We start from the raw sequence: 144,179 nt of genomic DNA on the forward strand, positions 1-144,179 counted from the left end.
AAAGATGTTCAATGATTGCACAGGGTTGGCCTAAGTAAATCTAGGCACTATTGAAGTTTATTTATTAGCCACAAGTAGGCTTACATTGACACCGGAATGAAGTTGCTATGAAAATCCTCCTGATTTGTCACATTCTGCTACAGAGAGAATTTAGCATGGCCAATGCATCTAACAAGCATGTCTCACAACTGTGGGAGGAAACCACAGCACCTGGGGAGAACATGCAGATTTCACACAGGACAATGATGCAAACTGGGAATCAAACCCAGATCTCTAGCACTGTGAGGCAGCACTGCTAACCACTGTGCCACTATATCAGTTGTTGTCAAGATATATCATCTACCATTTCTTTCTTTTTTTTTCCTTCAGCACTTGGGTGCCAGGGAAACTCTCACAAAAGGATGGTCAGAAAATACTCAAGCAGCATATTAACCATGCCGTTAACTCATACAGCTGGCTGTAGAATCACAGGCGTATCATTTCTAGTTGCTATGTACAAAATCTGGCTCAGCACAAGATGAATGTCTTCATTAGGAACAAGTACTCATACCACCTCGGGTCGTTAACACACTCTTATGGCCCACAGAAAAACTGGAGCAGAAACACAGCACATGGAAAGCAACTGAGAGCAGCTTAAAACTTTCCAGAAGGCTGGAGAGATCATTGACTTAAGATGGGCTCCAGTAAACAACAAGGTTGCAGACCAACCTGGCAACAGAAAGTTAATAACCTCCTACTGCACGTATTCTCAGCTTCATATGCTTGGTCAGTGATGATTGCTTTTGAGCAAAAACATCAGTGTGTGGGGCTAAGTAAGCTCTTCACAAGGGTGTGTTGGAGGAGAAAGTCAGCACTTCAACCGCTGGAAGACATCCCGATCCACAAGTACGACTAGCTTGCCACAAATGCCATCTTACTGGTGCAAGCAACAGCTCAAGAGACACCCAGGAAGTAGCCAGTGAGACAGAAAAGGCACCAGTGGGTAAAGCAGAGCAAGAGTGAAAAATAGGATGTTAAGCTATTGCAGATTGGACCATCAAAAGTTTCAGGAAAATGTTACACAAATATGACTTGCTCAAATATCAAGAAACCATCAGAATTCTAGGTTAACTTTTGAGGGTTTAGGTGTTGCCAGTGCTCATGAACGGTCAATGTTTTTGACAGTCAAGAATATGAAGGGTGTGCAAAGGGAATAGGCACAAATGAATATATCTGACTAGTCAATCGTTAGTGAAAGCTTCAGGCTGTTGGTTGTGAATTGCTCTAGCTCTGCCGGTCCTGCCCCACATCCTGTCCGGTATCTTCAATGCTTGGCAGTATTAGACTCACCTCCAAGTTACAGGGTTGCCGGTTTAAAACTGGAGACTAAAGGAGGACGGAGTGATTGCTGTACTGATGCGAGGTCCTTCCAGTTGTTCTTTTGAGTTGAAATGTCGAACTTGAGGCCCCGACTGGCCTTAAAAAAGCTCATGGCACAAGGTGCAAATTAGATTGTGAGCTCCCCTGAAGTATTGGCTAATAGTTATCACTCATTCAACACACAAGCCAGGTAACCTACTCATTTATTTTGTTGCTGGTTGTGGGACTTAATTTTGTACAAATTTCCCACAACAGTAGCTACACTTCAAAAACAAAAGACATTTATTTAACATAGGGTCTTGATTCTCTTTTATCTGTGCATTCTCCTCCTTAAAGGTCCTTTAGCTTCTAGCAGCAGTTAACTGGTTCTTCATTATGGTGTTAACAGTTGAGTGTGGTGCTATGATGCCTGCAGACGAGACCATATGCAGAGTTCCACTTGATTTGTCCAATCAGCTAAAACAGGACTTGAGGATGCCTTTGGATTGCAGGACACAAGCCACGTAGCAACTGTTCCCCTACCATGGATGCAGCATGTTGAGCCATAAAGGTTGTTACACAAGTACACACCACACAAAAAGGAAAGACAAAATTCAAAGTTGTTTCAAATCTTTATACAAAAGGATACACAAAGGAGTTTGTAAAATGTTTTGTCAACCTACCATTTTCATATGTAGTATTTCAACATCAACTGCAAACATGTAACAGTAACATCTTTAACTTAACGAGTTAAGTTTTACATTTATTACAAAAAGTACATACAAAAACACTAGTTATCAATGCCCCAATTTATCTTAGTCTGTACACCAGTAACAATTTAGAAAATCATACTTGTCCCAAGAGTTCACAAGGCGAGTGCATTATAAATACAAGCTCTCATTGGGTGGAGGGAAACGGGGAAGAGGTATTTTTCTCAAAATGATTGCATAGAGGGGCTGAAAGTATCAGAAATACATTTAAAAAAACCAAACTCACGGCAATTCCACAAACATTGTTGATGTTTGTGGAATTGCCGCCCAACAGAAATTGGTTTTAACTTGCTAATATACTGAAACAAAAGGTCTGTAGTACCAGTCAATTCCTGATAAATATTACACCAGTGGCCAACAAGCAGCATGTTTCTTTTTTGCATGAAGCATAATTCAAAGCTCTGCGAGCATCCACCTCCCCACTTGAGATGCGCAAATGGACAACGTAGGAACGAGGTGGGAAGGAGCCAACAATTGTGCTGTTATGATTGAAATTAATTAAACCTACAGATCTGAAATTACTAAACTGAATTTGAATGGCTGTGATATAAAAATTGCTACACAGCAGAAAACACTCAATGATTAAATGTTATTTTGCTGTGCGCAATCTGTTAAATTATAAATCACAGTCCTGAATTAGCTCATTTCTACTGGAGATATGGTCGAGGGGTCCCCAACTGACCTCCATAACCTTGGCTTAAAGCTGGGAAAAAGGAAATCCAGGGTCACAATTTTGAATGGCCACCAGCAATTTCAACTGGGAACTACCACGTGTGGGCATCCCACAGCAACTGGACTCGGCTGTGATGCTCCCCATCACTAAACATCCCACCAGCTCTCGGAACTTGGCTGTCGCACGAAAAAACAGTTACTTGGTCAAGGACTGAAGGCTATTGTTGGCACAAGGAATGTGCCCCAAAGAGTCAGCATCTTCACAAGGGGAAACATCAGAAAATAATGCAAAACAATTAGAAAAGATTAATCCTTAGATCAGGAATTGCAATAGGATGAGATTTACTATTAGTCCTTTCTTGGATCATATCTTCTGCGACAAGCAAACACTGATCATCGGTTTAATAGGAATATTATTTGCTTCCCATTTCCTTTGGACATTCTCAGATGTTGAAGTCAGAGCACTCAAAATATTCTCTGCTTTTGGGATGGAGACCCATGATGTTTTCTTATTACTGTGCAGCAACCTCAAAAGCCCTTGCGTAGGCTGTCCAAATTGGTCTTTAACCACACAAAATATTTAAAAGGACCCTTTGTTCCAAACAAAAAATCAGAAGGAACATTGGGCCTGCAGCATCTTTTTCCCTGCAAAGTGAACAAAATAACAAAAAGACCTGATGAGTTACTTCCCCTGGATCGACATCTACGATTCAAGTTTACTTTTGCCAGTCATGGGCAGGTGTTCTGAGATCGCCATTGTAGACACTGAAACAATGCTGAGTTCTACAGGTCAGTCGTCAACCCTTAGCCACCCATTTTCATAATCCTGCAAGAGTTCAAGGTAGTACTGCCAATCAGGTTCAGTGTCGTATTTAACTTCATACACGGTTTTTAAAGGATTCTGGTGCTTCTCATGTACTCTGACCACTACACCTTTATACCAGGACTCCGACTTATCCTTTTCCTCATACAGATGCTTAATGCGTTTGCCCACAAGGTTTGGGTACTCTTTCCCTTGACGTTTCCTGCATGACAGGGGCTTGGTCATTTTCTGATCCAGTCGTTGGGAATTGTGCGTTAATAATGGCTTTCTTGCAGCAATAGATTTCAGCACCATGTTTCTGCATGGCACAGTTTGCCTGGGTTTCTGAAATTTTAACCGCACAATTGAGCTACGAAGATGCAGTACTTTAGACGTGCTCCTCGTTGGCCTCAATGCACCATTGTTCTTTTTTCTCATTGGTATTTGGGGTTCCTTGGTCTTTCTGGTGCAAGAAATGCCTGTCCCTTTACTGTCCTCGTTGATGGCCACTCGATTCAGTCGAACAACCAAAGTACTGCACTTCTTTACAAAATTACCTTTCACGAAAGCCTTATCAGCTAAATCCCCCTTTGCTTCTTTTCGCAATTTGCCAGGACCTGGCTGGGACTCCTTTTCCGACTGCGTGCTACCAGCATCCTGAACAGGCTCTGCACAAGACGTTTTCTCTGAAGGGACGACCAATTCCAGCTTCACTTTCTGCACAGATTGTGAACTCTCTTTTGAATCAGCAGATTTAAGGTTAGGCTTTACGGATGAGGTTGTAGCTTTTATTTTCCTTTGCCTTTTCCTAAGCTTTACATTGCGTTTACCTACGGCAGTTCCATTGTCAGGCCTCACTTTCGAACTAGCAGTGCTTGCTTCTGTTACGTTTTTGATTTCTGTGGAACTAGTCTGTGTTTGCTTTTCATGAGCAGCCCCGTCGGCCGGAGGCGAAGCGATAGTCGTCTCCTTCACGTTTTTGTCGTCTCCTTCATCACTTTGCTCACCTTGATTTAAAGAAGAAAACGTCTCATTAACATTTCAGACAAACGTTTAAGAAAGAAAACAAAAAAAAAGTGCTACAGGATTCAAAACTCTTGGTTAACAGATACCTGCACTGGAGCATCTAGACCAACATGTGAAGGTAGATCTGCAAAAAATAAATTTATTTACAGTGATCTTTAACTATTAATGTAAGACTTACAAGTCTAATATATTCCAACTTTGAAATCATTGTTCTTCAGATCTTGTTGGCTAGAAAATATTTAAAAGGTAATTAAAATGGCTGGCCACAACTAACACCATAGCATTATTTGGAAAAAATCCAAAACCTTTATTTGGTAATAATAATAATCTCTTTTGCCCTTCCTCTCCCACTTTGTTTACTTTGCAAGTCTCCCAAGGTGACTCATTTTACATTCAGGAAGACAGTGTGACCTTATCAGCCAGAAGACAACTTGAAATGCTCAATCAGGGGCATAACCTGGATACAAATGCAGAAAATGCTTGAAAATCTCTGCAGGTCTGACAGCATCTGCGGGGAGAATAGAGCCAACGTTTCAAGTCTGGATGACGTTTCATCTGGGCTCTATTCTCTCTCCGCAGATGCTGTCAGACCTAAGATTTTCCAGCATTTTCTATTTTTGTTTCAGATTCCAGCATCCACAGTATTGTGCTTTTATTTTAGCATAACCTGAATATCTGGCCTTCAATTTGAGACCTCTATAATGTACAAATTCAAAATTGAATTTAGATTCACGTTTGTGTAGGAAGATGCAAAAAAAAAAGACGCGAGGCAGAGAAGTCCTCAATCTTTAAAAAGGCTCCATGTGACCATGGTGGCACAGTGGTTAGCACTGCTGCCTCACACCACCAGGGACCCTGGTTAGATTCCCAGCTTGGAAGAGTGTGTGGAGTCTGCACGTTCTCCCCGTGTCTGTATGGGTTTCCTCCAGGTGCTGCGGTTTCCCTCAGTACGAAAGACATCGGCCATGCTAAATTACCCCTTAGTGTCAAGGGAACTAGCTAGGTAAGTAAATGAGTTTATGGGGAAAGGGCTTGCAGTCGGTGCAGACTTGATGGACTGAATGGCCTCCTTCTGCACAGTAGGGATTTTATGATTCTACATAGCTGAGAACTTTCCAAAAGACACTCATCACTAGAAGGGGGAAAAAGTAGATTTCAAGCTCAATTGGTTTTACATCCTGATTAGTCTTTTCTTTACAGCAAATTTAATTTTTTATATTTATAGGATGTGGGTGCTGTAGGCCAGCATTTATTGCCCATCCCTAATTTCATTTCAGCAGGCATTTCTGTGGGTCAGGAATCACGTGTAGGCCAGACCAGGTAAGATTTCCTTCCTTAAGGAAGTTAGTGAACCAGATGGGTTTTTATAACAATTGACAATGGTTTCAGTCATAATTAGACTTTTAATTCCAGATATTTATCGAATGCAAACTTCACCATCTGCCGTGATGGGATTTGAATCCGGGGTCTCTGGATTACTAATCCAGTGACAACACCACACTTCCCCACAGCGGGTAAGAGAATCTTCTTACCTATTTAATGCATTTTGCATGAAATGAATTGGGGCAGTTGGAGTTACAAAATTACACCGATATGCCATCAATAAGCAAACTGAGCCCAATAAAAAATACGTGGTGGCAAAAATAAATTGGTCTTGTAGATGTTGCTTTCTTGGGCTAAGATAGGCATTGTGCATTTTTCCCCCACAGGGAAAATAACTGAACCAAGTTGTTACTAGGGTGCTGAAAACCTCAGGCTGCCAGGGAATGTAAAAAACCAGGGAATGCATTTTTTTCAAATTAACAGCCCAAGACTGAAAGTTCTCTCTAGAGCAAGATTTGCAGCAGATAGGAAAGTTGGTGTATGAAGACTAGTCTTTAATCTTTGAATTGCACAAGACTAATAATCCTAGTATAGGAAGGCACTTTGAGAGTGAGAGAACTTTAAAGAGCTAGAGCTGAGATAAACATGTGCAGTGTTGCATGTTTGTTAACCTTCAGACCGAGCCCAAAGTACATGCAATAATGAGCTAGTTCCACCATTTGACCATTTAACAGATTTTTAATGTCACAAAGTCATTTCATTTTGATTCCAAATGGAAAGTTTACACTGCACCAATCACAAAAAAGTCAATTTAGTCTATTAAAGATTCCAATTATGGAATCTATGCCTCAATACAAACTTCCATGGACAGGACAGAAGAAAATAGGATTTGAAGCAGCCATAATGCTAACATTTATTTCAACCATTCCCACTTGGCAGGAAATGGGCATTGCAGTTTTAACATTTTCAATGACTAGGAAAAATTGGGAGAGATGTGAAACAGACCTGCTGCTGCTCACACTGGACCCTGCAGGAATAGAGAAACTTGACTTATTTTTTCCTAAAAAAACAAGACACTATTTAAGTCAGAGCCGCTAGCTGGTCATGAGGCAATGTCTTTCGCTAAATCTCCAGGACAAGACAGAAACCATCACTGAAATGATATTCCAAGATTTTAACTCTCAAAAATCAACTGACTCAAATAAAGAAACACTTTCTCTGGAACCTACTGCAGAAATTTGACTGCTGTGTGCTGTACAATGTATTCCTGCATAAATTCACTGTACAGGATGGAGGAAAATAGTTATAAGCACTTTACTCAGAAGGTTGGAATAAATGTTTATTGCTCCTTAACTCATGATAGAATGATATAGACCAGGATGATTCTCGTTTCAACTGCTAGTCTGAACTCAGTTTGCCAATCTCAGCTTGGAATCATCAGCCTCAAACTTCAGGCTCGACAGGTCACCTAGTTGTTACCCAATGTCTCTCTGCAAACTAGTGTGCGGACATTGGTACAGGTGAACTCAGTATAATCCTCCCTTCCTTAAAGCCCATTGTCTAGGGGCTGACACTCGAGCAAGATGAACTACAATAGACAACCACAGAAGTTGCCTCAGCAAAGAGAAGTAGGAAAAGTAGAAGGGAGGAAAAAAGACAGCATAAAGAAAAAGTCAACTATGAACTCAGGGATGGAGGTAATATTACAATTTCATACTTGCAATAAAATAATAGGACATAATTATGTTGTACAAGTTTAGAAATGGGAAATCACATCAAGTCAGAATGTGTGAAGAAAGAGGGTAAAGCAACTGAACAAAGTCAGTGGGTGGTGGGACATTGGTAATTCACTTTTAAGTTTAATGCTTAGTGTTACAAGTAGGATTACATTAACACTGCAATGAAGTTACTATGAAAATTCCATAGTCACCAGACTTTAGTGCCTGTTTGGGTACACTGGGGAAGAATTTATCATGACCAATGCACCTAACCAGCACATCTTTCGGACTGTGGGAGGAAACCCACCTAGACACCAGCAGACCATGCAAACTCTGCATAGATGGTGAGCCAAGCCAGGAATTAAATCAGGGTTCCTGGCACTGTGATGCAGTGATGCTAACCACTGTGCCATCATGCAATGCAATCAAGCCTAATAAGTAATTACTTGGAGTTGAATGCAGCCCACGTCTGATAAATTAAGAGTCTTTGTTAACTGACGAAATGTATGAAGTGTTTGGGGTAGTTTCAATTTATGGACCCAGAACACAACATTACCCTAATTTGACATCAAGAGCAAACTTAACCCAATGAGGGTAATTGGTGTCAAAAACAGAACACTATACTGGTCTAGTAGGGCAATGTTCTTAGGCAAGGATAGGCATTTATCAACACTAGGATAAAAATAACTCATTTAATTGCCCCTGTGTTTATGGGCCTGGATATCAAAAAATAAAACTTTGCATTGCTAGAAACTAATGAGAAAAGTATACCTCCTCTAGGTATTTAAAAATAGAAATCTTAGCTTCAAGATACCAATTTTTTTCCATTAAATAAAACTGATTAAGACAATTATTTGGGGGCAGCACAGTGGTTAGCACAACCCCAGGGACCAGAGTTTGAATGTCGATTGGATCACTCTCTGCACATTCTTCCTGTTGTCTGCGTGGGTTCCCTCTGGGTGCTCCGGTTTGCTCCCACGATCCAAAAGGCGGGCTGGCCATGTTATAATTGTCTCTCAGAGTACCCGAACAGGTGGTGGTTAGGGGGGTTTCACAGTAACTTCATTGCAGTGTTAATGTAAGCCTACTTGTGACACTAATAAGCGAACATAAGATATAGGAGGAGTAGGCCATCTAGCCCCTCGAGCCTGCCCCGCCATTCAGTAAGATCACGGCTGATCTGTCGTGGCTCAGTTCCACATTCCCGCCCTCTCCCCATAACCGTTGCCTATCAAAAACCTATCAACCTGCGTCTTAAAAATATTGAGCGAGGCAGCCTCCACCACTTCAACGGGCAGAGAATTCCAGAGATTCACCACCCTTTGAGTGAAGAAGTTCCTCCTCAACTCTGTTCTAAACCGCCCCCCGCCCTTTATCCTGAGGCTGTGCCCTCTAGTCCTACTGTCCTTTCTGAGCGGGAAGAGCCTCTCCACCTCTATCCTATCCATCCCATTCAACATCTTATATGTCTCAATGAGATCTCCCCTCATTCTTCTAAACTCTAACGAGTACAAGCCTAGTTTATTCAGCCTCTCCTCATAGCTCAACCCCCTCAACTCCGGAATCAGCCTAGTAAACCTCCTCTGCACTCCCTCCAAGGCCAAAATATCCTTGCGTAAGTGCGGCCACCAAAACTGCACACAGTACTCCAGCTGCGGCCTCACCAGTGCCCTATACAGCTGCAGCAAGACCTCCCTATTTTTATATTCAATCCCCCTCGCTATGAAGGCCAGCATCCCATTCGCCTTCCTGACCACCTGCTGCACCTGCAAGCTGGGTTTTTGCGACTCATGCACAAGGACCCCGAGGTCCCTCTGCACAGTCGCATGCTGCAGTTTTTCGCCACGTAAGTAATAGTCCTTCCTACCAAAGTGGACAACCTCACATTTGCCAACATTAAATTCCATTTGCCAGTTCCTGGCCCATTTGCCTAGCCTATCTAGATCCTTCTGCAGACTCTCCACACCCACCGCACAATTTGCCGTTCCACCAATCTTGGTGTCATCAGCAAATTTCGACACCATACACTTTGTTCCCTCCTCCAGATCATCTATATAAATGGTGAATAGCTGAGGCCCCAGCACCGACCTCTGGGGCACTCCACTAGTCACCAACCTCCAATCCGAATAGCACCCATTGACCCCCACTCTCTGCCTCCTATTTGACAGCCAATGCTCTATCCACGCTAACCCCAACTCCATGCCCCCTGACCTTCTGTAATAACCTCTTGTGAGGCACCTTGTCAAACGCCTTCTGAAAATCAAGAAACACCACATCCACCGGCTCTCCTCTATCCACCGCCCTAGACACATCCTCATAGAACTCCAATAAATTTGTCAGACACGACTTCCCCTAAACGAAACCGTGCTGCGTCTGCTCTACCAAACAATTCTCCTCAAGATGCCTCGCTATTTTCTCCTTGATCACGGATTCTAACATTTTTCCTACAACAGATGTTAAACTAACTGGCCTATAATTCCCCGCCTTTTGCCTGCCACCCTTCTTAAACAATGGCGTAACATTAGCCGTTTTCCAATCTTCCGGCACTTCCCCGGAATCCAGCGAGGTTTGGAAAATAATCACCGAGGCGTCCACTACCACCTCCGCCATTTCCTTCAGAACCCTTGGATGCATTCCATCCAGTCCTGGGGACTCGTCCACAATCAGTCCCTCCAGTCTGTCGAGCACTGCCTCTCTAGTAACAATAATGTCATTCAGGCCCTCCACTCCTACCATCCTTCCAACGCTAACACCCAGCAAATTATTCACGTCCTCCTCCGTGAAGACCGAAACAAAAAAGTTATTCAGGGCCTCAGCCATTTCCCCATCCCCTACCACTAAGTCCCCCCTCTCATCCTCTAAGGGTCCAACGTTCACCCTAGCCAGCCTCTTCCTTTTTGTGTATTTATAAAAACTCTTGCTATCCTTTTTATATTAAGCGCTAGCCCAGCTTCATAGTTTATCCTACTCTTCTTTATCAACTACTTTGTCATTCTAAGCTTATGAAGTACTAGTGGAAAGTAGTTTTAAGTATTATTACTCATAAGCAAATTTGTACTACATCTTGTATTTGATGCTTTCAAAATAAAAGTTAATAAATCTCCCAGCATTGCCCATGGCACTTGTAAGAGACAGTTGGGCACTAAAACAAGGAAGGCACAATGGTCATATTGGGGTTTTATTAAATACAAATTTAGAGATTGAAACAACTAGCTGGAAGAGAAAGCAAACTGATTCGCAGTTCAAGTGAGCAGAAACTGATAATCGAGTTCTGCACACATGAGGATGGCCTCAACCAGGATCCTGGGTTCATGTCACACTTTCTGTAACACCCACGACTTGCCTGCACTTACAAAATCTCATTAACTGTCCTGACTGGAGACAATTCACACCTCTCTAACCTGTGCTTAGCCCTCTCTCCACTCATATGATCTGGAACTGTAAAGACTTGATTACCTGTTAAGGCTCACATTCCATCCATTATCTTTTAATTGAGTTTATGCCTATATATTCCCTGTTTGTGAGCTCAACTCTCCATGCATCTGATGAAGGAGCAGGGCTCCAAAAGTTTGTGCTACCAAATAAACGTGTTGGATAGTAAAATTATAATGAGGGCTTGCATGGGCTGGGGCATTAAATTTAATAGCAGGCAGGAGGTGAAAACAAAGTAGGAGTGAGCAAGTTGGACATATTTGGAGAAGGTTCTGTTTAAAAAAAATTAGAGTAGGGCTGATAAAATTGACACTGCTAGAGCTCAGGGCAGATCTGAATTTTATATTCCAACATTTCAATAATACTATGCTTTCATTTCTGCATTCTAAAATGCTTTCAGTTAGTCAACTTAATTTTGCGAATTAGTTGCGTCAGAATTCCTAAATGACTCAAGTTAATATTTTATTTAAATTCTGATTTAGCCTCATATTTCTGCCCTTACCCTCCTCAAATAAATGCTGCTAATAGTGATCATAATATAGAGCTCAACGTAGTGTTTAAAGACAGAAACATGTAACAGAGACAAGATTAGGAGAGTCTGATAGTGCATTGAGACAGGAAATGTTCATAATAAACTGGACAGTGGGTAAAACAACTTGAACAGTGGGAAATGTTCTACATGATTTAAAATTGTTTTCAAACAAGTTCTCACCCCAAGGGATACTACCAGCCAATGAAAGAAAATCACAGCTGACCAAAGACGTACCACGGTGGCACAGTGGTTAGCACTGCTGCCACACAGCGTCAGTGATTCGTGTTCAATTCTGGCCTCGGGTCACCGTCTGTGCGGAAGCTGCACTTTCTCCCCAAGTCTGCGTGGGTTTCCTCCCACAGTCCAAAGGTGGGCAGGTTAGGTTGATTGGACATGCTAAAATGCCCCTCAGTGTCAGGGGACATATGTGGGGTGAGGGAATGGGGCCTGGGTGGGATTGTGGTCAGTGCAGACTTGATGGGCCAAATGGCCTCATTCTTCACTGTAGGGATTCTATGAACAGCATAAAACTAAAAAAAACACAAACACACAAGGCGGCAAATTCTGGTGAATGGGAATACAAAGATACTAAAGGGTGACAGAACAGTTCAGACCCAAAGGCATACCTTTGAGGAATGACCTGTCCGCTGACATTGTCAATACAAACAAGGAAATTGTGGATTCATTAAATAATTATTTTGTATTAATATCTATAAGGAGCAAGAGATCAGATGGCCAGACATCCCGGAAAACTAATACTACACTGGGGACAGGGATTCAAAATTAATTTAAACAAAATAGCAATGAAAAAAATGTTGGAACTATAAGGAGTAGCAAGTCCCCAGAATCAGTATCTTCCATCCTGGGGATTTTAAATGGAAATAGCAGAGAAGATTGCAAAGGCTCAAGCTATAATTTTCAGGGAATCAAAGGATATTGGGAATGGAAAGGAAAGTGAAGTTAAAGCCCAAGATCAGCAATGATCATATTGAATTTGAGTTGACTTGATGGGCTTCCCTGCTTTTCCGTTATTGCATTCTTATGTATTCAGGTAACTGCACTCATTTTCAGGACTTAGAACTCTGGTTTCCAACCTGCTTGGTTCTTGCCATTGATCAAGTAAGCTGGCAGATACCATGGTCTCTCCTAAAAGGAAAAAGGGGTCCCGCGAAAATGTCACTTCATCAACTCGAGAGCATCATTCTTCGCTAGCATCTTCCAGTATGTTCGACCCGCTTGACTGCCACTCAGCAAACAAAATTGTAATTGAATTCGCTGGAGGGAGATGGTCACTAATACTCAAACGAGTGAGTCCTGGAAGGGTTAAATAGGCCATTGCATTCCAACACGGACATTATTTCACTTTGAGCCTCACCTCATACCTAAAAGACAGTATTTTGTCTTGGGAAAGTAAACTGTCAATAAAAATAAAATATACACACAAGTTAAGCCATTATCCATTTTTTCCCCTCTTTTTCTTAAAACACCAAAACCAATTCCCAGTATTTTCAAACCGAGCATATGAACAGTAGGATCAAATGTAGAAATAGGAATAATTTTAATGCTGGCTGGGATTTTCCAGTCATGCTGCTGTGAATGGAGATTTGGCTGAGTGTCAAATTCTCTGGTCCTGCTGCTGTGGATGGAGATTTGACTGAGTGCCAAATTCTCCGGTCCTGCTGGCAGCAGTAGCGGGACATGCACAACCAAAGAATTCCAGCCATTGCGTCTCTTCAAAAATAGCCTGGCTGTAGTTACAAAGAAATCTATTAAAAAGAGCAATATGTGGGTTTGTGCGTGTGTGGAAAACTTCTATATAGGACGTTTTCCAGAAGGCTGGGCAGTTCCAGTTTCCACACAGATAACTGTTTGACGACTGTTACAGTATTTCTGCACCAAAAGAAAAGTAATAAGATTAGTATTATAATCAGTATTTTGGGGTTTAGTATTCTTACAAGATCCAACATTAGCATTTTAACAGAAATTGCAGGAGACATGCATTTTTTTTCAATGATATTATTAGCATACAGAAATAAGTTAATTGTTACAATGAAGATGGATAACTGAAGGATAAGAGAATGTGAAAAGTGGTAAGCAAATTTAAGTAGTGTAGGTTGGGTAGAGATATTAAGATGCAGAGCAATTTTTAATTGAGACAAGGTTATTGATGAAATTAAAAATAAAAGGGGTCAATTAAAAAAGCAAAAGAACCCCTGAAAGAAAAACCTCTTTCAGCTCGTGGAGTTAAAATTTCCATTTGAGAATATTTTGATGATACAACTTCCCTGAAGAACTGCTCCCACCTGACTCAAAGTGTGAAGTGGGCAAGTACTCACCAAGATGAATTTTCACACAAGAGTGCCAAAGGACATCCAGCAAGTCTTGATAGATTTCAGGTAACTGCTTTAAGGAAAGCAGCTTGATTAATCTGGAGGAACACCTTTGAAGCTGCAGCTCATTCTGCAGTTTCTTCTCCTCAGAAAGGGTAGTCGGTCGCAGTTCTATTTTGTGCTCCTGAAAGACTTGATCAATCGTCGCTCCCTTTAGACTAGAAAACAGTTTCTCCTTGACCAAATATATTGGTATAAAAATCGTGCCAGCCCGAATTACGTGGGGAAAGGGACATGTTCTAGAATAAATATAGCTCTCCAGGTGAGAAAGCAGTGTTTGCAGAGTCAGCGGAACTTGGCCATGGTTGCGCCAAATGCCTTTGGATTTTGACATCTTCAGCGCCGCAAAGATTCTCGTACCGTTCTTTGACTTTGAGGAAGACCTCAATTTGGGATTTTCTTGTCCTTCGATGTCCTGCAAGCACGCACGCAAAACTTCCTCAGAGGTTTCAGCCACGGACTGCGTAATCATATCACACAAGGACTGATGAAGATGCACAAAATAATTGTAGGCATCATTGTCCTGCTGCACTGATCCACCAATGCAGGGCAAATCAACTCTAGTTTCACAAGGCGTTTTTCTAGCTTCTGTAACAGAACTGACAATGGATTTAGCCACGTCAGGTAATATTCGCTTCAGAGGTTTCAGGGGTCGCAGAATTAACACCGAAGGGTCAACTGATCCAATTAAACTAATTTTTTTAGCTTCTGTTATGCCTTCAGGTGACCGAACGAGACTATTTTCGCCAACTTTTGGAGGTGCGGGTCTCAGTATTTTATATTTATTCATTTCTATCTTATGGCGCTCACTCATGCTGTTTGTTTCAATGCTTGTAATAACTGCCTTATCACCCTGCTCGATAGCTGGTGCTTTGCTTTCTCGTTTCTCTTCACTAATCATGGATTCTGTGGTATTTTTTTCCTTTTCATTCGCTATTTCTTTAGCACTGATCAATTCTTCTCCTATCTCAACAGAAGCCGGTGTTTGCTGAACGACCTCCAAAAGTGGATTTTTTGTCTTAACACTCAGGTCCAAGGCCATATCAGAATCCATTTTGCTCATCCCAAGCTTTCCATCGCCATGGTCAACTGTGCAACTTGTATCACAAGCACCATTTTGCTGCGGTGTGCCATTTCCAAGGCTACTGAGGTCAGGAGAAAGATTAATCCCTTGGCATCCAACGTCTAAAGAATTCTTCTCACTAACTGTTTTATTTAGCTCATTGTCCGCTGATGCAACTTTTTCATGAGCAGATTCTACGCACACAGAGCGGTCGCCTTTTTGCAATTCAGCATTTTTGGGTTGCAACTCACTGATGGTCTTTGTGACCCTTGGAGGGCTCTTCTTATTGGAGTCCAGATCTATGACATCGTCCCCTCTGTAGTTTTGGGATTTACTTTCCAAAGAACATGAACATGATTTATCACAGTCCTGCTGACATTTTGGACACTTTGAAAAGAACAGACCCGTGGCTTCCAGGTAAGCTTTGTAAGGTGCCAGACTGAACACATTATTTATCACTGGCATAGGAGGGGAAGGAGGGGGAGTTGCCCTCTTGCTTTCATTAGAAGGAGAGGAAGCAGGAGAGAAATTAATCACAGACGTTCTTCTGGGTGGACTAATAGTGTGTATTTTTGGTGGGCTTGCCATTGGTTTATTATTTAGGCTTTCAGCTTCTTTGCTGAATATAGGCCTGCCATGATCACCATTGGATGAAATATGAAGGTTTGGGCTATGCTCCTTCATACAAGTGTCCTTTAGTCTATGATCTGCAGGGGAGGCAGCAGGTCTCTCAAGTGGGCCCTTTAGGTGTTTTCCAGATAGCACTGGGTGAAAGGCACTGTGTTTACTTATCAACTGTTGCTGACCAGCATATTCCTTATTATAAAGTGAGTTTAATGAGTTGTAGCACCGTTCATTTGCTTGTGCATCTATGACGTGTGGCCGGAAGTGCAACATATCTGGTGAAGGACGCCTTGCATTTATTGGATCTTGATGAGACGGAGAGACTTTGTTTCCAGAGGGACTTTGTGGCTGAAACTCGGTTGGCCGCGCTACAGGCTGCGATGCAGGGTGAATCAAAGGGCTGGTCACAGAGACACTTTTCTGCTGTGAAGGAGAAGAACGCGCAGGATATCTGAGAGATTCTGGAGGCTGTGCGTAAGGATTCGCAGAATTACGTTGGCCTGTATAAGTGGAACCGGATACAGTAATCTGCCCACCTGTGCTTGGAACAGGATAATGGGCCAGCTGTGCTTTGTAGCTATGTGGATGTAACAAGGAATAAGTACCTGCACTTTGCTGGTTTGAAATGGCGTCCCGAGAATGCAAAACCATTGGCTGAATTGGCATTGGAAACTTTGGCGGTGATAGTTTATCACAATACAAAGGTGGCTGCATTTGTTGCCCTTCAGTCCTCACAAATGGATGCAAGGGATTTTTCTGAAAGTCTTGCATGTTATGTATAGATGCATTGCCATGACCTGGTATAGTTCCATTAGAGTTTTCATACGAGAGTGCAGAATATCTGGAATCTTGTAGAATGTTGCTGTTGTAAGTTCCATACCCTCGACACACAGGTGAACTCACTCCAGGCGGTTTTGCAGTTTCTTTGGCGATTCTACCCATAGAGTTAACTTGTATGTTGCCAGGTCCATGATGTAACGTGTTATTTTTTGCAAGAGGATTACTATATTGCAGACTGTGCATTAGTTGATTGTTATTCTCAAGCAAACAACTTGACGTAACAGGAGGTGGCATCCTCCATTCAGTTTCCTGTCCCCTTCTACGAAAATGATCTATCGAATTTTCCAAAGGGCAACCAGCTCCTGAACAACATACGCTATTTCTATACACCGGCTGTGGAAATGCTACACTTGCACAGTTTTTAGGTAAAGTAGGTGAAATTAAATTGTGTTTCTCGATCGCAGAAGAACAGAGCACACCTGAAAGATTCTGGTTTTTTCTCAAGGCTTTCTGTCGTTCCACGAAAGTGACCCATTTTGACCGAACGTTCATCAAATCTTTGACCAAGTCAAGTTTGTCATTCTCATTCACAGGCGGCTGAAATGGTCGGGGTCCAGTTTCGGTTTCTGTCTGATACAAGTGGCTGCTGAGACGCGAAGCATCACCTGTTTGCGACTGGGTTGTTGGACTACCCACGTGTGACATAAAAGGTCGTGGTTGATTCCAGGCTGCTTGCAGGTTAGTTCCATCACGATTCCGAAGGTGATATGCTAAATAAGACCCAGTATACTTAAGAGGGTTTTCTGAAGCATAACTTGGTAGGGGACTCGGTTTACAGAACCCTGCTGATAATCCAGTGTGTTCATGCTCCAGTCGAGGCATCTTGCTACAAATAAGCGAATCCATACGATCAAGGTTCCTTTTATTGGCCATCATGATGCTTCCAGACCTTTTGCTGCTCCAGATAAAGGTAAAGAGCCTTAACCAGAAGAAATAGAACAGAACGTTAAAATTAAATCAGATCTTTCTGATGTTTTGAACGGTGACACTGAAAATAACCGCAGAATGTGCACACAAAACATCTTTATACAAACTGCTATTTCCGCATTGTAAATATCCTTTAACAATTTAAATGCATTTTAAATGATAGCAAAAATGATGTGTCAAACAACATAGAAAAGCACAATAAAAAGGAACATGACAATAGTTCATATGCATTGTTCATTATTAACTACTGACTCAAAGCAGTCTTGGTCCAAATAAAGGCAGAGAAAAGTTCATGGCACCAATAGGAAGAAAATGCACTGCAAGAGACTCAATTGTACAGTTTTATTGAATGAACTGGAACATAGGCCGGAATTGTACCGCCAGGCCTGCACCGATTCAGGGCAGGTGCAGCTCACAGAACAGAATTCCCTGTTCACCTTAAGAGCGAGGTCATCAAATACTGGTCATGGTTTGCTGCAACTGACATTTCTCTCAAATTGTTAACAGCTTTACTCTCGAACACAATGCTTAAAAATGGGGCAGCACAGTGTTAGCACTGCTGCCGCACAGTGCCAGGGACCTGGGTTCGATTCCCAGCTTGGGTCATTGTCCGTGTGGAGTTTGCACATTCTGTGTCTACTTGATGTTTCCTCCCACAGTCCAAAGATATGCAGGTTAGGTGCACTGACCATGCCAAATTCTCCTTCAGTGTACCCGAACAGATGGTGGAATCAGGCGATTAGGGGATTTTCACAGCAATTTCATTGCAGTGTTAATGCAAGACTACTTGTGACTAATAAATAAACTTTAACTTTGATGAATCATAAGACTAGGTTTACCTACTAGGTCTTCTATTTAGCTGTTCTCAAATCTCCACCAAATAAAACACATATGTATTTTCTTTGTTGTGTATGCATTGTAATGCAATATCTGGATTATAATGGGCCATGAGCCTAACTGGAGAAGGGTGCCAATTCCTAACAAGGCTTGACATAAATTTAAAAAAATACAATTTAAAATGGTTCACAAACTGAAAATGAAAATTGCAATTATCTGCTACCAAGTTCCTCTAAGTGAATAAATTTGCTTCACTTCCCATTTGCCACATCTTCAACCGCTTAAATCATTTACGCAATGAATCTTTCACTATTACTCACTGACTAGTCAGTCATAAGCAGTTCAGCAATACACAACATAACCAATGGTATGGGTTAACTACTAATCCACTACATTGTTCATCACACTTGCCTACTAGATTTACATCAATTCTGAAGTAGAAATAGCAGAACTTGGAAGGAAATTAAAAAGAATCCATTAAAAATGTCAAACTGTGGTGAAATATTCAAACAAATCTGTATACATTCCACATAATTTCATTGGAGTCAATTCCAATGTTACAATCAGGAACTTTGAACACAAAATTACATTCATGCCAATAGGACATTTTGTTTTAAAGAATGCCACATTTCAAAATCATAGCTGATCCCCGATGTCATTTTTGTAGCTTGCACTAGCGCTTGTGGAAAAGAGACGCAGCTGTGGGACACTGCATCTCAAAACTGGACTTAACAGCAAACTCAAACTCGTAATAAAAGTAGAACACAAATTTCCATCATGTTATATTAATTTATTACAACTATGCAGTTCAGGGTTTTTTCCTGCCTAGTTGATGCCCTGTAACTACAATACAGAAAAAAATTTAAGTTTCATTCTCACTCATCCAACAACCTGCTCTGAAAACTCTGCTAGCATTTGACAGCTGTGATGCATTTTACAGCTGAGTCCAACAGTCTAATTAAATAAAGTCAATCTGCGCTCTCTCAAAATGTTAAGAGACCCTTAATTCCAGTATACACAACTTCACTAAAAGATGATCAGCTGTTCTTAAGGCCAGACCTAAGTACCAAGTTTCATCAACATCTGTTGATTAGGGCTTGAGATATATTGTAAACAGTGTGGAAACATTAACAGCTTTACCTCTGTGCATGGAAATAATTAGCATTGCACAGACATATCTAATGAACGGACATTCCAATTAAAAAAACAAAGGAATTGAGTCTGAAATTGAACAAACTGCTCCGGTGTATTTACAGAATATGCCAAAGGCTCGTCTGGAGGCAAGTTGAACCCTTCTCTCTGAACTTGGCTCTGAATTCATATTCACTTATTCCAATTAGATATTTAATACGGTTCATTGTTAAATAGTGTGAGCACTTCACATCTGCTCAGTCAAGGTTGGATTGAGAACATTGGGATTGTAACACAAAATACAATGGTGTTGTTACACAAAATATCAAAAGTTTCAAGTTGCATTATGACCAAGTCTTAAAAATTATAAAATTCAAAAACGTTTCATTATGATCACTAAAAGCCATCTAAGTTTGGTGATGATTCCTGCTTTCAAGATAACGAGGTTGCCTAAAAACCCGTGATCTTTGTTTTGCTAATATCTCAACTGAATGACTAAGAGACAACCTTGAGGAAACATTCAGCTATTCCACGTGAATGCATATTTTTAAAGCAAGTGTTTATATTTGTATATTTTGTAGTCAGTGTAGGTTTCTAAATGCACGTGAGACAGTAATGCAAAAGTATTGTAATGTTAATAAAAAGGCAAAGCAGGATAAATAAACTGAATTTATAGTTTTAAATTTCAAAACAACCTGTTGTTTTATTCCATGCCAGTTATACATTTTAAGCAATGCAGTTTTTCCAAACCTCCACTAAGTGGCAGACAAACGTCAAGATTTCTTTTTACTCAGCCTTGTTATAATGTCCTTTCCCAGTAGAAGATTGATCAGAAAAGCACCTTCACCAAACACACATTGCTGTTGGTTTGCTAGCTTTAAAACAATACTATTAAGAGAAAAAAATATAGAATTTTATAGAGCTTCCTCTAACATAAATGAATTTTTTTATTGAATTTTGGCCAATTTGAAGATGACTCATTAGAGTTAGCAATTTTTAGTGCAGACTCTTAAATATTAGTGTTTAATCACAACACAAGAATATGCACATTTAATATATTATCCCCCCTTTAATACTGTATCTTCCATTACAACTCAGCATTCTCAGCCAAGTTTCTAAATGAACTATATTCCTCATGTAGAAATATACTCCAGGAGCTCAAGACCACATTGAACACACAAGGTACTTTGATCTTAATATTGAAATTACAAGTTACTTCACAAGTCGCTTGTTTTTTCCTATTAAATGACAACGATTGCGAAACACATTGTGTCAGAAACTTTAGATGATTAACATCCTAAAGCATTTTATAAAACGGGTATTCACAGGAGCACAAATAATATAAAAACATACCATTATGGGTCTTTACTAATGCAATCCATTGTAATTCCACGAATAAAATAGACATGTACAAACAAAAACCGGGTCACCAGCAACTCAATCTTTCTCCTGTGCTCTAGCAGAAGCAATAACAAATGGAAAACCTTTAGGTGCTGCATGCTGCTATTTGGCAAAGGAAAGAGACTCGTGATAATCACTGTGGAATCAGCCAATAACTAGCTGCCAAGTACACTCTTTGAAGTGCAGCTAACCGGCAGAGATTGTAAATATTTATCACCCACCATTCACTATTACAACTGTAGTGATTCAATCCTGTATCAACAAGCAGGTTTAGAAATTAAGATAAGCAAATTTATACCTAGATTAAATCACAAAGGTTGCTTTGACTGTACAGTAATGGAGGAACCAGCGCAATTTTTTTTATGGTTTCGTGTATTTTGAGCTGAACTCATAGCTTCCTCTACCAGTCTAAAAGTGAAACTACACTTCACTTTCTAGAATGACCAGCTAGACAGCCATGAACTCTCACATTTTAAGGAAACTTCGGCAAATAGAATGCTTTTAAATTTACACACAGAAGCAAATAGATTGCTTTTTCATACACACAGTCAAATAGATTGTTTTTTAATTTATACACACACGGGCAAATAGAATGCTTTTTAGTTTACGCACAAAGGCAAATAGAATGCTTTTCACACACGGGCAAATAGAATGCCTTTTAATTTACACACACCAACTCTCTAATATTTAATTTTAAGGTTCTATAAAACAAAAACATTAATAATTCAAAGAAAATGAAATGTTAAATGTCAAAATGCAATTTTTTGTTGATACCACTCAAAACAAGCCGTTTTCATAGAGATAGAAAATAAGTCGGCACATACACTGTTGAGTTCATGCAATGTTTTTAATTTGGATTGAAACCCAAGAGTGAATGCCAAGGTACCCCAATCTGGCACACTAACATTTGTTCTAAATCCTTGATTTAGTTCCAAACTGATGCAAGCACTGATAGAGGGAGAAAATTTTTATAAGCATTAGCAGAGTAGAATTAGGCCATGTTAGCTTAGGCACGGGGCAGGGATTAAAGTTCAATTTAGTAAAGAAAAGATTGATTTAATAAAGAAAAGAGACGTAGTTAACAGAAGAGACTGAAGGGACACAGATAACATAATATGCTTAGTTTAAGGAACCGCAAGGTAACAAATTCATTGGACAATAAGTTACAGCACCACAGCAGATAATGGTCGTTCTTGGTCTATCATAAGGAGATGAATCAGCCAACAATGTTGCATGGAATCATTGTAACGCAAACTATATAAACGTGAACGGAAAAGTCTACCGGGTGAAGAATTTTGGAGACTGCCTCCTAGGTCTCTTCCACACTGCCGTGGTACAAACATGAAACAAAAACTGCCTTGAAGTTACGCACCCAGGCTGCAAGTTCATTTGTCTCTTCCAGAGAAATCCTCCAAAAGTTCCCAGCTACATGCGTTTCCTGAATTCTGAGACACCCCTTGGTGCCCAAACAGCATCCACAGCATAATACAACTGAGCTAAATCCAGCAAATTACCACACGTAGGTTACATGGCCACGTCTTCAGTTTCAGCGAAGGCGAAACCTGCTCCTTCTTTTCAGGAGACAGTTTCTGCAGCTGAGTGTGACTGTGATGCTAACGGTGACTGTGTCCCTTTCCCCATGATGTGGGTATGCCGGCGTTGGACTGGCGTAAACACAGTAAAAAGTCTGACAACACCAGGTTTTAGTCCAACCTATTTATTTGATAATAAAGCTTGCGAGTATATTATCAAATAAATAGGTTGGACTAAAACCTGGTGTTGTCAGACTTTTTACTCCCTTTCCCCAATCATTGCGCTATGGATACATCATTATTTCCCAAAGATGGTTAGGTTGATTGACAATGCTAAACTGTCAGGGGATTGTCGTTGGTGCAGACTCGATGGGCCAAATACTCTTCCTGAACCGTGGGGATTCTACAGTTCACTTTGATGTTACCCATCCTGTGGATTCAACTTTTAGCATGTGAGTTAATTTCCTTATCTCTTCATTTTGAATTGACTGTTTTATTCCATTGTTTTCCTCTAGTCTATGCTAATTAGCATCTTAAAATTTCTTCAGCTGGCTGCCCTTATCAATTCCATATTATTTTATCCCAATTTCATTTATTAATCTTTAATTTTCCCCAATTCTTAACAATTGAATCTTATATAAAAAGAATTTTTTAATAATTTGTTTTTGTCAGACAGAGGCTACATTCCTATGACATCTGTTCCATTTCTGAGATGATGTTTTTGCAAGATTGCAAAATGAAGAAGAATATCTGGTTCTACCTTGTACCAGTTTCAAGCAAATTCCTTTCTCAAACTTAAAACATCTGAGTCTCCAGGTCACTGCAACAAACTGCACATGCTTTATTTCACAAGATATTAATGTTATTACTATTTGTAATATGCTTATTGCTAAAAGCCATGTTATCAGGATTATTTAAAATAGACAAACCCACATATCATGCTCTTGTCTTAGTGTGTACCATCCATCTTATGTTCAAAGTGCTAAAAAACATTCCAATGCCATAGATCAATTCTTCACATCATTAGGTAATAGACATATGTTTTATGTCAGTACTCTGTAGAAATATCTGGACAGATTTTTCAGAAGTGACAATTTATTTGTATTAATTGACTCTTTATTCCCAAAATGTTATGTCCAATCACAATCTGAACTCCACTCAATTATCCATTTCTAACTGTAATGATATTCCTTCAGTTATAAACCCTAACACAAACTATTTCACTACATTACTTTAGACTTCTTAAAGCTTTTACTCTGAATACACAATAGAACATATATCCAAATCCTATAACGTGTCAGCAATGTAGCAATAAGTGCACATAAATAATGGCTTTTTCCAAACAAATGACAATCTTACAGGATTAAGAAAAAACCTTAAAAGCTGTTAGCCTCACCACTGCGCACATTTTTATTTTTGGACAAAGTCAGTATGCAATAAATAGCCTCTCACTGTATGTGTAAACATTGTGGCCTGGCAGTTTAGAACTTGATGCCTAGAATTAGATTGATTACCAGATGGGTAAGGTATCAGAAGACCACTAGCTTCCACAAACCTTTTTGTCAGCATAGAACAGCACCTTCTGGAAGGGACAAGATAAACAAGAGAAATTATGTCAGGCAGATTATAGCTAAGGCAACCATTATGCCTGAACGGATTTCCTCTTCAATTTTTAATCAACTGTCTCTTCAGTCTTAGACAATTAGGGTTGAGAATAACTTGCTTCCACTCTGGTTCTGAGTGGATGGATAAGTCCAATGCATGATCTGGAGACTCTACAACATGCATAAAAGTTGGTGCTTGATTGAAGGGGAGGTTTGTGCTCGCTCAAACATCTTGATGCAGAATTGATGAATTTGGTGCCTTCTCAGATGAACCTTATCAATTTTGGTCCATCACAAGCCAGAGGCCTCCACAGATCAGGAGGGATGTTAGACCTTTTCAAGGATGCTTTGAAGACAAAAATCATTTCCATCATCCTCATGGGGAGTCTCCTGCTGTTACTGATTTTCAGGTAGGAACATAGGAGCAGAATTCCACTATTCAAGACTACCATGGCTGGTCTGGTTGTGATCTCAGTTCCACCTTTCAGCCCCCCCACCCCCCAGAACCTTAAACTGTCTTGTCTAACAAAAATCATTCTTGAATAAAGGCATAATACAGCTTTCACTTTCTAGGGAATAGAATTTCATATTAATGATTCTTTCTGAGAAAGTTTCTTCTTCACTTTGGTCTTAAAATGGAGATCTCTTATTTTAATGCTGCCCACCTGCCCTCCTTAATGCTGGTTATTTTCCAGACGTCGCTGGATTCCGGGGAAGTGCCGGATGATTGGAAAACGGCTAATGTTACGCCATTGTTTAAGAAGGGTGCCAGGCAAAAGGCGGGGAATTATAGGCCGGTTAGTTTAACGTCTGTGGTAGGTAAAATGTTAGAATCTGTCATTAAGGAGGAAATTGCGAGGCATCTTGAAGGGAATTGCTTGATAGAGCAGACGCAGCACGGTTTCATTAAAGGGAAGTCCTGTCTGACAAATTTACTGGAGTTCTATGAGGATGTGTCTAGGGCGGTGGATAGAGGAGAGCCGGTGGATGTGGTCTTTCTAGATTTTCAGAAGGCGTTTGACAAAGTACCTCACAAGAGGTTATTGCAGAAGGTCGAGGGACATGGAGTTGGGGGTAGGGTGTTAGCGTGGATAGAGGATTGGTTGTCAAATAGGAGGCAGAGAGTGGGGGTCAACGGGTGCTATTCGGATTGGCGGATGGTGACTAGTGGAGTGCCCCAGGGGTCGGTGCTGGGGCCTCAGCTTTTTACCATTTATATAGATGATCTGGAGGAGGGAACCGAGTGTAGGGTGTCGAAATTTGCTGATGACACCAAGATTGGGGGAACGGCAAATTGTGCGGAGGGTGTGGAGAGTCTGCAGAAGGATCTAGATAGGCTGGGCGAATGGGCCAGGAAATGGCAAATGGAATTTAATGTTGGCAAGTGTGAGGTGGTCCACTTTGGTAGGAAGAACGGTAGGAAGGACTATTACTTACGGGGCGAAAAACTGCAGCAGGCGACGGTGCAGAGGGACCTCGGGGTCCTTGTGCATGAGTCGCAAAAACCCAGCTTGCAGGTGCAGCAGGTGGTCAGGAAGGCAAATGGGATGCTGGCCTTCATAGCGAGGGGGATTGAATATAAAAGTAGGGAGGTCTTGCTGCAGCTGTATAGGGCATTGGTGAGGCCGCAGCTGGAGTACTGTGTGCAGTTTTGGGCGCCGCACCTGCGCAAAGATATTTTGGCCTTGGAGGGAGTGCAGAAGAGGTTTACTCGGCTGATACCGGAGTTGAGGAGGTTGAGCTATGAGGAGAGGCTGAATAAACTGGGCTTGTACTCGTTAGAGTTTAGAAGAACGAGGGGAGATCTCATTGAGATGTATAAGATGATGAATGGGATGGATAGGATAGAGGTGGAGAGACTCTTCCCGCTCAAAAGAGACAGTAGGACTAGGGGGCACAGCCTCAAGATAAAAGGGGGGCGGTTTAGAACGGAGTTGAGGAGGAACTTCTTCACTCAAAGGGTGGTGAATCTCTGGAATTCTCTGCCTGTTGAAGTGGTGGAGGCTGCCTCGCTAAATATTTTTAAGACACGGGTTGATGGGTTTTTGATAACAGAGGGGATTAAGGGTTATGGGGAGAGGGCGGGAAAGTGGAACTGAGCAGCAACAGATCAGCCATGATCTTATTGAATGGCGGGGCAGGCTCGAAGGGCTAGATGGCCTACTCCTGCTCCTATTTCTTATGTTCTTATGTTCTCCCCCACCCGCTGATTTTAGTCTCCCTCACCAAGATGAAACATCCCCCAGACATCCACCGTATCAAGATCCATCAGTTTCAACAAGATCACTTCTTATTTTTCTAAACTCCAATGGATATAGGTGAACCTGTTCAACCTTTCTACACAAGACAATCCCTTCTTCCCAGGACTGAGTCCATGAGCCTTCTCTGTTCTGTTCCTAAAGCTATTATATCTTTTTATAAATAGGGAGACCAAAAGCATTCCGGTTGTGGTCTCTATTTTTATGTTCCAATCCTCCTGCAATAAAATGCCAATATTCTTAAACTTTCCCAATCACTCACTGTACCTGCATACTAACTTTATATGATTCATACGCCAAGGACACCTGGATCCCTCTATCACTGAGTTTTGCAATCTTTCTCCATTTCAATAGCAGGCTGCTTTTCCATTCTGCCTGCCAAAGTGAACAAGTTCACATTTTCTTACCTTATATTCCTTCTGCAAATGGTTTGCCTATTCACTTAATCTGTCTATATCCCTTTGTGATCTTTGGAAATCCAAGTACACAACATCTACCACTTCCCCTTTTATTTACCATGAACGTTTTTTTAAAAAACTCAGATTAGATAAACATAATTTCCCCTTCATAAAACTTCAGATGTTCTTGGAATCTTGTGCAAGGTGTACAATTACATGTCCTGCCCAAAGGAATTGGTTGGATGATTGATGCTTTGATGCTGAGAATGTTGGCTTGAAAGAAGACACTTCTGTTGAGACTCTCTTTTTTGGCCACGATAGACATTAGTGGGAATATTAATTGTTGGCCTGGGATTCAAGGCCACAATTCCAAATCCCATTACAGTTGTAATTTCTCATGAAAGGGCCATAAAGGGATTTGCATCAGGGATCTCAGAATGAGATCCGGCAAAGACATCATCAGCTTTTAGATTTTATTCCAGTCTGAAAGGATGGTGGATCAGGTACAATAATAACGTTCAAGTTTTGACCCAGTTCTATTTGAAAGAGAAAAATGTATGGATCTGTGAAGAATGATAGTGAGGGTAACAGAGAGCTCTTCCAATGTGCTAATACAGGTACTAGGATTTGAATGGTCACGTTCCATGCTGTCATTCTATTTTCCTCCGGCTGGCCTCATCCACCACCTCCATAAAAATGTAATCAAAACTCGACTATCTATATTGTAACTTGTACTGGGAACATCTGCTCTTCACCATTCTGAAAATGCTGCGTTTCTTCAACCCAACTTTTGCCCCACAATTAGGGGTCATGCCTTCAGCTGCTTAGGCCCCAAACTTCAAGGTTTTCATTCCTAAAACTCTCCATATTTTTCATCTCCCTTATGCAGTTTCGTGATAGCTGCATTTTGTACCAATTTGATAGTCAACTTCCCTAACATCTGCCAATCTTTGCCCAATTGATCTCCAATAAATAGAGCATTGTGGTCCTCAACTTCAATTTTCCACCACTGTTCTGCTGTTAGTCACAAAGGCCTTGAATGCTGGAATAGCTTCTTTTTCTTCCTCTCTCCCATCCTTTAAGACATCATCTTAAACTTACGTTTGGCCAAGCTTTTGGTTACCTGCCCTAGTATCACACTGCTGCCTCACAGTGCCAGGGCTCAATTCCAGCCTTGGGTGTTTGTCTGTGTGGAGTTTGCACATTCTCCTTGAGTCTGCCTAGGTTTCCTCTGGGTGTTCTGGCTTCCTCCCACAGTCTAAAGATGTGCAGGTTAGGTGGATTAGCCATGCTAAATTGCCCTAGTATCCCAAGGTGTGTAAGTCAGGGGGTTTAGTGGGGTAAATGCATGGGATATTGAGATAGGGCAAGGTATGGGTCTGAGTAAGGGACTCTAAGAAATCTTACACCAGATTCAAGTCCGACAGGTTTATTTGATAGCAAAAGCCACTAGCTTTCGGAGCACAGCTCCTTTGTCATGTGAGTGGGAGTTCTATTCACAAACAGGGGATATAAAGACACAAACTTGATTTACAAAATAAATGGTGGGAATGCAAGTCTTTACAGGTAATCAAGTCTTAAAGGTTACAGACAATGTGAGCGGAGAGAGGGTTAAGCACAGGTTAAAGAAATGCATATTGTCTCCAGCCAAGACAGTGAGATTTTGCAAACCGAGGCAAATTGTGGGGGTTACAGATACTGTGACATGAACCCAAGATCCCGGTTGAGGCCATCCTCATGTGTGCAGAACTTGGCTATCAGCCTCTGCTCAGCCTCTCTGCGTTGTCATGTGTCATGAAGGCCATCTTGGAGAACGTCTACCCAAAGATCAGAGGCCGAATGCCCGTGACCACTGAGGATGCAGACCAGCTGCAAAACTCTGCCAAGCAGACAAGACAAAGGAACTACACCATCTACACTTGCGCTAAGGATCTCTTGTCAGAGAGTTGGTGCAGAATTGATTCTAACATGGTGCAGTGTCAGATTTTAATTGATAAAGTTCCTGCAGCACCTTAGGAAAGAGAAATGTGACCACGTTAATGGCACAGTGTAAATGTGCCACATAAATACAAGTTGCTATTGAACTCCTTTGCCACTGTTGGTAAACAATTATCTTGAAATCCCAAACAGAAAAATACAGCTTTACACTTAACATTCAACTGCATTGGTTTTGGGTAGCAAATAATTAAAGTGATTTCCAAAGCTCCTGCTGCTACCGAGTCTTGAAGGTAGACAGAAGTCTTGTGAGAACATTGCATCTGTGCAGACCACAAAGAAAATGGTACAAGATGAATGGCACCCTCTGTGGTGTTTTGACACCTACAGTACTTGTTTGAACAGATAGCCAGATAAGCCTGCTGGGCCTCATGTCTCTTCATACTGCTGTTACTTATCATTGTTTTGTCCGAACCAGAGTTTTGTTGTACAAAGCTTCCAGCAAAATTGTCCTTTTTTTCCAGCAATCTCTTCTTTCACTTTCCTGCTGTTATCATTCTTTTTGCTCTGACTGGAATGTTGCAGACGGAACAGTGTCCATTAGAGGGTGCCACGTGCTCAAACCATCAGACAGATACAAATCAGACAAAACCAATGAAAGGAGATCCATCCTGCAGAAACTCCGAGGTCTGTGACAGAAAGTTAATTTACTCGGTCCACCCTCCGCAGGATTTTAAACACCTCTATCAAATCTCCACTTAGCCTCTTCTCTCAAGAAGAGTACCGATTGCTCCAGTCTATCCTCATAACTGAAGTTTCTCAACATTGGAACCATTCTTGTAAACTTCTGCACTCTCTCCAATGGATTCACATCCTCCCGATAGTGTGGTGACCAGAACTGTACACAGTCAACTGTGTGTCTTGTATAACTTCACTCCTTGCGCTCGATGCCCCTAGCCATAAAGCCCATATACGCTTTATTAACTGCTCTCTCCACAGATCTGTGCGTGCTCAGGGCCCTCTGCTCCTGCAATCCATTAAGAATTTTACTCATTTCGTACTCTCCATGTTCTTCCTACCAAAACGCATGCTCAGTTCTCCACATTGAACCTTATCTGCCACCTCCAACTTGTCTGTCGTTTTTAAGTTCCACATGTACCCCTCACAATGATTCCTGACCTGCTGAACATTTCCTGTTTTTATTCACCACGCTTCTCACTCCCTCTATATCGGCACCTACACTTTACCAATTGGACAGTGACATTATAAATAAGACCTGGGTAAATTTGAGTTGCTCTGGGAAACCCTTGGTGACTCAATAAAAGCTATTGCAGACACTCAATCTCTCCAGCAATTGGTAGAAAATACACAAAAACTGTACTCTTAGGGATACACACCACTTAGGTGTTTATTTTTTACCTGTATTAGACTTGCTAAGTAAAACATAACTGCAAAATATACCCTGAGCTGCACCAAACTTTTGATACCAAGAAAACACAAGAGGTTTGTTTGCACAAGAGCAACATGAGTCAAATTTCCTTCCTTTCCTGTGGTTTAAACACTTTGCTCTCGAAAAAAACAAAATAAAATTATTTCATTGGTAGAGAGACCTGCAACTCCACCATGCAACACATCAAGTCTTAAAGTAACTTTGTAAATTAGAAGATAAAAGCAACTCTGATGAAGAGTCATCCAGACTCAAAAAACATTGGCACTATACTGTCTCAGTAAGAAGTCTCACAACACCAGGTTAAAGTCCAACCAATTTATTTGATAGTAAACTCACAAGCTTTCGGGGTTTGCCCCGTCAGGTGAATCTGACAAAGGGGCGAACCCCGAAAGCTTGAGAGTTTACTATCAAATAAATTGGCTGGACTTTAACCTGGTGTTGAGAGACTTCTTACTGTGTTTACCCCAGTCCAACGACAGCATCTCCACATCTACGCTCTCTCCACAGATGCTGACAGACCTGCTGAGATTTTCCAGTATTTTCTGCTTTTGCCAATCAGAATTTCATTTTTAAAGTTTACTGAGTGTCACAAGTAGGCTTCCATTAACTCTGCATTGACATTACTATGAAAATCCCCTAGTCACCACACTTCAGCACCTGTTTGGGTACACTGAGGGAGAATTTAACATGGCCAATGCATCCAACCAGCACGTCTTTCAGACTGTGGGGGGAAACTGGAGGAGACCCACAGGCATGGGGAAAACCTACAGATTTTGCACAGTGACCCAAGCCAGGAATCGAACCCAAGTCCCTGTGAGGCAGCAGTGCTAACCACTGTGCCACCATTTATTTGCCTTATCGCTATAGAATTCTGCAAACTTCATTAGGCCAAAACAGACAATAAAATGGACCACGCTGCTATCTACAAATGGCATGTTAGCTAAAAATCACTGGAAGAACACGATCTTAAAATGAAGAGTAAAACAGCTATAGAGGAGAACTTACACAAAAAAAGGAATCAAATACAAAATGAAGCAAAACATTTTTAAATATTGAGGAAACGTTTATGCAGAATTGCACTAGGTCATTTGGCAACAAGTCTGACCTGTGTGAAATCTATTAAATATGAGATACACATCACCGGAATGGTACACGTGCCACCAACCAAGCACTGAACCTCAAACTCTTCCCACACAGTATAGCCATTCAACCACTGCCCAATCTCCCACTCCACCCTCAGATGTGGCAACATTCCTCAGCCGCCCCCCCCGCAACAGTATTGCCCTCCCCCTGTATTCCCCCCTCATATTTCCTCCCTCAACCCCCCCTCGTATTTCCTCCCTCAACCCCCCCTCGTATTTCCTCCCTCAACCCCCCCTCGTATTTCCTCCCTCAACCCCCCCTCGTATTTCCACCCTCAACCCCCCCTCGTATTTCCTCCCTCAACCCCCCCTCGTATTTCCTCCCTCAACCCCCCCTCGTATTTCCTCCCTCAACCCCCCCTCGTATTTCCTCCCTCAACCCCCCCTCGTATTTCCTCCCTCAACCCCCCCTCGTATTTCCTCCCTCAAACCCCCCCTCGTATTTCCTCCCTCAACCCCCCCTCGTATTTCCTCCCTCAACCCCCCCTCGTATTTCCTCCCTCAACCCCCCCTCGTATTTCCTCCCTCAACCCCCCCTCGTATTTCCTCCCTCAACCCCCCCTCGTATTTCCTCCCTCCCCCTCCTCTCCTACCTCATCCCCGTCCGTGCAATGTTTCTACCCCCATTCCCCCCCTCATATTTCCCCACTCATATTTCCGCCCCCTCATATTTCCTCATCCCTTACTCACCCTGTTCGAGCTGCTGTGGAAGCACGGATTCCATGCGGGTTAAAGGCTAGACATATTGTTTTCCTCCCCGAGCTGGCAGCGATTCACTCTGTTTTCTATTTCTCCCGCTCTCTCTCCCTCTGCTTCGCGACACCGCCTACGCGCGAGGCGGGGCGATCGGCATAGTCACGTGTACCTGTGACGTCATCAAGGGACGGCCGTTGCCCATTTGGAAAAGAGCGGGAAGGGGAAAGGGGGCGGGGCTGCGAGGCCATTCCTGTGCAGGGGGCGAGGGAGGGGGCGGGGGGGAAGGGAGAAAAGGGCGTTGCACGAGGAGAGGAGGGGGCGGGTTTACGGGAGAGGGGGCGGAGTCCTGTGGGTTGTGGGCGGGGCTTCAGGAGGACGTGGACCCAGGCTGACTCAGTATGTCGGGTGCGTGAGGGCGGGTTTGGGATGAGAGGGCATAGGCAAGTGAGCGGGGCTAGATGACGATGTGATGTGGGCGAGGGGGCGGCTCCTGGGCGGGGATAGAGGAGGGGCGGGGCTAAGGGGGATCTGACGGCCGTGCTGAGGCTAAGCGTCCGGGGGGGCGGGAAACAGGGGAAAGGGGGAGGAGCTCACTGTAAGGGCGGAGCACATGGAATGGGGTGTGGTTGGGGGGGAAAGGGCGGGGCGCAGGCTGCAGGGTGGGGCTCTGAGGAGGCGGAGCTGTCAGCTCGAGGGGCTGTCTATCACGTGAGAGGAGCTGGCTATAAAAGGCGCCAACGGTCATCTTGTCCTTTTAGTTGGTGGTCGGGAGAGGTTGTTTGAGGGAAGGCTTTTAAAGTCAGTAAAACTATGGTGTAGCTGAAGGGAAGCAAAAAGAACTATTTGCCAATATAAAATAGGAAGTAGTAGGAAAACTGTGTCCTTGACTGTAGCCCATTCAGCCCTGTGTTTAACAAACCCACCTCCTTTCGCATTCTCCCCTCTTGTTTCCTACACAGTGACCGCTGGCTATCGAGCACTTTCAGAATGTTCTGAGGATGTGTGTTTATAAAATTTAATAGCGCTGCAACAGTGCTGGAAATGCTCAGCAGGAGCTCATGTTTCAGTGTGGAGGTGACCTATTGTCAGAAAGAAGATTGAAATACAGAGAGTGTTTAAGACAAGGGGAAGAAGATTCTGCACTTGCTGGTTTCCTTCTCTATGAACGGTATGCTTTGTATAGCACGTAAGAAACAACACTTTTCACTCTCTGCTAATACATGTGACAATAATAAATCAAAATGGAAAATCTAGAGTGAGGATGGATAACTCAACACAAGATTTCATTATGCAAAAGTCACAGAATGGTAATGGGTAGGGAGGAAATTGGGGATCCCCTCAGAGATATTCGATAGGGTGGGATGCCTGAACACTGGAGGCTGGCAAATGTTGTGCCTTTGTTTAAAAAGTGCTGCAGGGAAAAGCCTGGGAACTGCAGGCCACTGAGCTTCACACCTGCGGAGAAGTTGTTGGAAAGTATTTTGAGAGACAGGATCTACAGGCATTTAGAGACGCAAGGATTGTAGTCACTATGGCTTTGTGAGTGGAAAATCATGTCTCACAGATTTGATTGACTTTTTTGAAGGGGTAACTAAGAAAGTGGGGTGAGGGCAGTGCATCTCACCCTAAGTCTACATGGACTTTAGCAAGGCCTTTGACAGACATAAGAACATAAGAAATAGGAGTAGGCCAACTAGCCCTTCGAGCCTGCCCCGCCATTCAATAAGATCATGGCTGATCTGTCGTGGCTTAGTTCCACATTCCCGCCCTCTCCCCATAACCCTTAATCCCCTCTCTCATCAAAAACCCATCAAGGTACCGCATAGTAGGTTGTTGCATAAGGTTAAATCTCACGGGTGAGATAGCTAAGTGGATACAAAATTGGCTTGATGACAGAAGACAGAGGGGCGGTTGTAAAGGATTATCTTTCAAACTGGAGGCCTGTGACCAGCAGTGTGTCTCAGGGATTGGCGCTGTTATTTGACATTTATATTATTGATTTCGATGAGCATATAGGAGGCATGGTTTGCAGATGACACCAAGATTGGTGGCATAGTGGACAGTGAAGAAGGTTTTCTTGGATTGCAACAGGATCTTGATCAATTAGGTCAGTTGGCGGCCGAATGGCAGATGGAGTTTAATTTAGATAAATGCAAGGTGATGCATTTTGGTAGATTGAACCAGGGCAGGACCTACTCATTGTAGGGCATTGGGGAGAGTTACAGAACAAAGAGATCTAGGGGTACGTGTTCATAGCTCCTGAAAAGTGGAGTCAAAGGAGGACAGAGTGGTGATGAATGCATTTTGCGTGCTTGGTTTCATCAGTCAGAACATTGAATACAGGAGTTGGGATGTTTTGTTGAAGTTGTGCAAGTCATTGGTAAGGCCACACTTGGAATCCTGTGTACAGTTCTGGTCACCCTATTATAGAAAGACTATTGTTAAACTAGAAAAAGTGCAGAAGAGATTTGCTAGGATGCTACCGGGACTTGATGGTTTGAGTTATAAGAAGAGGCTGGGTAGACTGGGACATTTTTCTCTGGCGCATAGGAGACTGACAGATGTTACAGAAGCCTATAAAATAATGAGGGGCATGGATTGACTAGATAGTCAATATATTTTCCCAAAAGTAGGGGAGTCTAAAACGAGGGGATAAGTTTAAGGTGAGAGGGGAGAGATGCAAAAGGGTTCAGAGGATGGTCAGTGTCCGGAACAAGCTGTCAGAGGTAGTTGTAGAGATGGGTACAATTTTCTTTTAAAAAGCCTTTAGACAGTTACATGGGTAAGATGGATATAGAGGGATATGGGCCAAATGCAGGCAACTGGGACTAGCTTATGGATTTAAAACAAAAGGGTGGCATGGACAAGTTGGGCCGAAGGGCCTGTTTCCATGCTGGAAACTTCTGTGATTCTGTGGGTAAGCAACCAAGATTGTGTCTAGATAAGTTGTGAATGACTATATAGAATCATAGAATCCCTACTTTGCAGGAGGGCCATTTGGCCCATAAAGTCTACACCAACAACATTCCCACCCAGGCCCAGAGCCTATAGTTACCCTGCTAATCCCCCTGACACTACGGGGTAATTTATCATGCTGGTTACTTCGTTGGGTAGATGGTTAGCATGTGTTTTAGAATAACAGTGCAGGTTTCATTCCCAATGTGGCTGGGGTAGACTTGGGATCTACCTCAGAGTGGAAGCAATGGCAAATCACCATTGACAAAAATTGCCAGGAAAAACTGGCCTGGGGAGGAATGCCAGCAGCCAATAACCCAAATAAATGAGTCAAGAGATGGAGGTTAGTCAATAGAAGTAAAAAAGGGCAAGAGAAAATAATCATGAGACTTGAGATAAATCCATCCCCTGGACCTGATGATTTCCACCCAAAATACTAAAGAAAATGTGAGGAAATTGAAGACAGAATTTCAAAATTTTCCAAAGTCCTTGAGCCAGGAGTTGTAAATGTTATTCCATTATTTCAAATGCGAGTTGGAAACGATGTAATTACAGATTAGCATCAATATGTATCATCAGAGACAAGGTGGCTGAGCTCAGACAAATGTTGCTGGTTATGTTATGCCTGACAAACTTAATTGAATTTTTCAGGAGATTACCAGCATGGTGGAAAGGGAAGTGTCCGGATGCTGTTTCCAATGCAAAAGATTAGAGGCAAAAATGAATGTGCATTTAATTGGAGGTTCTCCATTTGGTGGGATATCATAAACAGCATTCCTGAAGGACTGGTACCGCCATTAATGAATTGGCTGAAGGAAGATAGCTGTATATTCAAGTTTGCAGATGATGCAAAATTAAGAGGTACAACATGGGGAATAGGAAATTTCAAAGGAACATAGAGTGTGCAAAGTTATGGCATATGGAATTCATTTGAGTACTTTGAGTTCCAGAAAGTCAAGTCAACCTCACCTGTGCATCTTTGGACTGTGGGAGGAAACAGAGAACCCATAGGAAACCCACACAAACACTAAGAACATGCAAACTCCACACAGACAGTGACCAAAGGTTGGAATTGGACCCAGGTTCCTGGTACTGTGAGGCAGCAGTACTTGCCACTACAGTGACAACCCAACAAGTCAGTTGAGTCTAGACTGCAGGCTATAATAACAAATGTTAATGCTGTTTTATGACTGGGGGAGGGGGGGAGATCCAGCAGCACAAACTGTCATTAACGTTGAAATAGATGCTTCTATCTACATTCTGAATTGAACTGCTAATTGTCTTGTTTACTTTAATGTTGTCTATAAAAATCAATGAACCACAATGGCTATGACACCATAAGAACCATTTAGCATCGTGGTTAGCACTGCTGCCCCGCAGCACCAGGGACCCGGGTTTGATTCCCGGCTTGGGTCACTGTCAGTGCAGAGTCTGCATGTTCTCCGTGTCTGCATCGGTTCCCTCTGGTTGCCTCCTACAGGTTGAAAGATATGCTGGTTAGCTGCATTGGCCATTGTAATTTCCCCTTCAGTTTACCCAAGCAGGTGCCCGTGTGTAGCGACTAAGCATGTAACACAAATCTGACAATCAATGTTCTTTATCTCGAAAATAAATTGATCGCTTAATTAAAAATTTCAAAGTGCTGAATGTCAGTTGTGTCATGCAGAATGAATTGTAGTCATACACTGAGCATATAATGATGAGTCATCAAGTTTAGTTGGATAAGATCACATTCAAATGAATAACGTTGAAGAATAATCAAAACAAAGGACAAATTCAAATCTTAAATTAGGCAGCACTTAATATTCATGTGAACAACTTGACATGGAATGATAGATTGAAAAAACACATTAAAAGGCTCTCTGGCTATGGCAAGTGTGATGTGGAGATGCCCACGTTGGACTGGGGTAAACACAGTAAGAAGTCTCACAACACCAGGTTAAAGTCCAACAAGGTTATTTGATAGTAAACGCCACAAACTTTCAGAATGTTGTGCCTTCGTCAGATGAGTGAATTTTCTGATCAGAACTGTCCACTCACCCGACGAAGGAACAACGTTCCGAAAACTTGTGGCGTTTACTATCAAATAAACCTGTTAGACTTTAACCTGGTGTTGTGAGACTTCTTACTATGGCAAGTGTTTCAGAGTTTTCCAATTTAGCCCACTCCCCGGCAGCTCGTTCCCTACATGCATCATCCTCTCTGTGAAAAAATTGCCCGTCTAATCCCTTTAAAATCTCTCCCCCTCTCACTTTAAACCTATGCCCTCTGATTTTGGACTCCCCAACCATAGGGAAAGGACTCTGGCTATTCACCTGATTTGTGCCCTCATGATTTTATAAACCTCTATAAGATCACCCGTCATCCTCTGACGCTCCAGGAAAAAGAGTCCCAGCCTATCCAGGCTCTCTTTATAATTCAAACTTTCCAGTCCTGGTAATATTCTTGTAAATCTTTTTTGCACCCTTTCCAATTTAATAACATTCTTCCTATGGCAGGATATATAGGGTGACCAGAATTGTATGCACTACTCCAAATGAGTGTTTTTTTGAAATTGAGAGATGAGAAAATAAAATCCCACAGCCCTGCAAATTTTTCCCCAGCAATTATTTATCCAGTTTCCTTTTGTAAGTTTCTATTGAATCTGCAACCCATTAGGCAGTGCATTCCAGAGGATGCATCAATGGCTTTGTAAGTGCATTCACCAAGTAACCATGCCTCACTGGTTTAAGATACAGCCACAGGTAACTGGGTTCAATGCAGCCTCAGGTCACTGTGCAGAGTTTGCATGTTCCCCCCGTCTCTGCGTGGGTTTCCTCCCACAGTCCAAAGATGTGCAGGTTTTATTGATTGGCCATGTTAAATTCATCTAGCGTCAGTGTGGCTAGCAGGGTAAATATGTGGGGTTACGGGAATAGGGTCTGGGTGGAATTATGGTCAATGCAGTAGAACTCCAATATGAGTATTACAACCGAGATCATTACTGAGTCAGGGAGTGCAAAATTGGTTAAACTTTCAACTTTTGCTCATTGCCCAGTGACGTGCATGTAGACCAAATCACACCCGAACTTTAATTTACTATAACTCACTAGCTCCTTTGACTGAGTGTTTTAGAGTGTGCTGATCAACCAGTTATGGAAGTGAACTCCCACAGACAATGCCTTCAGGGATAACGAGATTTTGTATCTTTCCAGGAATGCATGACTATTACGAACTTACAGATAGCAGTCAATCCTTATCTTTTTGGTATTGTGAAAAAGAGGCATAAAAAGGTTAACAAACCATTCTTTTTAAGACCGCAAATGTTTTTGCAGGTGGCATGGTGGGACAGTGGTGAATGCTGCTCCCTCACAGCACCAGGGACTGTGGTTCGATTCACAGCAGTGTGGAGTTTGCACATTCTCCCTGTGTCTGCGTGGGTTTCCTCTGGGGGATTTTCACAATAACTTCATTGCCATGTTAATGTGAGCCTACTTGTGACTAATAAATAAACTTTAAAACTAGCACTTCCCACTTAGGACCTTGTGAAACAATTCAAAGAAGTTTGAAGTTTATTTATTAGTGTCACAAGTAGGCTTACATTAACACTGCAATGAAGTTACTGTGAAAATCTCCTAGTCGCCACACTCCGGTATCTGTTCGGGTACACTGAGGGAGAATTTAGCACGGCCAATCTGCCTAACCTACACGTCTTTTGGAGGGTAGGAGAAAACCGGAGCATCCAGAGGAAACCCACGCGGACACAGAGAGAATGTGCAAACTTCGCACAGACAGTGACCCAAGCCGGGAATCGAACCCAGGTCCATGACATTGCGAGACAGCGGTGCTAACCACTGTGCCAATGTGCTCAACTGTGCCGGTTACCTTTTTAGACTTTGGGCACAAGGTAAAGCATAGGTCTAAATATAACACAACCGCTGTGTGGGTGAAGCTAGAGACGGATTCTCCTAATTTAAAAAAACACTTACTTGGAGTACTACATAAGTTCTGGTCACCCTGCTATAGGAGGGATGTTATTAAGCTGGAAAGGGTGCAAAAAAAGATTTACAAGGACGTTACCAGGACTGGAAGGTTTGAAGTATAAGGAGAGGCTGGGATTTTTTTCCCTGGAGCGTAGGTGGATGAGGGGTGACCTTATAAAGGCTTATAAAATCATGAGGGGCATAGATAAGGTGAACAGCCAGGGTGTTTTCCTTAGGATAGAGGAGTCCAAAACTACAGGGCATAGAAACCCACAGTACAGAATGAAGCCATTTAGGCCCATAGAGAGTGCACCAACCACAATCCCACCCATGCGCTATCCCTATTTATTTACCCACTAATCCACACATCTCAGAACACTAAGGGGCAATTTTAGCATAGCCAATCAACCTAACCCACACATCTATGGACTGTAGGAGGAAACTGGAGCACCTGGTGAGAACCCCCACAGACACTAGTAGAATGTGCAGACTCCACACAGACAGTGACCCAAGCCAGGAATCAAACCCAGGTTCCTGGAGCTATAAAGCAGCAGTGCTAATACTGTGCTACCGTGCTGGTTTAAGTGAAAGCGGAAAGATTTAAGAGGGACCTGAGGTGCATTTATGGAATGAGCTGCCGAAGGAGGTGGCAGAGGCGGCTACAATTACAACATTTAAAAGACATTTGGACATGTACATATGGGCCAAATGCAGGCAAATGGGAATAGTTCAATTTAGGAAATCTGGTCGGCATGGAGTTGGGCTGAAGGGCCTGTTTCCATGTATATCTGCTTGACTCTCTATGACTCAAATTAAATGGGAACATTATTTACACGGTCAACCAATTCCTGAGGTGTACACCCTCTGTTTTTAATCTTTTATGTGTTGAATTGTCGAACAAAGACTAGTTCAGGAACAGGCCCTTTGGCCACCAAGCCTGCTCCAATCACATTGTCCTATCTAGACTAACCACCTGTATCCATCTATCCCCTGCCTGTTCATGTGCATATCCAGATAAGTTCTAAATGTTGCTATTGTGTCTACCTCAAGCATCTCACTTGGCAGTCCATTCCAGGCCCCTACCACCCACTGTGTAAAAAACTTCCCCTGCACATCTCCACTGAACCTTTCCCCCATACCTTGAACTTGTGCCCCCTTGTAATTAACATTTCTGTCCTGGAAAATATCTTCTAGCTGTTCACCTTATCTATGCCCCTCATAATTTTATAAACTTCTATCAGGTCACCCCTCAGCCTCCGTCTTTCCAGGGAGAACAATCCCAGTTTATTCAGTCTCCCCTCATAGCTAATACCCCCCACACCAGGCAACATCCTGGTAAACCTTTTCCATAGTCCCTCCAAAGCCTCCACATCCTTCTGGTAGTGTGGCGACCAGAACTGGACACAACATTTGAAATGTGGCCTAACCAATGTTTTATATAACTGACATAATTTTTATACTCGTTGCCCCAGCCGATGAAAGCAAGCGTGCCATATGCTTTCTTCACCACCTTTTCCATCTGGGCTGCCACTTTTAGGGATCTGTGAACCTGTACTCCCAGATCTCTGTGTGTCTATGCTCCTGATGATTCTGCCATTTATTTTATAACTTCCACCTGAATGCATCTAGCAAAGTGCGTATTTTGTCTTTGACTTTGAGTCAGTATTCTAGGATATTGAAAGTAAACAGGAATCCATGATATTGTACTTTGGGAGCTGGTTAGCTTAATTGGCTGGATGGCTGGTCAAGGACACTAACAGCATGAGTCCCAAGTCCCGGCTTTGATTATTCATGAAGGTCCCACCTTCTCAACCTTGAAGTGTGTCGATCCTCAGGTTAAATTGCCACCAGTCAGCCCTCCCCCTCAAATGGGAGTGGTGCCAATGTCATCTGTGACAATGGAGACTTTACATTTACTTGAGAAACAGCTCTGGTTTGGGGGCGCTTTGGGGTGAGACATTAAACGGAGACCACATGTGCCATCTCAGGTGGACGTAAAAAATCCCATGAGACCAGCTTGAAAGAAGAGCAGTGCACCTAGCTAATGTTTATTCTTCAATCAAAATCACAAAATACAATTATCTGGTCATTATCGCTTTGCTGTTTGTGGAACCTTGCTAAGCATGAATCAGCTGCACAGTAACAACATTTACTTCTTTGGCTGCAAAGTACTTTGGAACATTGCAAAAGGATTATAAATGTGGGTCTTACTGGCTTGTGGTTAGCACTGCTGCCTCACAACACAGTAAGAGGTATCAGAACACCAGGTTAAAGTCCAACAGGTTTATTTGGTAGCACAAGCCACAAGCTTTCGGAGCACTGCTCCTTCATCAGGTGGGTCACTGTCTGTGTGGCGTTTGTTCTTTCTCCCCAAGCAGGCGCTGGAGTGTGGCAGCAAGGGGATTTTCACAATAACTTCATTGCTGTGTAATGAAATCTATTTGTAATTCTACTGAATAAACTTTAAGTGCACCATTAGCTTAATCACAGCTATTACCAATAGTTTAATCCCTTTAACATAATGAATCAGTTTTAGATCATAAGATATAGGAGCAGAATTAGGCCATTTGGCCCATCAAGTCTGCTCTGCCATTCAACCATGACTGATATTGAGTCCTTTATTGATCTATCTGTGTCTTAAAGACACTCAATGACCTGGCCTCCACAGCCTTTTGCAGCAAAGAGTTCCACAGATTCACCACCTTCTGGCTGAAGAAATTCCTCCTCATCTTTTAATTCTTTCCTTGGGCTGGGAGCATTGCCGGCAAGGCCAGCACCTGTGAATCACAAACAATACCTCCCCTCCCTCCGAAGCATTGATAATTTAATTGGATGTCAATGGCCTGGGATAAGAAATACAAATTCTCAGGCATTGATACAAATCTGCAGATTTACAACCGTTTGACCAGTGATCATTTTACACAATGCTTCAGACCTCACACCCCATTGTTGTTAAGAGACAGTAAAAGCCCTGTTCTCCGAGGCTCTACTTCTATGTACAATGGCACTCCAGTTTGAATCCTGCAGACGATCGTTCCTTAAGGCCATTAGATGAACACACAAGATGATCTGGGTCACATCAGGAAGTTGACAGGCTGATCTCTGCTGAGTTGATAATTGCAGTGGCCTCTTTAGCGAGACAGAGGAATGTTTGGAATGCTGTTCTTCACATTGTGCCAGTGGCCCTGAAGCTCACAAGGCTGCCGGGCCTGCCTGCGACTTGGCTGAACATTTCAGCAGGCACAATGCAGGCAACCAGTGTGCTGACATTTTCCCCACTGGATTTAAATGGAAAACACTCAGGTGGATTGAAGTTACAATGTTGTCTTGAGGCAAGGAGGAGCAAGGCAAGTTCAGGTGGAGGTAAAAGATCCCAAGATGGCTTTTAAAAATGGGCAGAGGAGCTGTCATTGGCATCTTGGCTAACATTCAGCCCTCAGCCAGTACCTTTATTATTTTATTAGTAGGCGTGCATTAACACTGCAATGAAGTTACTGTGAAAATCTGCCAGTTGCCTCACTCTAGCGCCTGTTTGAGTACACCGAGGGGGAATTTAGCATGGCCGATGCACCTAATCAGCATGTCTTTTGGACTGTGGGAGGAAACCAGAGCACCCAGACGAAACCCGCGCAGATACGGGAAGAACGTGCAGGCTCCACACAGAGAGTGACCCAAGCCAGGAATTGAACCTAGGTCCCTGGCAACGTGAAGCAGCTGTGCTAACCATTGTGCCACCGTGCTGCCCATTATCACTGCAGAAGATATTATATGGACAAAATGAAATGCTTGTACTTCATTTAATATAGAACCCGAATAACAGAAACCCAATATAAATGTTGTTTAGATAGGATTTCAAGAAGGCATTAGATTAGGTTCCACACAAAACATTATTCACAAGGATGCGAGTGCAGAAAATTGGAGGTACCTTTTAATTATTTCCTTGGGCTGGGAGCATTGCTGACAAGGTCAGCACCTGTGAATCACAAACAATACCTCCCCTCCTTCCAAAGCATTGATAATCTATTAGGTGCCAATGGCCTGGGATAAGAAATACAAATTCTCAGGCATTGATACAAATCTGCAGATTTACAGCCGTTTGACCACTGATCATTTTACACAATGCTTCAGACCTCACACCCCATTGGTGTTAAGGGACAATAAACATCCTGATCTCTGAGGCTCTCCCTCTGTGAACAATGGCACTTCAGTTTGAATCCTGCAGACAAATCGTTCCTTAAGGCCATTAGATGAACACGCAAGATGATCTGGGTCACATCAGGAAGTTGACAGGTTGATGTCCACTGAGTTGATAATTGCAGTTGTCTCTTTAGCGAGACAGAGGAATGTTTGGAATTCTGTTCTTCACATTATGCCAGTGGCCCTGAAGCTCACAAGGCTGCTGGGTCTGCCTGCGACTTGGCTGAACATTTCAGCAGGCACAATGCAGGCAACCAGTGTGCTGACACACCTCCCACTGGTTTTAAATGCAGTAAGAAGTCTCACAACACCAGGTTAAAGTCCAACAGGTTATTTGGTAGCACGAGTTTTCAGAGTGCCGTGCCTTCATCAGGTGTGTCATCCCCAAGGGGCAGCAGTGCTCTGAAAGCTCATGCTACCAAATAAACCTGTTGGACTTTAACCTGGTGTTGTGAGACTTCTTACTGTGCTCAACCCAATCCAACAATGGCATCTCCACAGCATGGCTTTAAATGAAAACATTCAGCTGAATTGAAGTTACGATGTTGCCTTGAGGCAAGGAAGAGCAAGGCAAGTTCAGGTAGAAGTAAATGATCCCAGGGCTGCGTTTAAAGATGAGCAGAGAATTTGTCATGGTACCTTGGCCAACATTCACCCCTCAACCAGCACCTTTGTTATTTTATTCGTAGATGTACATTAATACCGCAGTGAAACAAAAACAGAAAATACTGGAAAATCTCAGCAGGTCTGACTGCCATTGTGGAGAGAGAATAAAATCAATGTTTTGAGTCTAGATGACCCTTTGTCAGAGCTCAGGTCAGGCAGTCAGAGTCAACACTGCAATGAAGTTACTGTGAAAATCCTCTAGTTGCCAGCAACTGTGCGGGTACACTGACGGAGAATTAACATGGCCGATGCTCCTAACCAGCAAATCTTTCAGACTGTGAGAGGAAATCCATGAGGCAACATGCAGACTCCGCACAGATAGTGGCCCAAGCGGGATTTGAACCCAGGTCCCTGGCACTGTGAGGCAGCAGTGCTAACCACTGTGCCACCATGCTGGCCCACAGATACAAGGATGGTTTATTATTGGAGGACTGTGTTGTGTGCAAATTGGCTGTTTCACAATAGTGACTCAAAAGTAATTAATCAAAACAACTTGTGGGGTATGCTGAGGTTGTGAAAGATGATTACAAATTGGCTCATACAATTGGGAGTTTCAAGCTAGAATTAAGGGATGTCATTGAGCTATGTAGAAGCATGCTTCTTAGAAATCATAGAAACCATACAGTACAGAAAGAGGCCATTCAGCCCATCGAGTCTGCACCAACCACAATCCCACCCACATCCTTACATATTTTACCCACTAGTCCTCTAACCTATGCATCTACGGTCAATTTAGCATGGCCAATCAACCTAACCCGCACACCTTTGGACTGTAGGAGGAAACCGGAGCACCCGGAGGAAACCCAGGCAGACACAAGGAGAATGTACAAACTCCACACAAACAGTGACCCAAGCCGGGAATCGAACCCAGGTCCCTGGAGCTGTGAAGTTTCTTTTTCGTTTGGTCCAACTGAAGCTAACTTGGAAGGACCAGATATAGTCAATGGATACTCACGAAGGGAAAACATCCCAAAAAGTATCCCGGATCCAGAGCTTTGACAAAGAGTCATCTGGACTCGAAATGTCAGCTCTTTTCTGTTCTTACAGATGCTGCCAGACCTGCTGAGATTTTCCAGCGTTTTCTCTTTTGGTCCCAGACACAGTTCTGATCAAAATACAAATGTTCCAAAACGAAAATAACGTTTTGGTTTTATGAAGATTGTGACAAAGCTTTCACTTGGCAGTGTTACACATGAACACATTTGTTCTGAGCCATTGTATAAGTGGAACAGCAAATTGTGTGGAAGGTGTGGAAAGTCTGCAGAGGGATCTAAATAGGCTGAGCGAGTGGGCAAGGACCTGGCAGATGGAATACAATGTTGCCAAGTGTGAGGTTATCCACTTTGGTAGGAATAATGGTAAGAAGGACTACTACTTACAGGGCGAAAAGCTGCAGCATGCTACGGTGCAGAGGGACCTGGGGGTCCTTGTGCATGAATCGCAAAAACCCAGCCTGCAGGTGCAGCAGGTGGTCAGGAAGGCAAATGGGATGCTGGCCTTCATAGCGAGGGGGATTGAATATAAAAGTAGGGAGGTCTTGCTGCAACTGTACAGGGCAGCTGGAGTACTGTGTGCAGTTTTGGTCTCTGCACTTGCGCAAGGATATTTTGGCCTTGGAGGGAGTGCAGAGGAGGTTCTAGGCTGATACCAGAGTTGAGGGGGTTGAGCTATGAGGAGAGGCTGAATAGACTGGGCTTGTACTGGTTAGAGTTTAGAAGGATGAGGGGGGATCTCATTGAGACATATAAGATGATGAAAGGGATGGATAGAGTAGAGGTGGAGAGGTTCTTCCCGCTCAGAAAGGACAGCAGGACTAGAGGGCACAGCCTCAAGATGGGGGGGGGGGGGGTGCAGTTTAGAACAGAGTTAAGGAGGAACTTCTTCACTCAAAGGGTGGTGAATCTCTGGAATTCTCTGCCCATTGAAGTGGTGGAGGCTACCTCGCTAAATATATTTAAGACACGGGTAGATAAGTTTTTGGTAGACAAGGAGGATTAACGGTTATGGGGAGAAAGCAGGAAAGTGGAACTGAGCCACTTCAGATCAGCCATGATCTTGTTGAATGGCGGGGCAGGCTCGAAGGGCTAGATGGCCTACTCCTGCTCCTATTTCTTATGTTCTTATTCTGCTAACTAAAATTAAGTTTACAGGGACGAGAGTTAAATTCCCATGAAAATTCTGCATGCCTGCAAAGGGACAATGTGATTGTGCTGGCTCCAGGGAGATGTAACAAGGACACTATCAGGGGAAAAAAGACAAATTGTTTAAAGTTCTGATATGCAGAGAAAAACTGTCGCTTGCACGAAGATGTCCAAACAGCTTGTGTGCTAATACCCTGTGCTGATAGGGCAGGTTGCCAAAGAACAAAGAAGGACATTGTATGTGAACTGGAGACAGACATTCACACTCACAAAGCATGTGATTAGCTCTTGAAAACAATGGGATTTTAATCAACAAAAGAACCTTGAGGATGGTTAACAGGAGATAAGCTGAATAACTGAATACTAAATAGCTGACATTGTGCTCCAAGATCAACAGGTTAAACCAGTCAAACTGTGCAATCAAGTGGATTATAAAAGCCTAAAGAACCTGTGAAGACACTTAGCTAAAGTTTCCCCTTTGGGGTCATTTGGCGTGGAAACATCAGCTCTTTTCTCTCCTTACACATGCTGCCAAACCTGCTGAGATTTTCCTGTGTTTTCTCTTTTGGTTTCAGATTCCAGCATCCACAATAATTTGCTTTTATTAAGACACTTAACGGACACGAGAACCAGAGACAAGCCCAAAAGGCCTTTGTCTCCAGAAAACCTGCTTCATCTCGTGTGCACTGTAAGCAAATACAGCCAAGGTTAGCTCCCAGCAATTCCTATCATTGAATACACGTTAATCAGACATGGTGACCCCATCTGTTCTTGGGCCGACATGGAGGCACAGTGGTTAGCACTTGTGCCTCACAGCAGCAGGGTCCTGGGTTCAGTTCTTGTCTTGGGTCAGTGTCTGTGTGGAATTTGCATGTTCTCCTCGTGTCCCCGATGTGGAGGTTGGGTTTCCTCTGGGTACTCTGATTTCCTCCCACAGTCCAAAGATGTGCATGTTAGGTGGATTGGCCATGCTAAATTGCCCCTTAGTGTCAGGGGGACTAGTTAGGGTAAATGCATGGGGTTATGGGGATAGGGCTTGGGTGGGATTGTGGTCGGTGCAGACTCAGTGGGCCGAATGGCCTCCTTCTGCACTGTAGGGATTCTATGATTCTAATCAGGAATCGGATATTCAAGTACACTGAGGGAGAATTTATCATGACCAATTCACCTAACCTGCACACCTTTGGACAGTGGGAGGAAACTGGAACACCTGGAGGAAACCCACACAGACATGGGGAGAATGTGCAAACTTCATGCAGACAAGCCGGGAATCGAACCCAGGTCTCTGGTGCTGTTAGGCAGCAGTGGTGACATTGGGGCAATGTAATGCCAGTTTTATAGGACAGTGAAAAATTATCTAACCTGGTTGTAACCAGACAGAGTTATAGATTGAGTATTGGAAAATGCAGACAATGCAAGATTTAAATGGTAATTGTTAGAAATTGCTAAGTGTGAGTTATCATATGAGTTAAGACAAGGGCTAATTGTGAGGAGTTGCTGGTTACACAAGATTTATTGTTGATTATCAGTGGACTCCCGACATATGTTGGAATAAGAAGAATTAGACCTAGTGGCTGTATGTTACTCATGAGACTGTGATGAACAGCTGATTAATGGAACGATTAAAGGTGTAACAATGTTCTACTGTTTTGTGTACAAGGCCAGGATTGTGAAACCATGAAAACCAGACAGGTGAAACCGAACAGTCATAAGCCAAAGGAAAACCAAAATGAGAACTAGCACCATTCCATATGAAGGTCCAGGCAAAGGGAACGGGAGGACTGTGGCCCAGCCAGAGGAGACAGCAGTAAAACAACCAGCTTGTTATTTTAATAAGCCCAGTAGAAGCAGAGTTGCTATTGATTAATCCATGTTTGTGCTTTTGCTGATTCATACGAATAATTATTTGGATTTGATTTTCATTGTTTTTGGGACATCCTCCATCCCGTGTCCACCACCCACCCCTCCACTCTCTTCCTCCTTCCGGCAGGCCGTGAGAAAGGTCAAAAAGGTCATAAATGTAGCCAAATCCATCACGCAAACCAGCCTCCCGTCCATTGACTCTCTCTACACTTTCCACTGTCTCGAAAAAGCAGCCATCATAATCAAGGACCTCACGCATCCCAGACATTCTCTCTTCTACCCTCTTCCATCAGGAAAAAGATACAAAAGTCTGAGGACACATCCCAACTGACTCAAGAGCAGCTTCTTCCCTGCTGCCATAAGACTTTTGAATGGACCTACCTTGTACTAGGTTGATCTTTTTCTACACCATAGCTATGACTGTAACACTGCATTCTGCATCCTCTTCTTTCCTTTTCTATGTACAGTATGCTTTGACTGTATAGCGTGCAAGAAGCAGTACTTTTCACTGTATACTCATCAGGGCGACAGGGACGTGGGTTCAATTCCACCCTCAGGTGATTGTGTGGAGTTTGCACGTTCTCCCTATGTCTGCATGTGTTTCCTCCGGGTGCTCTGGTTTCCTCCCACAGTCCAACGATATGTAGTTAGGTGGCCTGGCTATGCTAAATTGCCCCTTAGTGTCAGGGGGATTAGCAGAGTAAATACATGAGGATAGGGCCTGGCTAGGATTGTTGTCAGTTATGGCTCAGTGGGCGGGCTGAGTGGCCTCCTTGTGCACTGTTGTGATTCTATTCTATTCTTTCTGTGATTCCTCCAACCCCCCTACCCTTATCCCCAAACATTCTCACCCATCCACACTTTTCCCTAGTCTTCTCCATCTCCTCCCGTCTTCTCAATCTTATCCCAAACAGGTTTAACCAGACCTTTTACAATTTTTTAAAAAAAGATGACACGTGGAAGAATTTCTTGTTGTGGAACTGATTCACTTCAGATCAGCCATGATCTTATTGAATGGTGGGGCAGGCTCAAAGGGCTGGATGGCCTACTGCTGCTCCTATTTCTTATGTTCTTATGTACTTCATTTGGTCCTAGGGTTCATTCAATGATCTGAGCATCACATGGTAAGCTGTGTTTGTGTACCAAGAAATTCCATGAACAAAATAAAATTCAAAGTTTATTTATTAGTCACAGGTAGGCTTACATTAACACTGCAATGAAGTTATGTGAAAATTCCCAAGTCGCCACTCTTTGGCGTCTATTCAGGTACACTGAGGGAGAATTTAGCACGGCCAATGCACCTAATCAGTGCATCTTTCAGACTGTGAGAGGAAACCGGAGCACCAGGAGGAAAACACATGCAGACATGGGGAGAACGTGCAAACTCCACACAGACGGTGACCCGAGCTGGGGGTACTTGTGCACGAATCGCAAAAACCCAGTCTGCAGGTGCAGCAGGTGATCAAGAAGGCGAATGGAATGTTGGCCTTTATAGCGAGAGGGATAGAATATAAAAGCAGGGATGTCTTGCTGCAACTGTACAGGGCACTGGTGAGGCCGCAGCTGGTTTACTGTCTGCCGTTTTGGTCGCCGCACTTGCGGAAGGATATATTGGCCTTGGAGGGAGTGCAGAGAAGGTTCACTAGGCTGATACCGGAGATGAGGGGGTTAGCGTATGAAAAGAGACTGAATAGACTGGGTCTGACTGGAATTTAGAAGGTTGAGGGGGAATCTTATAGAGACATATAAGATAATGAAGGGGATAGACAGGGTAGAGGTAGAGAGATTCTTCCTGCTTAGAAAGGATAGCAGGACCTGAGGGCACAGCCTCAAGATAAGGGGTGGGGGGGGCGCAGTTTAGATCGGAGTTGAGGAAGAACTTCTTCACTCAAAGGGTGGTGAATCTCTGGAATTCTCTGCCCGTTGAAGTGGTGGAGGCTACCTCATTGAATATATTTAAGTCATGGGTAGATAGGTTTCTGATAGACAAGGGAATTAAGGGTTATGGGGAGAAAGTGGGAAAGTGGAACTGATCCACTTCAGATCAGCCATGATCTTATTGAATGGCGGGGCAGGCTCGAAGGGCTAGATGGCCTACTGCTCCTATTTCTTATGTTCTTATGAGCTGAGAATTGAACCCGGGTCCCTGGAGCTGTGAAGCAGCAGCGCTAACCACTGCTGGCCAGATGAAATTAATTAAGCAAAATAAAAATGACAATGATTGGAAACAATTACATTCTGTAGTTTCTGGCAGGGTCATGTAATTGGATAAGGATGTTCAGCACATTTTTGAAGATGTGGAAAACAGAAGATTTAAGCTTCAATAGACGGGAAACTTTAAAAACATTTAACTTTAATCTTTTTTAGTTTCTTGGCACTGTTCTCTCTTCAGCAGTGTTATTTAGGAAGACTGTCACTGAAACATAGGTCTCTTTACATTGGTGCATTCTGTATACCTTTATAAGTAATTTTCAAGCAACACTGTTTAATCATAGAATAGAATCATAGAATCCCTTTGGTGCAGAAGGAGGCCGTTCGGCTCATCGAACCTGTGCCATCCACAATTCCACCCAGACCTATTCCCATTACCCTACATATTTACCCTGCTAGTCCCCCTGACACTAGGGTCAATTTAGCATAGCCCGCACATCTTTGGACTGTGGGTAGAAACTGGAACACCCAGAGGAAACCCACACAGGTGGGGGGAGTATGTGCAGACTCCACACAGACAGTGACCTGAGGCCGGAATTGAACCCAGGTCCTGGCACTGTGAGGCAGCAGTGCTAACCACTGTGTAATAAACAGTCTGCATCTGGGCCCTTACGCACTTACAGCTTTAATCGCTCCAGCTTAGGCAACCTTACTTTCAGCTGCCTGGGCCCCAAGCTCCCTAAACCTCTCTCACCAGAAATCACCTGTCACATCCGCTGCGGGAGTTGTAGCGGGTGGGGACAGAAAATTTAGCTGACCACGTAAAGGTCCGTTGACCTTAGGGCAGGAATTTCTAGTCTTTGGGCACACATGGCCAGAGAATCCTGCCCTTTGACCAAGTTGCCAGTCACCTATCCTAATATTTCCTCATTTGTCAAACTGTATCCTCTCACAAAGTGCCTTGAAATATTAGAAAGATATAATTGCAAGTTGTTGTTACATTGAATGGTGTGAGTTGGACCGGAAAGTATTTACATTGACTCATAGGGTCATAGTCATAGAAGTTTACATCATGGAAACAGGCCCTTCGGCCCAATTTGACCATGCGGCCCTCTTTTTAACCACTAAGCTAGTCCGCGTTTGGCCCATATCCCTCTATACCCATCTTACCCATGTAACTGTCGAAATACTTTTTAAAAGACAAAATTATACCTGCCTCTACTACTACCTCTGACAGCTCATTCCAGACATTCACCAACCTCTGTTGAAAAAATTGCCCCTCTGGACCCTTTTGTATCTCTCCCCTCTCCCTTTAAACCTATGCTCTCTAGTTTTAGACTCCCCTTCCCTTGGAAAAAGATATTGACTATCTAGCTGACCTGTGTCCCTCATTATTTTATAGACCTCCATAAGATCAGCCCTAATATGCTAATATATCAGCCCTATATGCTGCAGGGAAAAAAGTCCCAGTCTATTCTGCCTCTCTTTATAACTCAATCCATCAAGCCTCAGTAGCATCCTAGTAAATTTTTTCTGCACTCTTTCTAGTTTAATAATATCCTTTCTATAACACCGTACACAATTGTGCATATATTAGCTGTGATTCCCCCACCCCTCAACCCAGTGGCGCTTTTAGAACATAAGAAATAGGAGCAGGAGCAGACCATCTAGCCCTTCGAGCCTGCCCTGCCATTCAATGAGATCATGGCTGATCTGTCGTGGCTCAGTTCCACATTCCCGCCCTCTCCCCATAACCCTTAATCCCCTCGCTTATCAAAAACCCATCTTAAAAATATTTAGCGAGGCAGCCTCCACCACCTCAACGGGCAGAGAATTCCAGAGATTCACCACCCTTTGAGTGAAGAAGTTCCTCCTCAACTCCATTCTAAACCGCCCCTCCTTTATCTTGAGGCTGTGCCCCCTAGTCCTACTGTCCTTTCTGAGCGGGAAGAGTCTCTCCACCTCTATCCTATCCATCCCATTCATCATCTTATATGTCTCAATGAGATCTCCCCTCATTCTTCTAAACTCTAACGAGTACAAGCCTAGTTTATTCAGCCTCTCCTCATAGCTCAACCCCCTCAACTCCGGTATCAGCCTAGTAAACCTCCTCTGCACTCCCTCCAAGGCCAAAATATCCTTGCGTAAGTACGGCAACCAAAACTACACACAGTACTCCAGCTGCAGCTTCACCAATGCCCTATACAGCCGCAGCAAGACCTCCCTACTTTTTCTGCACCCCACCCCCACCTCCCGTGGGTCACCTTCAGCAGGACTGGAAGATCTCTCTGGCAAGAAGGCCAGAAAATCCCACACACATAACATTTTGTGCTGCACCAATTGTAATAATCTTGCCAAGGCCAGTTTTCAAGCACCATAACTCTTTATTTTCAAAACGGAGAAGGGCCCCATCCATGATAGTGACCTGAGGTCAGAATTGAACCCAAGTCCCTGGCACTGTGAGGCAGCAGCGCTAACCGCTGTGTCACCGTGCAGCCCATTGAAGATAGGTGTGGCTCACATCCAACTTAGTGGCCATCTGCCAATATGGCATGCAGGTCTTTGAATTGGGGCATAGGGTATCTATCAAGTTTGACTTTTAGCTTGCAGCTTCCACAGAGATGGCCCACTCCATGAATTGCACAGGCCTGATTATGCCCAGATTTTCCACGCACCCAGGTGCAATCTCCACCTTTTCCAATAAGGAGTATGGAAGTGGTCTTGCCCCAAAATACTTTGACGTGGCATTGAGGGAGCTCAGTGTAAATCTTGGCTTTAGCTCTTCTCATTTTTTTCAAGTTCTTACTGGAAAACCTAAGGGTATCTACTGATGACTTTGTACAGTTCTCCCATAGCCAGCCTGAAGATCGCCAAACAGTTCAGCTTGATCCGCTGGAGCCAATCTCTCCCCATAAGGCTTGGTCCTTGCCCCTGTTACAATGATGAGCAGGAGTTGGGCTGATTGCTGTCTGTAAGTCACTGCGATCATTGTGGTGCCACGAGTTCATAACGGTTCCTCTGTCTTTCAAGCTCATGAACAAATACCAGTTTGGAGGTGATTGTATGTCTGCTCCCCGATAATGGAGACGGCAGCCCCTGTGTTCACTTCCATTTCCAACGAATGACCATTTACTGCAGTTTCACCATTACAGAGGCAACCTATGTCGTGCTGATGTGGTTTAGCCACATCGTCCCTCTTTCTGGTAGTGGATATACCTGCAAGGTTCAATTCACTAACTTGTTCACTAACCATGACCCCATTTTTCCCCATAACCTTTGACCTCATTCGCCCAAGTGCTATATCATTTTGAATACATTCAATGTTTTGGCAGCAACTACTTCCTGTGGTAATGAATTCCATAGGCTCACCACTCTTTGGGTGAAGACGCGTCTCCTCACCTCTGACCTAAATGGTCTGCCCCAAATCCTCAGACTGTGATCCCTGTTCCGGACTCACCGACCATCAGGAACATCCTCCCTGCATCTACCCTGTCTAGTCCTGTTAGAATGTTACGAGTCACTGTGAGATCTTCCCTCATTCGTCTGAACTCCAGCGAAAACAATCCTTACCAAATCAATCTGTCCTCATACATCAGTCCTGCCATCCCTGGAATCAGCCTGGTAAACCTGAAAATGCTTAATCATTTATATATTAATAGAACTGCTGTCAACCTCTAAGGGTACGATGGCACAGTGGTTAGCACTACTGCCTCACAGCGTTAGGGATCTGGGTTTGATTCCTGGCTTGGGTGACTGTCTGCACATTCTCCCTATCTCTGAGTGGGTTTCCGCCAGGTGCTTTGGTTTCTTCCCACAGCCTGAACGTCATGCTGGTTAGGTGGTTTGGCCATGCTAAATTCTCCCTCAGTGTACCCAAAGAGGCACCGGAGTGTGACAACTGGGGATTTTTCACAGTGACTTCACTGCAGTGTTAATATAAGCCTACTTGTGACAAAGTAAATAAACTTTAAACAAAGTAAAAGTGACGTTACCATACATCCTCAGAAAGAATTCTCACATGCAAGTCTCTGTAAGAAATTTCATAGGTGTTGTCCATTTTGGCTCATGTGTTTCCAGTAGATCCTGACTTTCCTGATTCTTCTACAATTTTTTTCACCCTATGGCGTTGATACACCATTAATCATAATTGTTTTTGGGATCGACTTTCTGCTTGATAAAATGCAGGCTTTGTCTAAACTGTTGTCTTAATAGTAAATCATTGTCAAATCACGTATGATTAAATCTCAAACTAAAAGAAAAATCACAGATACAGACTTGAGTTAACTGGGTTTATTCAAAGGCATGATAAGAAAAGTCAAGCACTTGTTTAATTCATTTAAGGGATTTGGGTGTCGCTGGCTAGGCCCTGCATTTATTGCCCATTCCCAGTTGCCCTTGAGAAGGTGGTGGTGAGCTATCTTCTTGAAACGCTGCAGTCCTATGTGGGGTAGGTACACCCACAGTGCTGTTCGGGAGTGAGTTTAAGAGTTCTGACCCAGTGAGAATATAGGAGCAGCGATGTATTTCCACATCAGAACAGTGAGTGGTTTGGAGGGAACTCGCAGGTGGCGGTGTTTCCATGTATCTGCTGCCCTTGTCCTTCTGGATGGTAGCGGTGGGTTTGGAAGGGGGAATGCACTTGTCTATATTTTTGAAGACTTGCAGGAAATGGAACCATTGAAGAAACAAAAACCTGCATTCATTTAGCACCTTTCACAATCGCAACGTGGTTCACAGCCAATCAATTACTTTTGAAACGTAGGAATTTTTCCAGCATTGCACCCCTCCACCCACTCAATGTTCATACAGTCTCGTCTGTGGCTAACAGAGAATGCCGTTCTCTGAGCCTTGCCGCTCCCCCCGCCCCGGGGACTCAGGGTGGGCGTGCCAGTAAAATTCCAGCCACAGTCACTGTTGTCACGCCAGAAACACAGGAGACAAATTGTGCACTGCAGTGTCACATCCGAGTGATTGAAAGTGACAACTAATATAATTTTACAGCAAAGTTAACAGCTTTATTAGCAAAAATATTTTAAAAATCTTTTGAAGGGTTCCAAAGCAGAAGGCCAGGTCATTGAGTGTCTTTAAGACAGAGATAGATAGGCTCTTGATTAATAAGGGGATCACAGGAGAAGGCAGGAGAATGGGGATGAGAAAAATATCAGCCATGATTGAATGGCAGAGCAGACTTGAGGGGCCAAGTGGCTTAATTCTGCTCCTATGTCTTATGGTCTTATAGACTTAAAGTAGTTTAAAACCCATAGTCTTCCACTGAGGAAGTCAATTTAGGTCACTGATGGGCAACTTAGCCTGGTGAGTGGGCCGCATGAATGGCCCTCCTTCATCTCAGCGGGCTGCAAGATTGAAATCGGGCTTGTTCACTAACCTTGACCCCATGAATAAGATCAAACATATTTAATGCATGCCAAATATTTCATAACGAGTTATAGAAAATGCTTCATCATTTATACGTTAAGAGAAGTTCCAACAACTTCAAAGGCTATGGTGATACAGTGGTTAGCACTGCTGCCTCGCAGTGCCAGGGAATCAGCTTGGGTTATTGTCTGCCTGTGTGGGTGCCCCCCTGTCTCTGAGGGTTTCCTCCCCCAGTTCGAAAGATGTGCTGGTTAGGTGCATTGACCATGCTAAATTCTCCCTCAATGTACCAAAACAGGTCCCAAAGTGTAGCAAGTAGGGAATTTTCACAGTAACTTAATCATAGAATCCCTACAGTGCAGAAGGAGACCATTTGACCATTGAGTCTGCACCAATCACAATCCCATCTAGGTCCTATTCCCATAACCCCACATATTTATCCTGCTAATCCCCTAACATTAGGGTCAATTTAGCATGGTTGATCAATCTAACCCACACATCTTTGGATTGTGGGAGGAAATCGGAGCACTTGGATGAAACCTACGCAGACATGGGGAGAATGTGCAAACTCCACACAGGAAGCGATTCGAGGCCGGAACTGAACCAGGGTCCCTGGTGCTGTGAGGCAGCAGTGCTAACCACTGTGCCATCGTGCTGCCCAAGGGTTCAGGGAGGGAAACATAAGGGACCATTGTAGTGTTAATGTAAGCCTACTTGTGACACTAATAAATAAACTTAAAATTTTAAAATAAATATTTAGATGTTGATTGGACGCAGAGGGAGCACACGGGTGTCACAGTCAATGTTGTGAACAATCAGCATGCACCTCACTTCACTTGCCCTTGCTTTACGTGCAAATTACTTCAGCCACACCAGTAGGAAAAGAAATGGATAGAAACCAGCAAAATCTGGCAACTCTGGACAACGGCCAACATAATGCATGGAATTTTACAGCCTCCCTCGTCCTGAAACCCACCCGAGGTCAATGGACCACCCCTCGCCTGCTCCGATTCTTGTGGTGGGCGAGGCAGTAAAATTTCAGTCAATATCTCACAGGCTGCACTCAAAACCCTGATGGACTGCATGTGGCCTCTGGGCCACAGGTTGCCCACCAGTGGTCTAGGCTGACTACAGCTCAACTGGATTTGATCTGACGAGGATTGATCTGTTCCCAGTGGAATTTCTCACTTTTATTGCTCTGTTGGTGCCAGTCCAGTGTGGTTTCTTAGCCTCTTGTGGCTGCAGAGCGACCATCCTCCAAGTGACCCTTCTGTGCCCTGATGAATGGTTTCCAGGGTTTGTGATCACATCAATCTGTACTTAATCCAAAACGCCATGCGTACGTAGTTAGTTGCGTAGAAGGTCTGAACTTGTACTTAGTTGGTTGGACACACTTGACTCTCCTGCAAGTGATTCAACAATGAGACGTCCACTTTAGTCATCTTTTTGTCTCTTTCAAGGTTCAACTCTCTCATCGGTGGCTGTGCAACCACTCCCCAAGTTATGAGTTATCGTCTGTATCAAAGGTCGCTTGAGAAAACACAACCGTGGCAGTTCTTTTTTGCAAGTCACGACATGTTTCTGAGAATTCCAAGGATTATCAGTTCCCCCGCCCCTCCCCCAAGCCTTTGTAATGACTTCATGACTGCGAGATTCCACAACTGACAATGTGTTAATGACCAGATAATCTGCTCTCCTGATGTTGGTTGAGAGATAAATATTGGCCAGGACACTGGAGAGAACTCCTGTGCGCTTTGGATCCTGGTTTAACAATCAACTGAGAGAAAACATACCACTGACAGAGCAGCACTCCCTCAGTACACACGACACAAATTGCCAGATCTTTGTTGGATGCTTCCTTTGAGATCAGTAACAAGTGCCATTGCTTCACCATTAATTGAAAAATGTACCCTTTTTTTTATTCATTCATGGGACATTGGCGCTGCTGGCTGCCCAGTATTTATTGTCCATCCCTAATTGCCCTCGGAGGATAATTGAGAGTCAACCACATTGCTGTGGCTCTGGAGTCACATGTAGGCCAGACCAGGTAAGTTTGGCAGATTTCTTTCCCTAAAGGACTAAATGGGTTTTTCCGACAATTGTTTCATTGTCATCAATAGATTCTTAATTCCAGATATTTTTTATTGAATTCAAATTCTACCATCTGCCGTGGCGGGATTTGAACTCAGGTCACCAGAACATTAATTGAGCTTCTGGATTTATAGTTGAATCATAATACCACTAGGCCATTGCATCTCCTATTCATTTAAATATGTCTTCAAAAGTCTCTTCTAAATACACAGCCAGAAGTCGCTATGGTTTGGCTGCAGATTGTGGCACTGTGCCTCACAGGGACCTGGGACGATTCCCGGTTTGGATCGCTGTCTGTGCGGAGTCTGCACGTTCTCCCTGTTCCTGTGCAGGTTTCGTCTGGGTGCTGTGCTTTCCTCCCACAGTTTGAAAGACGTGCTGGTTACGTGCATTGACCATGCTAATTTCTCCTTCAGTGTACCCAAACAGGCGCCAGAGTGTGGCAACTAGGGGATTTTCACAGTAACTTCATTGCAGTATTAATGTAAGCCTACTTGCGAAATAAACTAAATTAAATTCAATGGCCATTTATTTTCCTACTTGCAAATTTAAAAGTGAAGGGCTTTTAATTTCTTCCTTTGCACTCTGTGAGAATACTTCAATGTGATTGGCCTGTTTCCTGCTTGATGTGCATCATTGCTACTGAACAGTTGGAAATCACAATGGTTTCACTCCAGATTTAACTGGAAACTGTCACTGAAGTTTCAGCCTTGATTTTGTACGTAAGTCTCTGGAGTGGACAATGTATCTGATCACAGTTCCTTGTCCCTCCATGCAGATGCAATAGTTAAGAAAGCCCACCAGCGCTTCTACTTTCTCAGAAGACTAAGGAAATTTGGCATGTCAGCTACAACTCTCACCAACTTTTACAGATACACCATAGAAAGCATTCTTTCTGGATGTATCATAGCTTAGTATGGCTCCTGCTCTGACCACGACCGCAAGAAATTACCAAAGGTCATGAATGTAGCCCAATCCATCATGCAAACCAGCCTCCCATCCATTGACTCTGTCTACACTTCCAACTGCCTTGGAAAAGTAGCCAGCATAATCAAGGACCCCATGCACCCCAGACATTCTCTCTTCCACCTTCTTCTGTCAGAAAACAGATACAAAAGTTTGAGGTCACGTACCAACCGACTCAAGAACAGCTTCTCCCCTGCTGTCATCAGACTTTTGAATGGACCTACCTTCACTGAGTTGATCTTTCTCTCCACCCTAACTATGACTGTAACACTCCATTCTGCACTCTCTCCTCTCCTTCTCCATGTAAGATAAGCTTTGTCTGTATAGCGTGAAAGAAACAATACTTTTCACTGTATACTAATAGCTGTGACAATAATAAATCAAATCAAGTCAAATCTACAATCTACTGACCCAGTGAGACAGTGCTGCCAGCCGTGTCAAAGTTATTTATTCTTTGACCATCTTCGTCAGAAAGGGTCTTTTCTCCCTAGCGCTCAATAAATAAGGACTTATGTGCCTGCATTGGACGTTTTGTTGGACAGTGGGGTTAATGTCCCTGCCTCTGAGATAGAAGCTCCGGGTTCGAGCCCCACCCCAGGACTTGACATCGAAGGAAGGTGCACCACAATGCAGACAAAACGGTTGAGAGTGAACCTGCAAAATCCTTCCAACCTGCCAATGGCTGGCAGTAAGAGCAGGACTCCTGGTCAGCCATGCTTGAGTTTCCTGGTCAGTATTGTTTGATGAGAACAGCACCCCTTCAAACTATAAGACTGTGGCAACAGGCTAGCCAGCTGTCTGTGGGGCAGCACAGTGGCACAGCGGTTAGTATTGCTGCGTCACAACACCAGGGACCTGGGTTCGAATCCTGGCTTGGGTCACTGTCTGTGCAGAGTTTGCATATTCTCCCCTTGTCTGCGTGTGTTTCCTCCCACAGTCCGAAAATGTATGTGGGTTAGGTTGATTGGCCCTGATAAATTGCTCCTTCGTGTCAGAGGGATTAGTAGGGTAAATATGTGAGGTCACAGGAATAGGGTGGGATTGTTGTTGGTGCAGGCTCGATGGGCCAAATGGCCTCCTTCTGCACAGTAGGTATTTTATGTTCCAGGATAGATACACCCTACAAACAGGTGAAAGCCTACCTTATGCATCACTAGCTCATAGGATACAATACAGAAGGAAGCCATTTGGCCCATCCAGTCTGTACCGACCATAATCCCACCTAGGCCTTAGCCCCATAACCCCATGCATGGTTGTGGGAAGTGAAACGAACAAATGTACATGCATCAGGTTACAAAGGTATCTGCTGTTTAGTCAGGAGATTAGGGAATTTCCTGCTCTTAACTATTCTTGATTGGTATTGGATTGAAACCCACCCAGTACAGAAAGGACATGCTGCAGGAAATTCCTTTCAAGCACATCTTAGTAAATCTGTAAACAAGAGATGTCGTAATATCATGGGTTTTAAAAAGTAACACAACACAGATTATTGAAAATGACAGGGGAGGTGAAATTGATGCATTCCAGTCATGTATGATGGGGCCATGGCAAATTTGCAGTCTGTTTTACACTGACTCCCACTTCCTTTCTCCATTAACCAATTGCAACCCCATAAATTTCAATTCAGCCTGCTGTTGCTCACAATGTAATTTTATTAACATTTACAGCTATTTTCCGCACTTTTGTTTCCCAGCCGTGGTTCGATGGAGAGCATTCTTGACTCTGAGCTGTAGTGTTATGGGTTCATTTCCCAGTAACTCCGCGGGATATAGAATCACGCAGTGCAGAAGAGGCCCTTCAGCCCATCAAGTCTGCATCGACACACAAGAAACACCTGACCTCTCTCCTAATCCCATTTACCAACACTTGGCCCATAGCCTTGAAATGTTCCAAGTGCTCATCCAGGTATTTTTTCAAAGGATGTGAGACATCCCCCCTCCACCACCCTCCAAGGCAGCGCGTTCCAGACTGTCAGCACCCTCTGGGTAAGAAAGTTTTTCCTCACATCCCCCCCAAACCTCCTGCCCCCCGCCTTGAACCCATGTCCCCTCATAACTGACCCCTCAACTAAATGTTTATTTTATTAGTGTCACATTACATTAACACTGCAATGAAGTTGCTGTGAAAATCCCCTCATTGCCACACTCCGGCACCAGTTCTGCAGGAGAATTTAGCATGGACAATGGACCATGTCTTTCAGACTGTCGGAGGAAACCGAAGCACCAGGAGGAAACCCACACAGATACCGGGAGAATGTCAGACTCCACAGACAATACCCCAAGCTAGGAATCGAACCCGGATCCCTGGCGCTATGAGGCAGTAGTGCTAACCACTGTGCCACCCCAGACAGTGACCCAAACTGGGAATCGAACCGGAATCCCCGGTGCTGTGAGGCAGTAGTGCTAACCATTGTGCCACCGTGCGGCTCCATATCCACTCTGTCCATGCCAATCCAGGCCAACACTCCAGTGCTGTACTGAGGGTGTGCTGCAGTGTCAGAGGTTGCATCTTTCAGGTGTAACAGTAAACCAAGGCCCTATCCAGTGGACCTGAAAGATCCCACAGTGTCCGGACTAATATTTCTCCCTCAACCAGCATCAGTATAGCAAAATGATTATCTGGGCATTGTCACATTTTGAGGGAGCTGGCTTCCTATCTGAATTACATCACTGACCACATTTGGAAGATAATTAGTTGTTTGCTGGATTCTTTGGAACATTTTTTGGTTGTGAAAGGCGCTATATGAATGCAAATCTCGTCTTTCTCATTGACATTTTTATGATGACCAAGTGCCTTGCGTCATTTTCAAGTATATTATGAACATAAGAACATAAGAAATAGGAGCAGGAGTAGGCCATCCAGCCCTTCGAGCCTGCCCCGCCATTCAATAAGATCATGGCTGATCTGTTGTGTCTCAGTTCCACATTCCCACCCTCTCCCCATAACCCTTAATCCCCTCGCTTATCAAAAACCCATCAACCCGCGTCTTAAAAATATTTAGCGAGGCAGCCTCCACCACCTCAACAGGCAGAGAATTCCAGAGATTCACCACGCTTTGAGTGAAGAAGTTCCTCCTCAACTCTGTTCTAAACCGCACCCCCCTTTATCTTGAGGCTGTGACCCCTAGTCCTACTGTCCTTCCTGAGCGGGAAGAGCCTCTCCACCTCTATCCTATCCATCCCATTCATCATTTTATACGTCTCAATGAGATCTCCCCTCATTCTTCTAAACTCTAACGAGTACAAGCCTAGTTTATTCAGCCTCTCCTCATAGCTCAACCCCCTCAACTCCGGTATCAGCCTAGTAAACCTCCTCTGCACTCCCTCCAAGGCCAAAATATCCTTGCATAAGTACGGCGACCAAAACTGCACATAGTACTCCAGCTGCGGCCTCACCAATGCCCTATACAGCTGCAGCAAGACCTCCCTACTTTTATATTCAATCCCCCTTGCTATGAAGGCCTTTCAATACTCTTTCAATACTTCAAAATTTTGAACATAGTTTACTATTTCAAGCCATGCTGCAGACAGTCCTGAATCCTAAGCATACGCCTAATTTAAGGTTTTAAAAGCTTAATTATTAGTCACAAGTAGGCTTACATTATCACTGCAATGAAGTTACTGTGAAATTTCCCTAGTCACCACAATCTGATGCCTGTTTGAGTCAATGCATCTAACCAGGATGTCTTTCAGACTATGGGAGCAAACTGGAGGAAACCCACGCAGACACGGGGAGAACGTGCAAACTCCGCACAGACAGTCACCCGAGCCGGGATTTGAACCCAGGCCTCTGGAGCTGTGAGGCAGCAGAGCAAACCACTGTGTCACTAGCTCATCCATAACTAAATAGAGGGCAGATTCTCTGGCCTCCCAGCCACGAGTTTCCCACTGGCGGGAGTTGGTACGTTGTTTGCTAGCGGTGGGATTCTTTGGTCACGCCGCTGTCAGTGGGAATTCCCGTGCTGGCGAAACATGTGGGCCACATGTGACTGGCTGGAGAATTCTGACCACGGGCTTTCATAGCCACCCAGGGAATTCACAGAACCTTTTGCCTAAGGATGGACTGTCAACACAAGAACTATAGCACTCCAAAAGAGAAAATGCTGGAAAATCTCAGCATTTTCAACTGTAGCATTCCAGCCGGCTCATCTTTCTGTTTCAAGATAGACAAAAGAAACATCGAAACTTGTGAGAAATGGTCAGATACTCACTTTTATGATCCCCCCCTTGAATCAAAGACACGGATGAGTTCAGCTAACTGTCAGTTTATTCGATCTTGCAAGAAAGGGTGCCATCCCATGGGTACACACACCTTGCTTTACACAATCATAGTTTATATACATTTTTCTAGATAACAATAGGACAGCCCTCCTTTCTTCATTGGTTACCACTTCCTAATCTCTTTACTGAGTGAGCTCCTCCCTTATTGACATCCCATTAACTCTAATCCAATCACCCCCTTTGAGGCTTGAATCGTTTTACCTCTCATTAATTCAGCTAACTCTTTTTCATTGTCCTGTAAATTACTAACACATTTATTTTATATGGTGTAAATTAGTTTGTTTTCCTATCTCTTTTAAACTATGCTGAAGACCCCGGGCGCCTGCCAGTCTCATTTTTTTTTCTTCTTTTTCTATGTGTTTCATCATCTGCTGGTCTTAGCGTTTAACCCCTTAGGTTACAATAACGGTTCTGTCATGGTTTCCGCCCCAGATGGTTTGACTCAAAAATTACACTACCATCTCTTACAAATGTTGATTCCCATTGTATTATGATGGTCTCTCCATCCAAATAAGTATGGATGAATTTGAAAGTGTCAGGCGGCAACACAAGAGGTGAATTTGTCCAAGTCACATTGCCAGGAAGCCATTTTGTGGTCCGCACTTAAAAGAATAGTGAGAAGCTGCTTAGAGACTCGAATCCACCAGAAAGTCATTGCGCCAACTACAAGCCATTGAAGCAGCCAAGGTAATAAACAACAATACATTGAAGATGGGCAGACTCTCCCCAACCTCTTCTAATCTCAAGTCCACCCAAAAACTGACCTCCTGGAAGTGTGACATGAGAAGGCTTTGCAGCTTAAGACCTTCTCTGAAGCCAAGGCATCCAGTCATCTAAGAAACTGCAGGGCTGCTAAGGAAAAGACTGAGTCAATCATAAATTGTGATTGTGTTTTATTTTTCCTCAATTGCATCTAACGCTCACATGAGTGACAGAATGGGTGAGTCAAGAGAATAAGACATTGAGAGACATTTTTACGTCCCGCACGCCACGGGAATCATAGCAGGTGGAGGGCGGGGGGGAGTGCAGACCATACAAAGGTCTATTGGCCTCAGGCAGAATGTTCTTGGGGAAAGCGTGCCTGGAAAATCCCAACCATTGTGTTTTTAAAGCTTTGAGACAAGTATGTAATAATAAATAACATATCCTATCTTTAAATTCACCAAAAGGTTGCTGCAGAAATTATTTAATCTGGGACAAGCACTTTCAAGAGAGCACACTACACTTATATACAAAACACACTGATCACAGGCCGTAGGCAAATGCATGTATTCTGTCATTGACTCACGCTGGGGAAATAGAGGCGGTATGGTGGCACAGTGGTTAGTGCTGCTGCCTCACAGCGCTAGGGCACCGGGTTCAATTCCAGCTTCGGATCACTATCTGCATGGAGTTTGCCCATTCTCCCCGTGTCTGCGTGGGTAGTCAGGTTTCCTTTCAAAGATGTGCAAGTTATGTGAATTGGCCATGCTAAATTAACCCTAGTGTGGGCTTAAGGGAATAGGGCCTGGGTGGGACTGTGGTAGATGCAGATTTGGTGGGCCAAATGGCCTCCTTCTGTAGTGTAGAGATTCTATGAAATATAATTATTTTTTATGTGATAGATTATGAGGGAATTCTTTCTTTCTTCCGGCCACGTAGTGGGTGTGTGGGGTAGGTGGGTGGGATGGATCACTCAAAGGGACCAAGCAAAGGCCCATTGACCTCGGGCGGGATTTTCCGGAGCGGGGTTTGTGGAATCGGAGAATCCCACCCTATATATTTTAACATCTGTGCTCTTCCCTATATACAGAGAACGGAAAACAACAGCGTGCCTCACTGTATGGGCATTGGGGTAGCAAAGGAATATTTGAGTTCTTGTTGTTCAGTGTCAGTGGTCATCAAACCTGTCTTCCTACACTCTCTTTTGCGTAGTTAACAGTGGGCAAGAAAAGTGCGATAATAACTTCTTTTTTAGTTTGCGTAGGCGGGTCATGAAAAACCCGAAACCACTTACAACCACAAGAGACTTGGCCTAGAATCAAAATTCCAAAAGTGCCTCTTTTGATTTGAAATAGGAGAGGATTGGATGTCCTACATGTTGTCCCTGAACAGAAATCCAAGTTCTTCTTGTCAGATTTACGGGAGGAGTCCTTCTTAGCTATGTTCTTTCCTCATTAGCTTCCATTGGAATGGAGAGTTCTGAGAAATCCACATATCTTAAAGTTCATATGTGTTCTTTACAGGTCCCCAGCTGTGCATAATAAATCCAATGAATAAGAGGTGTAAAAAAAAGAAACCAAACCAAGTCTTAAGTTTAAAGTTTATTTATTAGTGTCACAAACAGCCTCACAGCGCCAGGGTCCTGAGTTCAATTCCAACCTCAGGTCACTGTCTGTGCGGAGTTTGCACATTTTCCCCGTGTCTGTGTGAGTTTCCACCGGGTGCTCTGGTTTCCTGCTACACTTGAAAGATGTGCAATTTAGACGGATTGGCCATGCTAATTTGCCCTTTAGTTTCAGGGGGAGGAGCGGGGTAAGTATGTGGAGTTACAGGAATAAGGCCTGGGTGGGATTGCAGTCAGTGTAGACTTGATGGGCTGAATGGCTTCCTTCTGCATTGTAGTGATCCTAAATATGTGGAGTTATGGGGATTGAATCTGGGTGGGATTGTGAGCGGTGCAGCCTCGATGGACCGAATAGACTCCTTCTGCACTGTAGAGATTCTACGATCGATGAAATAGACTTACGTTACCACTGCAATGAAGTTACTGCAAAAATCCCCTAGTCACCACATTCCGGCGCCTGTTTGGGTACACTGAGGGAGAATTTAGCATGGTCAATGACCTAACCAGCATGTCTTTCAGATTGTGGGAGGAAACCAGAGCAACCGGAGGAAACCCTTGTACACACTGGGAGAATATGCAGACTCCATACAGTCACCCAGAGCCAGAATTGAACCCAGGTCCCTGGCGCTGTGAGGCAGCAGTGCTAACCACTGTGCCACTGTGCTGTCCTCTTATGTCAGGACCCATGAATGATTCTGTCTTAGTTTGAGTCCTGGTTCAACTGATTCCATTTCTCCAGGAAAATACTTTATAGATTGGTGTGGTACGGTGGCACAATGGTTAGCGTTGTTGTCTCACAGCCCCAGGGACTTGGGTTCAATACCCAGCTAGGATCACTGTCTGTGTGGAATCCCACAGTCCAAAGATATGTGGGTTAAATGGATTGGCCATGCAAAATGGACCCTAGTGTTAGGGGATTAGCATGGGTAGATAAATGGGGTTATGCGGATAAGGCTTGAGTAGGATTTGTGATCGGTGCAGACTCAATGAGTTGAATGGCCTCCTTCTGCATTATCAGGATTCTATGATTACCACACAACTAATTAAAATGATACCCTTCCGTTGCATTCCCTCCTTGACTTATCCATTCAAGCTGAGCTCCACAATGGAGCTGTCCAACCAATCTCCAACCTTTCTGATAGGTTAACTGCTGCAACAGCTTGGTGGTCCACAGGTCCGGTCTGACCACAAGAATGGCTACTGAATGCAAATGGCCATTTTAAAGGATGACGCCCAGTAAATGTGTGATAGGCCAATAGCCCCAGCTGAAACTATCCAATACATTAGCTCCCAGCTACACAGCTACACTTGGCTTGTTGGAAATCCAAATGTGACTCATTGAGTTCAAGCCCCACTCCAGGTGTTAAGTCAAGAACTTGGGCTGACCCTTAATTGCATTACCAAAGATGATCTGTGATGGTAAAGCGTGGGTCTGACAGTGACAAAACTGCAATAATACTTCAGGTGCTGCAACCTTGGTTTTGAGGTTTGAGCTGAAGAGTTAGCCCTGCTTCCTCTGACCATACATGTTGCTGATTGTGGTCAGCATTCACTGGATCACGGCCACCTTTCTGCCTCAAGAGCACTGCGACCTCACAGCGCCAGGGACTCGGGTTTGATTCCCAGCTTGGGTGACTGTCTATGCGAAGTCTGCATGTTCTCCCCATGTCTGCATGGGTTTCCTCCCACAGTCCAAAAGACATGCTGGTTAGGGTGCATTGGCCAAGCTAAATTCTCCCTCAGTGTACTTGAACAGGGGCCAGAGTGTGGCGACTAGGGGATTTTCACAGTAACTTCATTGCAGTGTTAATGTAAGCCTACTTGTGACACTAATAAATAAACTTTAAACAATTTAGCATGGCCATTCCACACAATCTTTGGATGGCCATGCAGGGTTTCATTTCAGCCATCAAACCTATTGTCATATTTATCAACACTCGACTCATGCCAACAAATTGTGTTTATTTTCAGGTCTTTGGACACTAAGGAGCGATTTAGCATGGCCAATCTACCTAAACTACACATTTTTGGAATGTGGGAGCAAACCGGAGCACCCGGAGGAAACCCATGAAGATACAGGGAGAATGTGCAAGCTCCACACAGACATTGACCCGAGGCTGGAATCGAACCCGGGTCCCCAGCGCTGTGAGGCAGCAACGCTAACCACTGTGCCGTCGACATTCCACAATGGGTCCCTGGTGTTTCGGTAAGTATTACAATCAGAATGGCAGAGACCTTGGCGGCACCAAACGGCCCCGATGGCAGCCAATGGCAATGCACCTTCGCCATGAAAACAGATGCTGCGGGGGAGGGAGGGAGGACTGGTGGCAGTCCCAGCCTTTGCATTTAGAGAAATGCAAATGATTTGCAGCAGAAACGCAAGCAGCAGTAAATTCTTAAAGCGAGCACAATTTTGAGTTTTATTTATGAGCTGGGACAGAACTTTTTGTCCCAGTGTTAATAATGTAGACAACTACAGGCAATCATATAATGTCCACACAAGAATCTGCACAGGCATATTGAAGGAGATGAGAATGGAAATTACAAAGCACAGGCCGTACTTTTCTGAGCTGCCTTATATTCTGTAACATCCTTACCTGGTCTAGCCTACAAGTGGCTCCAGACAGGGGAGGCAATAGCATAGTGGTATTATCACTAGACTATTAATCTAGAAACTCAGCTAATGTTCCAGGGACCCGGCTCCAAATCCCGCCGCGGCAGATAGTGGAATTTGGATTCAATAAAACAAATCCGGAATTAAGAATCTACTGCTGACCCTGAAACCATTGTCAGAAAAACCCATCCGGCTCACTAATGCCCTTTAGGGAAGGAAATCTGCCATCCTTACTTTGTGCTGATCTACTTTGTGTGACTCCAGGGCCACAGCAATGAAGTTGACTCTAGCTATGCAGGGATGCTGGTATACTGGTTAGCACTGCTGCCTAACAGCGCTAGGTTTGATTCCCGACTTGGGTCACCGTCTGTTTGGAATTTGTACAGTCTCCCTACGTGCATGGGTTTCCTCCAGTTTCCTCGGAAAGACGTGCGTGTTAAGTTGATTGGCCATGCTAAATTGACCCTAGTTTTGGGGAATCAGCGAGGTAAAAAAGTGGATAGGGCCTGGGTGGGATTGTGGTCAGTGCAGACTCGATGGACCGAATGGACTTCTACACTGTTGGGGATTCTACCATTCTATGATTAGCTTGAGTGCGACTCTTCTCTGATTTTTCGGGGTCATCCTATGTTGATTGGGCTCCCCCAACATTAGATCATTTCATTCATTACAGACAACAATAAAGCACATCATTCAACAGTGCAATGTAAATTGGGCGGTCCTGTGGCACAGTGGGATTAGCATCCCTGTCCCTGAGCCAGAAGCTCTAGGTTCAAGCTTCACACCAGGACTTGATGGCCAAGAAAGGTAATAACGTGGCCAAACAGGTAGAGTGTCAACCTGCAAAATCCTTCCAAACTGCAAATGGCTGGCGAGAGACACTCCTGGTCAGCCACGTTTGAGGTGGAGTGGTGCCCCTCAAGGTATAAGCCCCCTGGTGACAAACTAGCAACCTGTTCCAGGAATTACTAGCTACAAAAACGGATGAAAGTCTGTCTTAAGTGTGGGAAGAGAAAGAAGATTAAATAAATAGCATATTTGTATGAGGCACCTACTGGACTTAAACTGGAGTCCAAACTAGAAGTTTGAATAGAAATAGAATAAAACCTATGCGCATTTTTATTTATTAAAATCAAACATACCTCTACACCAAAGAGCAACGATCCCTCTGTGATCCCATTGAAATTTTCAAGTAAGCAGTTCTGAGTTTATGAGACTCATGTCTCATGACTTGGTGGAATTTGTGTGGCAAACCTGCAACATCAGCAAGTGAAATATGGTCAAATATACGCAGTTTCCTGAAATAGTCACACACTTGACAACTTACAGCTAAAGCAGAAGGTGAGTAAGAGAAACGTGATACTATCGACTCAGTGCATTTTCTTCACTTTGTTATCAGACTAAAGTTTATTTATTAGTGTCACAGCTGATTTTCAAGTCTCCAACTGATGAGAAGATGATATCTTTAAAGTTTTTTATTAGTGTTACAAGTAGGCTTACATTAACACTGTAATGAAGTTATTGTGAAAAATTCCCTAGTCGCCAACCGCTGGTGTCTGTTCGGGCTACACTAAGGGGCAATTTAGCATGGCCGATGCACCGATGCACCTAACCAGCATGTCCTTTGGACTGTGGGAGGAAACCGGAGCACCTGGAGGAAACCCACGCAGGCATGGGGAGAACACGCAGACTATGCACAGACAGTCATCCAAGCTGGGAATTGAACTGGGTCCCTGCCGCTGTGAGGCAGCAGCGCTAACCACTGTGCCACCTTACTGTCCCTCTGGGTGTCCTTTCATAGTGAAAACTGCTTCAATGATATAAGGAGAAAGAGACGGTGCACCAAAGATCGGATTAATGAAGATCTTAAAGTGGGAATTCGAGCTAGAGAGCGAATACGTTGTTTCATTTACTCTGGTATGTGAATGTTGCTGGCAAAGATTTACAGAGTGCAGGAATGAAATAGAGATCTGGTGGACTGGTGCAACAACAATAATCTCTCCCTCAATGTCAACAAAACGAAGGAGATTGTCATTGACTTCAGGTGGGTAATGGAAAACATGCCCCTCTCTACATCAATAGGGAATTTCACAGTAACTGCATTGCAATGTCAATGTAAGCCTTACTTGTGACCAGTAAGTAAAATAATAAATGAAATGGGGATGAAGTTGAAATGGTTGAGAGCTACAGGTGTCCAAATCATCAGCATGTCCTGGTCCCCCCATGCCGACACTATAATTAAGAAAACCCACCAGCGCCTCTACTTTCTCAGAAGACTAAGGAAATTTAGCATGTCAGCTATAACTCTTACCAACTTTTACAGATGCACCATAAAAAGCATTCTTTCTGGTTGTATCACAGCTTGGTATGTCTCCTGATCTGCCCAAGGCTGCAAAAAACTGCGAAGGGTCGTAAATGAAGCCCAGTCCATCACGCAAACCAGCCTTCCCTCCTCTCTGCCTCAGAAAAGCAGCCAGCATAATCGAGACCCCATGCACCCTGGATATTCTCTCTTCCACTTTCTTCAATTGGGAAAAAAATACAAAAATCTGAGGACATGTACTGACCAATTCAAGGACAGCTTCTTCCCTGCTGCTATTAATCTTTTGAATGGACCTACCTTGCATTAAGTTGATCTTTCTCTACACTATGACTGTAACATTACATTTTGCACTCTCTCCTTTCCTTCTCTATGAACGGTATGCTTTGTGAAGTTACTATGAAAATCCTCTAGTTGCCACACTTCGGCACCTGTTCAGGTACACTGAGGGAGAATTTAGCATGGCATATGTACCTAGTTAGCACAGAGAAATGCTGGAAGATCTCAGCAGGTCTGGGAGCATCAGTGGAGAAAAAGTTGAGCCAACCTTTCGAGCCTCGATGACCCTTCATTTCAGGTCATCCAGACTCAAAATGTTGGCTCTATTCTCTCTCCACAGATGCTGTCTGACCTACTGAGATTTCCCAGCATTTTTCTGTTTTTGTTTCAGATTCCAGCATCCGCAGTATTTTACGTTTACCCAACCAGCACATCTTTCGGACTGTGGGCGGAAACCAGAGCACCCAGGGGAAACCCACGCAGACACAGGGAGAACGCACAGACTCTGCACAGACAGTGACCCAAGCCCGGGTCCCTGGCTTGGCTGAGAGGCAGCAGTGGCAGCCATTGCTTATGTGACTCAGCTGGAGTCTGGATTAGCATTTGCGACAAAAGATCGGGGGGGGAGTTCCAATGAGGATTGTCTTTACAAGAAACCGTGTTTGGCCTCCAGGTGTCAGCATTGTACTTGGGCACAAAGTCAGGTTAGCGCCACCTGGTAGTACAGAGTGCAACTACATTCACCGTCAGCTTGTGACACCTTGGCTGCCATTGTTTGTAGACCACTTCAAATGATTCCATTGCTTTGCAATGTTCTTGCAGAAAAATTGGTGCTAACTATGATGTTGGAGTTCTTACAGTAAAAAGTCTGACAACACCAGGTTTTAGTCCTGGTCTGACAAAAGGTTGTCAGACTTTTTACTGTGTTTACACCAGTCCAACGCCGGCATACCCACATCTTGGAGTTCTTATCCAGAACACAATAAAATTAGGAACAAAAATGGACTTACCACAACTTTTTGGACGTGCCCAGCCAGTTCTTGCTTGACTCAAGTATCTAGAGAGGAAGCAAAATCACTTTAGTTACAACTATCTCTTCATCAACATTTCCTCTTCCGTCTTTATCCTGCTCAGTATATTTACATATATATTTAACTTTGACAGCACCATTTAAATGCATTGCACAATGGTCATTTTTCTCTTTTCACTGCAAAGAAGCAGGCTAGTTGCTGAGGTAAGGAGAGGTTAAAGTTTTTTAAAAAAGTGTCCCATTTACTCAGGTCACCGCAACGTTCTAAAGGTCTCAATGTTGCTTGTTTTGCAAAGCAAAGCGAGAAACAAAAATCGAAATGGGCGTGGTTCCTTCTTAAAAAAAGTCTCTTTCACGGGACTTCAGTATCGCAGCACTTGTCTCATAGAATCCCAGCAGTGTAGAAAGAGGCTATTCGGCCCGTCGTGTCTGCACCGACTCTACCAACTTTAGCCAGACCCATTCCTTGCCCTACCCCATAACCCCACGCATTTACCCCGCTAATCCAGTTAACCTGCACATCTTGAGACTAAGGAGCAATTTACCTTGGCCAATCTATCTAACCTACATAGCTTTGGACACTAAGGGGCTATTTGGAATGGCAAATCCATCTAACCTACAGAGCTTTGGACACTAAGGGGCCATTTGGCATGGCAAATCCACTTCAGCCACTCAGCTTTGGATACTAAGGGGCAACTTAGCATGATAAATCCACCTAACCTACACATCTTTGGACACTAAAGGGCAATTTAGCATGGTCAATCCACCTAACCTACACAGCTTTGGACACTAGGGGGTAATTTGGCATGGCTAATCCACCTAACCTAAGCAGCTTTGGACACTAAGGGGCAATTTGGCACGGCAAATCCACCTTACCTATACATATTTGGACACTAAAGGACAATTTAGCATGGCCAATCCACCTACCCTGCAAATCCTTGGACACTAAAGGGCAATTAAGCATGGCCTATCCACCTAACCAGCACAGTTTTGGACATTAAGGCACAATTTAGCATGGCCAATCCACCTAACCTGCACGTCTTTGGAGTATGCAAAGAAACCACAGCACCCGGAAGAAAGCCTCGCAGACATGGAGATTACATGCAAATTCCACACAGGCAGACACCCAAGACTGAACTCGAACTCGAACTTGAGTCCTTGGCGGTGTGAGGCTGCACTGCTAACCACTGCGCCACTGTAACACTCTTGCAATGGTCGCACATTCCAGCTGTTCTTGGAAGATGATGGTGGGCCCCCTTCTTGAACCACTGCAGCCCAGCTGGTGCTGTTAAGGTGTCCCTTGAGAGAAAACACTGCCAGAGGGCTAAAGTGGGGAATGGGACTGGCAGGATTGCTCTACGGAGAGCAGGAATGACTTGATGGGATTATTAGCCCCCTTTTACCCCGTAATGACTCTGCGTGGAGTTTTCCAGTCCCGCCCAACAAGGGAATTGTTGCAGGTTGGCAGAAGAATTAAATGTCCGTTGACTTTGAATGGGAATTTCCCATGCTGGGCGGCGGTGGGGGGGTGGTGGGTGGCGAGACCCACTCTTTAAGCATTAAAGTTACGGTTCTGTGCACAGAAACTACAGAAAGTAAGGGGCCGTTGGTGAATCATCAGTGGGTGTCCAGTCCCATGGAACTGTAGCTCAGAAAACCCTTCAAGAGTGAAGTGAAGATTGGTGAAACCTTCCTGTCACAGTGACGGATCTTTAACTGTTCATTGAGCCTCTATCCTAAATTCACCACGCTCTTTCTCAGAGAATTAAGTTAGAATTATGTCAAGATGTGACTCAAATGACTCACACTTTCTCAAATGAATTGGCACAGAATTCATTGGAGGCGCCGGAGCGTGGGTGCCTTCTTGCGAGCTGTGCCCAGCATACTCTCTAATTCTATCTTTAAAAACTTAAATTTATTTATTAGTCACAGGTTCCATTCACACTGCAGTGAAGTTATTGTGAAAGTCCTCTAGTCGCCGCACTCCGGTGCCTGTTTGGGTACACTGAGGGAGAAGTTATGGCCGATAACTTAGCATGGCCGATCCACCTAACTAGCATGTCTTTTGGACTGTGAGAGGAAACCGGAGCACCTGGAGGAAACCCATGCAGACATGACAAGAAGGTGCAAACTCTGGACAGACAGTGACCCAAGCCGGGAATGGAACCCAAGTCCCTGGCGCTGTGAGGCAGCAGTGCTAACCACTGTATGCTACCATGACGCCCATCTTTTACTCCCATTCTGTGTTTTTAAAACTCTATCCTAACTCTTTTAAACTCTAACAATGTTCTCCCCGCTGCCATTTACGGGAAAAAGATACAAAAGTCAGGTCACATACCAACTGACTCAAGAACAGCTTCTTCCCTGCTGCCATCAGACTTTTGAATGGACCTACCTTGCATTAAGTTGATCTTTCTCTACACCCTAGCTATGACTGTAACACTACATTCTGCACCCTCTCCTTTCCTTCTTTATGAACAGTATACTTTGGCTGTATAGTGCGCAAGAAACAACACTTTTCACTGTACGTTAATACATGTGACAATAATAAATCAATTCAAATCAAAGACTGTAACACTACGTTCTGCACCCTCTCCTTTCTTTCTCCCCTATGTACTCTATGGATGGTATGATTTGTTTGTATAGCACACAAGAAACAATACTTTTCACTGTATACTAATAAGTGACAACAATAAATCAAATCAAAATCAAAGACTGTAACACTACATTCTGCACCCCCTCTTTTCCTTCTCCCCTATGTACTCTATGAATAGTATGGTTTGTTTGTATAGTGCACAAGAAACAATACTGTTCAGTGTATTGCAATACAGGTGACAATAATAAATCAAATCAAATCAAAATGTTAATTAGTCCTCATGCTCAGGTTTTTAGATTTGTCTCAGGGCAAATCGCTGAGAGTGTGGGGTGATAATAATGCAATGGGGGGGAACAGGGCATCTGGGACCTGAGTAAACAGTGCAATCTCTTTATCATTGAAATTGAAGGATTGCAAAAAGCAGTTGAACAAAGACTTGAGAAGGAAGTGTGTGAGCTAGAGTGTGTGAGTTCAAAGTCAAATCAGATACAGAGGAAGACAGAAAAATTGGATGAAGAGAGAAAAGAGACAGGAAAGAAAAGTAAAATTAACATTTGAAAAAAAATCTCCAACAACAATTAACACCTGAAGAGATGAGACTCTCCAGTTTGACTGGTTTGTTTTCAGTACCAGAGAGGTTGATTGGCAGTAATTGTCACTTGTTGCAGGAACGGAAGGGTACTTCTGCTTGTAATGGCAAGATATGACCCTTCATGGTGTATTTAGTCCATAATAAATGGGCAAATACAAAAACATTACACCATTCAATAGTGTGGCAGGCAACAAAATACCGTTTTTGTGAAGGTCATACTGCAACATGCAACTGAAGACAGCAACCTCTGGGTAGGGGCACCTCCCCTTATCTGGACGTTGCTGCCCCATTTATGTTTAAAATACCAACAAGCACCACTGGATAGTATTTTAACAAGATGTGGTATATTATTTATAGTCAATTCCTTATAAGTTTCCCACTACCTGGAATCGTGACATTAAGATTCCAAGTTCCAGATTCCCATTATGTGTACAACCTCAATGTATGTTTCACTGTACAGTCATCTAATGAGGCACTATTATCCAAGATTTTGTAATCATTACACTATTCATGCTTTGAGGTAGCCCTGAGTTTACAGTCAGGAATTATGATTATCAGGTTAAACTAATTTAAGGGGTAAACTGCTTCATAAGATTGAGTGATTCACTGGCTGGAATAGATTGCCAGTGACTTATTCAAATAAAAGTTCTGTAGATGTTCTACAATTCTGTAGAAGGGTCATATGGATGCTGCCAGACCTGCTGAGTTTATCCAACATTTTCTGTTTTGACTTATTAGTTAATTTTGTTTTTTTATTAGAGTCACAAGTATGCTTACATTCACACTGCAATGAAGTTACTGTGAAAGTCCCCGAGTCGCCACACTCTGACATCTGTTTGGGTACACTGAGGGAGAGTTTAGCATGGCCAATCCCCCTAACCTGCACATCTTTAGACACTAAGGGGCAATTTAGCATGGCCAATCCACCTAACCTGCGCATCTTTGGATTGTGGGAGAAAACCAGTGCAGCTGGAGGAAACCCATGCAGTCACAGGGAGAATATGCAAACTCCACACAGACAGTGACCCAAGCAGGGAATCAAGCTCAGGTCCCTTTGAGGCAGCAGAGCTTGTGCCACCGTTATTACCTTAGGTAATGTGGAAATGAATTGATACTTGATTCAACAAGGAGTAGAGTCTTTTTTGTTTATTAGTGTCACAAGTAGGCTCACATTAACACTGCAATGAAGTGACTGTGAAAGGGATATATGCTTGGAGTTTGCTGTCCATTTGTTAATAGTTTACAGAGATCCTTTAATGACAGCTTGAGCTTAACAATTTGGATCATCTTTTGATCGGGCAGTCATATTTCAAGCTCTCATATAATTTTACTTTTACACACAGGGGACCTTGATTTATGAAATCCTTATTCAGCTCAAAGCTGCCCATTCAACAATTTTACACATTATTAATCTAGTTTTTTCCTAAACAGTTTCCAGGCAAATTTGGGAGTTACAGGACAACATTTGCAAAATGATATACACAGAGGCTGCTGTCATTTCCTCGCACTTAGAAAAAAGAACTTCAATTGTTATACAAGTTTCTCATTGTTTAACTTAAACCAAATGCAGGGAGGGTGAGAAATAATTCAAGCACGAGCAAATTGGAGAGAAAAAATGAGTTAAAGTTTATTTATTAGTCACAAGTAGGCTTACATTAACACCACAATGAAGTTACTGTGAAAACCCCCTAGTGAGTGATCTTACCTTTCCAAAATTATTCTCGCAAAAACAAAAGGTAAACTGGTTCATTTTTGTCACTCCATGGTCCGCCACATATCAGAGCAGGAAGGGGTGTGCTACACAGGACAGATCTTGCACACTGCTCAGGCAGGCAATGCTAAGACTTGAGTATCCGTAAGGAACAACTGCTCAGAGTGCAGCCAGAAGAGATTGAGATCACGCAGAGGCAAATAAAGTCCCAAGCATGTCTGGCTGCAATAACTATTGCAAACAACCAGAAAACTAGGCAGTGCCAGCTCCTGACTGTAGGACACAAGTGAAGAAAGCTACTTATTACGATTTGCTGATGCTTGGAAGTCCTGGCTTCTAAACTGTTGATCCAAGTGCAGTCAGCCTCCACTATTTTCCTTGCAAATCTGACTCCACTTCTTGTCTCCTCCGCTTATATACATAGCAGAAATGATGAAATAGTGGATGATGTCACCCAGTCCGGGCTGTCAGCCAAGCTAAACAAAACAGGCTAACCAGGCAAGAATTGCAGAAATGTAGGTATACGAAGTGAGATAAATTATCTTCTGGTGTGTACCTGAGGTTCATTGAACAGTGGTTTAAAGAGAAAGGTCGGTGGGCTTCAGAAAATATCCTTTAACTACAATCAAATTATAACTGTACAACGTTGGTGTGTGTAAAGCTGCTTAAGCCGCAGCAATGGAGTGTGAATATATAAAAAAAACATGATTGTGACAGGGAGGCTTATAGGTTGTTTTTTTTTCAGACTACACCAGATCAGTTTGGCCGCTCATGTAGCCCTTCCTCATTGGACCGAACAAGTACGGGAATTTTTAAAGGGTGCAATTTTCAGCGCTGCTAACTCACAGCGCCAGGGGCATCCGGGTTCAAATCCCAGCTCAGGTTACGGTCTGTGCGGAATCTGCACGTTCTCCCTGTGTCTGGGTGGGTTCCCTCCGAGGGCTCTGATTTCCTCTGAAAGATGTGCAGGTTAGATGCATTGGCAATGCTGAATTCTCCCTTAGTGTACCCAGACAGGCGCTGGAGTGTGGCAACTAGGGGGTTTTCACAGTAACTTCATTGCAGTGTTAATGTAAGCCTACTTGTGACACTAGTAAATAAGCTCTAAAACTTTATTTTCTGCTATACTTGCACCAAAACTAGAAAATCCAGCTCAAGGTCAGTGGATCTTTGCATTGTCAGTCTCCCATCTGCTACAAGTAGCGCTGACATTAACACTGCAATGAACTTACTATGAACATCCTCTAGTTGCCACACTCTGGCGCCTGTTTGGACACATGGAGGGAGAATTTAGCATGGCCGATGTACCCTAACCAGCACATCTTTCGGACCCGTGGGAGGAAACAGCAGCACCCGGAGGAAACCCACACAGACACGGGGAGAACATGCAAAGTCCGCACAGGCAGTGACCCAAGCCGGGAATTCAACCCATGTCCTTGGTGCTGTGAGGCAACAATGCTAACCACTGTGCCACCGTGCTGCCCTAACTTAGCCACCATCAGGCTCCACGACTGAGCATTGCCAATGATATTGTTGGTAGGATCAAACTGGGGAAGTTAGGCTGAATCTACCAGCCTTACATCTAGAATTTAGGGTTCTACAATTGTCATTAGAATACTAGTTAAAGTAGGCTTTTTATCAAAGGCATTAAGTTGGAAATGAGTTGGATAATTGCCCTGTTTCCCAGAATTGCTCATTAATTCTCCCTCCTCCTCATTCCTGTCACCAAGTTACATGTGCCAAGCCATTAATCGTTCCCCAAAGTATATGAGTGAGTCAGCCCTGGCCTCAGCTGCATGCTTTTCCGAAGTGGGATGCAGATTTAAGAATCTGCTTGGAAATATTTACAAGGTTATGGGGAAAGAGCGGAGGGAGGGTGGTTTGCGATGAATGGGATAACCCTTACAGAGTCAGCATGGGGACACTGCTGCCTCACAGTGCCAAGGACCTGTGTTCGGTTCCTGGCTTGGATCACTGGCTGTGTGGAGTCTGCACGTTCTCCCCGTGTCTGCAAGGGTGTCCTCCGGGTGCTCCGGTTTCCTCCCACAGTCCAGAAGATGTGCAAGTTAGGTAGATTGGCCATGCTAAATTGCCCTTTAGTGTCTAAAGATGTGCAGGTCAGGTGGATTGGCCATGCTAACTTGTCCCTTAGTGTCCAAAGATGTGCAGGTCAGATGGATTGGCCATGCTAACTTGCCCCTTATTGTGCGAAGATGTGCAGCTTAGGTGGATTGGCCATGTTAAATTGTCCTTTAGTGTCAGGGAGATTAGCAGAGTAAATACATGGGGTTAAGGGGATAGGGCTGGGTGAGATTGTTGTCGTTGTTGGCTCGAAGGGCCGAATGGGCTCCTTCTGTACCATAGTGATTCTATGATTCCCAGTGGGCCAAATGGCCTTCTACTGAAATGAATGATTATATGATCGTTACCCCCACTCCCCCCCTCCTCCCATTCCCCCCTCCTTTCCACGTCAGGGGTGCTAAGACAGCCATAACATTCAGAAGGGGGCTTAGAAGTCCCCAAAAAAGTTATTTATTCGTCACAAGGCTTAACGTTAACACAGCAATGAAATTGCTGTGAAAAGCAAACCCTCTTGGAGTTGCTTTTTGTTGGAGATGGTGGTTTGCAGAATTGGGGAAGAGGGGAGGGAGTGGGGAGGTGGGTGGTGAAATAATGGTTAACGGAATTCAGTGCCCAACCAAAGGACCTGGCGTCGGGAAGCGGGAAGGGGGCTGCTGAGTGCCAACGCTTGACCTTGCTGCCGACCCCCCCCCGCCGCCCCGCCCCCAGTGTCTCATTTGCAGGTGGCCTGGGTCCCTCAGCCACCCCAAGTTTGTCTAGTGCATCACCATTAGTCCTGAGAGGCATCCCAGTGGCACTGCCAAGCAGTGCACAGCTGCCAGTCTCTGACTGGCTGGCAGTTGAGGGGTAGGGGATGGGGTGGGAACAGGATTCCAGTCTGCCAGGATCCTTAGTTCCAGGGAACGTGCGTGCACCAGGACTCAGTTAAATGCCTAAGAGGCTTTAAGTTTAGTGGTGTCTCCCTAAAAGAGATGATCCGGGGCTCTTGTCCCCTCTCTATGGCCCATGGCCAACACCCCCATTGCCGTTTTTATTTCATTCTACAAGATGTGGGTGTCACAGGCCAGTTATCCTATTGTCCGTTATCCTAATTGCCCCTTGAGGCAGTGGCAGTGAGCTGCCTTTTTGAACTGCTGTGATGTAGGTGCACCCACTGTGCTTTTACGGAGTAGATTCCAGGATCTTGACCCATTGACACGGAAAGAACAGGGATAAATTTCCAAGTTGGGATGGTGAGTAGCTTGGAGGGGAACTTGCAGATGCTGGTGTTCCCATATACCTGCTGCCCTTGTCCTTCTAGAAGGAAGTGGTCGTGGGTTTTAAAGGTACTGTCTAAACAACTTAATGTTACCCAGGAATTATTTGCATTGGGCCTTTCAAATCTTTTTGATGATTTAGAGTTTATTAAATCAGCGTGGATCAGTTGGCAGCACTTTGTACTCAGAAGGTTAGCATCCCTACAGTGCAAAGGGAAGCCATTCAGCCCATAGAGTCTGCACTGACAACAATCCCACCCAGGCCCCTCTCCATAACCCCATGTATTTACCCTGACACTAAGGGGCAACTTAGCACGGCCAATCCGCCAAACCCACACATCTTTGGACCGTGGGAGGAAACCGAAGTGCCCGGAGGAAACCCACGAAGACACGGGGAGAATGTGCAAGCACCACACAGACAGTCACCTGAGGCCGGAATTGGACCCGGGTCCCTGAAGCTGTGAGGCAGTAGTGCAAACCAAACCTGAGGGTTCAAACGACACTCCAGAGTAGATGCTTCCCAGATCTTTTCCCACTTTGGCTCCATTTTAAGAATTGAAAATGGCTGTGGACCCCAGAACTGAGATAGAGGTGGTTGGGTGGAGTGGGGGGGGGGGTGGAGTTGGAAGGAGAGGGGAGTTGAAATGAGAGGAGGTGGAGAGAGCTATGTGAAAGAGTGAAGATTTGTGAGAATGGTGAGTGAAGAAATTTATGCGATAAAGATCTTAGCCTACGAGATTTAAAATAAATGCCCTTTCCACACCTTTATTTGGAATGAGGATGAGTCCTCCTTCTGTCCAAATGCCAAAGCAGACATTACTGCCTCGAAGTTTACGACCCCCCCAAGGTTCTCTGCGGGGGAGGGGGGAGGTCACAAAAATATTTGGTTTCATGACCCATTCTTTGGGAAGACCTGTTCCAGAGACTTTAGCACCTGAATCAAAAATGAGACAAGCTGTGGTGCAATTCTGAGGGAGGGCAGCAGTGTCAGAGGCACAGGCTGGTTTGGATATGTTAAGTACTTTATCTTTTGCAAACAGCTAATGGGGTATGCTGTTTGATATGACCCACCAGATTTTGGGCCATACCATCTACCTGGCATCAAATTGCTCATTCGTGGGACAAACAGAACGTCATTTTGGTTTGACAGCAACACCCTGTTCATTGCAAATACCACTCATGTTGTTACTGTGTATAGTAGCAACACTTAATGGTTGGCTTCACTTGTTGCTCCAATTGTTGAAACACCTTACCCTTCCAGGGAAACCTGAGGTAGATTGGACACTTCTCAGCACAGAACATGGCAGCCTTAAACCCATACATAAGTTTGCGAAATCTACAGTGCACAAAAATGATCGAAATTTGATATTCTTGCAAATCTGTCTTGATGAGTTCAGAGATGACAAACTTTGACAGTATGTCTCTTTTCTCAGCAATACTTTAATTAAGACATTATGGACGCATCTTAAGTGCTGACAAAGTCACATCTCTTCCTTGTTCTTCAGCATTCTCAATTAATAGTCCATATAAATTCATAACAAGTTCTGGAAGGACTGTCATGTTATTTGGATTTGAATAGACATTCTGAATAAAAGTCTTAGACTGAAAATGTTTGCCAGAAGTTTGTTCCAGTACACTAGATAAGTTTATTTACTTATATCAACACTGCAATGAACTTGTTGTGAAATCCCCTAGTCCCCATACTCAGGCGCCTGTCGGGTACACTGAGGGAGAATTTAGCACGGCCAATGCATCGTAACCGGCGCGTCTTTTAGACTGCGGGAGGAAACTGGAGCACCCGGAGGAAACCCACTCAGATACAGGGAGAATGTGCAAACTCCACACGAACAGTGACCCAGCCGGGAATACGAACCCGGTTCCTGGCGCCGTAAGATAGCGGTGCTAACCACTGCACCACCGTGGTTTATTTACTTATTTCTGTAAGAGTAGCACATGAGGGAACAAAGGTTGTTTTTTTGTACCTCTCTGGACTAGGTCAGGGAAACAGTAGGTTATTGGCTAGACATAATCAAAAAAACATTCCCTGCCTCTGCAGTTTTTTTTACTGACAAATCTTTGTCCTGATTTTGTGAATTGTACTTACATTTCTTAAAATGGAACTCCAGTTCAGTTCAGTACCAATCACTTCTAAGTTTTACTGTTTTTCCCCTTCTGGCTGAAAGAATTCTCTCCAATCCTCTTCCTTTACACCTCCCCTCCCCCACCCCTTCTTACCTCCCATCCCTTCCCTCATTCACTTTCTCCCAACCTCCTCCATTTTACGCTTACTCTGCCTCCACCTTCCTCCCACACTACCTTCCAAGATCTTTTCCCTCCCACCTTCCTTTCTCCCACCTTGTCTCCCTCACAACCTTCCCATCTCTCCTCCACTTCCCATCTCCCCTCCTCACTTCACACCTACCCCCCCTTTCTTCACATTCCCTTCTCCCTCCATTGCACACTCTCTCTTCTTCCAATTTTTTTCCCACCTCTCTTTCTCTTCCCCCTAGGATTATATTCATTGGAGTTTAGAAGAGTGAGAGGGGATCTCATAGAAACTTAAATAATTCTAACAGGATTAGACACGGTAGATTCAAAAAGAATGTTCCTGATGGTGAGGAAGCCCAGAACTAGGGGTCATATTTTGAGGATGGGGGTAAACACCAGGGATAAGGGGTGGCATGGTGACGCAGTCGTTAGCACTACTGCCTCACAGTGACAGGGACCCGGGTTTGATTCTGTGTGGGTTACTGTCTGTGTGGAGTTGGCACATTCTCCCCATGTCTGCATGGGTTTCCTCCAGGTGCTCCAGTTTCCTCCCACATTCTGAAAGACCTGCTAGTTAGGGTGCATTGACCGTGCTAAATTCTCCCTCAGTTTACCTGAACAGTGGCCACTCGGGGAATTTCACAGTAACTTAATTGCACTGTTAATGTAAGCCTTACTTGTGACTAATAAATAAACTTCACTTTACTTTGAACCCTTTAGAACTGAGCTGGGGAGAAATTTCTTTACCCGGGAGTGGTGAATATGTGGAATACACGACAATAGAAAGTAGTTGAGGGAAGAATGTTGTGTGATTTCAAGAAGAAATTAGATATAGCTCTTGGGGCTAAAAGGATCAAGGGATATGGAGGAGTGGGGGGGTGGGGGAGGGAGGGTTAGGATATTGAATTTGTTGATCAGCCATGATCAAAATGAATGGCAGAGCGGGCTTGAAGGGCTGAATGGCCTACTCCTGCTTCTAGTTTCTGTGTTTCTGCCTGTGCAGTTAGCTGGTTGTGACTGGAGATCATGATCCTATACGGGATCTTCTCCAAACTTTGCTGGAGGAAAGATCAGCCAGGGATCACAGCCCTGATTGTCGTCCAACTTCTCAATCTCAAGGGTGCGTGGGAGTCAGTTCAGGGCAGGACGCTTCTTGACATGATGTCCCTGCTGGCTTGTCAACACTAAAGAGCTTGCACTTAAAGAATGATGGCAAGCAAGCAGATGGTGATGAGGGCAATCAGGAACAAGAGAGGACTTGCATTTTGATGCACACTTTCCATTGCTCTGCATACCTTCAGGAGTTACAGGTCATGTTGCAAATAAATCTTCAGATTAAAACAGGGTTTGTCTGCCTTGCTGGCATGGTTTGAGGAATGAATGTTTGCCAAAACATGTAACACTGTACTTCCCTCAGAGTAAATCATGTGTGAGCAGGTACCAAGGCACTATGTTTAACATCTTACCCGAATGTCAGTATCACAGCAGTGAGCCTTAAGTAACTGCGTGGTGGCATTCGTCTGAGAGGCTGAATGGCCTCTGCCAAAGGGGCCATTCATCCCGTATTTTACCATGCAATCCAGTTTTTACTCGGCCTGGCCATTGTCCACTATCGGACATGATGGTTAGAGCCTCAGGCTTATCACTGTGAAGGACCATATGCTCACTCCTTTCTCCATCTGCACAGCCCCACATACAAAGTTTTTTCCTGACTCTGGAAACTCAGCAGTTGAAGTTCATGTAACCATTGGGGGCTGCCAGCGAATCCCACTGCCCGACCCCTGGGTTGGATTGTTCATTTTAGTTGCAGGGTTGGTGGTCCAAGATGAGGTCAGCTCCATGCATGATGTAGTATCAATGGTATCTTTGCCCTCCATACTGCTGGCACTCTGACTTGGTGATTTCCCACAGTGCATCTCGTAGTTGGTACATACTGCTGCTACTGAGTGGTGAAGGGAGTGAATGTTTGTGGAACAGGCCCCAATCAAATGGGTTGCTTTGTCCTGCATGGTGTCAAGTGGTACAGTAGCACTTTGGTTAGCATTGCTGCATCACAACATCAGGGACCCAGGTTCGATTCTCAGCTTGAATCACTGCATGGAGTTTGCACGTTCTCACCCATGTCTGTGTGGGTTTCCTCCGGGCGCTCCAGTTCCCTTCCACAGTCCAAAGATGTGCAGGTTAGGTGGATTGGCCATGATAAATTCTCCCTCAGTGTACCCGGACAGGTGCCGGAGTGTGGCGACTAGGGGATTTTCACAGTAACTTCATTGCAGTGTTAATGTAAGCCTACTTCTGACAAATAAATAAACTTTAAGCTTCTTGAATATTGTAGCTGCACTCATCCAGGCAAGTGGGGAGTTTTCCATCACACTCCTGCCATGTGCCTTGTGGAAGGTGGACAGTCTTTGGGGAGTCAGGAAGTGAGTTACTGACTGTAGGATTCCTAGCCTCTGACCTGCTCTTGTAGTATTTATGTGGCAAGTCCAGTTTAGCTTTTGGTTAATGGTGGTCATGTATTTAAGAGAGTTATAGGTTGATGTAAGAGCTGATCACATTATTTGATGGTGATGTCATTAGGTGTTGGCAGAGGCTGCTGTTTTGCTGTCAACTTTTGTATTCTGAGTGGTGCAGAGAGCAGCTCCTCAATAAAACCTGTTGTATGTTAGCTTGAATCTATGTGTGCAAACCAAAATTCTTTTCTTAAAGTTAAAACCCACACCCCCAACATAGTTAGGACATTACAATGGTAACCACCCCCCGACCCCTCCAAGATGTTGATAGTGGGGCAGTCAAGTGATGATAATGCCATTGAATATAAAGGGCAATGGTTAGATTCTCCTTTGTTGGAGATAGTCTTTGCCTGGCACTTGTGTGGCGCAGAAGTTACTTGCCAGTTGTCAGCCCAATCGGAATATTGTCCAGATCTTGCTGCATTTGGACATGGGCTGATTCAGTATCTGAAGAGTTGCAAATGAATGCTGTGCAGTCATCAGCAAACAGCCCCACTTCTGATCTGATGATGGAGGGAAGGTTATTGATGAAACAGCTGAGGATTTTGATTTGATTTGATTGGATTTATTATTGTCACATGTATTCCCATCCTTTGACTCCGTCAACACTTCCCGCTGCCTCGGAAAAGCACCCAGCATAATTAAGGACCCCCACGCACCCCAGACATTCTCGCTTCCGCCTTCTTCTGTCAGGAAAAAGATACAAAAGTCTGAGATCACGTGCCCACTGACTCAAGAACAGCTTCTTCCCTACTGTCATCAAACTTTTGAATGGACCTACGTCGCACTACGTTGATCTTTCTCTACACCCTAGCTATGAATGTAACACTACATTCTGCACTCTCTAGTTTCCTTCTCTATGAGCAGTATGCTTAGTGTGCAAGCAGCAATACTTTTCACTATATATATGTGTGACAATAATAAATCAAATCAAAATAGTGAAAAGTATTCTTGCTTGCGCACTATACAGATAAAGCATACCGTTGATAGAGTACACAGGGAGGAAGGAAAGGAAAGTGTTCAGAATGTAGTGTTACAGTCATAGCTAGGGTGTAGAGAAAGATCAACTTAATATAAGGTAAGTCCATTCAAAAGTCTGATGGCAGCAGGGAAAAAGCTGTTCTTGAGTCAGTTGGTGCGTGACCTCAGACTTTTGTATCTTTTTCCCGACAGAAGAAGGTGGAAGAGAGAATGTCTGGGGTGCGTGGGATCCTTGATTATGGTGACTGGGAGATGGCTGGGCCTAGGACAATATCCTGAGGGGAGGTTAATAATCAAAAGGCATAGATAATTGGTAGAAAGGTTAGAGGGAAGTTAAGGAGACATGGTATCACCTAGAGGGTGATGGTAGTCTGGAATTAACTGCCTGAAAAGATGGAAAAGTCAAACACCCTCTTTTAAAAATCACCTGGATATGCACTGTGTAACTCGTAGGGCCATGAGGTCAAGAGTTGCAACATGTGAGTCCTTTATCAGCCAGCAAAGATGGTGGGCCGAATGGCCGCCTCCTGTGCTGTAGACCTCCTGGACGGAACTCTATAGCCATTCATGCTGGCAGGATTCTCTGGCCCCACTGACAGCGTTGCCCTGCCCCTGCCAGCATGGGGGAGGGGTGACATCAGTGGGAATTCCCATCGACAGCGGCGGGACTGGAGAATCCTGCCACTGACAAAGAACATAGCACCTCCTGCCGGGAGAATACAGCCCCCCCCCCCCCCCCCCCCATGTTTCTAAAGACAAGATACTTACTGTTGGAATGGCAGCAGGGTGTATTTTGAGATTAGATGGTCAAAGCCTATTAGTAGAGGTTGATCACGGTTACACCACAGAATACCGCGAATGCTAACCCTTTCTACTAGGAATTGCAGCTTGGCCACAGATGAAGAACTTCGATAAGGCTTTCTCATTTAACTCATTTCCTGTAACTTAGTCATTGTGGTGGCTGACTTTCGATGCAGAGACACAAGTTGTGGAACAGTTACTAAATAAGCTATTAGCCATGGGCCATGAAAGAATTAGAGGTATCGATCTCCCACTGGGTGGACGTAGCTTGAGGAAGAATGTTGGAATTTGAATTGCCAATGCATGAACAACTAATTATGAACAGGTAACTTCTAGAGATGCCACTCCAAAATAATTGGGGAAACAAAATTCTCAGGTAGTTATATCAACACAAGAGCTGTTCAAGTCCTTTGTTCCAATATCTTCAAGCATGGTTTCTCCCTCTGCAGGTTTAGTATTAAGACCATAAAATATAGGAGCAGAATTAGGCCATTCGGCCCATTGCGTCTGCTCCACCATTCGATCATGGCTGATAAGTTTCTCAACCCCATTCTCCCGCCTTTTCCCCACAACCTTTGATCCCCTCACCAATCAAGAACTTATCTATCTCTGTCTTAAATACACTCAATGACCTGGCCTCCACAGCCTTCTGTGGCAATGAATTCCACAGATTGACCACCTTCTGGCTGAAGAAATTCCTCCTCACCTTGGTTCTAGAGGGTTGTACCTTTACTCTGAGGCTACAGACCCAGAGTCCTCAAACACTCCTCATACATTAAGCTTTTCATTCCTCGGATCATTCTCGTAAACCCTCTCTGAACCCTCCAAGCACATCTTTCCTTAGATACGGGGCCCAAAATTGCTCACAATACTCCAAATGTGGTCTGACCAGAGCCTGATAAACCCTCAGCAGTACATCCCTGCTTTTGTATTCTAGTCCTCTTGAAATGAACACTAACATTGCATTTTCTTTTCTAATGCCCAACTCAACCTGCAAGTTAACCTTAAGAGAGACTTGAACTTGGACTCCCAAGTCTCCCTGCACTTCCGGCTTCGGAATCCTATTTTAGAAAATATTCTGTGCTTCTTTTTTTTCTCCCAAAGTGCGTAACCTCACACTTCCCCACATTGTAGAGAAAAGATTAGCAGGTGTGACTCACAACTTCTCCATCCGCAGACAATGAGTCATTGAGTAGGGATTCAACTTGGAGGATCTGGATCAGAGCTGGGGGGGTGGGGGTGGTGATAGTCACAGCGCCTCAAGGCATTCACAGCTCCTCAGGAATGATGTCCAGTAATACCGATGCAAGAAACATCAGCAGGAGTTTAAAGTTTATTTATCAGTGTCACAAGTAGACTTACATTAACACTGCAATGAAGCTATTGTGAAAATCCCCTAGTTGCCACATTCTGGCGCCTGTTTGGGTACTGAGGGAGAATCTAGCACTGCCAATGCACGTAACCAGTATGTCTTTTGGACTGTGGGAGGAAGCCGGAGCACCCGGAGGAAACCCACGCAGACACGGGGAGAACATGCAGACTCCAGACAGACAGTGACCTAAGCCAGGAATCAAACCCAGGTCCCTGGCGCTGTGAGGCAGCGGTGCTGTCTGCTGTGCCAACCATATATGAGCAGTTGTTGAAGAGGACAGCACGGTGGCACCAGGGACCCGGGTTCAATTCCAGCATCAGATCACTGTCTTTGTGGAGTCTGCTCATTCTCCCCGTGTCTGCCTGGTTTTCCTCCGGATGCTCTGGTTTCCTCCTATAGTCCAAAGATGTGCCAGTTAGGTTGATTGGTAATGCTAAATTGAACCTAGTATCAGGGGATTAGCAGGAAAACGTGAATAGGACCTGGGTGGGATTGTTGTCGGTGCAGACTTGATGGGCTGAATGGCCTCCTTCTGCACTGTAGGAATTCAGTGATTCTATGATAGGAGGATAGATGGAATGGCAGTTTGGAAAAGGACCTGGAGTATTGTGTGCAGTTTTGCTGTCTTTATCTGAGGAAGGATGTCCTTGCTAAAGAGGGGGCACAGCGAAGGTTTACCAGGCTGATTCCTGGGATGGCAGGTCTGTCACATGAGGAGAGACTAAATTGTTCAGGATTATAGTCATTGGAGTTTAGAAGAGTGAGAGGGGATATCATAGAAACTTATAAAATTCTAACAGGGTTAGACAGGGTTGATTCAGAAAGAATGTTCCTGATGGTGAGGGATTCCAGAACTAGGAGTCATAGTTTGATAATAAGGTTCAGAACTTTTGTCATAGAATTCCTACAGTGCAGAAGAAGGCCATTTGGCCCATTGAGTCTGCACTGACCACAATCCCAACCAGGCCCTATCCCCATGCATTTACCCTAGCTAGTCCCCCTGACACTAAGGGACAATTTAGTATGGCCACTCAACCTAACCCGCACATCTTTGGACTGTGAGAGGAAACCAGAGCACCCGGAGGAAACCCATGCAGACATGGGGAGAACGTGCAGACTCTGCACAGACAGTGACCCAAGCCTGGGATTGAACCTGGATCCCAGTGAGGCAGCAATACTAACCTCTGTGCCACCGTGCTTCCTCGTGAACTGTGGTGAGGAGAAATTTCTTCACCCAGAGAGTGGAATTCACTACTACAGAAAGTAGTTGAGACCAAAATGTTGTGAGATGCTTTGTCTGTATAGCGCACATATATCTTTAATGATATCCTAATACATGTGACAATAATAAATCATATCAAAAAAAAGGAATTAGATATTGCACTTGGGATTAAAAGGATCAAGGGATGTCAGGAGGGGAAGGGGGAATCAGGATATTGAATTTGATGATCAGCCACGATCAACGTGAATGGTGGAGCAGGCTCGAAGGGCCGAATGGCCTCCTCCTGCTTCTAGTTTCTATGTTTTCCATGTAAATGAGCCTGTGACAAATGAGTAAGATATGGCGTGAGGAGATGAGAATGACCAGAACCTGTGAAGAAAAGAATCAAATGCAAAATGGAGGTTAGCAAATGGGTCAACCGTGTAAGAGAAAGATTGTGATTTGTGAAGTGGGAGGGGGTGGGCGGGCGGGAGGGGGGGAAACGAGGAAACTGGCTGAGAACTTCAGTGGAGATTGTGGTCTAAGAAAGACAGCGTCATATGGCTGAGGCAGTGATTGCCATCTGTGGGAATAACAAAGATCGAGAGAGGGAAACAGTTTAATCAGAGGCTGCCATCTGTGCGGCTGACATATGAGATGCTGATGGATAGATTGCAGTGTTCCAGCAGTAACCGCTAGCAACAGAAGCAGTAACCCACTTGTATTTCTCCCCAGTGAACGCGTTTACATTGCGGCTCAGTCCCAACTGGGTTTTAGCAGTGTTAATGTTAAATGGCCAACTTGTGTGAGATGTCCCATTTTCTTAGCTAAGGTATGCTAACAGTCTCTTGAAGCCTAACCAATATTTAGTAACGGCTTATCAGACATTGTTTGCTTGTGCAGTCTGCTACCTGCGACACTGTGGCATAGTGGTTAGCACTGCTGCCTCACAGTGCTGGGGATCCTGATTTGATTCCCAGCCTTGGGTTACTGCTTGTGTGGAGTTTGCATGTTCTCCTCGCGTCTGCATGGGTTTCCTCTGGGTGATCCAGTTTCCTCCCAAAGGCATGATAGTTAGATGCATTGACCATGCGAAATTCTCCCTCAGTGTAACAGGCGCTGAAGTGTGACGACTAGAGGATTTTCACAGTAACGTCATTGCAGTGTTAATATAAGCCTACTTCTGACACTAATAAATAACTTAACCTTTTTTATTAGAGCAAAGAATACCATACAGAATCATTGAATGATAGAATCTCTACAGTGCAGAAAGAGGCCATTTGGCCCATTTAATCTGCACCGACAACAGTCCCACCCAGTTCCTATCCCCGTAACTCCCCCTATACACAGAGTAGCAATCACTCACTCCCCCTCCTAGCTCTTTTGATCAATTTCAGTCAATTTCAAATTCATATATCACAGTCCATCTCCTGTGCTACGATCCTCACCCCCTCATCCCTACCAGAACAAGGATAGAGTCCCCCTTGTTCTCACATTTCACCTCACCAGCCTCCATATGCGAACCATAATCCTCTGTCACTTTCGCCAACTTCTGTGTGATGCCACCACCAAACACATCTTCCCTTCATTTCCTCTGTCAGCATTTCACAGAGACCATTCCCTATGCATCCTGCTAATCCCCCTTACACTAATGGTCAATTTGGCATGGCCAATCAACCTAACCTACATATCTTTGGAGTGTGGGAGGAAACCGGAGCACTCAGAGGAAACCCACGCAGATACAGGGAGAGTGTGCAAACTTCACACAGACAGTCACCCGAGACTGGAATATGATTTTTATTCAGTATTTTCAACTTGCCCTGACACCCTCAATGATTTTGAACATGCACACCTTTTCTCTTAGGCCAATAAGATTTAGCGGGGGTGGGGGGATATTTTTCCATCCTGCCCGCCATGGGAATTGTAGCGGCCTGGGAGAGGGGAGTGGGGGTGGACCATGCAAAGGACCATTGACCTCGGGTGGGATTTTCCAGTTTTGGGGGTGAGTGCGGCCAGAAAAATCCCACCCATAGGAGCAGAGTTAGGCCATTCGGTCCATTGAGCCTGCTTTGCCATTTGATCATGGCTGATATGTTTCTCAACCCCCATTCTCCTGCTTTTCCCTGTAACCTTTGATACCCTTACCAATCAAGATAAGGAGAATAGTGCTACCACTGAGATTCACACTCAGATAGCTGGATTCAAAGTCCAGCGTACTAACCGTTACACCATGGAACTTTGGCTTCTCTATTCTTTTTATAAATGTCCGGTTAATCTATATTACCTCTCCTTATCCTTCCTAACACTGCACAGTTCTCTGCATTAAGTTTCATCTGCTGTGTTTCTTCCCATGTCACCATCTCTATCTATCTCAGCCTGAAACTGTTCCTACTTTCATGCTACGTTTATAAGCTTTATATCATTTGCAAATGTTGCAATGATGTCCTTCATCCACAAGTCTTGGAGTCATGGAGTTCAGGCCTTCAATATATATCAAAATGAGTAGTTATCCTAATGCCAATCTCATGGGGATATTGTTTTGTATCTCGTTCTGATGTAATGAGTAACAATCACTCACTCCCCCTCCTAGCTCTTTTGATCAATTTCAGTCAATTTCAAATTCATATATCACGGTCCATCTCCTGTGCTATCACCCTCACCCCCTCATCCCTACCAGAACAAGGATAGAGTCCCCCTTGTTCTCTCATTTCACCCCACCAGCCTCTGTATGCAAAGCATAATCCTCTGCCACTTTCGCCAACTCCAGTGTGATGCCACCACCAAATACATCTTCCCTTCATTTCCTCTGTCAGCATTGCATAGAGACCATTCCCTCCGGGATAACCTAGTCCACTCCTCCACTATATCCAACACCTCTCCTGTCACCCATGGCACATTCCCATGCAATTGCAGAAGGTGTAACACCTGACCCTTTGCTTCTTCTCATCCAAGGTCCAAAACATTCATTCCAGGTGAACCAGCGTTTCACTTGTACCTCTTTCAATTTGGTCTATTGCATTCACTGCTCCCAACGTGGTCTCTTCTGTATCGGAGAGACCAAGCATAGACTGGGTAATCGCTTTGCTGAGTACCTTCGGCCTGTGGGCAATCAGGACCCTGACCTTCCAGTTGCTTGCCATTTTAACACATGATCCTGATCCCATGCCCACATGCCTGTCCTTGGCCTGCTGCAATGTTCCAGTGAAGCTCAACGCAAACTGGAGGAACAGCATCTCATCTTCTGGCTAGGCACTTTACAGCCTTCCCGCCTCAACATCAAGTTCAACAACTTCAGATGATTTGCTCTACCCCACCTTGACCCCTTGGTTTTCATTTATTTAATTCTTAACTCTTTTATTTAACCTTTTATTTCTTTATTGTCTTTCTTCATTTTTCTTCTCCCCCTCTCTTTTCCCCTATTTTATTCCCCTTTCCTTACCTTTTCTCCCCCTTTGCTTCCCCTTTCCCCCTTTTTCTCAATTTTACCTCTCTCCCCCCTCCCCCCACATCTTCATCTGTCACAGTTTACCCTCTAATTTCAGTTTCTCTGCCGTTTGGCCATTCACCCCTTCTATTCTGTCTACGGATTGCCATTAGCAGCCTTTCCCCTGGTTTCAGTGACTATGACTCACCTTTCATTCCCTCCCCCTGCAGTATAAATATCTCCCACATTCTACGCCTTTAGCTTTGACAAAGGGTCATCTGGACTCAAAACGTCAGCTCTTTTCTCTCCTTACAGATGCTGCCAAACCTGCTGAAACTTTCCAACATTTCCTCTTTTGATTCCATATATCGCTTCCCTTTTAATCTCATGAACTTTAACTTTGTTGTTCGTAAGTCTATTATGTGGGACTTTATCTTTTGGAAGTCCGTATGCAGTCAGCAACCTCTTGTCAAATAACTCAATCAAGTTTGTCAAACCCCATTTGCCTATCAGCAACTCTCTATCCTATTACAGTAAAAATCTGACCTAGTTCATCAAGGGAACATCAGCTGCGATCTGCGAAGTTTGGTTTGGTCAGCCTTCTATTTGTTCTCAGAGTCTGGCCAATTTAAACAAAGCCACATTTTTTTTTCCCACACCTTATTTATAAAGGAGGTCAGCTTCTTCTAAGGCAACATGGTGGCACAATTGTTAGCCCTGCTGCCTCTCAGCACCAGGGACCCGGGTTCGATTCCCGGCTTGGGTTGCTGTTTGTGTGGAGTCTGCGCCTACTTTCCGTGTCTGTGTTGGTTTCCTCCCGCAATCCGAAAGACGTGCTGGTTAGGGTGCATTGGCTGTGCTAAATTCTCTCCCAGTGTATCCGAACAGGCTCTGGAGCGAGGTGACTAGGGGATTTTCACAGTAACTTAATTGCAGTGTTAATGTAAGCCTCCTTGTGACAATAATAAATAAATTAAATAAATAAATAAGTTTCTTAGCAACTTGCCTCAGGAGACTATTAATATCGTGTGGACTAGTGTGGGAGAGGCAATGGCCTAGTGGCATTGCAGTGGGCCAAGGACAGATGTGTGAGAATGACAGCAGGATCGTGTGTTAAAATGGCAACTAGGGATGGGCAGTAACTGCTGGCCAGCCAGCGAGGCACATGTACCATGAATGAATATATTAAAAAAGTAATGTTTATGTCAGTAGCAACCGGGACACAACTACTTGCTTGGCCTCTTGGAGTATGAGCTCCTCGATTGAGGTAATGGTTGCAGGAAGAGAATTGGAAATTGGACCCATTTGTTCGGTCAATAATTTTCTCTGGCTGACTCTAGTCAACTGGGAAGACATCTAAACCCCAGATGAGACCCTGCAGCGGGCAACGGGACGAGTTTACCGTGTAGTTTGGTGCAAAAGTTCCATTTGGAGCCCCTTGGATTTTACAAGACAAAGATTAGTCATAACGTTCTTGCCTTTAAATCAGAAGATTCTCCTTTGAAGTCCCGCACAAGGAGCAAGGCATAACATTCAAGGCCAGTGCTCCGCTGCAGTACTGAGGGGGTGCTATACTGCCAGCGCTGCTGTTTTTCAGATGCAATGTTAATCTGAGACATTGTCTCAGATGGAGAGGAACGATCCGATGATACTACATTGAAGAAGATTTTGATTTGATTTGATTTGACTTATTATCATCACATGTGTTAGTATACAGTGAAACTATACAGACAAAACATACTGTTCGTAGTGAAGGAAAGGAGAGAATGCAGAATGTAGTGTTACAGTCATAGCTAGGGAAAGATCAACTTAATGCGAGGCAGGTCCATTCAAAAGTCTGATGGCAGCAGGGAAGAAGCTGCTATTGAGTCAGTTGGTACTTGATTTCAAACTTTCTCCCGATGGAAGAAGGCTGAAGAGAGAATGCCTGGGGTGCCTGGCATTGATTATGCGGCTGCTTTTGCAAGGCAGAGGATGTGTATAAAGAGTCAATAGATGGGAGGTTGGTTTGAGTGATGGACTGGGCTCTGTTCATAATCCTTTGTTGTTTTTTGTGGTCTTAGACCAGAAGACATGGGAGCAGAATTGGGCCACTCATCCCATTAGTCTGCTTTGACATTCAATCATGGCTGATAATTTTTTCATCCCCACTCTCCTGCCTTTTCTCCATAACCCCTGAGCCCCTTATTAATCAAGAACGTATCTATCTCTGTCTTAAAGACACTTAATGATCTGGCCTTCACAGCCTTCTGTGGCAAAGAGTTCCACTGATTCACCACTCTCTGGCTGAAGAAATTCTTCCTCATTCCTGTTTTAAAGGATCATCCCTTCAGCCTGAGATTGTGCCCTCTGGTTCTAGTTTTTCCTCCTGGTGGAAACATCCTCTCTGCCCAGATGCCGCAGTATCCTGTAAGTTTCAGTAAGATCTCGCCTCATCCTTCTAAACTTGCATAGATCCCTTAGAGTCGCAGCCAATGGCCAACAAATGAGTAAAGTGCATCGAATGTTTAAAAGGCCTTGAACCGCTGAGATTATTTCAGTTTATGAATAGTGTGCTGATTCAGGAACTAACACTTTTATTGTTGGTTGCTGTGAGGCCTTGGATGATAAAGTAGTATCAACAATACTCAAGTATTTAATAGTCCTTCTTTGTTTACACTCTGATTCTTTCACTCTCTGCCTCATTCTTGTAATCAATCACTCACCTATTCACTAACTCACGTTTAAGAACGGCACGGTGAAATAGTGGTTAGTACTGCTACCTCACAGCGTCAGGGTTCGATTCCCGGCTTGGGTCACTGTCTGTGTGGAGTTTGCACATTCACCCCGTGTCTGCATGGGTTTCCTCCAGGTGCTCCGGTTTCCTCCCACAGTCCAAAGATGCGCAGATTAAGTGGATTGGCCGTACAAAATTATCCCTTAGTGTCTGGGGATTGGCAGAATAAATACATGTGGTTACAGGGATAGGGCCTGGGTGAAATTGTTGTTGTGCATACTCGATGGGCCAAATGGCCTCCTTCTGTACTGTAGAGATTGTATGCATGTTCTCCCTGTGTTTGCATGGGTTTCCTCCGTGTGCTCCAGTTTCTTCCCTCAATCCAGAGATGTGCAGGTTAGGTTGACTGGCCATGCTAAACTGCACCTTAGTGTCAGGGGGACTAGCTAGGGTAAATGCATGGGGTTATGGGGATAGGGCCTGGATGGGGATTGTGATCAGTGTAGACTCAATGAACCAAATGGCCTCCTTCTGCACTGTAGGATTCTATGATTCTATGAAAGCCCACATGCTCACTTATTCTCTTGTGGTCTTGCCCACTCAATAGTTCCTTAGCTGGCTGTGAATGTCATAAAGTGTCAAAAGGCCTAAAACCAGTGGTAGTTCAAGCACTGGTGAGGTTTTATGAGGTTTGCAACTGTTTAAAGAGCTGTTCTTGTGTCTGGATACAAATGGTGAGTTGGCAAACAAGTCCTGTTGAGAGGTGTTTATGGTGTCTGTCTTCCTGTGACCATGATGTGGGTATGCCGGCGTTGGACTGGCGTAAACACAGTAAAAAGTCTGACAACACCAGGTTTTAGTCCAACCTATTTATTTGATAATATTCTCACAAGCTTTCGAGGGGACAGCCTCTTCGTCAGGTGAATGGAGAGTTCTGGCCTCAGACAGAGCATATAAAGCACAGACAGTTTAGAGATTACTGATTAGAATGCGAATCTTTACACCTAACCTGCTGTTCAAGACCTGAAGTGGCTGATAATGTGAGTGGAAGGAGCTCCTGTGATCAGATCCTGTGATCAGTGCTCCTTCCACTCACATTATCAGCCACTTCAGGTCTTGAACAGCAGGTTAGGTGTAAAGATTCGCATTCTAATCAGTAATCTCTAAACTGTCTGTGCTTTATATGCTCTGTCTGAGGCCAGAACTCTCCATTCACCTGACGAAGAGGGTGTCCCTCGAAAGCTTGTGAGTATATTATCAAATAAATAGGTTGGACTAAAACCTGGTGTTGTCAGACTTTTTCCTGTGACCACCCAGTGCTGGCTGTAATAGCAAAGATGGACATTCCAGTGGATATGTCAGAGGCAGCATCTGGGAAGAAATGTGCCACATAGGGTTGATATTGTTCACTTTACTGCTCACTAAATGAAGGTGACCCTTAATTTAATGTTGAAATAATGTTGTGTGACTGGGATAGGCAGCAGAGAGGGATCGAACCTCACAAATCTGCAGTGGTGGGGAACCTGGGGGAGTGGGGGGTGCATGCGCCCCATCTAGCTTCTGAGTATGACCCAGAAGGCATTTTGTTGACTGTTGCCCATGCGCGGGGTTGCCACGTTCTGCTGATTTATGTCTGGGTAGTTTTTTTCCTACTGGTGTGACTAAAGTGATTCGCACATAAAGCAAGAGTGAGTGAAGTGATGTGTGTGCTGATTGCTAAAACCAGCCTCCCATCCGAAGATTCTGTCTAGACTTCCTGCTGCCTCAGGAAAGCAGCCAGCATAATCAAGAGCCCCACACACCCCGGACATTCTCCCTTCCACTTTCTTCCATCGGGAAAAAGATACAAAAGTCTGACGTCACGTACCTATCAACCCAAGAACAGTTTCTTCCCTGCTGCCATCAGACTTTTGAATGGATCTACCTCTCACTAAGTTGATCTTTCTCTACACCCTAGCTATGACTGTAACACTATCTTCTGCACCCTTCCCTTTCCTTCTCTATGAACGGTATGCTTTGTCTGTATAGCGCACAAGAAACAATACTTTTCACTATATACTAATACATGTGACAATAATAAATCAAATCAAATATCTTTCAGACGGTGGGAGGAAACCGGAGCACCTGGAGGAAACCCATGCAGACACAGAAGAACGTGCAGAGTCCATACAGATTGTAGCCCAAGCCGGGAATCGAACCCGGGTGTGCCACCATGCTGCCCATTACTGCAAGTATCTATGATCCAATTGTATTTCATGTTTCTTTCTTATTTCCTGACCATGTTGAAAGAAGATGTGAAAATTAACCTCCAAAATCTTTCATTTTTTTCTCTCAGGGATTGTGCAACTTTTGAACTTTGCCTTAGAAGGCGGTGGAAGTGGGATCACTGAGTGTTTTTAAGGCAGTGGTTGATAGATTTTTATTCAAGGGATTCAAAGGTCGCTGGGAATATGGAACTCAACACAAGCAGATCAACCTTGATCTCATCGAGTCAGAGAGGTTTACAGCATGGAAAAATGCCCTTCAGCCCAACTTGTCCATGCTGTCCTTATCTTTATAATCACTAAGCTAGTCCCAATTGCCCACATTTGGCCCATATCCCTCTATACTTATCTTACCCACGTAACTGTCTAAATGCTTTTTAAAAGTCAAAATTGTACCCACCTTTACTACTATCTCTGGCAGCTCATTCCAACACTCACCACCCTCTGTGTGAAAAAATTGCTCCCCCCAGACCCTTTTGTATCTCTGTCCTCTCACCTTAAACCTATGCCCTCTAGTTTTAGACTCCCTTACCTTTTAACCCTAATTGTTGACTATCTAACTGACTATGGCCCTCATTATTTTATAGACCTCTCTAAGATCACCCCTAAGTCTCCTATGGTCCAGAAAAAAGATTCCCACTCCATCCAGCCAATCTTTATAACTCAAACCATTAAGGCCCTGTAGCATCCTTGTAAATCTTTTCTGCACTCTTTCTAGTTTAATAATATCCCTTCTATAATAGGGTGACCAGAAGTGCACATGTATGCCAAGTGTGGCATTACCAATCTCCTGTATGACTTCAACAAGACGTCCAACTTCTGTATTCAATGTTCTGCCCAATTGGAATCTGACCTTCTCATTGAATGGTGGAGCAGGCTCGAGGGGCCGATTGGCCTACTCCTGCTCCTGTTTCATTTATGCGTTTTCAAAAGTTTTCTACTTTCATTGGTGCAAGGGACTTTCCCGCCCTTCCCCCCATTCACTTCTCTTTTACATAAGCGCCTGCACTGGTTCAGTTGGTAACACTCTCACTTCTCAGTCAGAACACTGTTGATAGATATTGCTGCTCTGTGAACAATATCCCAGGATGACACTCCAGTGTAGTACTGCGGGGACGCCACAGTGTCAGAGGCCAGGTCATTGAAAATATTCGGGGATGAGTCAGGCAGATTTGTCAGGGCGGAAAAGTGGCGTTTGCAGTCGGAGAGGCGATGGCCTAGTGGTATTATCGCTAGACTGTTAATCCAGAAACTCAGTTCTGGGGTGGGATTTTCCGGCCACATTCTACCCAAGGCCAGAAATTGCCACCCAAGGTCAAAGAACCTCTGCATGGTCTACCCCCATCTCTGCCACGATTCCTGTGGCAGGCGGGATGGTAAAGTTGCACCCTCATTTTCAAATCCTGCCATAGCAGATGGTGGAATTTGAATTCAGTAAAAAAAAACCTGAAATTAGGAAGCTACTGATGACTATTGTCGATTGTCGGGAAAACCCATCTGGCTCACTAACGTCCTTTAAGGAAGGAAATCTGCTGACCTTATCTGGTCTGGCCTACATGTGACTCCAGAGCCACAGCAATGTGGTTGACTCTCAACTGCCCTCCGAAATGGCCTAGTAAGCCACTCAGTTCAAAGGCAACTAGGGATAGGCAGTAAATGCTGGCCAGCCAGCGATGCCCCATGTCCCATGAATGAATAAAAGTAATTGTGCCCATCACCAGACACTCTGTTTTATTGAGGCTGGCTGAGGAAAAAATATTGGGCTCTTTTCTTAGGGTCATAGAAACCCTGCAGTGCAGAAAGAGGCCATTTGGCCCATCGAGTCTACACAGACCACAATCCTACCCAGGCCCTATCCCCATATCCCGACATATTTTACCTGCTAATCCTTCCAATCTACGCATCTCAGGACATTAAAAAGCAATTCAGCATGGCTTACTCACACATCTTTCGACTGTGGGAGGAAACCCACACAGAAACGAGGAGAATGTGCAAACTCCACACAGAGAGTGACCCAAGCCAGGAATCCAACCCAGGTCCCTGGAGCTGTGAAGCAGCAGTGCTAACCACTGCGCTACCGTGCTGCCTATCTCCTTCCAAATAATGTCATTGGATCAATTCTCTCTACCTGAGACAATGGCTCATCTGAAAGACAGCACCGCTGGCAGTGTAGCACCCCCTCAGTACTGCATTGGACTGCTGGAATGTTATGCCAAGCTCCTTCAATGAAGAATCCTCTGATTCGAAGGCATGAACGCTACCGAGTTTCGAATCCCGCCATGGCAGATGATGGAATTTGAATTCAATTAAAAAAAAATCTGGAATTAAGATTCTATTGACGATCATTTTCAATTGTGGGAAAAACCTATCTGGTTCACTAATGTCCTTTGAGGAAGGAAATCTGCCATCCTTACCTGGTCTGGCTTACATATGACTCCAGAGCCACAGCAATGTGGTTGACTCTCAGCTATCGTCCAAGGGCAACTAAAGTTTTAAAGTTCATTTATTAGTGTCACAAGTAAGGCTTACATTAATGCTGCAATGAAGTAACTGTGATATTTCCCCAGTCGCCACACTCTGACACCCGTTCAGGTCAATGCACCTAACCAACACGTTTTACAGAAACTGGAGCACCTGGAGTCACGGGGAAAATGAGCAAACTCCACATAGTCACCCAAGCTGGGAATCGAACCCTGGTCCCTGGCGCTGTGAAAACCACTGTGCCAGCGTGCCGCCCAAGGGATGTGCAATAAGTGCTGGCCAGCCAGCGATGCTCATGTCCTGTGACTGACTAAAGAAAAAGTCAGATCAGCCATGATTTTATTGAATGGCAGAGTGGGCATGAGGGGCCGAATGGCTCCCAATTCTTATGGTCTTGTGTTGTGTTCTTGTGAAGGCACTGGTTCAAGATGGGGGAAGCAGTTCATGCAGAGTCAAAGGGATATAGATTTTACGGCAAGGTTCATTGGAGATTTGTGATTGAAGTCAATCTCTTTCCGGAGCGGCGGGGGAGGAGTGGAGGGGGACGCGGAGATAGGTTGGGTAAGCAGGATGTGACATTGCACAAGATAAACAAATTTCTTCTGAGTGTCGTCAATCTCCTATTAAGCAAATTTTAACCAAAGTCGCACTTCCCAACTCTATGAACAATTATTTTGTTACTAAGTCACTATCTATACAAGGCAACGCCCAAAGATAATTGAAATCCAGTCGTATTTATAGGACGGTTTGATCGCTCAGGCAGTTCATAACGCAAGTGATAGAGATAGGGCGGCACGGTGGCACAGTGGTTAGCACTGCTGTCTCACGGCTCCAGAGACCGGTGTTCAATTCTGGTCTCGGGTCTCTGTCTTTGTGGAGTTTGTACATTCTCCCTGTGTCTGCGTGGGTTTCCTCCGGGTGCTCTGGTTTCCTCCCACATTCCAAAAATAGGTTGATTGGCCATGCTAAATTGCCCCTTATTGTCCCGGGATGCTTAGGTTAGAGGGATTAGTGGGGTAAATATGTGGGGTGATGGGGATAGGGCCTGGGTGGGATTGTTGTCAGTGCAGACCTGATGGACTGAATGGCTGTCTTCTACACTGTAGGGATTCTATGGATATCACCTGCCAACTTAAGAGTGGGTGAGAGCACACAAACTTGAGCTACAGTTAAGAATTTTTATGTGTAACTGCATTTCATAGATCTCTAAAGAGCAGGAGGTTCACTAAAGGTCCCCAACCCCCCACTACTCTAAATTTCCTTCAGGGGAGGGCAGTGAATTCTGTCTCTTGCAAATTTGAGCTATTCAGTCACGTACTCAGAACCAAACCAGCTACTTGGAATAGAAAAGAAACTCACTGTTTAGAGATTTCATTTTGTTTACCCAAAGGGCTAATAGTTCATTCTGCAAGGTGAAGGGATGTGTTGTAATGAGATGAGAAACATTGATAACACCCTCCTGTCACTGCGCCTCAGTATATTAAGATGGAAGCAGCAAGTAAAACTAAACCCTTCCCTTTGTATGTCGCGTTGTTCAAACATTTCAAATTGCTTGCCACGTACTGAAGCTTTGGCCTTCATTACAAAGAGATTGTAGTCCAAAAATAAAGAAGTCTTGCTCCAGGACTTTGGTGAGATCTCACCTGGAGTACCATGCACAGTCTCCACATATGTGAAAAGATATACTTCAACAACACTCAAGAAGCTCAACACCATCCAGGACAAAGCAGCCAGCTTGATTAGCACAATTTCCACAAACATCAACTCCCTCCATCACCAATGCTCAGTAGCATTGCCACAGTGCATCTACAAGATGCACTGTGGCAATTCATCAAAGATCCTTAGACAACACCTTTCAAACCCACGACCACTTCCATCTAGAAGGACAGGGGCAGCAGATACATGGGAACACCACCGCCTGCAAGTTCCCCTCCAAGCACTCACCATCTGACTTGGAAACATATCGGCCGTTCCTTTACAATCCCTGGGTCAAAATCCTGGAATTCCCTCCCTAACAGCATTGAGAGACAACCCACAGCCCATGGACTGCAGCGATTCGAGAAGGCAACTCATCACCAGAGGCAACTAGGGATGGTCAATAAATGCTTACCTTGCCAGTGACGTCCATGTCCCACAAATGAATAAAAAGAAGACTTACACTGGAGGGAGAACAGCGAACGTTCACTAAATTGGTCTCTGGGATGAAGCAGTAATCATATGATGAGAGGTAAATTGGTCCAATCCCTAATTACCCTTGAACTGAGTGGCTTACCAGGCCATCAGAGGGCAATTGAGTGTCAACCACATTGCTATGGTTCTGGAGTCGCATGTCAGCCAGACCAGGTAAGGACGGCAGATTTCCTTCTCTAAATGGCATTAGTGAATCAGATAGGTTTTTATGACAATCAATCGTAGTTTCATGGTATGAAAACTATGCTTGCAATCTGAAGTAATTCAATTTAAATTCCAGCTGGCCTGATGGCTTTTGAACTCATGTACCCCAGAACATTATAGTCTGGGCTTTAAAGTTTATTTATTAGTCACAAGTATGACTTACATGAACACTGCAATGAAGTTACGGTGAAATTCCCCTAGTCGCCACACTCCAGCGCCTGTTTGGGTCAATGCACCTAACCAGCACATCTTTCAGACTACAGGAGGAAACAGTTTCTGAAGGAAGCACCTGAAGGAAACCCATGCAGGCATGGGGAGAATGTGCAGACTCCGCACAGACAGTGACCCAGGCTGGGAATCGAATGCGGGTCCCTGGTGCTGTGAGGCAGCAGTGCTAACTACTGTGCCACCATGATGGTCCAGATAGCAATACAACAAAACTCAGCTTCCGTCTATCTTTCAACAATAATTCCACCCTGATTGATAAATATTTAAATGCCCTCTGATTCTCTTTGGGGAATAGCAACTAATTAATGCAAAGGCAATCACAAAAGATGACAGGGCTAAAGGAGCCACTTACCAAAGGTTGAAGCTAAGTGCGGCTCGATCATTGCTGGATGCTCCTCCTCTATATTACCTTGCTGTGCACAGCTGGCAGAAGGTGAGAATACACCCTATTTTTAGCATCATTTTGAAACATGCTTGTTTGTTTGTGTCAGCGTTGAGGTGCACAAGGTGATAAGGGAGATTGACAACATAGACATGGAGAGGATGTTTCCTCTTGTGGGGGCAATCTAGAATGAGAGGTTGTAGTTTTAGGATAAAGGATAGTAGATTTAAAACAGAGAGGACCTCAAAGGGTCTGTGGAATTCACTCCCCCAGAATGTGGTGCATGCCATAAATTTAAGTTTAGAATTTAATTATTAGTCACAAGTAGACTTACATTAACATTGCAATGACATTTCTGTGACAATCCCCTAATTGCCACACTCCGGTGCCTGTTCGGGTACACTGAGGGACAATTTAGCATGGCCAATGCACCTAACCAGCACATCTTTCAGACTGTGGGAGGAAACCGGAGCACCCGGAGGAAACCCACGCAGACACAGAGAGAACGTGCAGACTCTGCACAGACAGTGACCCAAGCCGAGAATCAAACCAGTGTCCCTGACGAAATGAGGTAGCAGTGCTAACCACTGTGCCACTTGCTGCCCTAGGACATTTAAGGAAGAGGTGGACAGATTTTTAATTAGTAATGGACTGAAGGGGAAGAAAAATAAGGGAGAGAAGATTTAGCACTGAGTTGAGAAGGAACTTCTTCACTCAAAAGACTATGAATCTGTGGAATTCCCTGCCCATGAAGCAGCTGAAGCTACCTCATTGAATGTTTTTAAGGCAAGGATAGAAACATTTTTGAACAGTAAAGGAATTAAAGGTTATGATAAGCAGGCGGGTAAGTGGAGCTGAGTCAACAAAAAGATCAGCCATAACCTTATTGAATGGCAGAGCAGGCTCGAGGGGCCAGATGGCCTACTCCTGCTCCTAGTTCTTATGTCATGCAGAGAGTGGAACATTACAGCCCACAACTCCAAATGGGCCAGAAATGGGCTGTGGGTAATAAATGGTGAGTCAATACTGACTATGAATCCACTATGGAATGCAAGAGAGAGAGAGTTCATTAGCCAAAGAGAGAGAGGTTAGAATGTGAAACTTGCTACTACAGGGAGCAGCTGAAGTATTTAAGGAGGTTAGATAAACACACAAGTAAGAATGAATAGAAAGATATGATTTTGATTTGATTTATTATTGTCACATGTATTAACATACAGTGAAAAGTATTGTTTCTTGTGTATTATACAGACAAAACATACTGTTGTAGGTAAAATAATACCTCTGAGACTGTTAGTAAGTCAAAATACAGTGGGTTTTATTTCAAAACTCTGGCATACATTCCAGAATTTTGGGAGAACTGGTTCCTTACAATGGACTATCAGACATCTCATAGAACACAAACACAAGTGTTTGTGTTTGTGTATGTGTTTGTGTTTGTGTATAACACAAGTATGATCTGGAGGAGGGAACCGAGTGTATGGTGTCAAAATTTGCTGATGACACCAAGATTGGTGGAATGGCAAATTGCGCGGAGGGTGTGGAGAGTCTGCAGAAGGATCTAGATAGGCTGGGCGAATGGGCCAGGAACTGGCAAATGGAATTCAATGTTGGCAAGTGCGAGGTGGTCCACTTTGGTAGGAATAATGGTAGGAAGGACTATTACTTATGTGGCGAAAAACTGCAGCAGGCGACGGTGCAGAGGAACCTCAGGGTCCTTGTGCATGAGTCACAAAAACCCAGCCTGCAGGTGCAGCAGGTGGTCAGGAAGGCGAATGGGATGCTGGCCTTCATAGCGAGGGGGATTGAATATAAAAGTAGGGAGGTCTTGCTGCAGCTGTATAGGGCATTGGTGAGGCCACAGCTGGAGTACTGTGTGCAGTTTTGGTTGCCGCACTTACGCAAGGATATTTTGGCCTTGGAGGGAGTGCAGAGGAGGTTTACTGGGCTGATACCAGAGTTGAGGGGGTTGAGCTATGAGGAGAGGCTGATTAAACTAGGCTTGTACATGTTAGAGTTTAGAAGAATGAGGGGAGATCTCATTGAGACGTATAAGATGATGAATGGGATGGATAGGATAGAGGTGGAGAGACTCTTCCCGCTCAGAAAGGACAGTAGGACTAGGGGGCACAGCCTCAAGATAAAGGGGGGGCGGTTTAGAACAGAGTTGAAAAGGAACTTCTTCACTCAAAGGGTGGTGAATCTCTGGAATTCTCTGCCCGTTGAAGTGGTGGAGGCTGCCTCGCTAAATATTTTTAAGACGGGCGTTGATGGGTTTTTGATAAGCGAGGGGATTAAGGGTTATGGGGAGAGGGCGGGAATGTGGAACTGAGCCACGACAGATCAGCCATGATCTTATTGAATGGCGGGGCAGGCTCGAAGGGCTAGATGGCCTACTCCTGCTCCTATTTCTTATGTTCTTATGTAAGTGGGCATTTATACATTATGAGTCTTAGTATCAATCATGATTCCAAGTTTCCCATTCAGGCCAGAACTCCGGGTCTTCCTTTCTTGGTCATGATAGATTTAATCATGATTCACAGTCCAGCTGGCAGCTGCAGTCATGACATAGGTTTCAATCCGGTCACGATTCAAACCACTTCTGCAGCAGTACCGGCATCCCTGTCTTTGAAGTTACTTGTGTGATCGCGGCTGTCCCAGCAGGACTCTTCCTGTTAAAAGCCGGTATCGCGATCTACCATTAGCAGCTGTCAAAAGCCGGTATCGTAAACTACCATCTGTGTAACAATGTCCAACTAACTAATGGGTAAAATTTGCAAAGTCTACAAAATAACAGCCACATTAAACTATCTGTCTTTATAAAAATGAGAGTTAAAGCATGTAATACATGAACAAATAACTTATATTACTGCCAAGAGCAGTATAAGCTAAAGAAGATCAGTCATGATGAAGGGTTATGTTTGTGACATATTCTAGGTACAAAATCCATTAACCCTTTCCCTTCAGGTACAAAATGCATTCACCTTTTCCCTACTTCAATACCGTTCATAGAGAAGGAAACAAGAGAGTACAGAATGTAGCATTACAGACATAGCTAAGCTGTAGAGAAAGATCAACTTAATGCAAGGTAGGTCCATTCAAGGAGCAGTAGGGAAGAAACTGTTCTTGAGTCAGTTGGTACATGACCTTTGATTTTTGTATCTTTTTCTTGATGGAAGAAAGTGGAAGAGAGAATGTCCAGAGTCCTTAATTATGCTTAATTATGCTGGCTGCTTTTCTGAGGCAGCAGGAAATGTAGACAGAGTCAATGAATGGGAGACTGGTTTGTATGCTGGACTGGGCTACATTCACGACCCTTTATAGTTCCTTACGGTCTTGGTCAGAACAGAAGCTGTGATACAACCAGAAAGAATGTTTTCCATGGTGCAAATGTAAAAGTTGGTGAGAATCGTAGCTGACATGCCAAATTTCCTTAGCCTTCTGAGAAAGTAGAGGTGATTAGCTGAGTTTCTGGATTATTAGTCCACTGATAATATCACTGGGCCATCACCTTCCCTAATCCAGTCTGATATCTCGACCTCCCCCAACAATTGTGAGAGAGTGTTGTAGTATCAGAGGTCCTAGCTTTTGAATGAGATGTCTAACCTATTTGCCCTCTCTGGGGAAGTTAAAGATCCTGTAGCATTATTCAGGTTCTTTTATCCAGCCCATTTCTTACAGAGGAACTAAAGTTATGTCTTTGCTTTGTCATTCAAAAGGTTTAATAACAACACAGTTGGCAGTCATTGGCTCCTTTAGGATCATTCGGAGTTGCAGGGTGGCACAGTGGTTAGCATTGCTACCTCACAGCAGCAGGACATTGGGTTCAATTCCCAGCTTGGGTCACTGTCTGTGTGGAGTCTGCACATTCTCCCCGTGTCTGCGTGAGTTTGCTCCAGTTTCCTCCCAAAAATGTGCAGGTTAGGTGGATTAGCCATGCTAAATTGCCCCTTAGTGTCCAAAGATGTGCAGGTTAGTTGGATTGGCCATGCTAAATTGCCTCTTAGTGTCCAAAGGTGTTCAGTTTAGGTGGATTGGCTATGCTAAATTGCCCTTAGTGTTCAAAGATTGCAGGTTAGGTGGATTGGCCATGCCAAATTGTCCCTTAGTGTCCAAAGATGTGCAAGTTATATGGATTGGCTATGCTAAATTGCACCTAGTTTGTAGATTAGATTGATTAGCTATGTTGGACGTACTGGTTTGCAAAGATGGGGTCAGAGTGATGGCCTGGGTGGGATGCTGTTCAGAGGATTGGTGCAGAATGATGGGCTGAATGGCCTCCTCTGCCCTGTAGGGATTCTATGACTCTATGATTCTTTGGTGGTGGAGGGGGGAAAACATACCAAGCCAGTTCCTATCTGCACTCAGTGTATTTGCACAAATACATAAATACATGCATGCCTATTGTGCTCTCATGAGTAGGGGAATGACTGTATGGAAGTGGATTTATATTTGAAAACCTCAGAGCCCTTATAATACCATAAAAAAATAGGAGCAGGAGTGGACCATTCGGCCCCTCGAGGCTGCTTCACCATTCAAGAGGATTATGGCTGATCTGACCGACATTCTCGTGTCCACATTCCTGCCTTTCCCTGTAATTCCCTCACCAATTAAAAATCTACCCATCTCAGCCTTAAATATACACAAGGATTCTGTTTCTGCACCCCCCCCCCCCTCCAGCTTTCAGTAGAAGGAGATCAAATGGAGAACTATTGAAAGGGCGGTTGAGTCAAAAACTGTGATAACATTTAAGAAGTATTTAGATGTTCACTTGCGCTGCCATAACCTTCAAGCGTTGAAGAATGGGATCCGTGTAGTCAGATCTTTGTTGACCAATATAGGGGAGGCAATAGCCCAGTGGTATTATCACTAGACAATTAATCCAGATACTCAGCTAATGTTCTGGGGATCCGCCACGGCAGATGGTGGAATTTAAATTCAGTAAAATATACCTGGAATTAAGAATTTACTGATGACCATGAAACCATTGTCGGAAGAATCCATCTGGTTCACTAATGTCCTTTAGTGAGGGAAATCTGCTGTCCTTACCTGGTCTGGCCTACATGTGACTCCAGATGCACAGCAACTCAACTGTCCTCAGGCAACTAGGGATGGACAATAAATGCTGGCCAGTCCACGACACGCATGGTAACTCTCCACGTGGTAAAACATCAGTATGTATACGGAGTGGGATGTGGAGAATGTTAGGGAGATGGTTTTCTTTGATGCACCTCTTAGCCTCTTAGCCCCCTGTGACCAGCTATGGGGATAAAGCACAGCTTTCATTGCTTCTATACTTGGTAAACCAAAACTGGTTCAACTTTTATTCCCTTGCAGGTCAGAGTAACCAACATGCTTTCGACTTCTGAAGCAAAAATATGGTTATGTTTTCAGATGTGAAGCGAAGTGAGCTATGAACTAATGTACAGATCAAAAACTATTGAACAGGAGCTGCTCAAGAAACTACTCAGGCAGGTATGAGGAGGTCAGATCAATAACAGGGGAGCCATCATAACAAACTGAAGGTCTTTGGAAGACAGAGAGGAAATACTAAAGGGATTGCAACATTGCAGGTACTGGTTATCAGGGTGATTGAGTTAATGGCACGGTGGCACAGTGTTCAGCACTGCTGTCTCACAGCGCCAGGGATCTGGGTTCAATTCCCGGCCTCGGGTCACTGCCTGTGTGCAGACTGCACGTTCTCCTTGTGTCTGCGTGGGTTTCCTCCCATAGTGCGAAAGATGTGCTGGTTAGGGTGCACTGGCCGTGCTTAATTCTCCCTCAGTGTACCCGAACAGGTGCCGGAGTGTGGGACAACGAGGGTAATTTCATCGCAGGGTTAATGTAAGCCTACTTGTGAGACTAATGAATAAATAAACTTTCAACTTATCAGATGGACTGCAATAGTTCAAGAAGGGGGTTCATCATTGAGTTAGGAATGGGCAATAAGTATTGGCCTTGCAAGTGATGCCCATATCCCACAAATGGAAATCAAAATTATCTAAAATTGTTTGAACCTGACATATTTGTTTGTACCACATGTTGAACTATGAGTGAGTGAGCTATACTCCTGTTTTCAAATGAGCATCATTGGTTAATTATACTTACTGTTCACCAGGCTGATACCGGAGATGAGGGGGTTAGCTTATGAGGAGAGATTGAGTAGATTGGGCCTGTACTCGTTGGAGTTTAGAAGGCTGAGGGGTGACCTTATGGAGACATATGAGAGAATGAAGGTGCTAGATAAGATAGAGGTAGAGAGATCCTTTCCACTTAGAAAGGAAACCACAACTAGAGGGCACAGTCTCAAAGTAAGGGGGAGTCAGTTTAGAACAGATTTGAGGAGGAACTTCTTCTCTCAGAGGGTAGTGAATCTCTGGAATTCTCTGCTCATTGAAATGGTGGAGGCTACCTCAGTGAATATGTTTAAGTCACGGGTAGACAGATTTCTGATCGATAAGGAAATTAAGGGTTATGGGGAACAAGCGGGTAAGTGGAATTGATCCACTTCAGATCAGCCATGATCTTATTGAATGGCGGGGCAGGCTTGAGGGGCTAGATGGCCTACTCCTGCTCCTATTTCTTATGGTCTTATGTTCTTACTGACTCTTAAGAATATGGTCTAAATGGTGTGGATCGATCCAATGGTGCTAACTAGGAAGGATTACCAAGAATAACATCAACAAATAGAGGACCTCTGAGACTACACAATGAAATTTCATGTAACAGGTGATTGTCAATGGTCTTGTTCTGTCAACACCAGGCTGATATATTATCCCTTATATTCCTGGAGGACAGCTGGAACGCCAGGGAGAAATCCAAGTGAATTTCTGAGAGCTGTGGCACTTTGGTTTGGTCCCATCAAGTGCAGGAAAATCCATGAGTCTGATGACCAGCCAAAGACATTATGAGTTTGGGGGGTGGGGGGGAGGTGAGGGGTGGAGAGAGAGAGCAGAATCACTCAGAAAAAGGAGAGGTTAACTTGAGAATTTGAGCCTAAAGTATGATATGTTTGCATTTTACTTTACTTCATAATGCAGAGTATAAGCGTTGACTGAAGGCAGTATTTATGTGGTAGAGTTTGAGCAACATGGTAGCACAGTGGTTAGCACTGCTACCTCACAGTGCCAGGGACCCAGTTTCGATTCCCAGCTTGGGTCACTACCTGTGTGAAGTCGACACGTTCGCCCTGTGTCTGTGTGGGTTTCCTTTGGGTGCTCCAGTTTCTTCCCACAGTTACAAAGACGTGCTGGTTAGGTGCATTGCCCGTGCTAAATTCTTCCTCAGTGTACCCGAACAGGCGCTGGAGTGTGGCGACTAGGGGAGTTTCACTCTATCTTGATTAGTGGTAATGTAAGCCTACTTGTGACACATAAAAATAAGAAAAAAACACTTTTCTAATTTATTTTATTCTATTTTATTTTATTCTAAATTCTACCCTGTCCAATCCTGTTAGAATTTTATACATATCTATGAGATCCCCACTCACTTTTCTAAACTCCAATGAATACAATCTTAACGATTTAGTCTCTCCTCATATGACAGACCTTCCATTCCAGGAATCAGCCTGGTAAACCTTCGCTATACTCCCTCTATGGCAAGGACATCCCTCCTCAGACAAGGACGCCAAAACTGTACACAACATTCCACCTACTTTTCCAAATTGCAGTTCCATCTGACTCTATTCAACAGCTGCTCATATATGAGTGCCACAGTGGTTAGCACTGTTGCCTCCCAGCACCAGGGACCTGGCTTCAAATCCTGGCTTGGGTCACTGTCTGTTTGGAGTATGCACATCCTCGCCATGTCTGCGTGGGTTTCCTCCGGATGCTCCGTCTTTTTTCCCACAATCCAAAAGATGTGCTGGTTAGGTGCATTGGCCATGCTAAATTTTCCCTCTGTGTACCCAAACAGGCACCAGAGTGTGGCGACCAGGGGAATTTCACAGTAACTTCATTTCAGTGTTAATGTACGCTGATTTGTGACGCTAGTAAATAAACTTAAAGAACTTATTTTTTGTATCGTTAAAAATTCATTTATTTTAAACCATGGGATCTTGTGGTGTCATTTCTTTCATTTAATCACTGGTGATTGAATTTTTCTCTAAATGTTAACAGCCCCTAACAGGATGGTAGCAGTCGACATTTTCACAATTAAATGAATGGTGTTCTGGATGCAATGTAAAGATTAGAACAGGTCAAGCAAAAGACACACCTTCACTGAGGTGTGAGGTCTTGGAAATCACTTCCAAGGTGAGTGGATGAGTCAGAAGCTACACCAAAAAATAAGGTTAAATTGGACGAAGGAAAATTAGATGAATTGTTAAGGCCAACAGGAAGTGGAGGGAGTCCAGAACTAGGGGGTCACAGTTTGAGGCTCGGGAGGGGTAAACCTTTTAAGGCTGAAGTGAGGAGAAATTTCTTCACCCAGAGGGTGGCAAATGTGTGGAATTCAGTACCGATGAAAGCAGCTGAGGCCAAAATGTTGTATGATTTCAAGGTGAAATTAGATATAGCTCTTAGGGCTAAAGGGACATGGGGAGAAGGTGGGATCAGGATATTGAATTTGATGATCAGCCATAATCAAAATCGATGGGGGAACAGGTTCAAAGGGTTGAATGGCCTACTCCTGCTTCTAGTTTCTATGTTCAGTGTTGGAGCGAATTTTCTCCTTCCTTTGCCTGGATTGCTTTGATTTCTTGGAATTATTCAAATTCTTATAGCACATAGGGAGGCCATTTGGCTCATCCAGTTTGCAGCTACGAGAATTCCACATAGGCCCTACCTCCATAGTCTCTCTAATCTATCTCCCGTTAATCCCTCTAATGTACGCACCCCGGAACACTAAAAGTTGATTTTGGCATGGCCGATGCACCCAACCCGCACATCTTTGGAGTGTGGGAGGAAAGCCACACAGACACGGAGAGAACATGCAAATTCCACACAGACAGTGACCCAAGCTGGGAATTGAACCCGGGTCTGTGGAACTGTGAGGCAGCAGTGCTAACCACTGTGCCACTGTGCCACCCTGATTGCATCATGATAATTCTTGTGCATGGCTACTTTTCTTAACTCTGTTCTGATATGCCTTGTTTGAAGCAGTTGTGAGATGAAAATAGACAAAAACCGGTTGTCTAGGCCCTTCTTAAGTAGGAAGGTAGCCCTCTGAGACAGCCAGCCAGTGTATATGTGTGTGAGATGCAAAAGATAAGAAATTGGACAAATTCCAGGGACTGAGATAGAGAGACAAAGAATAACAATAGTGTCTTGAATCCCAGACAAGATAAATAGGCACCCAAGGACAGCAGTGTGTCTTTGTTTATCCAGGCATGAGCTGAAAGGCGTAGGAAAACAAATAGAATCTAGGATCACGAGGTACTGACCTAACCAAGGCATCTGTGGTCACGAGACAGATTGCTGATTGGATTAAACCAGTCTCCACAGGCTCTGCTGTGCAGTCAAAGTGCTGGGGGCAGATTTCCTAAGCAGTCAAAGTGCAGAAACATTTGAACAGGAGCTGCCCACAGCTGAACCCTCATGGAAGACAGGGTTGGCGCAGGAGGTCATGTGCATCACATGGATGGGCATCAAGGAGCGGTATGGTGGCACAGTAGCTATCACTGCTGCCTCACAGTACCAGGGACCCAGGTTCAATTTCTGGCCTCAGTTGACTCTGTGTTTGTGGAGACTGCACGTTCTCCCCGTGTCTGTGCCAGTTTCCTCTGGGTGCTCAGGTTTCCCCCCACTGTCCAAATATGTGTAAGTTAGTGGATTGGCCATGCCAAGTTCTCTCTTAGTGCCCAACGATGTGCAGGTTAGGTGGATTGGCCGTGCTAAACTGTCCCTTAGTGTCCAAAGATGTGCAGGTTAGGTGGATTGACCATGCTAAATTGTCCCTTAGTGTCCAAAGATGTGTCGGTTAGAAGGATTGCCCATGCTAACATGTCCCTTAGTGTCTAAAGATGTGTAGGTCAGACGGATTAGCCCAGATGATTTGTCCTTAGTGTCAAAAGGTGTGCGGGTTAGGTGGATTGGCCATGCTAAGTTGCCCCTTTGTGTCCCAAACTGTGTAAGTTAAAGGGATTAACAGGATAATATATGGAATTCTGGGGATGGGATGAGTGGTCAGGGCCTGGGTAAGATGTTATGTTGAGAGTAGATGCAAACTCAATGGGCTGAATGGCCTCCTTCTGCATTGTACAGATTCTATGATGATCAAATTTCTAACCAGAGCGTTATTGGCAATGCAATTTTTCTTGGTACCACTTGGCCTACCAAGACTTGCTCATGTTGAATAAAATACAACTGCTCCCCCCACAATGGGGCAATGTCAAATCATTGCTTATTCAGGTTTATCAAGAGAAAAGCCAACATCAGCTAGCCTCATTGACATACTCTTCCCCAAGTATATCGTCAAGTACTAATCCAATTCGAGAATGAATGGATGCTAAATTGCCCCTTACTGTTCCTGGATGTGTGGGTTAGGGGGATTAGTGGGATACATGAATAGGGTCTGGGTGAGATTGTGGGTGGTGCAGACTCAATGGGCTGAATGGTCTCCTCCTGGACTGTAGTGATTCTATGATTTATTATCTATGCTGCCTAAACTCTTCCTGATTCAATGACATATTTCATTGAAAGATCCATAGAATCCCTGCAGTGCAGAAGGAGGCCATTCATCCCATTGGGGCTGCACCGACAACAATCCCATGCAGGTCCTATTCCCGTAACCCCGAGTATTTACCCTGCTAATCCCCCTGACACTAAGGGGCAATTTGGCATGGCCAATCTATCTAACCTACACATCTTTGGACACTAAGGGCAAATTTAGCATGGCCAATCCACCTAATCAGCACATCTTTGAACAGAAACCAGAGTACCCGGAGGACATAGGGAGAATGTGCAAACTCCACACAGACAGTGACAGAGGCTGGAACTGAACCCATTTCCCTGGCGCTGTGAGGCAGCAGTGCTAATCACTGTGCCACCGTGCCACCCATCTGAGATATTTCTATTCAGCTCACCCCTCTGAAGGCAGTATCAGGACAGGCGGGCAGTGCGGATCATCTGCCAACACCACCCACCAGTAGCCCTACCTCAGGCACTGACCTGGACAATGGGGGCAGAGTTCTCCTGAAGCAAGCTTCAAGTGGGTTGGCAATTGAAAGCCAGCTCCATTGCCAGCAAGCTAAAACAGGTTCTAAAATGAGGAGTTTTGTTAGAAGCTTGGATTTGAACTCAGCAATCCAGCCTTGGCCACACTATGTAGATAATGATTGAGCAATTGCCTTTCTTCTGGGAAGTCCAACAGATGACTGAAGGAGGAGGTGCACCAGATGTGCAGTGTTTGTAGGCTGTGCAAGTTGCAGTGTATCATACAGTGCTTTTCCAGATGTTAGTCAATGATCTGGAAAATTTAAAATAATTGGCAAAAGAACCAGGAAGAAGGAAGACAAGGAGAAATTTTTTTACAAAACAGATGTGATCCAGAGCACGCTTCCTGAATTGAGCAGTACAGTGACGCAGTGGTTAGCACTGCTGCCTCATGCATGTTTGCATGGGTTTCCTCTGGGTGCTCTGTTTTCCTCCCACACTCCAAAGATGAGCAGGTTAGTTGAATTAGCCATGCTAAATTGAGCTTTAGTTTCCAAGGAGGCGCAGATACTGTGGACTGGCCATGCTAAATTGCCCCTTAGTATCCAAAGACATGCAAGTGTTTTAGCCATGGTAAATGCACAGTAATAGGGGGATAGAGAGGGCTTGGATGGGATATTTTTTCAGAGTCTGTACGGGCACAAACTGTTGTGAGTCTTTGGAATTCCCATCTGCTCCCCATTGCTGTCGAGCCCCTAAAGATCTCTCCATCTCAACCTTGAACGTCTTCAACGATGGAACACCCATAATCTTTCAGGGTAAAGAACTCCGGAGATTCACACCCATATGAATCTGCAATGACTCTCTGAAAAAGCTGACTGGCCATTGTAGAGACTCTATGGTTTTATGGAGGCAGAACTTTCAAAAGGAAATTGGATAAATTCTCTATCAGGAGAAATTTGCAGCTGCATTGGGAAGGAGCAGATGAGTGGATAGGTCTTTCAAAGGGCTGCTACAAGCATGATGGGCCAAATGGCCTCCTTTTGTGGATTTCTTTGGCTCTGCATTTGCTGTGGCATCTCCTTTGGTCTCATACTGTAGCATGTGAAAATTGAATTTATCTCACTGATAATCTCATCTTACCACAACACGAGGCCTAAAAAAGTACTAATTTTGTCACTTTGCGGTTGTCTGTGAGTTACAGTCTCCCGCTGTGTTTCTCTTCCACAATATTTGTAAAAACCAAGGCCTTAATGTTGAAGAAAAGCAGAAGTGACACATTTTCTGCGTGCATCAGTTGTAACGTCTTTTCCACAGCTGTGCTAACCTCAACTTTGGGATCTGTTAAACAAGGGCACAGAAGTAGAAGGAGCAGATCACGTGGTTCATCCATTGAATACAATCACAGAGTATAAAAGTTGGCAAGCTATGTTAAAACTGTATAAACCTTTAGTTCAGCCACATTTGGAGTATTGCATGCAGTTCTGGTTGCCACTCTATCAGAAGCTCAAGTTTCTAGGTGTCCAGATCACCAACAACCTGTCCTGGTGCCTTCACGCCGATGGTATTGTAAAGAAAGCCCACCAACACCTCTACTTTCTCAAAAGACTAAGGAAATTCAGCACGTCCACTAGGACTCTCACCAATTTTTACAGATGCACCATAGAAAGCATTCTTTCCAGATGTATCACAGCTTGCTATGGCTCCTGCTCTGCCCAAGACCGCAAGAAACTACAAAGATTTGTGAATGTAGCCCAGTCCAACATTCAAACCAGCCTCCCATCCATTGACTCTGTCTACACTTCCCGCTGCCTTGCAAAATGAACTAGCATAATCAAGGACTCTACGCACCCCAGACATTCTCTCTTCCACCTTCCTCCATTGAGAAAAAGGTACAAAATTCTGTGATCATGTACCAGCCGACTCAAAAACAGGTTCTTCCCTGCTGCCATTAGACTTTTGAATGGACCTACCATGCATTAAGTTGATCTTTCTCTACCCTAGCTATGACTGTGACACTACATTCTGCACTCTCTCCTTTCCTTCTCTATGAATGGAATGCTTTGCCTGTATGGTGCGCAAGAAACAATACTTTTCACTGTGTACTAACACATGTGACAATAATAAATCAAATCAACTCAAATCAAAGAAGGACGTGGATGGTTTGGAGAGGGTGCAAAGTAGGTTTACCAGGACGTGCTCTGGAGGGTTTTCGTTATGAGGAGAGGTTGGATAACCTCGGATTGTTTTCTCCGGAAAGATGGAGGCTGAGGGGCAACCTGATAGAAGTCTACAAAATTATGACAGCCATGGACAGGGTGGATATTCAGAGGCTTTTTCTCCAGGGTGGAAAGGTCAACTACAAGAGGGCACAGGTTCAAGGGGAGAGGGGGAAAGTTTAGAGGAGACATACAAGGAAAGCTTTTCACACAGAGGATGTTGGATGCCTGGAACACGCTGCCAGTGGAGGTGGTGGAAGCAGGCATATTAGCAGCTTTCAAGGTGTGTCTTGCTAGACACATGAACGGGAGGCAAACAGAAGGATAGAAACTGCATATCGGTGCAGGCTTGGAGGGCCGTAAGGGCCGGTTGCTGTGCTGTATTGTTCTTTGTTCCTTATTTTCTTTTGCCTCAACTCTTCTTTCCATCACGCAAACCAGCCTCCCATCCATTGACTCTGTCTACACTTCTAGCTGCCTCGGAAAAGCATCCGGCATAATCAAGGACCCCACGCACCCCAGACATTCTCTCTTCCATCTTCTTCCATTGGGAGAAAGATATGAAAGTCTGAGTCACATACCAACCAACTAAAGAACAGCTTCTTCCCTGCTGCTGCCATTAGACTTTTGAATGGACCTATCATGCATTAAGTTGATCTTTCTCTACACCCTAGCTATGACTGTAACACTACATTCTGCATTCTCTCCTTTCCTTCTCTATGAATGGTATGCTTTGTCTGTATAGCACCCAAAACATGATACTTTTCACTGTATACTATACATGTGACAAATCAAAAATTCTTCTTCCCATAGCTCTTAATTCCCAGAGGTCTCTCGATCTCAACCTCATATATCTTCAATGATAGAACACCCATAACCCTCTAGGATAAAGAATGCCAAAGATTCACAACCTTTTGAGTGAGGAAATTTCTCCTCATCTCAGTCCTACATGCCCTTAAACTGAAACTGTGCCCCCAGATTCTAGAGTCTAACACCTCTCAATGTCCATGCTCTCTCCATCACTTCAGAGTGTTGTATCCTTCAGTGAGATAACCTCCAAGTTAACATTAGGTTCTATCCTGATTCAATCTTTAATGACAGTCCATTCTTCTTTGGAGCGTATGCCTGGGCCAAAAGCTGTCACCGCCCAACATTATTTACAGGGCAGTCCAGTTGCTAATCAGTCTTTACTTATATTGGCTGAGTGAGCTGCCAGTCCAAATCAAAATCTTAGTTCATGACTCGCCGCTTGGAATCTAGCAGCCCTGTTACACAGGCCGGAGGCTGGGAATCCTGTGACGAGTAACTCACTTTCTGACTCCCCAAAGCCTGTCCACTATCCACGAGGCACAAATTAGGGGTGTGAGGGAGTATTCTACACTTGCCTGGATGGGTACAGCTCCAACAATACTCAGGAAGCTTGACACCATCCAGTACAAAGCAGCCCGCTTGATTGGCACCACATCCCCAAACATCCTCTCCCTCCACCGCTGGTGCTCAGTTGCAACAGTGAGTCCCATCTACAAGATGCACTGCAGAAATTCACCAAAGATCCTTAGACAACACCTTCCAAACCCACGACCACTTCCATCTAGAAGGGCAAGGGCAGTAGATACATGGGAACACCACCACCCTCCAAACCACCCACTATCTTGACTTAGAAATATATCACTGTTCCTTCGCAGTTACTGGGTCAAAATCCTAGAATTCTCTCCCTCATGGTATTGTGAGTCAACCCACAGCACATGGACTGGGGTGTTTCAAGGAGGCAGCTCATCATCTTCTTCTTAAGGGCAACTGGAGATGGGCAATAAATGCTGGCCAGCCTGTGACGTCCATGTCCCAGTAATGATGGGACATTATTCCCACAGTCCGAAAGCTGTGCGTTGGCCGTGCTAAATTTGATAGCAAGCCTGTTGAACTTTAACCTGGTGTTGTGAGACTTCTTACTGTGTTTACCACAGTCCAACGCTGGCATCTCCACATCAGCATTTATTGCCCATCCTTAGTTGCCCTTGCCCAATGTTGTTGACAACAATGTCAACCACATTGCTGTGGCTCTGGAGTCAAATGTTGGCCATGTTTCTCCAGAGGAACTCTTCAAAATGTAGCCAATGAAAATACAACAAAACTTACTACAACTTATAAATCAAAGAAAGGGTTTAATAAAGAAACATCATTACTCCAAACTTTTGGGGCCTCGCCCTGGGCTACTCCAAGCTTCCACAATTCTACATAGTTCCTTATTCATAGTGAATCAGTTGGTCAGCTGACTATTACATCACTCTGTGATTGGTTTTACTGGGTCAGCTGACCCTTACAACTTGTTGCCATTGGTCACATTACATCCAATAGAAATTTGTCACTGGTTATGTTCTAACAGGCCAAACCAGGTTATGACGGCAGATTTCCTTCCCTAAAGGACATTAGTGAATCAGATGGGTTTTTCTGACAATCGACAATAGTTTTATGGTCATCAGTAGATTCTTAATTCCAGATATTTTTTATTGAATTCAGGTTCCACCATCTGCTATGGCGGGATTTGAATCCCGTTCCCCAGAACATTATTTGAGTTTTTGGGTTAATAGTCTAGCTATTATTAGTCTAATCTAGATAGTAACACTAGGAAATTGTTTCAGAGATGATCACATTGGCTCCGTGTAGACTCTAACCATTTCCTCTGCCCAAATGGAACACTTAGATAGAGGATTCTTTCAGATCCAGATCCTGACAATCAACGGGAATGCTAAGTTATACACATGGCAGTGACATGCTGGATAGGAACAACACAATTTGTTACTATGCAGATCATTGGTCAGGTCACATTTGGTGTATGGACCTCTGTTTGGTGCCCCCCTCCCCCCGCCTCTTCATGATAGATGACATGGTAACCGTGGATTTCATTTGATTTATTATTATTAAATGTATTGGGATACAGTGAAAAGTATTGTTTCTTGCACGCTATACAGACAAAGCATACGATTGAAACAATGCCTAGCAGAGAAGGAAAGGAGAATGTAGTGTCATAGCTAGGGGATAGGGAAAGATCAGCTTAATAAGTGGTAGGCCCATTCAAAACAGGAAAGAAACTGTTCTTGTTTGATACATGATCTCCGACCTTTGTATCTTTTTCCCGATGGAAGAAGGTGGAGGGGAATATGTCTGGAGTATGCGGGATCCTTGGGTTATGCTGGCTGCTTTTCCGAGGCAGTGGGAAGCGGAGACAGAGTCAATAGATGGGAGGCTGGTTTGCGTGATGGACTGAGCTAAATTCACAACCCTTGTATCTTGCAGTCTTGGTCAGAGCAGTGATATATCTGGAAAGGATGCTTACTATGGTACATTTGTAAAAACTGGTGAGCATCGTCACTGACATGCCGAATTTCCTTAGCCCCCTGAGAAGGTAGAGCCATTAGTGGGCTTTCTTTACTATGATGTCGGAGTGAGGGTGATGATCTGGACGTCTAGAAACTTGAAGCTCTCGACCATTGCCACTTCATCCTTGTTGATGTAGACAACTACACTTTCTGAAATAATTTTACTGACATAGGTATAAAACAACAAGAATCATTTCAACCTTAAAGACTCTTAACTAATAGTAAGCTTAAAGTCCTTGCTCTATTTAGACGTAGACGTACCAGATAGTAATCTATAAAACACTTAAAGACTGAGATAGATTCTCCCACCTTAATGGACCATGGAGGAGCAGGGGACGTGAGTTAAAACCAGTGTAATTACACAGTACTCTGATCTTTTTTCCAGGGAGTCACCAGAAAGATATTGTCTTCAGTGTGGTTGGTGGTGAGTCATTGCAAAAACCCACTGTAACTGCCGAAAAGCAGCATGATAAAATCCGTCTTGAATCTCCTGATATGCAGGACTGCCTAATTCTTTATAAGTCAGAAACAAAGGTCACTGTGAGGGTATCATTCCAGTTGAGTAGGTGAGCGGTCGAACCAAATGGAGAAGTGGCGGTTTTAGAAACCCGTACATTGTGTAAGAGTGAAAGGGTGAGTCAGAGAAGTGGTGCAGTGAGGCACACTCAATACTGTGCAGAAAGAAGGAAAAAGATGTTTTTTTAACAATCACGCTGTGTGAAATTTTTAAAAATTCTCTCGTAGGACATGGGCATCACTGGCTGGCCAGCATTTATTGCCCATTCCTACCTGCACAAGGGCAGCTGAGAGTCAACCGCATTGCTGTGGCTCTGGAGTCATGTGTAGGCCAGACAAGGTAAGGATGGCAGATTTCCTTCCCTAAAAGCGCATTAGTGAACCAGATGGGCTTTTGATTTGATTTATTATTGTCACATGTATTAGTTTACAGTGAAAAGTATTGCTCCTTGCACACCATTCATAGAGACAGAAAGTACTGTTACAGTCATAGCTAACAATGGTTTCATGGCCATCAGTAGATCCTTAATTCCTAATTTTTAAATTGAATTCCAATTCCACCATCTGCTATGGGAGGATTTGAACCTAGGTCGCCAGGACATGGGCTGAGTTTCTAAATTAATAGTCTAGTGATTATACCACTAGGCCATCACCTCCCCTTTGCTCTGAAAGGAGAGATAATTATCTTCAAAGAGATCCATAGCTTGGCCTAAACATTTCAGTCAGGGTAATTTGCCCCTTGTTTGGAGCAATGACTGGACCAAGTGAAAGAGATAGTTATATAAAGTGTAAGGTAGGAGGAAGATAGGCTAGATCTTACTGCTGATTGGTCAGGCTGCTATGTTTGTTACAGGTTGATACATATTAACATTCTTGCTACTGATTGGTCAGCTGTACCAAATGAGTAGTAATGAGTTTCTTAAATAAAGATAGCCAAATGTCACTGATGTGAAGGCTACTGTCTTGTGGTCAGCATGGAGTTGGTAATCTATGCAGCCTGCTGACAGACCTCTGATCTGATATGATTTGATTTATTATTGTCACATGTAATGGGATACAGTGAAAAGCATTAATTCTTCGGAAGAAATAAGAGTACTTCCACTTTGGAAGAAATAATAGTAGGATGGAATATTATTTAAATGATGAAAAGTTGCAGCATGCTACTGTGCAGAGGGACCTGGGGGTCCTGGTGCACGAAAAGGTCTGCAGGTGCAGCAGCTGATCAAGAAGGCGAATGGAATGTTGGCCTTTATCGCAAGGGGGATAGAATATAAAAGCAGGGAGGTCTTGCTGCAACTGTACAGGGCACTGGTGAGGCCGCAACTGGAGTACTGTGAGCAGTTTTGGTCCCCTTATTTGCTCAAGGTATATTGGCCTTGGAGGGAGTACAGAGAAGGTTCACCAGGCTGATACCGGAGATGAGGGGGTTAGCTGATGAGGAGAGATTGAATAGACTGGGCCTGTACTTGCTGGAGTTTATAAGGCTGAGGGGGGATCTTATAGAGACTTACAAGATAATGAAGGGGCTAGACTGGGTAGAGGCAGTTAGAAAGGAAACCAGAACTAGAGGGCACAGCCTCAAAATAAGGGGAGGGGGGGCAGTTTAGAACAGAGTTGAGGAGGAACTTCTTCTCTCAGAGGGTGGTGAATCTCTGGAATTCTCTGCCCATTGAAGTGGTGGAGGCCACCTCATTGAATATGTTTAAGTCACGGGTAGATAGATTTCTAACAGGCAAGGGAATTAAGGGTTATGGGGAGCAGGCAGGAAAGTGGAACTGATCCACTTCAGATCAGCCATGATCTTATTGAATGGTGGAGCAAGCTTGAAGGGCCAGCTGGTCTGCTCCTGCTCCTATTTCTTATGTTCTTATTTCTTGTGCGCTATACAGACAAAGCATACTGTTCATAGAGTACATCAGGGAGAAGGAGAGGGTGCAGAATGTCATGTTACAGTCAAGCTAGGGTGTAGAGAAAAATCAACATAATATAAGGTAGGTCCATTCAATTGTCTGATGGCAGCAGGGAAGAAGCTGTTTTTGAGTCAGTTCGTACATGACCTCAGAATTTTGTATCTTTTTCCCAACGGAAGAGAATGCCTGGGGTGCGTGGGGTCCTTGATTATGCTGGCTACTTTTCCAAGGCAGTGGAAAGTGTAGATGGAGTCAATGTCAGTTTGTGATGGATGAGATAAGTCTGGAGTTGAACCATTGGATATGATAGTTATTAAGTATGTTTGTCAATAGCTGATTTGACCCATTCACGGAGTTTGAGGCAGGTTTAATGCCCTTTGAGTCTAGTATACAGGGGGTGATTCTGCCAGCTCACTGCGCAATGGGTAGGGAGATATCATCGGAGGCTGTTTTGTGGGCTTTCCATTGGGCACCACTGCCTTCACGCATCTTCCAGCCAAAGATTTCCAGTGTATTCAGCTTTGAACTGGAAAACAGCGTGGAGCTGATTACAATCTGGAAAGCTTCATTTCCATTTGATTAGCGGGCCCGGGACTGAAGTTTCCAGATCCGCGGGTGCCGCCTGTGGAAAATGTGAGGTGTCAGCACCTTTTTTACAGTTAGGAGTGTCAGTATATGTGTCTCACAATAGCATGTAAATGAGTGGGTGTGTAAACAGATACAGTCTGTGCTTGTAAGAAAACACCATCCAGGCGAGAACGCAATGTTCTTGTACTTTATCTGTCTGCACCTTTGCAGTTTCGCTAACAGAGTTATTTGATTAAACTCTTATTGTGAGATGGTGTCTGAAACCACAGGATTCCATTCCTCAGGGTCACAGTGGGGCACTGTGCCTTACAGTGCCAGGGTGTGATTCCCGGCTCGGGTCACTGTCTGTGAGGAGTTCGCACATTCTCCCCATGTCTGTGTGGGTTTCCTCCGGGTGCTCCGGTTTCCTCCGACAGTCCAAAAGACGTGCTGGTTAGGTGTTAAATTCTCCCTCAGTGTACCCGAACAGGCACCGGAGTGTGGCGACTACGGGATTTTCACAGTAACTTCATTGCAGTGTTAATGTAAATCTACTTGTGACTAATAAATAAATAAAGTTAGCATGTTCAGTGTATTGTAACTGAATCTTTGAGTGGGATTTTCTGGACCTTCCATCTTTCGGTCCCGCCAATGGCCTCTACATCTCCCCCAACAACCACCACCCGCCCGCTCCCCACTCAACATGTGCAGTGAGTTCCAGGTGAGCCTTGGAAAATACTGTACACATTGGTAGGACCAGAAGGTCCCACCAAGGTAAGTTGCCTCAATTGCCAGGAAACAAGCCACAGGGGAGCAGGAAAATCCCGGCCTAAATTTCCATTCCAATTTTAAATTCCTGAACGCATTACCTTGCCTTCTTCTGCACTAAATTGCTGCTTGTAAAATTTAATTTGTCCACTTCGTCCCGGATAACCTTTGTCAAATATTTGTCTTATGTTCACTGCACCTGACTTCAAATCATTCATATACTCTGCACTCAAAAGTGAAACTACGTAACTTCCATTCTTCACATCCTCCACCACTGTGGAACATGCAACAGAGATTTGGGAATGGCAGGAAAATTTGTATCACAGCTTGGTATAGCTCCTGTTCTGACCAATACCACAAGAAACTATAAAAGGTTGTGGATGAAACCCAGTCCATCACGCAAATCAGCCTCCCATCCAATGACTCTGTCTACACTTCCCACTGCCTCGGCAAAGCAGCCAGCATAATTAAGGACCCACCCTATCCCGGACATTCTCTCTTCCACCTTCTTCCGTCGGGAGAAAGGTACAAAAGTCTGAGGTCGCGTACTGAGTACCAACTCAAGAACAGCTTCTTCCCTGCTGCTGTCAGACTTTTGAATGGACCTACCTCACACTAAGTTGATCTTTCTCTACACCCTAGCTGTGGCTGTAACACTACATTCTGCATGGTCTCCTTTCCTTCTCTATGATAGGTATGCTCTGTCTCTACAACACGCAAGACACATTACGTTTCACTGCATACTAATACATGTGACAATAATAAACCAAATCAAAAACTCTCAGTGAACATTGTCACTATTGCCTCTAGTATGAGTTTGTGAGGTGATTTAGTCACTCACTAAATCACTTGCTTCTAACACAATCTTTTTGTGCAAACTTGGCTCCACAAGCTTTGTTTATGACCTGTCTCCCTTGAGTGATTTGACTTTATGCGAGGTATATTCCTGATCCATCTGGCTTCCATTATGAAAGGTGAAAGATCCCTAGAATCCCCAGAGTGTAGAAAGAGGCCATTCGGCCCATCAAGCCTGCACTAACTCTCTGAAAGAGCATCTTCCCCAGGCCCAAACCCCCACCAACCCTATCCCCATAACCTTATGTGTTTACCATTGCCAATCCACCTAACCTGCACATCTTTGGACACTAAGGGGCAATTTACCATGGCCAATCCACCTAACCTGAACATCTTTGGACACTAAGGGGCAATTTAGCATGGCCAATCCACCTAACCTGAACATCTTTGGACACTAAGGGGCAATTTAGCATGGCCAATCCACCTAAACTACACATCTGTGGACACTAAGGGGCAATTTACCTTGGCCAATTCACCTAACCTGCACATCTGTGGACATTAAGGAACAATTTAGCATAGTCAATCCACCTAATCTACACTACCCATAGCAGATATGCCAAATTTCCTTACCTCCTGAGAAAGTAGAGGCATTGATAGGCTTTCGTAACTACAGCATCAGTGTGGAGGGACCAGGACAAGTTGTTTTGTGATTTGGACGCCTAGAAACCTGATGCTCTCGGCTATTTCCACTTCATCCCCATTGATGTAGACAAGGGCATGTCCACCTCTATGTTTCCTGAAGTCGATGACTATCTCCTTCATTTTGTTGCCACTGAGGGAGAGATTTTTGTTGTCGCACCAGTTCACCAGATTCTCTATCTCTTTCCTGTCCTCCATCTCTTCATTGTTTGAGACCTGACCCACTACAGTGGTGGCCAGAAATAGAGAAGCATAGCACTCTTGGAGAGTCATGTACCTGGACGAGATTACAGAGACAGAAGAAATAAGTAAAATATTTGAAGATGCCTTGCACAAAACAAATTCTGATAAAATATCATTATGTTCTCATGCAGATTTTGGCTGGAATTCTCCAACCTCGCCCCCAGATTGGATTCTCTGATCCGATGGGACATTGATTCGTCATAGAATCAATAGAACCTCTATAGTGCATAAGGAATTTGGCCCATGGAGCCTGCACGACAACAATCCCACCCAGACCCTATTCCCATAAACCCCACATAATTGCACTGCGAATACCCTGACACCAAGGGGCAATTTATTACAGCCAATCAACCTAACTCGCACATCTTTGGACTGTGGGAGGAAACCCATGCAGACTCGGGGAGAACGTTCAAACTCCACACAGCCATCCGAGGTCAGAATCGAACCCAGGTCCCTGGAGCCGTGAGGCAGCAGTGCTGACCACTGTGTCACCATGCTGTCAAATTCTCCATTCTCAGTGGCAGTGGTAGCACATTGTGGGAGATTGGAGAATTCCATTGTTGTAGGTAAAAGACACATCTGAGACTGTTAGTGAGTCAAAATACAGTAGGTTTTATTTCAAAAGCTTCAGGAAGAGACCTGACTCAAAACAGTGGTTTACCAGGCTTCTCATTGAACACAAATACAAGTGGGTATTTATACATCATGAGTCTCAGTATCAGTCACAATGCAAACTCCTGATTCCGGTTAGGACTGCAGGAGTTCCCATTTCAGTCATGACGCAAGCTCCCAGACTCAACCAGGACTCACAGTCCATCTGGCAGTTGCAGTCACGACATAATCTTCGGTCCGAACACGACTCACAATGCTTCCGGCTGCAACAGCATCTCCTTCCTTGAAATTACTTGAGCGGTCGCCGCTGTCCCAGCAGGATTCTTCCTGTTAGAAAGCTGATATTACAATCTACTATCTGCAGCTGTTTAACAATGTCCAGTTAGCACAAACAGGTAAGGTTTGCAATGTTTGCAAAATAACATGCACATTTGGCTATCTGTCTTTATGGAAATGAAAGTTAAAGAATGAAAGACATGAACAAGCGAGGAAAACACGAATAAATAATTTATATTGAAGCCAGGAGTAGTATAAGCTTGAGGAGATCAGCCATGAGGAAGGGTTATATTCGTGATAGATGCTAGGTACAAAATGCATTAAATTCATTCACCCTTTCCCTACTTCACTCCCCCCTTTTGGTCGAGGCCAGGTCTAAGCATGGCCCCATGACCAATTCAGAGCCAAATGTTACCAGCATTTGGGTCTATCTCCATTTAAAAAAAGCAAAGGACAACTTGGGGTTCTTTGTGCCCACACAATCAATAAGCATCCAACCAACCAACAATAAGTTATCTTACAGGAAATTATGAGAGTTCAAGTCCAATACAAGACCTTGACTTAACCCTGCGTAACCGGCAAGCACCCAGGCAGACACTGGCCTTTATCAATGCAACGGTCTAGGCCGTCCTCTGCGTAGTCTAGTTCTTTGGTCTGGTCTGGCACTCTGGCTCTGGCCTGCCTTCTTTCCTTCTCGAGTGTGGTGGCTCTCCTTGTGTTGGTTGTCGCTGGTGATGGTCACTGTTGTTGTAGCTCATTCGTGGGATCAGAGAGAGAGAGATTCCTGGTTGGGTTTCATGCCCCTTTTGGCCATTGCCAATCAATCGATCAGGACTTGATCTCTCGTCAGGGTTGCAGCCTATTTGTCTCTGTCTTTAAACTTCAGCCTGTCATTTTAGTTCTTGCCCAATTGTCCCAGAGTGCTTTACAAATTGGCATCTTAGATGGCCTGTTGACCACAGTCCTTCCTTTGATCCTGAACACGAAGCGTGATGGATCACAAACTCAGGACCAGTCTCTGTCAGGAATTCTCCAGTCACCCAACAGTCAAGCAAGGCCTAGACATTGGCATGCACAGTAATAATACATCCCTACAACACACTGATATTCCAGAAGCTACAGCCAACAACATGCTACAAATACAAATAATCACATATTCTAAGCACCAATTTAGGTTCAGAGTGATGCACAGGACAATAATAAATCATTGATACAGATGCAAAGGGAAATAACATTTAAATTTGGATTTTAGGAGGTCATGCACCCAAAAGTGCTGAAGAGGTAGGTTTAACTCTCCAAAGTATTTGTTATTTAAAAATGATCCAAATTTGCAAAATAAACACCTTTTGTCACAGTTACCATTTTAGATTTAAACTTCCACAGTCACAGCTCAAAACCTATCACCTTCTGGTATACACATACTATGTTCATCTATGACCCAATTAACACAATGTGACCAATGTACAAGTTAAAAGTAATTCAAATGATTTTCTACCAGTTTAACAAATTATAGAGGAAACTCATTCTGTCCACTTTACTAATTTATTTATGAATAACATGATTTGCACAAATGGTTTATTTGTTCCCCTTGGAGCATTTTAACTCTTGTAACCCCAATTCTTTACTCAGAGGGTAGTAAGGACGTGGAATGCCCTGCCTGCAGCAGTTGTGGACTCGCCAACTTTAAGGGCGTTCAAATGGTCAGTGGATAGGCATATGGATAACATTGGAATAGTTTAGGTTAGAGGGTCATTAGATTGGTTCCACTGGTCGGCGCAACATCAAGGGCCGAAGGGCCTGTACTGCGCTGTAATGTTCTATGTTCTAAATAACTAAGTACGAGGAAAAATCCTGTCATCTGTTGTGAAGTCATTGACACTCTCCAGAGCCCTTAGCTTTTCAGAAAAATTAACTCCCAGCTTATTAACATTTACATACATTGAACTGAATGAACCTTACAAATAAACATGAGGATTACCACAGATGACATTTACTCAGTATAGGAAAGCCACAAAACAAACAGATGTTACTTTGTAAAATTATCTCACATTCAGATGGTTACATCATAAACTGAGAATATATTTCAATGCATCCCTCTATGAAACACAAAACCCATACAGACTCTCTTTCCATTAACCTTTATTTGTCAAAACTAAACTTATTCAAAGGATCAACCAAACTCAAAACATTGGCTCTATTCTCTCTCCACAGATGACGTCAGACCTGCTGTGATTTTCCAGCATTTTCTATTTTCGCTTTGGATTCCAACATCCGCAGTAGGTTCATAAAAGCCCTACAGTGCAGAACGAGGCCATTTAGCCCATCAAGATTGTGCCAACTCTCTGACAGAGCATCTTATCCAGGCCCTATCCCTGTAATTCCACATATTTACCCCACTAATCCCCTCAACTGGGGACACTAAGTGGCAATTTAACATGACTAATCCACCTAACCTGCACATCTTTGGACATGAAGGGACAATTTAGCATGGTCAATCCACCTGACCCGCACATCTTTTGACACTAAGGGGCAATTTAGCATGGCCAATACACAAAACCTACACACCTTTGGACACTAAGGGGCAATTTAGCATGGCCAATCCACCTAACCTGCACATCTTTGGACACTAAGTGGCAATTTAGCATAGCCAATCCACCTAACCTGCACATCTTTGGACTGTCGGAGGAAACTGGAGCACCTGGAGGAACAACTCAAGAGCAGCTTCTTCCCTGCTGCCATCAGACTTTTGAATGGACTTACCTCGCACTAAGTTAGTGCATGATGGAAAGTGGAATTGAGGCAAAAGATGATAAAGAACAAACAACAATACTGCACAGGAACAGGCCCTTTGGCCCTCCAAGCCTGAGCCAATACGTGGTTTCTATCCCTCTGTTCGCCTTCCATTCTATCAAGTTACAGCTTGAGCGTTTTTAATGTGTCTGCTTCCACCACCACCACTGACAGTATGTTCTGACATTCCTAAATGATATTAGGAGATGTTCCAAGTGGGTCTTCAAGACTTACAAAATTTCATTTGTCCTTCTTTGCTGCTCCCCAGTGAGGCCTAGGCTGCAATATATGTGGAACTGCTCTTTCCTGTAACCATGTTAATAAGAAAGATGTAAATACATTGGAAGTTCTTCAGAGAAGGTTTACTAGACTAATACTAGGAATGTATGGGTTGTGTTATGAGCAGAGTTGGGACAGGATAGGTTTGTATCCATTGGAGCTTAGAAGAGTAAGAGGTGACTTATTGGAAATACATTAGGAGCCTTTGATGAGGTGAACTTCACTGAGCACCAGTGAAATCTCGGAGGCCTTGAAGAGATACTTTGAACATCTACTAATGTCACTTATGAAGAAGATATTTCCTTTAGTATGAGAATCTAGAATCAGGGGATCACTGTTTAAATTCAAGGGAGGAATTTTCCTGTCCTGTTCGCCATGAGAATCGTAGCAGATTGGCGCGGGGTAGGGTGGGAGAACGACCTCGCAAAAGTCCATTGACCTCTGATGGGATTTTCTGGCGTTGGGGCGACTACGGCTGGAAAAGCCCGTCCTAGGGGTCACTCATTTTGGACAGAGATGAGAATTTTTTTTCTCTCAGAGTCTTTGGAACTCACTCCTCAAAGGCAGTGGAAGCAAAAGTTGTGATCTTACCTTCTCGTCCCTCCAGTCGGTAGGCAGGGTAAGCCGGTTAAATAGCGGGGGAGGCAAAATTCGGATTCACGTGCCGCCTGGTTTCTCATCTCTTGCAATCTTATTGGTCCAGCAACAGGCATTCTGGTGAGCTTGGGCCCCTCCCCTTTCCCCCTACTGGCGGGAATCGGATTGTGCATAATTTTTTGCCATAAGTGCCATAAAATTTCTTTTGTGATTTCGCCAAAAAAACGGATCTGAAACCTGCATGTTCATTTAGTAATTATTTTGGTAAGATCGCCCCCAGAATCTCTGAATATCTTGAAGGCATAGCTAGATAGTTTCTTGGCAAGCAGTGGGTTGAAAGCGTTTGGCAGAAATGAAGGGTTGAGGTTGCAATCAGATCAGCTATGATCTCATTGAATGGCGGAGCAAGCTCGAGAGACCTACTACTCCTGTTCCTAATTCATATGTAAGATTTAGAAATATTGGAAGCATTCTTACAAAAGCAGCAATTACTCAACCAGCCCAGGAGGGCACAATTCCCAAAACACTAGCGGTGAATTCCCTGGGATTCTCACAATCATTCACCATAATATCTGAGAAAGTGTCATGGAAATCTCCGGAAAACATCTTGTGTGGTCATTGCCTAGTATGTCACCAGCTGCGATGTCACACATCTATTCTGGAACCTGTAACCATGGGAATATAAAGATGAAATAGATCTTTCTTTCTTAGGAACCTACAAGAAGGGATTAGAAAGTTGGAGAGCTTCCAAGTTAGGTTAACATGTTCGGAAAGGTAGAACCAGCCTATTATCTGTTCTTTTGTCTTGTTGGTTGTCTTTCTTCACACCCCACTCAATAATTGCCCAGCTAGTCACTATCAGGTGTGAAAGTAGGTGTGGAATTTTACCACCCTGCACCCCACAGGAATTGGAGTGGGCGAGGGGCGGATAATGGGAAGGTTCATCGACAATGGGTGGGATTTTATGTTTCAGAACGAGCGAGGCCATAAAATCCCATCCTAGGTGTTAGACAGCAGAAGGCACAACAATCGACCCAATGTTGTCCTCACCCAAAGCCTACAGAGGAACATTTATAACATAGAACAGTACAGCATAGGAACAGGCCCTTAGGTCCACAATGTTGTGCCAAACATGTCACCAAATTAAACTAATCCCTCCTGCCAGCCCTTGATCCGTATCCCTCTATTCCTTGCATATTCATGTGCTTATCTAAAAGCCCCTTAACGTCCAGCATCACCACTGGCAGCACATTCCAGACACCTACCACTCTCTGTGTAAAAAAACTTGTCCCTTTCCTCTCTCACCCTAAGTGCGTGCCCCCCAGCATGAGTCATTTCAACTCTGGGGAAAAGGATTCTGACTGTCAGCCCTATCTGTGCTTTGCAGTGAGTGACTTGGAGGGCAACTTCCAGGTAGTAGTGTTCCCAGGTATCTGCTGCCTTTGTCCTTCTAGATGGTAGTGATCATGGATTTGAAAGGTGCTGCCTTAGGAGCCTTGGAGCAGTGCATCTTGTAGATGGTGCACACGGCTGCCACTGTTCATTCATGGAGGAGGGAGTGAATCTTTGTGGAAGGGGTGTCCTGGATGATGTTGAGCTTCTTGAGTGTTGTTGGAGCTGCAATCATCCAGGCAAGGGGAGAGTATTCCATCATACTCCTGACTTGTAGATATTGGATAGACTTTGGTGAATCAGGAATTGAGTTATTCATTGCAGGATTCCTAGGCTGTGACCTGGTCTTATATTTATCTAGAGTCCCTGCAATATAGAAAAAGGCCATTCAGCCCATCAAGTCTGCACTGACCACAATCCGACCCAGGTCCTATCAATTTACCCACATATTTACCCTGCTAAACCCTGATATTAGGGACAATTTAGCATGGCCAATCCACCTGACCGGCACATCTTTGGACACTAAGGGCAGTTTAGCATGGCCAATCCACCTGACCTGCACATCTTTGGACACTAAGAGCAATTTAGCATGGCCAATCCACCTGACCTGCACATCTTTGGACACTAAAGGGCAATTTAGCATGGCCAATCCACCTAATCTACACATCTTTGGACACTAAGGGGCAATTTACCATGGCCAACCCACTTAATCTACACATCTTTGGACACTAAGGGCAATTTAGCATGGCCAATTCACTTAATCTACACATCTTTGGACACTAAAGGGCAATTTGGCCTGGCCTATCCACCTAACCTGCACATCTTTGGGCTGTGGGAGGAAACCAGAGCACCCGAAGGAAACCCATGCAGATACGGGGAGAACGTGCAGGCAGTCAGCCAAGGCTGGAATTGAAACTGGGTTCCTGGAGCTGTGAGGCATCCATGCTAACCACTGGGCTGGCCAAGAAATGGCCTAGGCGACCACTCGATTCATGGGTAATTAGGGTTGGGCAATAAATGCTGGTCCATCCACGAAACAGATGCTGAATTTAGAGATCATGTACCAACTGACTCAATAAGTAGTCTCACAACACCAGGTTAAAGCCCAACAGGTTTTTGTTTTAGCACGAGCTTCAGAGTGCCGCTCCTTCATCAAGTGAATGCCATCAACTGAATCAAGAACAGCTTCTTCCCTGCTGCTGTCAAACTTTTGCATTGACCTACCTTATATTAAGCCGATTTCTCTCTACACCCTAGCTATGACTGTAACACTACATTCTGCCTTTCCTTCTCTATGAACGGTATGCTTTGTCTATATAGCGCACAAGAAATAATATTTTTCACTGTATGCCAATACATGTGATAATAATAAATCAAACCAAATCAATGAATATTACCTCTGATATCAGCTCATGAGGTGATTTGGCCACTCACTAGATCATTAGATAATAATGAATCAAACCAATCCATCTACGCCCATGTCACCTGAACAAATATATAAAAAATAATTCCATCAGAACAAGAAGGAAAGGCAAACACCTCTATTGTTTTTTTATTTCCCACCCTTATACTGGGTGTTGCCCACAGCAGAATCCTGGAGACGCCAGGCCCTATCCTGTAGTGTTGGCAACACCACTCAGAAAATTTCTTGTGAGCCATCTCTCAGGAAAGCTGCTGAAGCAAAGTGCTCGAATTGTTAAATTATATCCGGTTACCCTGCACACATTGGGCCATACCTGCACGAGTATCACAGTCAGATTCATTCCAGGGAAATGCTGTCAGCTCTTTCTCGCCCGATCCTCAGACAGGGTAAAGGAGGTGTGGTGTAGCCAGTTCTCCACACCTCGTATCATTTCAGTATGTTTGATTTGATTTATTATTGTCACATCTATTAGCATTCAGTGAAAAGTATTGTTTCTTGTGTGCTATGCAGATGAAACATACTGTACATAGAGAAGGAAAGGAGAGGGTGCAGAATGTAAGGTCATAGCTAGGGTGTAGAAAAAGATCAGCTTAATGCTAGGTAGGTCCATTCAAAAATCTGATGGCAGCAGGGAAGAAGCTGTTCTTGAGTTGGTTGCTACGTGACTTGTATCTTTTCCCGACGGAAGAAGGTGGAAGAGAGAATGTCCGGGGTGCGACGGGTCCTTGATTATGCTGGCTGCTTTGCCAAGGCAGCAGGAAGTGTAGACAGGTTCAGTGGATGGGTGGTTGGTTTGTGAGATGGACTGGGCTACGTTCACAACCTTTTGTAGTCCCTTGCGGTCTTGGGCAGAGCAGGAGCCATACCAAGCTGTGATACATCTGGAAAGAATGCTTTCTATGGTGCATCTGTAAAAGTTGGTGAGAATCGTAACGGACATACCAAATTTCATTAGTCTTAGTGGAAAGAATGATAGCCTCATCCCCATCCACGCCCATTTTACAGCACCCATTGCTGTAACGCAGGTAGCTTTAAAGGTTTGAGAAGCCAGGGTGAAGGTGAGTGGTCAGTGGAGAGATGCTCTGAGGGCCAGTTGGGGGTCATTCAGGGGCTGGTGGGGTAGTTGATCACATGGTTTTTAAAGTTTATTTATTAGTGTCACAAGTAGGCTTACATTAACACCGCAATGAAGTTACTGTCAAAATCCCCTAGTCACCACATTCCAGCGCTGATTGGATACACTGAGGGAGAATTTAGCACAACCAATCCTCCTAACCAGCATATCTTTCAGACTATGGGAAGAAACTGGAGCACCCGGAGGAAACCCACGCAGACACGGGGAGAAATTGCAAACTCCACACAAACAGTGACCCACGATAGGAATCGAACCTGGGTCCCTGGCACTCTGAGGCAGCAGTGCTAACCACTGTGTCACCGTGCCACTCATGAGTGGGAGGGCTGCAGCATGATATTCAGGGAGATAGTGTGGCAAGGGCCAAGTTGGGTGGGATAGGAAGGGTAGATGTGGGTGTTGGTCAGAGACTGAAAAGGACAGTCGGGGGGTAAGGAGGGTAGTTGGTGGGGGTAGAGAGGGTAGTTGTGACAGTTGTGAAGGTAGTTGCTGCCTCACAGCACCAGAGTCCCTGGTTCAATTCCTGGCTTGGGTGACTGTGCGGAGTCTGCATGTTCTCCCCATGTCTGCGTGGAATTCCTCTGGGTGCTCCGGTTTCCTCCCACAGTCCGAAAGATGTGCTGGTTAGGTGCATTGGCCATGCTAAATTCTCCCTCAGTGTACCCAAACAGGTGCCGGAGTGTGGGCGACTAGGGGATTTTCACAGTAAATTCATTGCTGTGTTAATGTGAGCCTTTTTTTTACACTAATAAAATTAACTTAAACTTGCGTGAGGGTCATATGGGGACTTCAGCATAGTAGCTGAGGGAGTCTTGTGTGGGTTGGGTGGGTGGGGGATTAGTTGATGAGTGATGGAGTAGTCAGGAGATTGGAGATTAGTCAAAGATTGAGGAGGGCGGTCAGGGGGTGAGGAGGATAGTCGGGGATGATTGCAGGGGGGTCAGATGGAGGGGTGGGGATGTAGTTGGATGGGGTGCAGAGGATAGCCAAGAGGTTTGGAGTGGGAGTCAGTACTATAGTTACCCAGGAGTTAGAAGTGGCTTTAATTCTCCCAACCTATCCTGTGTAACTATTCCTCGGAGTTGGGACTACCTCAAGGCTAGGGTTTAAATTGGAGTTTCTGATGTTCCCTGTACTTTGCCGAGAGAAGTTTGAACTTTCCGGATAATTGCCCTAAAGTGTGGAAGTGTGGTGTTGTGAAGGGGTACTAGTGCCTATCTGGGGTACCTGGTACGACAGTGGGTATGGGCCAAAATAAACGCTGGTTGTGAAAATGTGCCAGGAAATATTTTCCATGTAAATTATGTAAGTATTTGACGTAGGTATAGATCTCTGGCCCTGGCTAAATCAGTTGATTAGCTTTGTAATTAGCTTGGTTAAATGGCATTGAACAGTTTTTTTATCAGATTAATTCTTGTTTACATTTTAAACCATATCAAGTACATTTGTTTTGGGTCAGAATGATCTGTACAACCAGGAGTGGAATCTTGGCCGCACCATGTAACAACAGGCCCCATCTTCCAGTGTTTGTTTCACTGTAATGGCAGAGAAGTGAAGAGAACCTTGGTATTAACCCCACTTCCCACACCCAGTGGTGGATAAAGCTAAAAGTTTATTTATTGGTCGGCTTACATTAACACCACACTGAAGTTATTGTGACAATCCCCTGATTCACCGCACTGATTTCTCTTATGGGATGAAGACTCTTCACAGCATGTAAAAGACTGATTATTCCTGATCTCTGTAATGTCCTCACAACCATTTAACAATGTTTCATCACTCCAATTGTGGCTTTGCAATCCCCTGACCCCCTTCATCAGGGCGGCATGGTGGCATAATGATGAGCACTGCTGGCTCACAGTGCCAGGGACCTGGATTTGATTCCCGGCTTGAATCACTGTCTGTGTGGAGTTTGCACATCCTCCTCGTGTCTGCATGGATTTCCTCCAGCTGCTCTGGTTTCTTCCCACAGTTCGAAAGGCGTGCTGGTTAGGAGGATTGGCTGTGCTAATGTCTCCCTCAATGTACCGAACAGGTGCCGCAGAGGGTGGTGACTTGGAGATTTTCACAGTAACTTCATTGCAATGTTAATGCAAGCCTACTTGTGACATTAATAGATGAATTTTTAAACTTTACATCCCTCCAATTGTGGCCTTAAAATCTCCTGACATCCTTCATCAGGCAGCACAGTGGCACTGTGTTTAGCGCTGCTGCCTCTCAGCGCCAGGGACCAGCCTTGGGTCACTTGTGGCGTCCGCATGTTCTCCCCATGTCTGCGCAGGTTTCCTCCAGGTGCTTCAGTTTCCTTCCAGTGCAAAAATGTGCAGATTAGATGCATTGGCCATGACAAATTGCTCCTTAGTATCAGGGGGATTAACAGGGTAAATATGGGGGGTTAGGGCGATAGGGCCTGGACTGGTGGTTACAGCTCTCCCAATCTATACTTGGAAGTCCACTCCAACTTGTTATAGTGTATTATAGAAAGCATACATGTATTTGAATGCACATGCTAATGTCTTTGGCGGGTTTGAGCACAGGCGAGTGGTGTCATAGGTCATGCAGGACTTTGAGTCTCCAGCCTTTCATAGAATCCCTACAGTGCAGAAGGAGGCCATTCGGCCCATTGAGTTTACACCAACAACAATCACATCCAGGCCTATTCCTGTAACTCCACATATTTACCCTGATATTTATGATCAATTTAGCATGGCCAGTCCACCTAACCTGCACATCTTTGGACACTAAGGGGCCATTTAGCATGGCCAATCCACCTAACCTGCGCATCTTTGGACACGAAGGGGAATTTAGCATGGCCAGTCCACCTAACCTGCACGTCTTTGGGGTGTGGGAGGAAACCAGAGCACCCAGACGAAACCCACACAGACACAAGTAGAATGGGCAAACTCTGCACTGTGACCTGAGGCCGGAATTGAGCCCGGGTCCATGGCGCTATGAGGCAGCAGTGCTAACCACTGTGCCACTGTGCTATCATCCTTTGCTCTGTTCAGCAAAGGATGAAATGAGATACATTGATGAATGCTCCCCCTACCCCGCCACCCCCCGAATCTTCGTTGTGATCTCATGAAATAAACAACTGGAACTATTTAAAGTAATATTAAAACTGTTGGTTAAAGAAGTACTAATGGATAACTTACATAGAAACATAGAAACTAAAAGCAGGAGTAGGCCATTCGGCCCTTCAAGTCTGCTCCACCATTCATTATGATCATGGCTGATCATCAAGTTCAATATCCTGATTCCCCACTTCCCCCAATATCCCTCAAACCCTTTAGCCCCAAGAGCTACATCTAATTCCTTCTTGAAATCAGATAATGTTTTGGTCTCAACTACTTTCTGTGGTCGTGAATTCCACACATTCACCATCCTCTGGGTGAAGAAATTTCTCACCTCAATTCTAAAAGGTTTACCCCTTATATCAGCCATGATTGAATGGTGGAGCAGACTCAATGGGCCGAATGGCCTAATTTTGCTCTTATGTCTAATGGTCTTATGACCCTTAGTTCTCGATTCCCCCCTTTTCCTGTTGACCTTAATGATTGGACTGTTTTCCCCTTATTGTAGAGCTCTCTTCTCTGTCCCTGGATGCTGTCAGACCTGCTGAGATTTTCCAGCATTTTCTGTTTTTGTTACAATGACTGCTGCTGGCCATTGTGACGCAAAGGACCCGTAAAAGAAGCTTAGTCAAATAACCTGTTTGTCATACTTAGACAGGGTAGATGTAGGGAGGATATTCCCGATGGTGGGGGGATCCAGAACCAGGGGTCACAATCTGAGGAGGTGACAAGATATTTCTTTTGATTTGATTTGATTTGATTTATTATTGTCACATGTATTGGCATAAGTGAAAAGTATTGTTTCTTTTGTGCTATACAGACAAAACATACCGTTCATAGAGAAGGAAATGAGAGAGTGCAGAATGTAATGTTACAGTCATAGCCAAGCTATAGAGAAAGATCAACTTAATTCAAAAGTCTGATGGCAGCAGGGAAGAAGCTGTTCTTGAGTTAATCACCCAAAGAGTGGTGAGCCTGTGGAATTCATTACCACAGGAAGTAGTTGACGCCAAAACATTGAATGTACTCAAGAGGTGGCTGGATATAGCACTTGGGGCGAATGGGATCAAAGGTTATGGGAAGAAAGCAGAATTAGGCTATTAAGTTGGATGATCAGCCACGAGCGTGATGAATGGCGGAGCAGGCTCGAAGGGCCAAATGGCCTCCTCCTGCTTCTATCTCCTATGTTTCTATTTTTAGCTTTCTGCTGGACATATTTTACACAGAAAAGGCTGACAAGGCATTATTTTGATGGTGTGAACTGGGTGAAGGTGGACAAGGGAAGAAATGGTTGCATACAACATCTCTGTTGTCTTAATGTTATGCAACAGAAGATGATGAAATCATGGCTCAGCAAGAGGAACTGCCAACCCGCAGAACTTAGCTTGTTTCCAACTACCTAAAAATGGTGTTCCTTTTGTCAGCTCACACTTCCTCTGTCTTTCTCCTCGCAGTGTCTTTGTACGCATCAGCCAATGCAGGCACTACAGGACTGGCCGCAATGAGGGGGAATAAAGGAACCAAGAAATTAGTCTCCTAGGATTCTCCATGATGGCCTTCAAAGGTAGCACTGTAGCTCAGTGTTTAGCACTGCTGCCTCCCAGTGTCAGGGACTCGGGTTCAATTCCCAGCTTGGTCTGTGTGGAGTTTGCATGTTCTCCCTGTGTCTGTGTGGGTTTCCTCCCACAGTCTGAAAGACGTGTTGGTTAGGTGCATTGGCCGTGCTAAATCCTCCCTCAGTGTATCTGAACAGGCACCAGAGCATGGTGACTAGCGGACTTTCACAGTAACTTTATTGCAGTGTTAATATAAGCCAACTTGTGACACTAATAAATAAACTTTAAATACTAGTGATATTATCGTCCAGAAATGACGTGGAGATATCGGCCCGCATCTTCCTTCTGCCCATGCCGTGGGGGGGAGGGGAGGGCTTCGCCGTGATGTGTAGCATCCTGTTGCACCTAAGTTGTTTACCATTGCCAAGTACTTTTCGATACTGGATCTGCCAGTTATTCCATGTAACATCATTCAATAGAGTGAGTGAGACGGACAATCCTATCTCTGACTGATCTGATAATGATTTTTCCAGTACAGTCCTGGCACTGTGCCCATATCTGTGTCAAAGGGGAAATGTGAAGCTGCCACTACGGACAGTTTCATCAATTCACTGCTTTAAAAATTCCAACCCTGGAATTGAACTCGGTTCCCTGGCTCTGTGAGGCAGCAGTGCTAACCGCTGTGCCACTGTGCCACCCCAGTGAAAAGAAAAGTAAATATTGGACTAGCATGGGTGCCAATAATCTGAGGATGATCCAGACAATTTGCAAACTATTTCACCCCAAGAAGTTTTTCTGACTCTATAATTGTACCATCTCTGAGTCCAAAAATTTCCACCCCGTAACATTGCCTGCCTCTCCTCATCCATTGCTAAAACTTCATTCATTGAGGCTTTGTTTGTCTTGATTGGACTATTCTTTCTTCTGGTTGTATCACAGTTGGTATGGCCCCCGCTCTGCCCAAGACTGTAAGGAACTATGAAAGGCCGTGAGTCCATCATGCAAACCAGCCTCCCATCCACTGACTCTGTCTACACTTCCCACTGCTTCGGCAAAGCAGCTAGCATAATGAAGGACCCCAAGCACCTCGGACATTCTCTCTTCCACCTTCTTCCGTCGGGAAGAAGATACAAAAGTCTGAGGTCACGTACCAACCGACTCTGCTGCCACCAGAGTTTTGAATGGACCTACCTCGCACTAAGTTGATCTTTCTCTACACCCTAGCTATGACTGTAACACTACATTTTCCACTCTCTCCTTTCCTTCTCTATGAACAGTCTGTATAGTGCGCAAGAAATAATACTTCTCATTGTATACTTATTTGAGTAAAATGGGTATAGAGGGAAATGGGCCAAATGCGGGCAACTGGGACTAGCTTCAGGGTTTAAAAAAAAGGGTGGCATGGACAAGTTGGGTCGAAGGGCCTGTTTTCATTCTGTAAACCTCTATGACTCTATGACTCTGTGAATCATACATATGACAATAATAAATCAAATCAAATTAAATTCTGACGTTCAGGTTCACTGCTGAGAACAATTGGTGGGCAGAGCGGTCTCACTCAGCAGAATCACCCATAGATTGGATTTTTCCCTTTATAAAGAAGTGAATTGACGAAACTGCCCACAGTGGCAGCTCCACATTTCCCTTTTAACACAGATATGCGCACAGTGCCAGGACTGTACTGGGAAAATCATCATCAGATTAGTCAGAGATAGGACTGTCTGTCTCACTCACTTTGGTGATGTAATGTGGAATAACTGGCATATCCAGTTCCAAGAAGTACAATGGTAAACAACTTAGGTGGAACAGGACCTTACAAATTGTAGAAAACTCACCCCACAACGGGCGGAAGCAAAATGCGGACAATGCACGTTGGAAATCTGCATCCAAGGCAGAAAACATTCAGCAGGTTATGCAGTGTCAGCGGAGAGCAAAACAGAGTCAATGACTCAAGTCAATGAGCACTCATCAGAAGTAAAGTTAAAGTTTATTTATTAGCCACAAGTGGTCTTACATTAACATTGCAATGAAGTTTCTGTGAAAATCCCCTTGTCATCACACTCCGGCACCTGTTCGAGTACACTGAGGGAGAATTTAGCATGGCCAGTGCACCTTAACCAGCATGTCTTTCAGACTGTGGGAGGAAACCGCAGCACCAGGAGGAAACCCATACAGATACGGGGAGAATGTGCAGACTCCGCACAGACCGTGACCCAAGCCAGGAATCAAACCCCAGGAAGTCTGCCCTGCTGCCACTGCTGCCCCGGTGCTGAGGGAGCAGTGCTAACCGCTGTGTTACCATGCCATTCCAATGAAAAGAACGAATAGAAGGAGAGAAAACTTAAGGCTCTAAACAAACTAGGTGGCATGGTGGTCAGCATCGCTGCCTCACAGCGCCAGGGGCCCAGGTTCAATTCCGGCGCTGGGTGACTGTGCAGAGTCTGCAAGCTCTCCCCGTGTCTGTGTTTGTTTCCTCTGGGCACTCCAGTTTCCTCCCACAGTCCAAAGTAAAGTAAAGTTTATTTGTTAGTCACAAGTAAATCTTACATTAACACTGCGATGAAGTTACTGTGAAATTCCCCTAGTCGCCACAGTCCAGCGCCTTTTTGGGTTAGTACACCTAACCAGCACTCTTTCAGATTGTGGGAGGAAACTGGAGCACCCGGAGGATACCCACACAGACACCAGGAGGACGTGCCAACTCCACACAGCCACTAAGATGTGCGGGTTAGGTTTATTAGCCATGCTACATTAACCCTGGTGTTTGTGAAAGCACTTTCAGGTAGTAATGTTTTTGACACCTAATTGGTTAAACCACTCAAAAGTATGATTGGATGGACTTTTCAAACAAAAACCTATTGCCTCGCAGCTTGAAAATGGATTTGCATGGTAGCAAACCGTGAAGGATAAACCAAAAACTGGTTCTATTGTTCCTCTAGTTGTCACAATGTTCTCCCTGAAATTGGGAGGAACGCACAAGGTCTGGAAGGCTGCCACCTTTGTTCGTGTGTGGGCACCAACCTTCTTTGTGAATCAGGTTTCGCAATATAAATGTCACAGGCTGGTTGTTGAGTTGACACCCCCTGTGATGGAAACGGCCTGGGTGTTAAATAGCACAGCCTAATAAATAGCGAGGTGCCAAAGTTTGTCTTCAACCTTTTTCAAAACGAGTGTATGTTGATCTTTTTTTGCCAGCGGGGAATGACACCGTTGTGCCATTAAGCATGGTGACAATTTGAATGTCTTTGGCATGTAGAAGTAGACACAATACTTCAAGTGAGACTTGAAGGGGGTCAATCTGTTTGGTTGAAAGTTTTTTGCAGTTTATTTATTATTCTCACAAGTAGGCTTACATTGACACTGCAATGAAGTTACTGTGAAAATCCCCTGGTTGCCACTCTGGCGCCTGTTCGGGTACATTGAGGGAGAATTTAGCATGGCCAATGCACCCTAACCAGCATGTCTTTTGGATTGTGGGAGGGAACTGGAGCATCCGAAGGAAACAGGTGAGTCACGGGGAAAGCGTGCAGACACCGCACAGACCGATAGAAGGTTCTATCTAGGCGCAGACACCGCACAGACCAGTGAGTCAGGTTAGGTGGATTGGCCATGCAAAATTGTCTCTCATTGTCCAAAGATGTGCAGCTTAGCTGGATTGACAGTTTCCCTAGCGCTGTGAGGAGCAGTGTTAACCACTGTGCCACTGTGCTGCCCCATAAGACCAGAAGCCATAGAGGCAGAAGTAGACCATTCAGCCCATCAAGCCTGCTCCGCTGACATTCAATGGGTTCATAACTGATCTGATGTGTTAATCCTCAACTCCACTTTCCACCTTATCCCCACAATCCTCAATTCCCTGACTGATTAAAAATCTCTCTCAGAATGAACAGATCAATCTCTATAACCCTCTGCAGTTAAGAATTCCACTGATTCACTCCCATCTGAGAGAATAAAATCCTCCCCATCTCTCTCTTAAATGGGTGACCCCCTTACTCTGAGATAATGCCCCCTGGTCTTAGACTCTCCCGCAAGGGGAAGCATCCCAGTATCTACCCCTTTCATCAGTCAGTCCTGTCCTGCTTCCCTTCCCTTCAACTTACCAATTCTCTGCCTCTGTACTTCATAGAATCCTTACAGTTCAGAAGGAGGATATTTGGCCCATCGAATCTGCATTGGCCACAATCCCACCCGCCCCTATCCCACATATTTACCCTGCTAGCCCACCCGACACTAAGGGGTAATTTAGTATGGCCAATCCACCTAACCTGCACATCTTTGGTGCGTGGGAGAAAACCGCAGCGCCTGGAAGAAACCCACGCAGACACGGGGAGAATGCACAAACACCGCACAGCATGGATTGGCCATGCTAAATTGCCCCGCAGTGTCAGGTGGGATTAGCAGGATAAATATATGGGGTTAAGGGGTTAGGGGCTGGGTGGGATTGTTGTCAGTGCAGGTTCAATGCACTGAATGGCCTCCTTCTGCACTGTAGGGAATCTAAGGTTCTATCTAGGTGGATATTTGTAATACAAATCTCTCTAACCTGGAATTTTAGTTGCAAAATACCATGTTCTCCCTTAGGAAAATGACTAAGTGAGTCACCGATTCGCAATTGCACGCTAGAAGCATCATGAGCTGCCACATTCTTATCATGAATTTAGAAAGTGGCTCTTTCCATCCTTCAACACTCTTCCATCTGTAAAATTAATGTAAACAGTATGCTGCTATTTCTGAAGTTAATCTCCGGCAGATGCTGTTCGAATTGTGTCAGCTTTGTAGGACATATCGCCTTGACTGCACCCTCCAAAGCCGTGACTGGCACCAACGGGAAAACAAGGGTAACATATGCCTCTCATCTGGAATTGGAACTACATCATTGTTCCGTCAACGTCAACGGGAACCAACTTCACCCCGACAGCACAGTGGCTGTACCTACAGTGATTCAACGGTAAAGGAATCACTACCACCTTCTGAAAGGCAATAAGGATGGGCAATAAATGATGGACTTACCAGTGACGCACACGAATCACAGAAACCCTTAATGCAGAAGGAGGCCATTTGGACCATCAAATCTGCTTTGACTTTCCAACAGAGCATCTTATTCAGGCTCTATCCCCGTAACTCCATGTATTTACCCTGCAAAGCCCCCTAACCTACACACTTCTGGACACTAAGGGACAATTTACCATGGCCAATCCACCTAACCTGCACATCTTTGGACACTAAGGGGCAACTTAACATGGCCAATCCGGCTGACCTGCACATCTTGGGACACTAAGGGGCAATTTAGCATGTCCAATCCACCTAAACTGCACATCTTGGGACACTAAGAGACAATTTAGCATGGCCAATCCATCTAACCTCCACATTTTTGGACACCAAGGGGCAATTTAGCAGGGCGAATCCACCTAACCTGCACATCTTTGGACACTAAGGGACAATTTACCAGGGCCAATCCACCTAACCTGCACATCTTTGGACACTAAGAGACAATTTAGCATGGCCAATCCACCTAACCTACGTATCTTGGGACACTAACGACAATTTAGCATGGCCAATCCATCTAACCTATACATCTTTGGACACTAAGGAACAATTTAGTATGGCCAATCCATCTAACCTACACATCTTTGGACACCAAGGGGCAATTAGATGGTAAATCCATCTAATCTGCATAGCTTTGGACTGTGGGAGGAAACCCACACAGACGCAGGGAAGAATGTGCAAACTCCACACAGACAGTGACCCAAGCCAGGAATTGAACCCGGATCCCTGACTGTTCCCTCGAGGCAACAATGCTAACCACTGTGCCACCGTGCCTCCCTAAATAAATAACAAAAATGACTTGCAAATTTCTTTAGCAAGAATAGACAAGAATGTGGGAACATAATGTTCTTGACCACAAGCCAAATTTGCTGCTTCAGTAATGACAGGTTTGCATGCCAACAATAGTTAGAAAGGTTTTCTGGTCAGTTTTAAATTCCTGGAGGTGATGTCAGGATGGGGCTTCAGGTGTGCAATTATGCCATGAATGTGATGAGAACCATGCATCAAAATCAGTCTCACACTCTGAAAATGAAATGTTAATCCATTCCAGCAATCACATCATATGTTGATGGCTTAATACTTTGTAGGGCACTTAGTTTGGCCTCCCTCAGTGACTAGACCAAGCTCACAGTTTCCCTTTCCAGTCTATGCCAGTATTCATTTTCTCAGTCAAGGCAAGGTGGCACACTGGTTAGCATTGCTGACTCACAGCGCCAGGACTCGGGTTAGAATCCAGCCTCAGGTGACTGTCTGTGTGGAGTCTGCACATTCTCCTTGCGCCTGCGTGGGTCTCCCCCGGGTGCTCCAGTTTCCTCCCACAGTCACAGGTAAGCCAGACCAGCTAAGGGTGGTGGATTTCCTTCCCTAAAGGGCACTAGTGAACGAGTTGAGTTTTGACAATAATAGGGGAATCAGAACAGTAGGGTCAGCAAGTGTAGAAACTGGGATGAGCATGGTACTAAGGCCAGGCTATCTAAGAAAAAGACCAGGCTGG

The 144,179-nt window shown here is 44.3% G+C and overlaps 1 protein-coding gene across 4 annotated transcripts; it reads right to left on the reverse strand.

Annotated features, from left to right (window-relative positions):
* Positions 1 to 1,957: 1,957 nt before the first annotated feature.
* c32h15orf39 (chromosome 32 C15orf39 homolog) lies at positions 1,958 to 76,329 on the reverse strand. Of its 4 annotated transcripts, XM_080216255.1 has the most exons (6): positions 75,952 to 76,329; positions 71,039 to 71,085; positions 68,572 to 68,683; positions 58,434 to 58,528; positions 13,950 to 17,449; positions 1,958 to 4,589 (listed from the first exon to the last, which is right to left on the reverse strand). In XM_080216255.1, exons 5-6 carry the CDS (start codon positions 17,404 to 17,406, stop codon positions 3,571 to 3,573), a joined length of 4,476 nt encoding a protein of 1,491 aa, XP_080072381.1. In that variant the 5' UTR covers positions 17,407 to 17,449; positions 58,434 to 58,528; positions 68,572 to 68,683; positions 71,039 to 71,085; positions 75,952 to 76,329; the 3' UTR covers positions 1,958 to 3,570. The 4 variants fall into 4 exon arrangements, with proteins under 4 accessions (XP_080072381.1, XP_080072380.1, XP_080072382.1 ...); XM_080216254.1 differs by lacking the exon at positions 58,434 to 58,528; XM_080216256.1 differs by lacking the exons at positions 58,434 to 58,528; positions 68,572 to 68,683; positions 71,039 to 71,085; positions 75,952 to 76,329 and adding an exon at positions 31,836 to 31,929.
* Positions 76,330 to 144,179: the final 67,850 nt, after the last annotated feature.

Source organism: Carcharhinus amblyrhynchos, chromosome 32 (assembly GCF_965287045.1).
Source record: "Carcharhinus amblyrhynchos chromosome 32, sCarAmb.v2.hapA, whole genome shotgun sequence".
Taxonomy (NCBI): domain Eukaryota; kingdom Metazoa; phylum Chordata; class Chondrichthyes; order Carcharhiniformes; family Carcharhinidae; genus Carcharhinus; species Carcharhinus amblyrhynchos.

Bases quoted from the DNA above. Each gene is read 5' to 3' on its own strand.
- c32h15orf39 (XM_080216254.1), bottom strand. From the start codon at position 17,406: ATGATGGCCAATAAAAGGAACCTTGATCGTATGGATTCGCTTATTTGT. The intron at 4,590-13,949 runs GTGAGTACTTGC...CTTTAAATCAAG, and splicing joins TTGTGTGAAAATTCATCTTG to GTGAGCAAAGTGATGAAGGA.